The following is a 144179-nucleotide window of genomic DNA, read 5'->3' on the forward strand; positions in this document are numbered from 1 at the left end:
TTCCGACCAGATTGTCCAGATTAAAATGATGTCTGTGTATTCACCGCTGCTGATCACACTAGCTACTGCCGATATGCAGACAGCAAATATAGTGCGGCTGTAGCATACACCAGCCTAGAACTAATGCAAGGGGTGCATTCGACCGGCAGCGCTGAGTAACATGCTGCGAGTATGACTCTGTTTCTTATCTCTTCATATTCTGACGTAACCTGCCCGCTGGCAGTAGTTCCCCTGTTAAAATCAGTTGGTAGACACCCCACACATCACTTATGCATGCGGGACATTTATAAGTAGAAAGTACGGCGTCCGTGAGCCATCTGGTATATATAGATAAGAGTTTTGTCTGTACATTGCTCAGAATTTGAAAAGAATGGTATTTCTGTATCGGTCATGTCCATAGTAACAAGAAAATGTTTTTTTATTTACTTTTCCGTAATGTCTGTCTGTCTGTCTGTCTGTCTGTCTGTCTGTCTGTCTGTCTGTCTGTCTGTCTGTCTGTCTGTCTGTCTGTCTGTCTGTCTGTCTGTCTGTCTGTCTGTCTGTCTGTCTGTCTGTCTGTCTGTACACGCATCACGAGAAAACGGCTGAAGAGAATTTAATGAAAATCGGTATGTAAAGTCGGGGGATGAGCCACTACAATCTAGGCTATAAATAATTTTATTCACGCCGGGTTAAATGGTAGCTTAAGGGAAGGCCTTATATTTAATTCTCGAATATTTATATTATTAGCGGTCCTATCGATAAATACTATATAACTAAAGTTATATAGAATTAAACAATTGAACAATCTGAACAGTTTGAAGGGCCTATTGTTTTGCTCGCTGCTAGCCCCAAACACATTGTTGCCGCTGCGCCCGCATCGCCTCCTTCCGCTATCTCCTGCATTATCTGCCTTCGTTGTCACAATACCGTAGCCACTAAAATACATCAACGGCAACAAGCCTCTCTGTTTATAATTTATTTTCTTGAAAGAATGTCTCAGTAAATGGAAATGGCGCATGGCTTTTAGTGCCGGGAGTGTCCGAGGACATGTTCGGTTCGCCAGGTGCACGTCTTTTGATTTGACTCCCGTAGGCGACCTGCGCGTCGTGATGAGGACGACACATACACCCAGCCCCCGTGCCAGCGAAATTAACCAATGATGGTTAAAATTCCAGACCCTGTCGGGAATCAAACCCGGGACCCCTGTGGCCAAAGGCCAGCGCGCTAACCACTTAGCCATGGAGCCGGACAATCTCTCAGTATATGTGACCGTTACAATAATCTAGGGACTCTCACAGCAGCTTTCTGTATTGTTGATTTCTGGCTCTACCAAGAATGTAAATGTAGATTCTGGATACAATGTACTCATCCTCTTGTAAGCAATTATTGAGAAAAGAAATAAGTTAAAATATCATTCTCGTCCATCGTAGAAGGTCTTCACTTGTTTGTCCACTTGAAACCTAGGCGAACGCTGGAATGAAAGTCACCGCCAGCAGTCTCAGTTACACTAAGGCAGGGCCTCTCAGGGTGCATGCGCGTGGTGCATGCACTGTGCACGGTGCAAGAGACGACTTGGCTTGGTCGAACAGAGTGCTGACCCCCCACTCTTCGATTTGGAGCAATAGCGCTTACTCTCTCTTTCCTCACGCCTGTCTCGCTCGCTCCGCCTGTCTCCCTCTGCCCCACTTGCGCCGTAGTGCTCCAAATCCAGGCAGACTTGAGCCGAGCATAGGCGAGTTGAGCCGAGCTTAGCCGAGTAGCCCAGAGACGAAGCGTTGATCCGAGCCATGCCGAGCGGCAGCGATGCACAGTGCACGGAGCTCTTGCGCCTCTATCTGCACGCGTGAGATTTTGGGCGTTTGAGAGGCCCTGCACTAAGGGAACTCATGCCTCCACTGTGTATAGGGTATCCAAAAAATAATTCCGAGATTTTGAAGTAAAATATTTTAATGAAATCAAAAAGTCTGTCAAGTCTCTTTTACAGTTTAATTCAGTTCAATATGTGCGCCATTTGTGGCACGGCTCGCATCCAAACGGTAATCGACCTCTTGCCGCGTACTCGCTAGCATGTCTGGGGTGATGGTTGCCACAAAAGAGATGATCGGAGAGAGCAAGCGGCATTAGTTAACTCAGATTACTGTGCAGGTAGATGATAATAATAACGTTAACAATTAACAATCATAAAAAATCCGTATCTCAAGAAAGGTTATGGACGAGGTGAGCGCTGCGGAACGTTGACCTTGAAGTGAACGACTGCAGTGCAATAGCGACGCCACAACAGAAGGCTCAGTGTTTTTTTCGGCTCATAGAAGCTGGATCAGTTGTTACTGCACAGCGGAACTTTCTACGCTAGTACGGTGGTGATCAATCAATCACTTCTGATCTGCATTTAGGGCAGTCGCCCAGGTGGCAGATTCCCTATCTGTTGTTTTCCTAGCCTTTTCTTAAATGATTGCAAAAAACAAATTGGAAATTTATTGAACATCTCCCTTGGTAAGTTATTCCAATCCCTAACTCTCCTTCCTATAAACGAATATTTGCCCCAATTTATCCTCTTGAATTCCAACTTTATCTTCATGATGCGCTTACGGACAAAACCATTCGCCAATGGCTTCTTGCTTTTAAAGAAACTGGAAGTATTTTGAAACAAAAGTCGCCAGGTAGGATGATATATTGCGTGCCACAAATAGGGCACATATTGAACTGCACTAAATTGTAAAAATTTGTGAAGATAACCTTTCAAACCATCTTTAAGTTTTGATTCTATTAACATATTTAAAACCCCGGAGTTCTTTTATGGATACCGTGTATTTTGACCAAATACATTGCTTTTTATTTTACTCATAAAACACGGAACTTCAGTTTATCACTAAATAGTCTTAAACCCTCTATTTTCAAAAGTTATTCATGGTAAAGTAATAGGATAGAGAAACAGCTCGAAAGGTAACTGGCAGGACAAAAGCATACTGTTTAGGAAACACAATGATTAGAGAACAAATATATTTGGAATAATTGGTCACATCTGTCTGTGGTATGGTCATTTTCTCAGTATGAATGCAAGTAGAAAACCAAAAAGGTATAAAGGAAGCTAAATCAGAAGGAAGTAGGGGAAGGGGATATCCAAGACTATAATGGAAGTGGTATGAGACGAATATTGCAGGAATCAAAGAGATGATAGTCCAGAAGGTGAAGAGGGTGTATAGCAAATGGCTGAGGTATGCGACGTCCATAACGGAAGAAGAAAATGAACAATTTAATAGTGATTTAGTAACAATTTAGTATGCAATTACCATATAGATCTTTAGTGTATTATTCTTAGTAGATTATTATTATTATTATTATTATTATTATTATTATTATTATTATACATACATACATACATACATTATCATTATAGACTGTTATGCCTTTCAGCGTTCAGTCTGCAAGACTCTGAGAATTTACTAAACGTCGCCACAATCCTCGATTTCCAACTAGTGTTGTGGCCTCATTTAGTTCTATACCTCTTATCTTTAAATCGTTAGAAACAGAGTCTAACCATCGTCGTCTTGGTCTCCCTCTACTTCTCTTACCCTCCATAACAGAGTCCATTATTCTCCTAGGTAACCTATCCTCCTCCATTCGCCTCACATGACCCCACCACCGAAGCCGGTTTATGCGTACAGCTTCATCCATCGAGTTCATTCCTAAATTAGCCTTTATCTCCTCATTCCGAGTTCCCTCCTGCCATTGTACCCACCTGTTTGTACCAGCAATCATTCTTGCTACCTTCATGTCTGTTACTTCTAACTTATGAATAAGATATCCTGAGTCCACCCAGCTTTCGCTCCCATAAAGCAAAGTTGGTCTGAAAACAGACCGATGTAAAGATAGTTTCGTCTGGGAGCTGACTTCCTTCTTACAGAATACTGCTGATCGCAACTGCGAGCTCACTGCATTAGCTTTACTACACCTTGATTCAATCTCACTTACTATATTACCATCCTGGGAAAACACACAACCTAAATACTTGAAATTATCGACCTGTTCTAGCTTTGTATCACCAATCTGACATTCAATTCTATTGGATTTCTTACCTACTGACATCAATTTAGTCTTCGAGAGGCTAATTTTCATACCATACTCATTGCACCTATTTTCAAGTTCCAAGATGTTAGACTGCAGGCTTTCGGCACAGTCTGCCATTAAGACCAAGTCGTCAGCATAGGCCAGGCTGCTTACTACATTTCCACCTAACTGAATCCCTCCCTGCCATTTTATACCTTTCAGCATATGATCCATGTAAACTACAAACAGCAAAGGTGAAAGATTACAGCCTTGTCTAACTCCTGTAAGTACCCTGAACCAAGAACTCATTCTACCATCAATTCTCACTGAAGCCCAATTGTCAACATAAATGCCTTTGATTGATTTTAATAATCTACCTTTAATTCCATAGTCCTCCAGTATGGCGAACATCTTTTCCCTCGGTACCCTGTCATATGCTTTCTCTAGATCTACGAAACATAAACACAACTGCCTATTCCTCTCGTAGCATTTTTCAATTACCTGGCGCATACTGAAAATCTGATCCTGACAGCCTCTCTGTGGTCTGAAACCACACTGGTTTTCATCCAACTTCCTCTCAACGACTGAACGCACCCTCCCTTCCAAGATGCCTGTGAATACTTTGCCTGGTATACTAATCAATGAGATACCTCGATAGTTGTTGCAATCCTTCCTGTTCCCTTGCTTATAGATGGGTGCAATTACTGCTTTTGTCCAATCTGAAGGTACCTTACTAACACTCCACGCTAATTTGACTAGTCTATGAAGCCATTTCATCCCTGCCTTCCCACTATACTTCACCATTTCAGGTCTAATTTCATCTATTCCTGCTGCCTTATGACAATGGAGTTTATTTACTATCCTTTCCACTTCCTCAAGCATAATTTCACCAACATCATTTTCCTCCTCCCCATGAGCTTGACTGTTTGCAACACCACCATGATGATTCCCTTTTACATTGAGAAGATGTTCAAAATATTCCCTCCACCTCTCCAGTGATTCCCTGGGATCTATTATGAGTTCACCTGAATTACTCAAAACACTGTTCATTTCCTTTTTCGCTCCCTTCCTAAGATTCTTTATTACTGTCCAGAAAGGTTTCCCTGCTGCTTGACCTAGCCTTTCCAGGTTATTACCAAAATCTTCCCATGACTTCTTTTTGGATTCAACAACTATTTGTTTCGCTCTGTTTCTTTCATCCACGTACAAATCCCTGTCTGCCTCGGCCCTTGTTTGGAGCCATTTCTGATAAGCCTTCTTTTTACGTTTACAGGCTGCTCTCACTTCATCATTCCACCAAGATGTTCGCCTTTTCCCATCTTTACACACAGTTGTTCCTAGGCATTCCCTTGCTGTTTCTACTACAGCATTCCTGTATGCCACCCATTCACTTTCTATATCCTGAACCTGCTTACCGTCTACTGTTCGAAACTTCTCACTAATCATATCCATGTACTTCTGTCTAATTTCCTTGTCCTGGAGATTTTCTACCCTTATTCGTTTGCAGACAGATTTCACTTTCTCTACCCTAGGCCTAGAGATACTTAGTTCACTACAGATCAGATAATGGTCTGTATCATCGAAAAATCCCCGAAAAACTCGTACATTCCTAAAAGATTTCCTGAATTCAAAGTCTGTTAAGATATAGTCTATTATGGATCTGGTACCCCTAGCCTCCCATGTGAAGCGGTGAATAGCCTTATGCTTGAAGAATGTGTTCGTAACAGCTAAACCCATACTAGCACAGAAGTCCAGCAAACGCTTCCCATTCCCATTAGCTTCCATATCTTCCCCACATTTACCAATCACCCTTTCGTATCCTTCAGTTCTATTCCCAACTCTCGCATTGAAATCGCCCATTAGCACTATTCTATCCTTGCTGTTGACCCTGACCACGATGTCACTCAATGCTTCATAAAACTTGTCAACTTCATCCTCATCTGCACCCTCACATGGTGAATACACGGACACAATTCTTGTCCTAATTCCTCCCACTGACAAATCTACCCACATCATTCGCTCACTTACGTGCCTAACAGAAACTATGTTGCGTGCAATGGTATTCCTGATAAAGAGCCCTACCCCAGACTCTGCCCTTCCCTTTCTAACACCCGTCAAGTACACTTTATAATCTCCTATCTCTTCCTCCTTATCTCCCCTTACCCGAATATCACTTACTCCTAGCACATCCAGATGCATCCTCTTTGCTGACTCAGCAAGTTCTACCTTCTTTCTTCCATAAGCCCCATTAATATTGATAGCTCCCCATCGAATTCCATTTCGTTCGCCAAGTTGTTTCCAAGGAGTCCCTCGCCTGTCAAATGGGAGTGGGACTCCATTACTCCCATAGGTCCGAGGCTTGCTTAAAGTGTTCTGAGCTCGGTAAATTCATGAAGCAGGATGCTGCCCTACTTGCACATAGTCCAAGTGAGGATCTCTCCTCTAACGGGTTATGGACCACCGGTGAATTGTGTAGTCCTAGCCGCCTGAGCACAAGGAGGGCCACGACTCAGAATATGTCCGAGATGCCCACTCCCATTCCATAGCAACTGGTATCCCCACTCTCAGGACCACTTACTAGGCCACTCAGCCGTTGCCCATGGTTCACGAACTAGGACGTGACTACAGTAACCCACAAACATGAACCATTATTATTATTATTATTATTATTATTATTATTATTATTATTATTATTATTATTATTATTATTATTATTATTATTATTATTATTATTATTATTATTATTATTATTATTATTATACTTTTAGATTTGGACAGGTGCAGTTTTCTCACGATTTATGTACAGTAAGTGATAGTAAGAAGTAGTTGGTAAGGGAGAGCAGGACATTAACGTAAGAGGATGGGGTAGGACGGGCCTACCCCATAGAAATAAAAGAGAGATATGTGCTGAAAGAGGAGGAGAGGGGCGGGGTACAGAAGGAGAGCAGTTACAGCCTCACAAGTTCGGCCGCTAATTGAATGGTGAGAAAGCTGCGCTGTCATCTGGTAGGAATGGTTGGGAGCTTCTTACGGGCCCCGCAGATAGGGCCGGTCGTGTCATCAATGAGAGAGTGGTCTTTTTCTCACCAGGGATGATGACATGGCCGGACAGCAGTAGTAGTAGGACGATAGTTTATTTTTAATTTTTTGTTATTTGTTTATTTATTTTATTTATATTATGTCCAGCGGGGGTCGACGGACGTGGCATGTAGGGACTGAGGATGACTGCTGTGGTAATCCTCCCTAGGGAGTGTCACGTTTCCGGAGTATCTGATGGACCTCATGGCGTGCCCAAAGAGTCTCGTGTTGTTGTTTTTTTTTCCTTTTTCCTGTTTTTGTAAGTTGTTTTCATTGTGAACATGTATTTGGGGCCGAACGCCTGTTATGTTCAAGAATAAATACGAATACAGATTTAGTAACAAATGTAATACCTCCCTGTAGCTCCGAAAGGTTTCTTAGTTATTACTTCTGTGGTGTTCGAGAAAGTCATTTGAAGATTTTTTACACATTTTCTAGTAATTTGTTACGTCAGGAAGGAGGGTACACATTCTTCACAATACATATAACCGCACCAAGTTTCGAGGCCTTCGTTTGGATTATGTTTGCAATCATATATGTAACGCACAAGTTAACCATAATAAGAACATTGGAACATTGGAAGGTTAAAATTTGTAAAATTACCGTAAATATTGATCAAGGAGTATAACTCCTTTTTTCTGCTTAGGTCAGCACCAACTCGGCTCATGTTTGGAAGATCATCAAAACACAGCATATCAGGTAAACTTAAAGAGTGTCCCAATGTGTTTTATCTTCTCATTGTGTTCAGAGAGGAAATTCTGGATACACTGTGCGATATATAGCAAGAGCAAAGTACAAAGTATTCAGCTGGGCCCGCTTTTAAAGAAAAGAATCATTGGACATCAGGAAGCAGCTCAGACGTAGACAAAACCATCAGCACCCTCAAATGAGCCATGACGTGTCATTTTCGAGCTTCAGTGACGGTTCAGAAACACAGGAAATGGTCTTCGTAGGCCTATACGAGGTCGTCCAACTCCACAACAGGACAGATGCCTGGCTTTAATCGCACGACGGAACGGGACGATTTCTGCAAGACAGCTGTGCTTGCAGCCATCTTAGAATTAGATTTTGGGCAAACTACGTACAGGAATGTGAGGATAGATGGTCTCTCTGTCAGATAATGGCGGTGGTGGTTATTGTTTTAAGGGAAAGTACTACTGGGAAACCATTCTCTGTGTCAGACGTCCAGTAGTATGTGTGTGCGTGCTCTTCAACGATGAGTTCAGATTCAGAATGTTTAACGATTCGTCGCATATTGGTCAAGAAAGAATCTGGAGCATGATCTGATCCCAGGATCATAAGTGAAATGGATTAGTTTGGTGGTTGTGGAATTGTCATATTCAATGGAAATACCGAGCGAGCTGCCCGTGTGGTTAGGGTCGCGCAGCTGTGAGCTTGCATTTGGAAGATAGTGCGTTCGAACCTCACTGTCAGCAGCCCTGAAGATGGTTTTCAGTGGTTTCCTATCTTCACACCAAGGAAATGCTGGGGTTGTACCTTAATTGAGGCAATGGCCCCTTCCTTCCCACTCCTAGCCCTTTCTTACCCCATCGCCGCCATTAGACCTACCTGTGTCGGTGTGACGTAAAACAGACTGACTCAGTTGCCGTACTGAACTGTACATCTTCGCTGAAGGTATTGTTAGTGCTCAGAATCACAGAAACGAGGTACCTACTCCAACATCATATGTGAATTTTCAGGGGCACAGTCAGCACAGACTTCATTTTTACTGCTTCACGTATGCGCCGAGCTAATCTGATGGATGAATTTATTGAAGGTGAAAATATCTACTCCATGGTCTGGTCAGTGAAGCTTCACTCATCTCCCACCCCCACCTTCACGCAGCCTCTAAAGAACTCCATAGCTCCAAACTCTTCTTTGTGAACATCATGTCACTACCTTTTGAACTGCTAGAGGTCCCCACAACCCAACATTAACTTCTATTTTCTGATGGGAAGTGAGTGATCTCCAAAATTTTGAAACTTCCTATGTGTATCTTTGCAATAATAATTATTCCATGCATTGTATTCCATTGTTGCAACGTATGCCAATACGTTTGTTGGTGTGACTAAATTTTTACAGCGCTCTGTGTCTTCTGGCATGGTCTAGAACAAATTTGTTACTTTCATTGCCCAGTCTCAATCTTATCCTTTGCTTTACAATGTGAAAGTGACTGAAATATGAGCGATGTAATCAATACCATTCCTTACGCAGCCAGTCTGTGAACATGTCTCTCATAGGGGTCAGTTGGTTAATGCATTTCAACGAGCTTGGCAGACTGATATGTAATGGCAACTTCTGGCTCGCTGAGGAAAGCAATGGAAAACTCACTTCTTATTTCACTAGGAAGCCTCTTCAGTGCTACCTAGGTCATCTGTGATAGCTGATGGCAAAGATGTGAAGGAACCAAGCAGCTTCCATACATACATACATACATACATACATACATACATACATACATACATACATACATACATACATACATACATACATACATACATACATACATACATACATACATTGTATACCAGATATCCCTTTGATTAATTCTTGGTACATTTTGTGCAACTCTGATATTTCATTAATAAAATATTTCATCATAATTATCTAATGCTTAATTTTTGCTTACTAAAATGGTATACCCATAGTATATTGGCACAGTAATTTAGCCTCTAGGCTCCCAATTGGTATGTCCTGGATTCTAATCTCGGAGATTTTGGTAGAATTTTCAATAGGACCAACGCTTGACGGCAGGAAGAGGATCTGATCTTAAATCTACTTTAAAACTCCATGGAATGGAACTTATAGGACAAAACCAACTTATTATTCTTTAAAATAATTATAATAGTCAATGAAAGTTATGTATCAGGCTCTCGCCATCTTGAATAAAAGGGTCTTACCCCTATCGGTATCAAATTCACGTACCGACACGAAATAATTATTGTTATACTCGTACAGCTGTATCGTTCAAGAACTTGAAGTGTGATGGATGTCCTCGTGAAACGATCGTCGGCTATCGAGAAGATCCATTCCTGAATAGGTATCGCTAAAATTAAAATGGTCAATATGGGGAAGGACTTCAGGAGCATACAAACAGCAATGCTAACCTTAGATATAAAGATGAATAGACACAGTAAGTAAAATTACATACCAGCAGTCTTAGTGAATTTATGTAAAATTTCAATAGTGAAACTGTTATAAACATAATGAGCTCAGTACCTGTTGTTTAAAAAAATATCCATTTACTATTGAACCAGAATTTCAGTTGGAAAAGAGAACTTGTGTGAACTTGAAATGTATTACTACATAGAATTATAAAATACTGCAGTATCTAAAAAGGATAACTAATCATAATTATATACTTCGTTGCGATTTTGAAAGAATAACCTTCTCAGAAATTTGGAATATATTAGATCATTTTAAGAGAAACTTTTTAGCGTACCGGTATATGCTTCTAGGTATAAAGAAAACAATTTAATTTACAGCCACACTATGGTTATGACAACTGAAATGGCTACCACTTCCCTTTATCATAATAATCTGGTTGGGATTACTAAAATTGTGCTTGCCTACTTTACCATCCTTTATGACTGGACTAGGAAAGATCGCTGTGGAATCACGAAGGTCTCATCTGACTGATTTATACACATCCACCTTTAAATGCTGTTAATACACCATATTATAAGAACTGGGACATAGACCTAACCTTCAATACTACAGTAACAATTTCACATACTACTAGACACACACACACACACAACGTATTTACTTTTGTCTTCGACCAACCTTTATTCATATATATACCTAAAACCGCCAAATTAAACCTCTTCTCGCCGTGCTATTTACATTTGCCACTCTCAAATTCACCATCTTATTTACCCTAAAAACAACTTTAGGGTATCTCTATTCCTACACTCGGCTACCAGATCTTGTTCAACAATATCTCTCGCCCTTACAATCAAATGTTTCCAATAGGTTCCCTTTCTCCTCCCTCATTCAATATTATAAAAATCATCTAACCCCAGTCTACCTAAGGCATTCTTCACCTTATCAACCCAGTAACCACCATAATTGCACTTCATTTGATTAGGCCCACTTCAACTTCTTTCAGTCTGCACCAGTAACTAAGCACTCGTTTTAAAATGTCAATGTTGATATACTCTTTACACATCATCCTTACTCCTGCACTCGCGGTAGCACTCCATGGCAACCCCATAACAATCTAACAGAACTTACTCTCTACCTGCTCTAATACCCCACACTATTTTTCCACCCCGCAAACATCAGAAGCATACAGCATTTCACTCTTCACCACTGCATTAAACACCATGCTTTGTATATCATAACATCCCTCGAAATTTATTTTCCAATATCCTAGTTATTGAGAGTGCAGCTTGGTCTTTCCATTTGGCTTGCCTAATCTGCTCCACCTAACCACCATTCCTACTTATCATCACCTTCAGATACTCCATCTTATCCACCACCTCTACCTCTTTCCCATTTATTGTCCACTTCATCCCCGGTATCTTTTTATTCCCTTTCTTACAGACCATCACCTTAGTATTTTTACTGTTGATCTCCAATGACCATTTCTTCGCAAAACTACAGAAGTCGTTCAAGCTCGTCAACAATAATATATTATCAGAAAAAATCAACCCTGGACTTGTTTGTATCCCTAGGACCGGACAGGCCCACTTTTTCTCCTCAAGACCATCCAGTAAGTCGTTAATAAACAATAAGAAAAGAATTGTCGACAATTTACACCCCTGTTTCTGCCCAATTTTCGATTCAATCAATCCAACAACCACCCCCTCCCTCACCGTAATGTTACAATGGACTTTTCCATATATGCTTCTAATCGCACTTCCCATCTTCTCCCTTACCCCTACCCTACCCAGTCGTTCAAACATGGCCTCCATGCTCACTGTATCGAACGCCTTCTGGAAGTCAATTTCAGCTATAAACACTTTAGAGACTTCTTTTCTAACATATTCTACTATTATTAATCCCACAATCATTAAATTATCTGTCGTCCTCCTCCCTTTTCTGAACCCACTCTGAAATATCGATAGAATAGAGCAATCTTCCACCCACTTCCTCTAACTGTTTGCTAAAGTACCCGTGTACACCTTGCCCAGGGAGTCCAGCAGGATTATGCCTCTATAGTTACTGGGATTTTCCCTCTCTCCTTTGTTTTTATAAATAGGACACATGATCCCCTTCTGCCATTCTTTCAGAATTTCACCCCCTCGAATACCCTTATAGTCTTAAAGGAAGGGTGGTTCTCGCAAATATTACTGCAAAGGTATAGGAACCTCTACTTAATCGTTAAAAATATCGAATTAGGACCTGTTTTATTCGATCCCCAAACCCAAAAAACTAGAGACTAAAAGCACTAAGCTACTAAAAGCACTCCCACTATTTTCAGTTGGCAGTGGAACCGAGTATCACGAAGGTCATACCAAGAGACATAAAATCAGATATTGGTGATGTTAAAGAACCTCTCAGAATAAAAACACGATCGTTGTTCTTCAAGAAACAATGGGAGGATACTGCGTCGTTCATACATTTTTGTTCTACTATTGCTCTTTCGTGACAAAATTTTGTCCCGTACGGTTCATTTGCGATAGGAAATGTACATTTATCTGAATGGAAACACAAATGATTATGTCTAAAATATTTCGTATTCAGATTTTTTGGTAAAACTGGCAACTTCTGTGATATTTTTGAATCACTGAATGCTTTGAACCTCCTCGTTAAAGAAAACAATAAGCATATTTGAAGGTACATTGTTCCAAAACCTTCAGGGTATAAAAAAAAGATAAAATTATGAAGGAGAAGAATGGATCAAGATGGAAGTTAAGATTATTTTCTCTTTGTTTCAGCAGTTTTATTCCTCCAAAGGAGTTGATTTCTCTCTCGTTTCTTTAAAAGCACTTGCTAATGCTTGTCACCCAATTTGAGAAATACTTGCAAAATAATAACAAAGAAAAGTTTACCTGAATCAAGTTCCATTCAACTCCAGTGCTCCATTTTAATTTATATCAGTAATAGTCGCGAAACATTTTCAGTTTTCGTGTGACAATATTCGCATTTGATGTCATTTAACCTGCATGCTTGCCAATTTCGATGCAAGTTTTCTTAATCAAAGAAACTGAAACTCTACAGAATGACCTGCAGCTGAGTTTTAATGTTTAATAAATACCGACACCGCACGACATAGTGTGTCGAATGGCCTACTTTCCAGCTCTTAAAATATCCGACTGCCTCTGCCACGTTCGAACCCGTGATTTCGGCACCGGAGTCCGATACTCTTCGACTGATCCACAGAGGGATAGTACGTTGAAAAGAAAATTCAGCAACATGACATTAAGTGAAATTTCGATATCAATAAGAAATGATTGCCTCTTTTTAATTACGGTAGTCCTGAAGTTAGTCTTCTCAGTTTTCTTGTAAGGCACAGAGACGTGGAACATTCTACACCGTGATCGTGCACGAAGAAGAAGTTTCAAAATGTGGTGGTGGAGGAGGAAAATGCGTAGGACTCCTGAGCACGAACTTCTGATAGAAGTTCGCCTGTCGTGCAAGGTCTCTCAGAAGGTCATACGTTATTTTGGACATACAATGAATGCAACGAGAAGACGGTCTTCAAATGTTGAGAGTCCAAGGAACCAGACCACGAGGACGAGTACCAACACGATGGATTGACATGGTGAATGGCCCTTACCAGTGGCATAGATAACGAGGTGGATAAGGGGGATATATATCCCCATGGGGCGCTTGTACTCATTATTATAGTGAAAGTGATAAAATAAAAAACATCCATTTTCAAAAGCATTCGTTTTACTATTATTATTATTATTATTATTATTATTATTATTATTATTATTATTATTATTATTATTATTATTATTATTATTATTCCCCCTACCCCAAGGAAAAGTCGCATCTACGCCACTGGCTCGTACAGAGTTCTCTCCGAATAACCACACTGAAGGTTTTGGATAGAGAAGAATGGCGGAGCATGGCCCATCAGCTAGATGGTTAAATTATGACAGTCACGATGCCTCAGCCATGAGTCAAAACGAATAAACATAAGGATAAAGTGCAGATAATTTGAATTCCATTTGCAATTTTGTATTTTATCAAATCTGGATTTCGACAGTTTCTGTGATTTGAAAGAGAGAAAATATGTGTGTAAAAAGAGACAAGAATGGTGGTGTCCACCTTGATTCACAGATTTAACAAACATGTTTAGTGATCAAGATGCTCATCCACCTCACAAAATACAGTATATATTTTTGATTTTTAAATTATGCAAATGTTCATCATAAGTTTACGCACTGTTTTGTACCAGCAGTTTGAAGTACACGTTTTCTTCTTACTTAACCTTGATTTAGCAAGCGCCCCACGGTCAACCAAATCTGAAAATCATTGCTCTAGATAGAACAGTAAATGAATCATAATTCTTGCTCTGAAATATTTTTATTGATTCTGCGTAAGACTAGTATTCGACAAATATCATATAGAGTTCAGATCGTGATTTTCTTAATGGTATCGTCCGATATCTTCACAATGATCGGCTTCTTCCGCTGTACATATTCCATATGCCTCCCCATATCATCACGTATCTAGTGGCACAGCGTGGAGAAAGGAGAAGGGGCAGTCATCAACCAGGACGTCACAGTTATCAGGTACGTAATATGGGCCCAAGGTGTCACGTTCCGAATCGGGAACCCTGCAAAAATAGGATCATAAATGGTTTAATTTTCTATGCGTTCTATAATACTTCAGTTTACAATCTCCTCTCGTCCATCAGTCACACAATCCAATCATTTATTCACCACTAATCTGCATTTAGGGCCGTCGCCCAGGTGCCAGACTCGTTTGATTACCTAGTATTGAATAATTTCAGGGAATCTGCAAATTTATCGAGCACCTCACTTGGTAAATTATTCCAATATCTACATCCTCTTTCTATAAACGAATATTTGTCCCAATTTGTCGTATGGAATTCCAACTTCATCTTCATATTGTGATCTTTTCTACTTTTCAAAACTCACTCAAAGTTATTCGTTTACTGATATAATTCCAAGCCATCTCTCCACTGACAACTTGAACATCTCATATCCTTTGTCCCAAGTTTTCCCTGCCCAAACTTTGTAAAAATTTGATGACGCTACACTTTTGTCGGAAATCATCCAGAACAAATCGAGCTGCTTTTCTTTGATTTTTTTTCCAGTTCTCGAATCATGAAATCCTAGTGAGTGCTGGAACCATACTCAAATTGTGGTCTTACCAGAGACGTATATGCCATCTCGTTTAAATCCTTACTACAACCCCTAAATACCCTTAATACCATATGAAGAGATGTGTGACCTATATTTACAATCCTGTTTATGTGATAACCCAAATTAATATATTTCCTTATATTAACACCTGTTGCTGTTTGAGTCATCAGTCCATGTCTGGTTTGATGCAGCCCTCCATGCCAACCTATCCTGTTCTAACATTTTCATTTCTACGTAACTGCTAAAACCTACATCTGCTCTAATCTGCTAGTCATGTTCATAACCTTGGTCTACCCCTACCGTTCTTTACCGTAAACACTTCCCTCAAAAACCAACTAAACAAATCCTGGGTGTCTTAAGATGTGTCCAATAATTCTCTCTCTTCTTCTCGTCAAAATTCTCCAAATCGTTCTCCTCTCCACAATCCGATTCATTATTTATTCATTCGTCTATCCATCTCACCTTCAGAATTATTCTATAACACCACATTTCAAAAGGTCCTATTCTCTTTCTTTCTGAGCTAGTTATCGTCCAGGTTTCACTTCCATGCAATGACACACTTCAGACGAAAGTCATCAAAAACATCTTTCTCATTCCTGTATCAATGTTCGAAATGAGTACATTTCTTTTTTTCTTCCTTTAAGAAAGGCCTTCCTTGCTTGTGCTAGTCTGCATTTTATGTCCTAACTTCTGCCATCTGCCAAGTAAAAATATTCTATAACACCACATTTCAAAAGGTCCTATTCTCTTTCTTTCTGAGCTAGTTATCGTCCAGGTTTCACTTCCATGCAATGACACACTTCAGACGAAAGTCATCAAAAACATCTTTCTCATTCCTGTATCAATGTTCGAAATGAGTACATTTCTTTTTTTCTTCTTTTAAGAAAGGCCTTCCTTGCTTGTGCTAGTCTGCATTTTATGTCCTAACTTCTGCCATCTGCCAAGTAAAAATATTCATCGACTTCCTTTGACTTAATTTCCTAATCTAATATTTCCTGCATTATCTGACTACGTTCGACTGCATTCGATTACATTTGTTTTGGACGTATTTATTTTCATCTGATACTCCTTCCCCAAAACTCTGTCCATACTATTCAGCAATTTACCCAGATCTTCTGTAGACTAAGATAAAATAACAAGATTATCGGCAAATCTCAGGGTTTTGATTTCTTCTCTTTGGAATTGTGATTCTCTTTCCATATTTTTTATTTCCATTACCGCCTGTTCTATATAAACAATGAAAATGAGTGAGGGGGACGACAAACTGTAGCGTTGCCTCACTCCTTTATGGATTGCTGCTTCTAAAGTACTTACAATGATCCCCATGTGGAACTTTTACCCCCATCAAAACAGTAATTAAAAATGAGAGGACTTTTCCCTTTTGTGAAATCACAACCTGACTTTCCACCGTATTTACCACCATACCCTTGCTTGCTGTACATCTGACAACGCGTAGGACGTTTAGCTCATTTGTAATAACCCATGCAGAAAATATACGACAAAATATCTATGCTGAGAAACTGTCCAGAAGTCTACGTGTCCATATAAACGGAAGCCATGTTTAAGGCTCAATGAAAGAACGTCTAAAAGTATGGATTGGGGTACATAATTTTTCTGAACGAGATGAAATTTGTTATTGATATTTCAGTATGCATCAGATAGGCTCTGAATTCAGCATGATAATCACTGTCTCCTTGATATTAGCTGAATTATGCATCTCTTAGGTCATATCCGGTACCTTAAACTATATAGTACCGCACAAGTACGTCCTTGAGAGGGCTTATAGTACTTTTGTTTAGCCATTAAACGTCTCTGAAACATGCCGAGGTCAAGATATCCAGTCTCCTTTCAATTTTTGGATATATTACCTCTTGTGTCAATCGAGCTTACAGGCCATTTTTAGTGATGCAACGGAATGCAACTCGTCACCAAAAATAGTGCCTTACTTAGGGTGTATTGTTACACAAAACTATAAATGATTTGGTAAAGGATAGATTTCTATTAATATAGACGCACTTGGTCAAGGATTTGGCATAATTTTAAATATTTCAGATAGATCCAAAGGAAGTACGTTTCACAAAAATGCGTCTCACGAACAGAATGAAGCGAGAAAGTTTGCAGTGTTCCGTGACTGCTGATATCGTGATCGGTTACGTGAATGATTGTGACCCACGAAATATCACTGTAATTTCATCACAAATACAAGATAATAATTGCTTTTACTCAAAGTCTAAAATGGGAGGTTGATTAAGAAATAATACGAAACATTCTATTTTAGAAAATACATACTTTACTGCCTTACAACGACTAGGCGCTGAAGTCTAAGGCGCTAAAGTCTAAACGATCTGACACCGTGGTTAGCCGGTTCGAGTCCCGTTGGTCGAAAAAATTTTCACCATCAGAATGTTGGCCGGCAGGGTAGGAGAGTTGGTGGTATACAATTTCTAATCACTAGATTGCGTGCCAAAAGCCTGGATTAAATTCCAAACCACTCCGCAGTACTCATATGGAATTAGGGCATATGACGCTGTTGATAGTGATTCTCCCGTCGGATGGGGACGTTGAGCCTTGAGCAGACCCCTTGATGATATTCGACAGGAGTAGGCTATGTGCCGGCACCAGGTTTCACCCTAACCCTACGATCATATATATCACGTCATTCATATCATCTCATTAATTCCTCTGATGAGGTTGGCGTCAGGAAATGCATCCGGTCATAAAAAACTGCCACGACAGATTCATCTCACCTCATACCCGACCCCGTAGAGAAACGGGACAAGGATTGGACAATCACTACCTTACAACTACTATTTCTGCTTCGTCGCAGCTCTTCCGTAAGTGTTTTGTTTGTCTAACACTGTCGTGTGTGATGTCTTTGCTCACTGAAGTTCTTTGGTGCCGTTTTATTGATTTTTCGCATTCGATGTAATTTGAAGGACTGTCACTTCATGTGCCCCAACTGATTCATGAAACGATTTATTGGTCCAGGGATCATGCTATTTTCCTTTTAAATATATATATGTATTGGTCCAGGGATCATGCTATTTTCCTTTTAAATATATATATGTATTGGTCCAGGGATCATGCTATTTTCCTTTTAAATATATATATGTATTGGTCCAGGGATCATGCTATTTTCCTTTTAAATATATATATGTATTGGTCCAGGGATCATGCTATTTTCCTTTTAAATATATATATGTATTGGTCCAGGGATCATGCTATTTTCCTTTTAAATATATATATATGTATTGGTCCAGGGATCATGCTATTTTCCTTTTAAATATATATATATGTATTGGTCCAGGGATCATGCTATTTTTCTTTCAACAAAATAACCGCGCTGGACATATGGACAAATGAGAATTCACAGACATAGCACTCCCATTCATCGGTGCCAGCTCTGGATCTCAAGAGAGAAACAAAAGACGGCGCGAGCAGCGGAATGCAACATAATGGAGTCCCGTTTACAGTCCGAAAGTACGTATACACATTTCTCGCTAGTAACGACGATATTTGTTAGTCAGCCTCCGATTGGAGACTTTATTTGACTAAAATCAATGATTATCTTCCATTTGTAACAAATATTACAGTGATATTTCGTGGATCACAATCATTCACATAACCATCGTGATCAAAGCCACGGGATATTTAATTGTAAATGGAACGCAAATTACAGGAACGTGAAGTTTAATTTTAAAAATCTCCGCCATTTTTACAAGTTCTTTCCTTCCACCTTTAACATGGCATCCGTTTTATATAGACACGTAGATTTCTAAACACTTTCACAGCAGAATGTTGTCGTGGTGAATTCTGTATGGGTAATTACAAATTAACTAAACGTCCTACAGTGAACTGTAAAATACAAATATCTAAAATTATTAGGAATTTGTGAATTAAAATTGATACAGAGACGAAGAAAGGTGCGATCTATCAGATGAATCTACGAAAGAAAACAGAAAAGATTTTTTGGTATATACAGTAAAACCTGTTTAAAAATTTGTCCGATTTATTGGGCAATAACGTTTTCTGACTCATAATGTTATGAAAATCCACAGCTTGTTTCCAGTCATTCGACCTGGTCAGGAAGGCATGAATGAAGCCCCATCTAGCGGCGAGGATATGAATTGTGCCGGCTGCCGAAGCCTGTCGCACTCCTCTGGGGCAATGTTTAATGAATGACAGATGAAATGAAATGATATTGGAGAGTGTTGCTGGAATGAATTATGACATGAAAAACCGGAGTACCCGGAGAAAAACCCGTCCCGCTTTGTCCAGCACAAATCTCATATGGAGTGACCGGGATTTGAAGCGCGGAACCCTTCGGTGAGAGGCCGGTGCGCTGCCGCCTGAGACACCGAGACTCTTGGCTCATAATGTTATAACTAGAGCCCGGATGTTTATGCAGTAATAGGTTAGAATGCAAACTTACTGAAGCGAGTAATAAGTAGAGTCTACCCGCACGACGGTAATGCTATGAGTTTTGCATAAACATTAGGGGTTCGGTCCATTAGAAGCACTAGAATTTAATGTTGCTCCCACTAAATTACGTTAGAGCGGGCTAGTCGACATTTCCTACTAAGTAATTTTGTTACTAAATTATTTTGTCACTAGGAAATGTCGGCTAAACCGCTCTAATGTAATGTAGTGGGAGTAACCTAAATTCTAGGGGTTCTAATGGGCCGAAACCCTAATGTTCATGGAAACCTCATAAGCATTACCGTCGTGCGGGTAGACTCTACTTATTACTCTCTTCAGTAAGTTTGCATTCTAACCTATTACTGCATAAACATCCGGGCCCTAGTTATAACAAACTGAATTTTTTTGAAGTGTCTGATAACAAGAAACCAACTCACACTGTGACCTTTGTTTAGGCTGGAATTTAGTCCAACAGTAGACTACTCTTAGAAATGGTCGGGAACTTAAAATGTAGGGCCTATATGAAACAAGTCTCAAGTTCAGTTAATTTAAAATATTTACTAGGTACATATTCAGTATAATTCGTTATAATAATAATAATAATAATAATAACAATAATAATAATAATAATAATAATAATAATAATAATAATAATAATAATAATAATAATAATAATAATAATAATAATAATAATAATTGAAGTTGTTTTGTGGTAGGTTTTATGCGTCTGTTGTTATATAAGTGCATATTGAAACCCATTCGCTTGGTTTCAGTACTGAATTATAATTATAAATAGCATAGTCTCTCTAAAAGGTCCTCATTTCGAGTCTGAAACACTTGAGAGGTTGCTGTATACTCACGAGAAGACAAGATGCAAAGCTCTTTGGAAGATTCCTCCCCTGGGAGAAAATTGGGCGGCCTCACACAAGGCTCGCAACACGCAAGCGCGACCGTCAAGATCATGCCTGCAACAGAAATTGGCGTATTGTCTCATTACATTTCATTTCAATTATCTACTGTTATCTTATCTGTTTTAGCCCCATTGCGGGACCAGTAACCCTTACAATAATAACCACTGGGAGAAGTTATCGTCGTTATTATTAGTAGTGAAATTATTATTATTATTATTATTATTATTATTATTATTATTATTAGTAGTAGTAGTAGTAGTAGTAGTAGTAGTAGTAGTAGTAATAGTAGTAGTAGTAAATTAATTGGTATATAACTTCGAAATAAATTTTTATGGTCTTGAGGAACTCAACATTGCAGCATTATCCGGGAAGTGAAATGGAAGTCCTCTGATGAATACTCTACTCTAGTTCAAAAATGAGCTATGATGGAAATAGAAATATATTTATTTAAAGTTAATTACAAGTAGGACTAGAGGTCCCTTTGGCTGTAACTAACTGCCACTTTAACTTAAATGTATCAACTAATATACACAATCTAATAAGAATACATAAAAAGCGTAAGATACATTTTCCTACTGAGGATATAAGAATAAGATTAAAAACTAAACATCTGGGAGATTACAATAATACGTTTACCATTTCATAAACATACACTATACTAACAAGGAAGAGAAGACTTCATAAATATACACTATACTATCAAGGAAGAGAACACAAAAGAGAAACCTAAGAATTTTAAAGCCGATGATGAATTAAGAATAAAACTGAGCATCTAAAATATAACTTATCTAGGAGGTTATGATATTTCGTACTATTTAATTAATTTGGTGAAACCATTTACATGGCTTAATAAGTGGAAAGGTAGCAGCATTTAGGACATTTTTTTCTGAGTTCCGACACGACTTTGCTGTATTTCATATATTTTAAGATCGTTGTATAATTTAGAGGCAGTGACAATGAACGACTTAACTGCACTTTACCGTACGATGCTGTGGAACCTGAAGGGTGTTAGCTGTAAACCTATTGTCCCGATCATGCACTTGAGTCATCTGAACAAAGGACTTGTTCAAATATGAGAGAGCATTAGATTTTAAAATTCTCAGTAAACAAGCAGCTGAGTATGATCGTCTATCCCTGAGTTCCAACCACTCTGCGGCTTTGTAGTAAGATGTTACGTGACAGTCTCTACGAATATTGAAGACGAATCGCACACAGGCATTCTGAATACGCTGGAGTTCACTATTATATATCTCAGAGATATCGCTGTAAATTACAGCGCCGTAATCTAAAATAGGAAAATACCATAGTTTGGATCAACATCTTTCTCACCGAGAAAGGATGATACGGCAAGTTTCGTCGAAACTGACACAATATGCCAGACACTTTCTTGACCAAATGCTTGGCATGAAAGGTCCAGGACAGAGTGTTATCCATTAGAATACCTAAATTCTTACCACACCCCTGATACTTGACTACAGAACCGTTTACAATTACTGGAGGAATGTCCCTGTTGAAAAGATTTGATAAACTTCTTCGATATCCTAGAAAAATAGCTAAGGTTTTGTTTTCATTTAATAGTAAATTATGACTTAGTGTATATTGATGTAGTCTCTTTATATCTAGATTTATTTTACTAATACTTTCGACAACACGATTCACAGGAAAATGGTAACAAATCTGTAAATCATCGGCATACATATGATGTCTCGTGTGGCGTAAAACTCCAGGCAGATCGTTTATATACAGCGAAAACAAAACGGGAGCCAACACGGAACCCTGAGGGACGCGAGAATATACACTAGACCACTTAAAGCAATTTTGTTTTAAAAACGTTGCCTGTCAGAGCAGACGCTAAACGAATAACATTATTAGGATAACAAGCTTTATGTTTCCTAGTTTTAATTTTGAGTGCTCTTTCTCTGTAGTATTTCAGCATTTCTGATTAAGCCTTTACAGCAACTACCCCAGACGTGAGTCTTATAAGTGACATGACTTCCAATAAGTGCGTAACAGACACTTTTCAACAAACATTATACATTTTGTGTTTTAATTCGTTTAATGAACCAATAGCTGGGATTCTCTTGTCATATGTGTAATTAACATGATCATTACGTGATAATGCTTTATCTAAAATTAATACTTAAGAATTGAATTATTTGTAATTATTTTTGTTTATGACTAACCACATTTGAAAGATAGATCTCTTCCAATTTCCAAAAAGACTGTAGGAATCGTTAATGCCTAATTGTTTGGACAGTAGAGTTGCGGTCTATAAATACCAAGATGCGACTTCAAATCCGGCAGATGTACTCGGATTTTTGAAGGGCGAAAATGAATCCATTCGGCAACGATGTCGTATGATGTCGGCTTGTAAGAGATATCTGGTGATACATTCCACGTTGCCAGACAAAATTAATTAAACAGTCATTAGTCGCTCAATAGAGCTCCGGTTTCTGTGTCATCTGGTAAAATCGGAATGCAGGCATCCTAAACGGCGTAAGATCACAATGCCTGCACACGGTAGCTGAGGTATTATTATTATTATTATTATTATTATTATTATTATTATTATTATTATTATTATTATTATTATTATTATTATTATTATTATTATTATTATTATTATTATTATTATTATTATTATTATCTCCTCCCATTATGTCCTACCTGGGACCATATGCTAATTTCAGCTCCTCAGCCTTTGATGTCTCCTCTTCCTTTGCTTCCAATACCTCTCTCTTCGTTGTGTTTCTTCATTCCCTCCGCAGATCAATTTGTAAAAGTTTATGTCCCTTACAGTAATAACCACCGTATTTTAGAACTGGATGAAATGATCATTATTATTAGTAGTGACGTTATTATTAGTAGTAGTAAACTAATCAGGAATATGACTTAGAAATACATATTTATTGTCTTGAGAAAGTCAACATTGCAGCATTTTCCCGGAACTGAAATGGAAGTCCTCTGACGAATACACTAGTTCAAAAATGAGCTATGATGGACTCATTTTTGTTTGTCAAAACCTTTGTCGGTCAGAGCAGACGTTAAACAAATGGCATTACGGAAACACTGATGGAAATAGATTCTCCTTGATATTCAGTCGGACCTGCAACATGTAGACCTATTATTAGTTATGAAATCAACTTCAGAAACACATTGCTATGCATCTGACTAGACGGAATGTTTACGCTCTAGAGCTGGTTATACCTAGACTACAGTGACTCTAAATGTACAGTGTGGCCAACGAGTGCTTCATTCTCATTGGCTCCGCCGTGTTTTAGCCAAATGTCCCGTCAGCTGATTTAAACGTATGCATCCTGCAAAGGGTAAGATCACTCTTTATGCAATTTCAGCGAAGTACAGACTACCTGTTTTAACCTTAACACAACCGAAAATATGTTTTTATTAAACATTAAACGTAATTCAGTATTATTAGTTTCGAAGTGTGTGGGAATTTACGTATTTCTTTGGTCTGAGTTTTGAAGAAAATTACACCAGGCTGTTACGTTTATGGATGCAGAAGCAGATCCGGAAAGGATTTTAAAATGAAATTAGACAATTGCTTGTTTTCAGCTCTGAAAGTAGCACGTTATAATACGCTCCCAGCAACGAGTAGAGTTGTCTCAAGCATTATAACAATAAAGATAAGATCAAATGGGTTAGTAATTTTATAGAGGCCAAGACAGTAAATGTCAGATTTCTCCGTTAATTTTCGTCCTATCAAAAATTGTACATAACGAAAGTTGTTTAGAATATAACTTCCGACCTTTTAGGTTTCTTGCGATTTTACCGTGTAGAAAAAAATAACAGAGATTTTCATGATTTCATTATTCTTCACACATTTTCAAATATCCCCAAAAATATATGTATTATCTAAAACCTGTGCATATACAAAAGTTACAGGAAAGGTCACTCCCAATCATTTACTGTAAGCCTCATCCATTCTCGCCGTATGAGATATTATGATTGATATGTTCTCGAATTCAAACTCTTATGGCTATTCATCTCTTAAAAGACGTGGTTGCAAGTGCCGCCTAGCATAAAGCTGAGTTTTCCCACACATTATAATGATAACAATAATAGTCCGACTCTGTACTTGAATGTTCAGCGTACTGCCGTTCGGTTCAGAGCACCCCTGATTTGATTCACGGCCGGGTGGGGTATATAATAGCTCAGGCTTGCGAATTGGGTGTTTATGTTTGTCCCAACACTCTCCTCTTCATATTCAGACAGCATACCACACTACATACGCCCACAGAAACACGCAATAGTGATTACACCCCTCCATACAGGATTTTCGTCAGAAAGAGCATCCAGCTGTTAAACAGGACCAAATCCACATTATGACGCTGTTCCCACCTACAACCTCATAGTTGTGGGAAGAGCAGTAGAAAGAAAAGGGCGCAGAATTAGTCGCACATCATAGGGATCAGACCGCGGGTGGTCGATAATTGAGTCCTGAATACAAGTAACTGCTTGTTTTCACCGAGCAATAAGTAGTATTTTCTCAAACTGTTGTATAGTGATACTAATATTTAATTCCTCATTGCGGGAATCAAACCGTAGCCATTATTAAAGGAGCACTATACACAACCCGGAGACCATGGCTGTTGCTTGTTTTCACCACTAAAGAGTAGCAGGTTTTTGTTATTATTTATATTAGTACCACGAGTAAAATGGTACAGTATATTATGTTAACATAAATATGGAAGTAGGTAGTACAATTTTGTCTATTCATCGGTTAACCATATTATTTTCTATCTTCAGGATGTCCGGCTTCATGGTTAAATGGTCAGCATGCTGGCCTTTGGCCACAGGGGTCCCGGCAAAGTCGAGAATGTTAACCATAACTGGTTAATTCCCCTAGCACGGGGACTGGGTTTATGTGTCGTCTTCATCATCATTCCATCCCCATCACGACGCGCAGGTCGTCCACGGGTGTCAAATCAAAAAACCTGCATCTGGCGAGCCGAAGCCCTCGGACACATCCCGGCACTAAAAGCCATACGCCATCTTCTGGATGTGTTAAGATTATATACGTACCGATAAATCATATATTAAAAAAGGACATTTATGTGTAGGTATAGTTTGATGATAATGCGTTTTAGCCCATATTCTGATATGTAAAACCATGTAGCCTGTAGTATGGTAATGTTATTTTCATTTTACTGTAAATGAAGGCTAACTTTACAGTCATTACATGACTATACTATTGTATGCCACATATATTATAATATAAATATTATAGGCCTAGCTACCAACACAGAATTTCTAACCTCTTCAATAATTGTGACTTGTAGGCCTATACCACGTATAAATCTAAATGTTGAAGTCTTACGTCAAACTCTGAATATAACAAATACTGATAGCCCTATATCCACACAATATAAGCAAAATAAATAACATATTTCTATTCTATATTGAAACAATATCACTCTCCTTCATCTATCAGCTGATTGAGTACTTGGTTAAAATATGGCGGCTGGACTGGACTTGGCCACACTGTACATATAGAGTCGTTGTAACGCAGACCAATGCACAGTGCTCTCACGTGGCGTTTTAGCAAATTGAGTTCCTGGTTCGTCTACAGCCTCTGCAACATTCGGCAACTTCTTTGACTTTACGTCATTAAGTGTTGACGTCTCGTGTATCACAATGGAAGCTCCTGCAGCGAACCCGGTACACCAACCGTTGTACTGCGGTGTTCGCATCTGAAGCGCCCAGTTTACAGTACATGTTGTGACACTTAAATATCAAACGTTGTACTTACTGATAAACATAATTTCCGAAATAAGATAATAAATAAAATAACTCCTTACGTCTGTGTAGTTAACGAATAATAAAAAATAGAGAGCACATTCTTACTGGTTTATGAGAGTTTCGAAGTCCCCGTAGATGGCTCTGCGTTGATATGGTGAATGTCGTACATCACTGGGTAAGTCATACGATAATTTGAAGCCATAGGCGAATGCAAACAAGGTAGTTGATGGAAATAGATTCTCCTTGATATTCAGTCGGACCTGTAACATGTAGACCTATTATTAGTTATGCATTCAACTTCAGAAACACTAATATTCCGATATTCTCTAAATTCGATGTACTCTGTTATGACATTTTATTGGATTATATCCCAATCCGTTATCCGTTTCACCGGGCTGTGTAGGGCAGACGGTAGAGCGCTGGTCTTCTGAACCCAGTATGACAATTTGGTTCGATCCTGGCTCAAACCCGTCGTATTTGAAGGTTCTCAAATACGTCAGCCTCGTGTAAGTATATATACTGGCACGTAAAAAACTCCTGCGAGACAAAATTCTGGCACCTCGGCGTCTCCGAAAACCGAAAATGTAGTTAGTGAGACGTGAAACCAATAACATTATTATTTCAAAAATAAGTTTCCTAGAAGGAAACCATAACTTAATTTCATCGATTGCAAATGTTAAAAACATTATTATTATTATTATTATTATTATTATTATTATTATTATTATTATTATTATTATTATTATTATTATTATTATTATTATTATTATTATTTGCTATTTGGCTTTACGTCGCACCGACACAGATAGGTCTTATGGCGACGATGGGACGGGAAAGGCTTAAGAGTGGGAAGGAAGCGGCCGTGGCCTTAATTAAGGTACAGCCCAGCATTTGCCTGGAGTGAAAATATGAAACCACGGAAAACCATCTTCAGGGCTGCCGACAGTGGGATTTGAACCTACCATCTCCCGGATGCGAGCTCACAGGCGCGCTCCTAACCGCACGGCCAACTCGCCCGATTATTATTATTATTATTATTATTATTATTATTATTATTATTATTATTATTATTATTATTATTATTATTTATCCGCCTCATTATACCATATATTTCAAACTGAACAGCCAGAACACAGTATGTCTCAAACCTTTCGTGTCAAGTTGAAGCAGGTGATAGTGGGTCTGATTATACTGAGATAGGGAACCAGTGGTTGGAAACACATATTTATTGTGTTATGGACATACAGAGCGTACACCGATTAACAACAAAGTAGTTCATAATAACTGTTCAAAGTGACGATCGCCAGTCTCAATTTCTGTATTGAAACGGCTCAAGAAGTTCTACCGCGCTCTCGCAAATATCCTAGGTGCCCGTTGTACACTGGAGAAGGCAGCGGATGATAAACGGCGTACACTCCTGATCACCAAACAAGCGACTTTACACAACTTAGCTCCTAGTACATTCACCTGTGCCGCACGTACACCACTATCCCTGGTGTCAGTTGTCCATTGCATCAGACAGCGTGTAATGTGTCCGTGGCGGGGTGTGTTACTGTGTACAGTGCATGGCGCGAAGTAAAAAGATGGAACGTTACTCAGCACGAGAGTTGGCAGACATGCATTTAATGTACGGTGCGGCAGGATACCCGTAAAGTATCACGAATGTAGAGAGAACGCTTTCCCAACAGGCGTCATCCTAATTGGAAGAATCTCCGTGGATGCCAACTTACGAGAGTCGGCGTCGTTCACGTCACAGAAAACCGGCCAAGGTTCCCACCAAAGACATTTGCGAACACCAGGCTTAGGGAATATGGTGTTGGATCGTGTGGCCGACCACCCAGCAATAAGCACCCGTCAACTTGTCCCTGAAACGCACATTTCGAAGAATACAGTGTGGAGTGTAATGGAGGAACAGGTATTACACCCCCATCATAAAGAATATGTGCAAGCACTGGGACCAAGAGATGTTAAGCTCCGCGTTCACTTCTGTCTATGGATTAACCACCGCAGTGCTGTAGTGCCGAACGTGGTCCAGTTTGTATTGTTAACGAATGAGATGTCATTCACACGTGATGATGTTTTCAACAGCCGTAACAGTCATGTTTGGAGTGAGGACAATCCCCACGCCACCCACGTCGGTGGCTACCAGCAACGGTTCTCTGTCAACGTACTGGTGGGCATTGTCCAATATCTCCTAATAGGACCTTATTTGTTGCCTCCCCATTTGACCGGTCCACGTTACCCAGTGTTCCTGCGAGATATGCTGCCACAGTTCGTGCAGGCTGTACCACTTGTCCGCGAAAGGACATGGTTTCAACGCGACGGTGTACCAGCCCACCTCGATGTTAATGTCCGCGAATACCTGAACAACACGTGCCCTCGCCGTTGGATTGCAAGGAGAGGTCCTGTTCTATGACCAGCGCGATCGGCGGATCTCACACCTCTGGACTTTTTCCTCTGGTGTTACGTCAAGTCGTTGATGTATGAAACCCTCGTATAAACGGATGAAGATCTGCTTCCTAGGGTAAAAGCTGCCTGTCCCCTGGTACAAGAGACACCAGGGATCTTTGAGACAGTGCGTTAGAACTGCATGCACCGTTGGCACGCATGCATTGAGACTGGAGTGCGTCACTTTGAATAATTGCTACGAGCTACGTTGTTGTTGTTGTTGTTGTTATGCGGTGTATGCTGTGTATGTCCATAACACAATAAATATGAATTTTCGACAATTGGTTCCCTATCTCAATATAATCGGTTGTGGACCCACTATCACCTCTTTCAGTTTCACCCAAAAGGTTTGAGAGACCATGTATTCATCGACTGGTACCTTTCCAATTTCTTCCCCATTACCAGTGGTCTCCCTGTTATCATCTCTCCTATTCATTCACTACGTTGTAGACATCCCACATCCCTCTCCTCCAATTCATCATCTTAATTTCGAGGATGGCACCGCTATCCTAGCCCCTTTCCATTTTGTGTCCAGTACATAACGATGCGTTCAACCTTGCCTAAATCCTTCCTCTCCTAGTAAAACCGAGGACATCTTCAAATAAACCCCACTAAAACACAAACAACCCCAATCCTCCCTCGCCGTCATCGTTTTCCCCTGATCAGAGGCCCCCGTTAACTTCTAATTGCGAAACACCCTCACTGGAAGCAGCCTTCCCACAAACACCTGGGCGTCGCCGTCCTCACTTCAGGAACCTTCAGACTAAGGCCTCCCGAAGTGCGCACCAGGTTCGGCGCCTGAAACCCGATGGGGTGTTAATCCTCAATTCCTTCTCCATACCAACAGATACGCTGGGCTGCCGTACTTCACACTCATCCAACCTCTTCCAACTGTTTCTTCCTTTATAACACCGCCTAGTCCGACGTGTCCACCGTATTGCCCACAAATAGAGTACCACACTGTAGGCGTTCGTGGCGTCCTTGCATTCCCCAAGATCTATACCTTTATATCTATCCTGTTTAAAAGTTTTTCCGAAGCGCCCTCGACCACCAGAACGCATTCTCCACCATTCTCCTCCAACCCCTCTCAAATCACCATTGCTTATTACCCCGCCTGTCACTTTCACTCCATCACTCAACTCGGTAATGACTACGGCTACGGCCGGATGACGTGGTCGTCAACATTGCCAACTTCACTTCACTTCACTGTAATCATATCTTATAATATACATAATCAAATATTCTGTGGTTCATGTTTATATATATGTATATACTTACACAAGGAAACTATCAATTGTGCCATAACGAAACCGACATTGAAATTCCGCTGAGAGGATGAGGGGTACATAAGAAAGCAATGTACAAGAATTTAGCTGTCATTTAGAGCTGTAAGTTCCTGGGCGTGGACAGCTCCGGTAACCAGCTGAGGCGAGCGCGTTACCTTGAACTTTCTGTACCAGGCAGTTAACACATGTTCCTTTGAAGGAGCAGTCATGAATTCGGCTAATTTTTTAGTGTATATATTACCTATTTGCCTGAAAAAGTTGAGAAAACTCCGGAAGAAAGGGAGGATAAAATAACGAATGAAATGCTGACATTAGGTGGAAGAGATCTGCTAGAAGCCGTGAAAATACTCCTCAACAAGTGTATTAACTTTGGAAGAATACCACAAAATTGGAACAATGCTGAAGTGAAACTTCTCTTCAAGAAAGGTGATAAGGAAAATGTAGAGAACTATCGTCCTGTGAGTTTTTTATCACACCTTTACAAGCTCCTGAGTAAAATTGTAACCAACCGCCTCACAAGAGAACTGGATTTTTATCAACCTGCCGAGCAAGTGGAATTTCGTAAAGGTTTCTGAACTGTTGAACACATCCAGACTATTCGTCTTCTTCTTGAAAAAAAACCACTGAGTACAACATCAAGATTCATCTGGCCTTCACTGATTATAAAAAATCTTTCGACTCAGTGGATATTTAGGCAATCATGCAGGCACTTCAAAATGCCATGGTAAACACAAGGTATATAAAGCTCCCGGAAAACATTTAAGATCCAGCAACAGTGGTAGTCAGAGTGGATGAAGACCTCATTACCAATAAAATCCCAGTTGGCAAAGAAGTTCTACAAGGTGACACACTCTCTCCAAAGCTGTTTACCCTTGCCTTGGAAGATGTATTCAAAACCCTTCATTGGGATAATGAAGGAATAAAAATCAACGGGTTATATTTGAACCACCTGCGTTTTGCCGATGACATTGTGCTCATAAGTGAAAATCTATATGAACTAGAAATCATGATCCAAGGATTAAAAACTGCCACCGCTAAAATTGGTTTGGAAATGAACATTAATAAAACGAAAATACTAAGCCCAGACAGTCAACCACTTAAAATGGTAAACCAATATATAGATGCTGTTGATGAGTACATCTATCTTGGACACAAGATAACCTTGGAAAAGACGATCAACGTGCAGAAATTCCTCGCAGAATAGTGGGTAGCATTCCGAAAACTAAGATTCATTCTGACCAACAAGGATGTTCTAATTAACCTGAAGACCAAGGTTTATAATACGTGCGTGCTGCCACTTACTACTTACGGTCTGGAAACGATGACTCTGACGAAGGAAAGTGCTCGCAAGCTTCAGCGAACACAACGAGCCATGGAGCAACAGATGCTAGGGATCAGCCTTGGGGATAAGATCCGTTCAGAGGACATCAGGAGAAGACATCCTAGGGAGAGTAGCAAGACTAAAATGGCAATGGGTAGGATACGTAGCTCGACAAGACTGCAACAGGTGGACCTCTAGGATTGTTCACTGGAGACCATGGGAACACAAGAGAAGCATTGGAAGACCCCAAAAGAGATGGCTCGATGACATAAAGCTGTTGGCTGGAACACGCTGGTTCAAAGTGTCTCAAGACCAAAGACGATGGAAGCATATGGAAGAGGCCTATATCCAGCAGTAGATTAAATTAAGCTAGAAAAGAAGAAGAGAATAACTGGAAACCAACCCGCATTGTCTCAGAGTCGTGTCTGGAGAGAAATAGTGATAGTAGAAGCAGCAACACCTCATCTGAATTATCTGAAAGTGAAGGCAACACACCATTGCCAGGTACGAGAGGTATTACAGATCCGAGTTTCAGCCCAGAGCCTGATTCCTGTCAATCCAGTGAAGTGACACCGCAGTCACCTGATAAATCTACCAGTTCAAGCTATGCTTCCAGTCCACAGACAAAAATGAAACACATTGAAGATATTGCGTACAAGAGGAAAACTATACATTTATGGTTAAATAAGGGGTAAGAAGCGGCTTTATTTAACCAATGTTCACAAAAATTGTATGTCGTCACGACGACAACTGTACATGAACCTGCCCGACTTCGGCGAACTGAAATAAGTTTTGTCAGAGAAGATCATATGATCCCAAATACGATTTAACTTCATCTCGGCAAAGGCGCAACGATAGGCCATCTGTTCATCAGAGAGTGACTTGGCGGGAGCTTTTCTGTGATGGAGTCCGGCTTCTCGTAATTGTTTACGGGCAATTAATGTGCATCCAGGAAAATTGTTCACCTGCATGAGCTCCACCGTATTTATGACGGGTTCTCCTGAAAAGTTTCGAATAACATGTTGTCTTCTGCCCTAGTAGAAATCCTCTTCAAACTGGTGCTCGGCAGAGTCGCCTGACACCCGCTAATGTTGTACCCATTTCCGAGCAGTCCTAGGCAAAACGCCGGCCCCACAGTATAGGGGTAGCGTGCTCACCTGTTATCCAGAGGTCCCGGGTTCAATTGCTGGCCAGATCAGGGATTCATTACCTGGATCTGAGGGCTGGTTCAAGGTCCACTCAGCCTACGTGATTACAATTGAGAAGCTATATGACGGTGAGATGCAGGACCCGGCCTAGAAAACGAAGAACGACGGCCAAGAGGATTCGTCGCACTGACAACACGACACCTCGTAATCGGCAGGCCTTCAGAATGGGCAGGTTTGCTTGTTAGGCCATGCACTTCGGGGATGTTGCGTCATGGGGATGGGGTTCGGTTTGGTTTGGTTTTTCCTAGGCGAGACGACACGCCGAATCGCTGCCTTACGAATAATAAAATTGCCGTGTTGGACAACATTTGCTCTCTTGACGCGTGTGAGTAGTGTGCTATATCAGAATGGAGTGAAGCGTTTAACATCGAAGTTAGCTCGGCCAAACTTGGTATGTTTATTGCCTGACGTCATCGCGGTATACTCGTTCGGGAACAGAAAGTCATTGATACCAGGATTCAAACCTTAGCACGAATTCTGTAGCCTACAGCCGAGCCACTGCGCTACGTGGGAGGGTGCAATACGGTTGTAATTTCACAGACCTTTATGCGAGAGAATGTCACGAAGAGGAGAGAGAGAAGGAAGAGTGGAGAGGGGAGAGAGGGGGCGACTAACACAATGAGTGAAAACTACGGACCGTGTTGCAAAACGCATCCAAATGATTGTACAGGGCCGATCACAGCTAAAGTGGACTTCCTTATATTTTACATCTCAAGAGATGCGACAATATTTTATAGTTCGACTGTACAAGCGCACGGTCGTGAAGATGTAATCAAATCGTCGCAGTGTCCAAATTATCGCATTAACAACTACTATCAATACGACCGCTACCCCTTTCTACTATTGTACCAAAGTTAGCGTAATAGATTTTCTTCCGGTACTTCCAGAGTCGATAAATTGAAGGTAGGTTTGAAAGTCTAAAGACTAATGCATTTAATTGGAGATTACATTAAAGAAGATAAGTTAACTTAGCATTTCCCTCGACCGTCATAGAAGTGTTCTCCTTCATATCCTCACTTCAAATCCACGAATGGAATATCGATTTAGAACTGATAATTCCGTTATTGTTGTTGTTGTTGTTCTTGTTAACTAAATAAAATACAAAAATTCGTTGCATAACAGCCTTGAACAACCTAAATAAATTACAAATGAAACTAATTATCTAACTAAACTACAACTTAAAAGTATCAAGTATCAGAGAAGATGTCTCAATCACCGTCACAGGGCGAGTTGACCGTGCGGTTAGGGGAGCGCAGCTGTGAACTTGCATCCAAGAGATAGTGGGTTCGAACCCCATTGTCGGCAGCCCTGAAGATGGATTTCCGTGGTTTCCCATTTTCATGCCAGGCAAATTCTGGGGCTGTACCTTTAACGACACGGCCGCTTCCTTCCCACTCCTAGGCCTTTCCTATCCCATCGTCGCCATACGAGCTATCTGTGTCAGTGCGTCATAAAACACACTGTAAAAAAAAAGAAATCAGTCACCGTTTATTACTAAGTATTACACCATGTAGTGGGATTTGACTTGTTTTTGAATAGTTCAAAAATGACAAACTTCTAGGTATATTGTTAGATGTTGAGTTTTAGTTTATTTTTAGTATGAAAATATTTACTGGTTTAGGCTATGTATATTCATTTTAGTCCGACTCGTTCGCTGAATGGTCAGCGTTCTGGCCTTCGGTTGAGAGGGTCCCGGGTTCGATTCCCGGCCGGGTCGGGGATTTTAATCACTTCTGATTAATTCTTCTGGCTCGGGGACTGGGTGTTTGTGTCCATCCCACCACTCTCCTCTTCATATTCACACAACACACTACACTACCAACTACCACAGAAACACGCAATAGTGATTACATCCCTCTTTACAGGGTTGGTGTCAGGAAGGGCATCCGGACGTAAAACAGGGTCAAATCGACATATGTGTGACGCAGTGTGTGAAAAGGCGGTAGGAAAAGAAGAAGTATATTCCTTTTAGTTATTTAGGTTACAGCAGTTATTTTTTAATAACAGTTACAGTCCATGGATCGTTGATTCCAACTGTAATTAATTTTAAGTCATCTCCGTACGGGCCATGAATACTTTTGGAGGAAAGGAACGTAAAATCTTCCACCATCCGTAACCTCGGCACTCAATGCGATAAAGTTGTCAGCTCTACGTCCGGTGCCTTTGCTACCAGAAATAAACCTGGTGCTCATGTTTGGGGTAGGCTGAGTGAACCGCAGGGTCATGTACCACTATTCCATGCGTGAAAAAATCGTTTCTTAAATATTTCGACTTCCTTATGAGGAAACGAACTTACATCCTTCCGGGTGAAAAAGCCCGCCTTTACCGCCTCAGCCAGGCAGCCCCCAATCAACTTTAAATAACAATCACTATACTCATCAGACCACGACGGTATCCAGAACAATCCTAAATCAATTATTTGTAAATACACATAGTAGTGCAGACATCATAATCACACAGGTTACTAGGATACTTCACGTGATCATAATGTACGGGGCTTTAGACGACGATATATCAATCCCGTGTCGGAGCCATTAAACCGATAACATCATACTTTTCGCAGTCTTTATGTATGTATTTATTTATTTATTTATTTATTTATTTATTTATTTATTTATTTATTTATCTATTTATTTATTTATTTATTTATTTATTTATTTATTTATTTATTTATTTATTTATTTATTTATTTACTGTCCTAAATGCGCATCTTTTCAAATTCATTGCTAAGTACTTGGAGTCGGCACTACATTTTGGTCCAGTTTTGCAGTCAGATGCTCTTCCTAACGGTGACCTGAAACCAAATCAATCAATACTGATCTGCATTTAGGGCAGTCACCCAGGTGGCAGATTCCCTATCTGTTGTTTTCCTAGCCTTTTCTTAAATAATTTCAAAGAAATTGGGAATTTATTAAACATCTCCCTTGGTAAGTTATTCCAATCCCTAACTCCCCTTCCTATAAATGAATATTTGCCCCAATTTGTCCGCTAAATAGAGGAAAAGTTCAAGCAACACTCGTGTTTAATGGTCAGGTCCAAACGTATACAACGTAGTATGATTTATTTCTTGTGTAAAAGAAAGTGCTGTGACAGGGAAAACTGTCAAGAAGTGTGACTATGCTCTACTGTAACACACGTCCAAAAGCTGCCAATGCAACAATGGACAGTTGGTGAACTTTTCTCTGGGATCTTGGATATCTCATCTTGCGACAATCACGCCTTTGATCTGATGAAAAGAAGTCCTGAAGAGTAAGCGTTTTATAGACAATCAAGCGGTTCGTTATGCTGCTGAAAAGTAGTTCAACCGGAAAGCGGTGTTACATAGAACAACTTCTTCATTATTAGGACAGGTGCCTGCACGGTCATCAGTAGGCTGTCATACTGATCATATTGTTCAATACATATAGCAAAGTAGCAAGGTCATCTCCGTACAGGCCATGAAGGCCCCTGGAGGGGTGGAAGGTAAAGGCTTCCACCATCCGTAACCTCGGCACTTGTTGGGGTAGAATGGTTAGCTATACGCCCGGCCACCTTTGCCCCCAGGAATTAACCTGGTACTCATTTTCGATGTAGGCTGAGTGAACCTCAGAGTCATGTGTACCTCCGGAAGTGGAAATCTCGTTTCTTAAATTTTACGACTTCCTGACGGGGAATCGAACCCACATCCTTCCGGATGAACCGAGCACGCCTTTACCTCCTCAGCCAGACAGCCCCTCAAAACATATAGAGTAAGTTAATTCTTTCCAATAAACTAATCATCCAGATGTAAATTAGTATGTTCACTAATGCTAAAAGCTCATAAATATGTAACAAGTAATTTTAAATATTTGTTCAGTCTCAGTGATGGTACCCAAAGTGTACCCAACAAATTAGACTTGTTTATCACCACATGTGTACTGTTCTGGGTAGAGAGGAAGTGCTAACTACCTTAGACTCGCTAAGGTCATTGACAGCTTGATAGTCAAAACAAGTTCGAAGAACAGTTCAACTCTTCCCAGGCGGTAAAAAATATGAGTTATGTGGAAGACACTTACAAATAGCTTTCCTCCCTTTGGGAACACCACGCGCCGTTTGGTTCTGAGACTCCACACTTGAGAAGTCCCCACTGTCACGAGGATGGCCCACCACAGAAGAACTGTGCCCCTCATTAGCGTAGCTGGACTGCTCCTCGGAAACCTCAGCGGACAACAAGCTCTGTACTCTGTCCACGCTCTTCTACTGGTCGTTCAACTTGTTTGTTTGAACGTCACACGTTGGTGAGTCCACAGACTGAACTGCAAATAAATCTCACCTGGCAAATACACGTCGCTATACCAGCTACTGCGACACCTAATGGTGTAGACGGTGAAGAAAGTTGTTAATATGCTTCCAGTTTAAGGAACATTAACACAGAAATTATCAGCCTCGTTAGTCAACAAGGAAGAAGATGGACAGCTTTAAATACTTGATGACTAAGAATATAGAATAATCAGAGATAAGATTTTTGGAAAGCAGTAAAATAGAATATCTTCTAGACCAGGGTTTCCCAAACGTTTTGTCTCTGAGGCCCCCTGAAAATATCGCATGCATGCCCATGGACCATAATACTGCATTCGGTAAACAAAAAACAGAATTTTGTAATGATGCCATGTTTTTTAATTTAGGAGTAACATTCACTTTCTTTGAAAGAGTAATTTAAATTCATTTACATAAAGATACTTCATACATGCACAGAAGTTATAAAACAATGTGACACTTGGCTAATAATCACAACAGTCTGGATCTGGAAACCTACTTGAAAAAAATCACTTGGTGCTGTTCTCCGAAGATCAAATATTTTACAAGCGTAGTCACTCGGACCGAAGATCAGCCTCTACATTAGCTCTGTTTCTGTACTTCGTTTTCATCTGTGTGAGAGCAGAAACGGAACACTCACACAGGTATGTTGTCATGAGAGGCATTAAATGCAGTATTTCCTTTCTAGAAATTGTAGTGTCTAGGGAATGTCATGGACACAAAAGTCGATCAGAAACGTGGAGTTGTGATATATTCATGGAACTTCCTGAAGCTAAACATGCTACTCTATGTGATTCTCCACACATATCATACTTAATTTATTTTTCACTTCTTCTCTGCCAAGATATATCGGCTAGTTTATCTTCCTCAAGGGAGAGCAGTTCGTGTTCAGTATCATAGAAGGGATTTCTGATCCACGAGATTTTCTCAACCAGAAGCGTAAAATATGGTCTGAGTGTAGATACTAGCAATTCCAAGTGTCTCACAATTACATCTCTTACACTGCCTTGTAGTATTTCTCATTTTTACACTGCTAATTTGTACTATCCATCGGCCATGTTAAGAGTTACCTATACCGTATATAAGTTATACAACAGTGAAGACATAGTTACTCAATTTAGTATTATGATCCATGAATTACGTGTGTACAGTAAAACTTCGCTCTTTAAGTACTTACAACTTACATTAGTATTGTGTACCCCTTGGATTATCGCCGCGGTCCCCCATGGGTCCATGGACCACGGTTTGGGAAGGGACCATCAAGAAGATCTGACAGGAGAGAGACCGACAGGAGTCTGGGAAACGTACGCTGAATTAATATGAGATCCATAATCACCACGAACATCCTTAAACTTATGAACCCTTAGAACGAAAGAATGAAGTAAACTTACCTAACAGCAGGGTGGTCCAAAAAATACACCGAGCAGAATCTCGTTCATAAATGGGGGGAAAGTAGGAAATAAAGCAAGGAAAGCCAGCTTTCGGTTTGGTTTTAGTCTTTATATCTTTATTTTAGCCCCTATGCCTTCATCCTTACGTGGAACGCGAAACACAGGGACGAAACTGTTCATTTCACAAATCTCACACGCATTGGCCTGTACTCGAGCTGTGGCCACCTTGACAGTGTCAGTTAGCTGTCACACATCAAAACTAGTAATCGGTAGAACTCAGTTACAGTAGTTTACGGGTATGGTAATATACAATCTAGTGATATATTATTTTTATAAATATTTAACATGAAAGTACAAACTTAACATCGAACTATACATTACAACCTCACTTTAAAATAAAAATTAATGAATTTACAATAAATAGTTATTGAAATTATACTGCCTCAATGAGACAATTATTAATCTGCAACAACGTGCACAGCAATGATCATACCATTTTTTTTTTCAATTCAACACGACTGAACGAAGCTTCCGTTTCACTTTATGCTTGTGAAACAAAGTTGTGTTCAAGTTCACATCGTTTGAAATTGTACAACGCAACATTTAATTGATGGTACTGAAAGTCCAAGGGTCTTTTCAAATACATTTCAAGGGCATACGGCGCAATAGTGAGCGGCGCGCGCATCCACCATTTTAAACTGAATAGCTCATCAATATATTTCAATGAAAATGCTATGGATTGATGTATTCTCTAAATGTGTTAAGATCATCATCATCATACTAGAGTTAAACTGGGTCTGTGTTCATTACAGCAGTGTCATAGTTGATTTTATATGTAGTACCTGGTTGGCCAATCTTCGCTTGGAATCATTGTGAATTTGTATTTATAATTGATAAAGGATCATGAAAACGAATTACCGCAATTCATATCAATTACTTCTTTATTGCAAATTTCGAACAATAAATATCACTAATTATCTATATAAATAAAATAGTAACGACCGTGTGTCTGTTCATTGAATATTTTGGCGAAATTCTCGTACGGTTACCCGTTTCAGGTCTAATAATGACCATCTGCATATTTTTTTGCTTTGAAGTCGGTTTGTCGGGTTGTCTGTTTTTCTGAATTCTTCTAATTAGCAAACTGCTGTATACATTTCTACCAAACTTCATATTTATAATCTACTCTCCTTGGTTAGGTTTCATGCCCAAATCTATTTCTAAATCCCTGAATAGACTGGGGGTTTATAGAAGGATCGAAACAGTGATTTTACAGTCCCACAAAATACACATGACCAACTTCAACATATATTTGTTAAAATAGGTCTATCAAGAGACTGTATGTAAGTAACAGAAGTGTAAGTATATCGTACGACTGTAAATAACGGAGATACTTTCGAAAAATCTGATTTTTTGTTCAAGTCCCGTGGAATAATTTGTGTATGTTACTTCAAGTTGGGTTAAGAGGTGGTGGTGGTGGTGATTATTGTTTTAAGAGGAAGTACAACTGGGCAACCAACCTGTGGGTTAAGAGGAAGAAGTAAAGAGCAATTTACTTTTTTTTCGATACAACAGTTTATAAGGCAAATTATCATCAACGATGGGTTTCATGAGGCGTCTGCCACAGCGCCACTAAAGTGGTCTTAGGAACAAAAATATGTAACCGAGAATTTCACACAAATTCGAGCCAGGAACTATACAGTACAATAAACTTTCTAATCGTCCTCATTCTGTCCCTACTTTGTTCATCTTTATCGTAATTTACATTATTTTCGTAGAAAAACATCAATTTAACATGGCGTGTTAAACGCTTGAATACAGGCATGTAAATTCGCATAAATTCATGAAGAAAACATGTAATCCATTGCAAATTCCCCTGCGAAGAACGGGTACAACTGGTAGTAATGCTACATATTTTATGAATATTACATATTTAATCACATGTTTCACTAATACTTACATTTTATATACATATTTCGTACTCGGACTCTATTGATGACAATACCTAGATACTACTTTTATTTGGCTATTGCTAAGCCTGGTGCAGTCTTTGTAAGGCTGATCCTCCAAAGATGGCGGTCACTTTCTGCTATATGTACTATTGTAACGGTCGCAGCGTTTTCAGAGTTTCGTACAATTACTTACCTTCTACATAAATAAAATCGTAACGACCTTGTGCGAAATTTCCGTACAGTTACTGGTATCCATTTCAGGTGTAACAATGACCATCTGCATATCATTTAGCTTTGGTGTCTGTTTGTTTATCTGTATTCTTATGAGTTGAAAACTACTGGATACTGCACCCGCTCACTTCCTGAGTCCCAGACTAGCATTAATCTCAGGGGTGATCAGTTCGAAAAAGATAAAAAATAAACTTAATAAAGAAAATCTAATTATATATCGGCGCATCAAATGAACACATGGATGAACGGGGCATGCAAATTAAGGTAACGGGGGACGACTCATTCATGGACACAAATTTTTGACTCCACAATAGGACTGGGAAGTGACAACTTAAATTCCATGGGCATAATGGACTAACTACAATAAAAAGATATGGAAACTGTTTCCTATTGAAATTGCAATGAGTAGCATTTATTCACTTATTTTGCAAACTACACATGATGACAATTATTACATTGGGACACTTCCATCCTCAAGAATAAACGACATACTACTTGGATTTTCCTCACTACTCTGGTAGTGTAAAACATCTGGTGAATTCGCCCCAATTGGTTACTGGGGGTCGAATTCACATCCGTATGAGTGGACGTTTCCCCGCTGGAGATCTTCTTTCGGAGACGAAGGCATGACAGTAACTATTTACTGTCATCTCCTCGTTCCGTTTGGACATGAGACATTTCCGGTATGTACATTCTGGTGAACCGGACACCCACCGTGGAAATGTTATCGTCTCGAAAAACGGGAATTTATAGTACGCACAAACTCTAGCCTATTATTTCCAGATTCACAAACACGCCAGGTAGAGTTCATTAACTCAAAGCCTATTTCAATATTTACACTTGTCAATACGACAAGATGTACGGAAAGGTTCATTACTACGCTCTGACAATGAAGACATGTGCCGTCCGTGGGTTATCTTCGCATATACCGCTAACAATCTCCCCCGTGCAAACCCAACATCTGGTTCTGAGCAGTTCGAAACATGACGACTGTCCCTATCATATCCTCCTATGATTATTAAATAATATCATTATCATTCTTTATCTGATCATTATCATATTCTGTGATTACCATCAATTATTTTATTATTATCATTAATTTCAATTATAATCCTATATTTGATTATTATCAGTTGTCATCCGGGATGATTATATGCCAACCCTTGCCGACGTTTGAAACGAAGGGTCGTTCTTCCGCGTAATTTATCCGCATAAATTTATGACCACTTTCCTAATAAATTATTATTATTATTATTATTATTATTATTATTATTATTATTATTATTATTTTCGTTACAATGAATCATCGTCAAAAACTCTCTTAATGTTCCGTCATCATAATTATTATTCTCAAAATACTATTACAAGTTCTTCATCTTCTGCTTCTTCAACTTTTCATTATTATTATTATTATTTCCATCAGTGGAGATTATCATTATCGCATCACTTATTCATCATGGGATTAATATCTTACATTGATCTCACCATAATTATTCTCAAATTAATCGAATAAATTCTTCCTATTATTATTCCTCTTTATATTATTATTATTATTATTATTATTATTATTATTATTATTATTATTATTATTATTATTGTAGTATCTTAATTTCACGTGTTACACTACCGTTAGCGATATTTATGGTTAATGCCTAAGCTTTTGCAGTTTCAGTCTACTTTGGTACTAAGCAATTGATTTAAAACAAGATTCACTTGGATTATTATTATTATTATTAAAAATGGAAACTTGATGTTTTAATTTCCACTCTTTAGAATTTAGTCACATATGTTAAATCCCGTTATGAACCACCAAGATCTGCTTTATGTCGGTCGGGACAACACGGTATTCGGGACCGTACCTTCAGTTTCGTACTGCCGTTAATTTATATGGGGACACACGTCCTCCCAAGACACATCTCACAACCTATGGCACATCGCGGCTGGGCAAATACCTCCAATGCCGGCGATTGCTAAACTATTCCTTCCAATTTGATGTCCATTTCCTTTTATTGGAACTCTTCAAACATTTAATTCGTAAATTAATCCTCGGTGCGTGGATTCTGCCACTCATAACATCGGAATATGCATTTTATATCATCTTGGGCCTTGAGATTCATCTATTTCATCATTACAAACAGTACGGCTCAATTTATTGCAAGCCGGATATTCGTCCCTCATGACTTCCAACTCTAAATATGGACTCAAACCACTCTGGGCTTTTAACATATCGTGACCATTCTAATTCACGTGCCTCTATCGCTTTTAAACAAATTTTAATGGTTAAAATAAAGTCCTAACGTGAAATCAACAATTTACGTAAAATCAAACTGATTACGCGAATTAAAGTCTTTAACGCTACATGTCATCTCCACATTGATTATTATTTGCACTAGCTACTCACGAAGCACTGTCATTATTATTATTATACTTTAACTTGCAAACGCACAAAATATTATTATTACTAATTTACTTTCCTTTGCCAACTCACAAACATTATTATTATTTCTTTCTCGCAAACACACCGAGCATGATTATTATTATATAGAACTTACGAACGCCCAAAGCAGATAGAACATTATTATTATTATTATTATTATTATTATTATTATTATTATTATTATTATTATTATTATTATTATTATTATTACTTTTATGACCTTCCGTACGCAACTCAAATTTTACATACTCTGGCACTTCCATAATCTGGCTGTCTGGTAGCAAATATTCCTAACGAAAATACAAATAATCACCGCAGTGATTGAAAATCAAATAAATGGGTTAGCACAAAAAGGAATTTAACACTTGAAATGAACTTAAATCAAAGTATTACAAACAGCATGCATTAATTGAAAGAAATATATCCCATATTTACATTATATACAACAAACAAATACTCAAATTAATTAATCTAACCCATTATTACGTTAATATAAATTAGTTCGTCCGTCTAACAAAAAATAAAATCATGGATTCGGGAGGCGGACCATGTTAAGTAATCATAATTAATTTACACTGAACCCCGTTTAGTCGCGATAACATCCCCAAATATTAAATTTGTGCACTCATTCCTATGTAGAACTCCATTGTCTCGTAGCGGATGAGAAGCCTCCTGGCCCCATAGTAATTTACTCGTCCATCATATCGCACTTTATAAATTTAACACAATAAAACACTTCTGGGTGACTACCCATGATTAATACCTTACTTACAGAATTTACATTAATTTATACAAAAAACACTTATAGGTGCCTCTAGACCCATTACATTTGCACAATTATTCTTCCTTGAGCCCGAATCACACGTTGTGACACATTAAGACGAAGTGTCGTTTCATTCGAACCGGCGCGTATCGCGTTCTTCAATCCGCACTTCCTGAAGTATACGATGCTGTCTTGTGATCGCCTCGCTCCTACAGTTCCCTGCTACAATAATAGTTACACCGTCTATCATGAAATATTTATTTCAGGATCTGAACACTGCCTTCAAAAGTATTATCGGCGTTCCTGTCGATCCTTTAAATTCCAACACATGAAATGTTGAGAAATGTATTAATTTCACATACAGTGATACTGATAATTTACACTCGATATACTGAATAATTATCACTGTTCGTCTTCACCTTCATGACTACTAACGTACTTTCACTCTAACAGAATCTATAATGAGTTTCTGGTACTTAATTACAGAGTCACCGTGTCAGCGTAACAAATTATTTCAAACGACTGGTTGATGTGAATCTCGACTGGTCACAACTGGTAACTGGTAACAACTGGGTGATGTGAGGTCCCACTACTGGTTATTTATGGACGATATGGTTTCCCGCCGGGGTCATCCCTGGTCATCTCATGGGGAGGGGGTTGGTTATCCTAAATCGGCATATGCAGGTGGATTTGGATCTCTTGATTTATCCCACTTAATAAACTTGCGATACACATTCATGTGTCGTATTCTGAACTCATATCGTTCGGTGATCATGGAAATATCACTTAATTCCTGTCCTCCACTTTTCGCGCGCGAAGTCGGCGTCCCTGATGGCGTGCTCATCTTGACCAATGGCGAGATAGCTTGGGTCATTTCCAAGAATTCATTACTTTAATTTATTACAATTACTATTAATCAGCATGGGAATGATATTACAAAAATCCCCTCTATTCAATTCTGTGGTTGTAATAATTTAATTATTGTTATCGGAGAAGCTAACTGGAGTTCACTCTGAGTTTCTCTTATGTTGGTTTATCTGCGGGCCTATGATAAATTTTTCCATTGGTCAACACCGCATCGGTTAGTTTAAAATCTCTTCGTTGCAACCTGACAACACAAAATGCCTCGAGGCGTTGCAAATCCTCATACGTCATATTCTTCGTATCGGTGATGCACCTGACCCGCCCTTGTTCAGAAATAAATATTCTTTCACTTCCGTGTAGTCATTACTTCTGTTGTTGTGAGCTCTAGATTTAATCCTCTTAGCTTCTGACCAAGAAACATTCTCCCCATAATGGCAAGCTTAACTGTGGCGACGGATTGTCGCGATATGTCTGACTATGTTGAAATTCTTCCGTCCACACAAAACTGACACTGTACGTAATTTATCATTCCCATATATCTGTATTTATATTATAATCAAGAAATCATGATATCTAGGGCCTATCTCATCCGGGTACAATATATTTCTAGCAAACTTCATACTTAGAATCCACCTGTCCATGGATAGATTTTAGATCCAATGTTGTTTCTAAATCCCTGAACTGACTGGGGGTTTATACAAAACCGAAAACGTAGTTTTTCACTCCCGCAAAATATACACAACCAAACTTAATGGAAATCTACTTGTCTTAATGGAAATATATATCTAAACCCTTTTGCTCATGTGCATCAATTCTATACGAGGATTAATAAGTGAGATATCATTAACGGACCTTTTTTCGGTCCAAGTCCCACCAGACTTAACTCAAGAGCGTGTAATGCGTATTTCTTATAACTTGAAAAATACTGGAGATATTTCAACCAAACTTCATATTTAGCATCCACCTGTCCAAAGGTAGGTTTTAAGTCTATACCATGTCAAGTTTCCGGAATGGACTGGGAGTTTATAGGGAACCGAAACAGTGATTTTACTCTTCCACAATATATACAAAACCAAGTTGACTGGAAATCGACAAACCTTGATGGGAATCCATTTCTAAAACTTTTTTCTCTAGCTACGATATTGAAATTTGGCAAAATTATATATATTAGCCTGTAAGTGACGGAAAGTTTCCAAGATCTTTAAATATTCACTTTTTACCCCCGAAATATATCGATATATTGAGGCAATTTTAATGTCAGTGCAGACCTTCGTTTCGAGGTATTTCGAGGCTAAACGATAAGTCGTATCACAGAACGGATGGCACAATCCCGGTTCGATTTGGTGTGATCTACAACTTCGGTCCTATGTCGTTTTGTCGTGTATCTATCCCTAATTCGTTAGATTTGTATTTATTTCTCGACTGTACGTACATTTTGCACTTTGTACTAGTGTAATTCATAGTTTGAATCACATATAGGAAAGATAGAATCATCTAATTCTGCACGAACTTTGGTCCACCCAGTATGCATATGTGAGCCATATATGTTTGTAACTGTGACATAAGTATCCAAAAGTTATGCACTGTGAGAAACCCTTACCCAAATTTCACCCTATTCAATGTTTCTAATTCAATCTTACACATAAATAGATGAGATAGAAGAAAATATCATAAGACCAGCCATTTACACCGCTAGATGAGGCGTCTTATGGTACATCCATTTGTCGATATGACATATCGTTTAGCTGCAGTTAATCTGTAAATGAAGGTTTGCAATATTGTAAATATGCATATAATTCGTATGTCGCTCTATATATATTTATTGAAGTAGATTTGTTGTGATGTATAGAAAGGTGTGTCTGCCATTATAACTAGTATTTTACAAATCGATAGTGACTCTCAGCAGTAGGGCGTCTGCTATTGTAATCATTACTCTCCACATCGACTTTGACTTGCAGTAGGAAAGGGATCCTTCTCCAACTCCTGTGTAACTGGCATCAGTAGGGAGGGACTACCATTGTAATGAATAATTCCCTTCTCGGTTTGACTATCAGAAGTAAAGGAAGCATGAAGTTTTGTTCAAAACTCCCCTAACTGATCGTGTTTGGGAGCAGGCAAGTGTGCCCGCCCTTATAAACAAATTTACCAATCTGAAATGTGACTGGCATTAGGCATAGTGGCGTGCTATTATAATGGAAACTCACCAACTCGGTGTGACTATCATTAAGAGAAACACAATTTGACTGGCAGTAGGGAAGGTGCCTGCCATTATAATAAAACTCCACAACTATAATTTGTCTGGAAGTAGGAAAGGGGGCCTGCCATTTTAACGAAAATTCCCCGAATATATTGTGGCCGAACAGTAGGTAATGGGGCCTGCCATTATAATGAAAACTTCCCTACTCGATTGTGAATGGCAGTAGGTAAGTGAGCCCGCCGTTATCATCGCAACTCCTCAGCTCGTATTTTACATTCGAAACAACGTATGGGAACCTCACCCTGCCTTTTCTAATAGACATGCAATTTTTAAAATTCTTATTCACTGTATGTACAGTAATTTACTTCGATAACCGTATACAATGTAGAATACCGTAGCGAAACATGGGTACATTTGTTAGTTAGAAATTAAAGACAAATGTTATGTGGATAATCAATTTTAATCAATAGAACGGGGTACACTTGGAATATAGGTAATCTCATGTAGCATGGGTCTGTGATATGAGAAATATGAGACATAATTTAAGAGTTAGGTAGTAATATTACGAGAATACTGTAAGATCAATAAATTAATCGCTCAGTGTACTGGGATAGATGCTCGGTACAATATTCAAATTAAAATGATGTTCGAGAAAGACAAATGCCTTTTAATTTCTTTAGATGTCTATATTAAAATAGACCATCATGATGATTGGCACATCAACATCAGTATCAAACTTGTCGTCAATAATTAAACTTGATTCGGAGTAACGCAACGCCAGAATTGATGGAAGGACGAATATATACGGAAGCTATATTGAGCGCGCGGTCAACACAGTGTCATCTTATAACAGAGTATGCGTGTGACGTCACATATTTAGCTCAAATTGTTCCTTACTTTGAAGCGCTATTTCATGAAAACTACGTTTCAGATTTTCATTTTGTATTTGTTTTACTTTTTTATTGTTTATTTTCTGCAACAGAAATACTAAAAGCGTCTTGAAAATGTTCTTTCCATGTACACGTTGTCGCGGAACATAAGTCTGTCAATATAAGAAGACCTCGTGCGGAGAAACATTACTATACAGCCAGATACACAGTATTAGGTCACTGATACGCTTTAATATTGAAAATACTCACCATTCTTGCACAAGCACTTGTTCAACGGTACGCGAAGGCTTTGATGCCGGCATGGAAGGAATTTGAGACCAGTCCCTGAAGCAACGTCATGACGGCAAGCTGAAGGGCTTACCTCCCACGTGCTTCTTCAACAGCCCGAAGAGATGGAAGTCACTGGGTGCCTGGTCGAGTCTGTAGGGAGAATGGTCATCGCTCAGCCCAGCTCGACTAGGTTTGCCTCGTTCTAGGTGAGATAGAGTGAATGGTGCTGTGTTAGTACTCGTATATGTCCAACCCCGCCTCACAGCCCGCGGTGACGTACATGTTTGGACAAATGACCGCCAAGCGAGTACTAACGCAGGAACATAGCCTAGTACAAGAGTACAGAATAACTGGAGATGCAAACGCTAGTCTTCTGCCAGCTACTTCCACCCCTCCGTAAAGGAGAAGTTATGGGAAACCTTCCTAAACACACCAGGCAATCCCATAACCCCTTTCGGCACTGGTTACCCTGCCGCGGTCGTACCAAGACATCCCCGGCGCTAGACCACTGCCGTTCATGCGCCACTGTCACCCCTGGTCCATGGCCACCTGAAAGGCTTTCAAGGTGGAAATTTGAAAAGCTACTAGTAGATAGTAAGTGATCAAACATTTTGGAGCTCGGTCAAGAGACAATTGATCATAGAAACGGTATTCTTCAAACGCCTATGCGGATGACTAGTCATGCAAAAACTCTTCCCTACGGAGCTACTTCGCATACCCCCTTCAAATTACTGTATTATTGCAGCCACCTCTTATAACATTAAGGACGGACCACATAGAAAACGTGGTGCCGCACTATTGTTGTCACACATGGCAAGTTATGACATTAAACATAATAGTAATAATAATAATAATAATAATAATAATAATAATAATAATAATAATAATAGCGTGTGACCTCCGAAAAGGCCTGGTGCAGGTCTTTCGAGTTCACGCCGTATAGGCGACCTGCATCTCTGTGAGGATGGGGTTCTATCTATGATGATTTCACTATATTAAAGCTCCCACAACGACTGAAATGGTGAACATCACATCTCGACTAGCATTCAGCTTTCTTCTTCTGGAGGAAATTCCCTGTAATACCTTAGTCACTTTGCACTCCTGGATGTTTGACCAATAACTAATGAATGATCAGAAAAAGGTATAAAACCCCTTTTCACCGCCGTATAATTAAAAGCTTCTCTTAAATAGCAATAGTGAGAAACAGAGTAATCTGAAATGAAGTAGAAATAAAGAAGCGCCGCTCGAGATAATTGGTGGTGATGTTAGTTACTGATAAGAGACGTATGACTAAGCTACCACGCAACTGTATCGGAACCACGGCCGCAAGTAGAATACATATCACGTGATCTACCGCCTGTCTCACGATGTTTGAGAGTCGGGAGTACGCAATGTCCGCTAGGTTGTTTTTTTACGTCGCACTGACACAGATAGGTCTTATGGCGACAGTGGGAGGGGAAAGGCCTAGGAATGGTAAGGAAGTGGCCGTGACCTTAATTAAGGTACAGCCCCAGCATTTGCTTGGTGTTAAAATGGGAAACCACGGAAAACCATCTTCAGGGCTGCCGAAAGTGGGGTTCGAACCCACTATCTCCCGGATGCGAGCTCACAGCTGCGCGCTCCTAACCACACGGCCAACTCGCCCGGTGGAGGTTTGTTTTTAGTAACGCACTCACTATATGAACATCTACATAAAAACATTGACGTCGTTCAACTTACAAAGTTTAGAAGAAATGTAACAAGCCTGACAAATTATGCTCTTGTTGATTTTTAACAATGTAATCGTTTTGGATTTGATGTTGTGTTCCGTTTCTGTCCCAACAGGCAGCTAATATTTCAGTGAGTTGGTACTGTATATCTAATCAGGCGCGTTGTGGCTGGCATGATAATTGTTAGGTTGTCCTTACCTTCAGTCTCTCTACCACAGCGGAAAATCGAATTGTTCTAACTCCTCTGTGATTTAAAAAATCGTAAAAATGAGGATTTTTGCTGAGGTGAAACAGTCCAATGAACGAAAGAGAAATACGTTTTGGAATAGGTGGTACTTCAGAAAACAGGTGCTTGCGATTGCTTTCTTCGACTCTCAAACATGGTGAGAGAGACTGTAGTGATAATACATTGTTTACTACCACCTCTCCTACTCTTCCGGCCAACATTCTGATGGTGATATTTTTCTCCACCAACGGAACATGAACTGGCGAACATCGGAGTCACATCACAGAGAATTGACGCCTTAAAGATCATGACCATCAGGCGGGCATATTAATCTATCTACATGTGTAATAATACATATAAAAATCGACGTGTGTGTCCATACATTTCACCTTGGAGCCACAAATATCCATCGCAGAACACTGGTGTTTGTGTGTGGTAGTATCCTTGAGTCTCCCATATTGCACTATAGCGTCGGTAGCTGTGGTAATGTGGGAGATGTGGGGATTCAAAATGGCGGACTACACATAAAAATAGACGCGTATATCCGTATATTTCACCTTGCAGCCAAAACTAACCCACCTCAGACCACTGATGCTTGTGTGTGGTAGTAGCCTACGGTGGTGCACTACGGTGGTTGCGTGTCGGTAGCTGTGGTGGTGTGGGAGATGTGGTGGTTGAAAATGGCCGACTACATAAAAATAGATTGCGTGTTCGTATATTTCACCTTGTAGCCCCAAATACCCACCGCAGATGACTGGTGTTTGTGTGTGGTAGTAGGCTAAAATCTCCCATTGTGCACTATACTGGTTGCGTGTCGGTAGCTGTGATGGTGTAAAACATGTGGGGGTTGAGAGTGGCCGGCTACATATAAAAGTAGACGCGTGTGTCCGTATATTTCACCTCACAGTGACAAATACCTACCGCAGACCACTGGTGTTTGTATGTGGTAGTAGCCTCGAATCTCCGATAGTGCTGGTCGTGTTTAAGTGCCTGTGGTGGTGTGGAAGATGTGAGGGTTGAAAATGGTCGACTCTATATACAAGTAGATGTGTGTGTTCATATATTTCACCTGACCTATCGCAGACCACTGGTGCTTATGTGTGTTAGTAGTTTTCAGTTTCCCATCGCACACTACAGTGGTTGCGTGTCTGTAGCTGTGGTGGTGTGGGAGATGTGGGACTTGAAATTGGCTGACTTCGTCATCGAATGTATTAAAATGAATGAGGATGTACTAGTAGGATCGGAGTGAGAATGTACTCTAGAAGGTTGTGATGTGTACTCCTTGGTTTTATATACCATCTTTGATTCATCTGACAGGAGTATGGTGACCTCAGAACCATAACAGTTTGCTGCTTGAGTACATTCGTTCTACAATTGCGGAGTTCATTTGAAAGATTCCTGTTTCTTATATGGCCAGCTCTGCGTTGCCTTCTCACGTGCCGGACAAGCATAAAATCTGTTTTTGAATGTTCCAGATAAGAAGACATCAAATGTAGTGTATAAGAATGCATTTTTAATAAATTACTTAGTATGTAAGATACTTATGTACCCCAAAAAAGGAATCCGGATTTCCATCACTTCAGAAGATTTAATACAAGATATTTAATCCATATTTTGAAAGCATTTGAACTTCATTAAGAAAAATATCAGTTTCTGCTAATTTTCTAGCTGTGGACGATCGTGGTTTGATACTCGAAACTTACTCTGATGTTGATGATACTTTGAGTCAAAAGGTGTCATGAGAGACGTACGACAATTGGGCAGTAGTACGGAAGCAATACCGGTAAATGCCATACATTTTGCGTTGAGATGACCTTCAACAAGCATGTAGTGGAGAGCTTTATAAATAAAGGGCTCCCCAATGCCACCGGGACCATCAAGGGAAAAGCATTTTTTTTCAACATTTTGCATCATTTACTGCATGGAGCATGGTATTGACGATGTCTGTGTGTTTCTCTCTAAGAAGCCAATACATTTACTCTCCCAGTGCTGCTGATTCGTCGGCGTTCAGAATAACTTGATTTATTTTATTCTCGTCATCATCAATGTCCTCGAAGCCAAATGCTTATACCCGTAATCCAAATTTCTGCCTTCTGTTGCTTCAGTCACTAATGTATGACCATTAATCCGGTGAGCGTGCTTAATTGCGTTTTTTGTAGACTTTCCGTTTCGCCGAGCTTCCTGTATAAAATCTTCTGCCAATTTTTTTTAAACGTTTCCCAGAGCCACTTCAGGTTTTCAGGAAATGTAATGATTAATATTTTCGTACAAAGGCTTCACACCGCTGTGGGCATTTTATATAGGGGAATATTCTCGTAATCCTTCAATCCATAATTGATCGTCGTAGGCTAAACCACGAGTTAAGCAAGCTTATTTATATGTCTTGGATGTCATTTACAGTTCGAAGTTCTTCAATACTTGTTGCACCGTTTACATGATAAAACAACAAAAGTGAATTATATAGTTCGGTTGCGCGATGTAATTCACATTGTGAATGCTACCAAAGACTCGCAACTGGCGAACTCTCTTCACCCGTTCACTCGATCTTCCACTACGCCTGAAATGTTCGAGCATCTGCCAGTAATAAACATTTGATATAATTTTACATTTTACATTTAATCTCCAAGCTCGTCTTGACTGCGCGATGACACATTTTTAAAATACCTAGTTAGATCGAAAGTCAATTGCAATATGTTCACTTTAAGGAGAATGCACCTGTAAATTCTCACTTGAATTTTCATGCTCTTCTTGGCAGTGCGAAGTTCGAAAGTTATTATTCGTTGCTTTCTCTGAATGTCCTCTAGGCATATTCATACTTTGTTTAACGACAGACACTGTTAAAGGAAACTAATTCATAAGTTTTATTTGTTTCAGTTATAAAATTAAACACGGTAGACAATTAAAAGCTACTTCCTATGACTTCCTACTTACACTTCTTGAAATCATCGAACACACATACATAGAATTATCAAATTTAGGAAGAAACTTGTAACATCCAACTGTCATAAGCGTGTCAAATTTGATGGTGATTGTAACGTTTACACACAGGAAGAGAGAGAGAGAGAGTGTGTGTGTGTGATGCCTAGCCAAATCTACGACACACAAGATCTGGAAGGTTTAAGCGATGGGTACAGAAGTTCCAAGACATGAAGCTATTATCGTCATCAACAATCAGTTTTACATGAATTACCCGGTTTTCTATTAACTCACAAGTTCATCGACACCACATGCAATACAGATGAAGCTGTCAACTACACGATAGAGCTTTTGAACAACTTGGAGTTACTTGGAGTACCTTCGAGCTGAAGATTGTGGCACTGATTGTCCTTCTCAGGAATGTTAATCTTCCTTCCCTCTGCCATGGAACACGACCACCATCATGTCTGGATATGCCGCGTGTGAAGTAGTATTTATTCCTCGGATTTAAATCGTCCTTTTGGATATACCGCTTCAATTTAGACGTGTACAGTTTCCCGTTCGTTTGAGTTTTTCTATGTGCATCAAGAAGGCAAAAGGACAATCGCTTAAACTTGTAGGGCTCGATCTTCGGAAACCGTGCTTCTCCTTTGGTCAACTGTACGTGGGTTGTTCAAGAGTTGGGAAGGGAAACACTCTGTACATTTTATCTCCAAATTGAAAGACACTTAATATAGCTTATCCGGAAGCCATATAAGGAAAAATCAGTTCGTTTTTATACAATACTAGCAAGATACCCGTGCTTCGCTACGGTATTATACTGAAATTTATAATTGAATGCTTATTGTTTTATATATAATCCGCCGAAATTCGCGATCTGACTGGTTAGCTGAGAGAATCCGCCAAAATTCGCGATCTGACTCGTTTTCTAATAGATTACGGCAAGTTTCCTCCCATTTTTCAATCTTTCTTTCCAGCAATCGATTTCGTACTTCCCGGGCTAGGTACAGGTATTCCACCCAGTCAGTTGGGTCCCTAAATCTTTGCCATCTTTTTCTATAAGAATTTTTAATATGGATCAAATCCTTGAGAAGATTAGGCGTGGTGTCGTCTTGGATGCCTTGGCGGTACTGAACCCGCGGCTGGACTGCATTCTTAGTCATTACCCATCCAGGACCCGTTTTCAGCGCGGTCTGCACATTTGACGACGGTCCAGAACATTATTATTATTATTATTATTATTATTATTATTATTATTATTATTATTATTATTATTATTATTATTATTATAGATGTTCTGGACCCCATAGCAAGATGCAAGACCGCTACTTGGCGGTAAATTACATCTGCTGCCACTGTCATTGTTAACAGTGTGACCAGCACCATTGTCGCGCGTAGCCAAGTGTGCGGGATTTCTGGTGATACGAATGACATATTCCGTGCATTGTAGACCTTATTATAGAGGTGAACAATTGGACGGTCAATCTCATTCCTATCGTTATTTCAAAGGTGTTTAAATTTTTATTTATATGCCAGGAGAATGTACTGTAATCTAAGAACGTTCTCCGAAGAAAAAGATGGCTCTTGAAAACGAACCCAGGAAAGATAAAAAATGATCGGTTTATGATCAGAATAAGTACACCAGAAATCTACTGCCTGTTTCCAGTCATTCGACAGGGTCAGGAATGGAATCAATAAAGCCCCCACCTAGCGGCGACAATAGGAATTGTGCCAGCTGCCGAAACCTGTCGCACTCCTCTGGGGCAATGGATAATGAATGACTAATGAAATGAAATGATATTGGACAGTGTTGCTGGAATGAATGATGACAGGGAAAACCGGAGTATCCGGAGAAAACCCTGTCCCACCTCCGTTTTGTCCAGCACGAATGTCTCATGGAGTGACCGGGATTTGAACCACATAACCCAGCTGTGAGAGACAGGCGCACTGCCACCTGAGCAACGGAGGCTCCTTATAAGTACATTATGAACAGTAAAATCAACTATTCACACCTCCTTTTACACCCCACCGCCGTTAAGTTTATTTACCCCCCCCCCCCCCACACACACACACACACACACACACAAATAACAGAAAGGCATGTTTCTTTATGTTTAAAGGAGATTCCGAACACCAAGGTTCACGTCTATTACCTTCAGTTTTGAGATATAAGTATCCCCATAAAAATAATTCACTTTTTTCACTTCCTTTCACACTCCTACCCCTCCTCCCATTTGAATTTTTCGGAAAAAACCTTGTTTCTTAATAGTAAAGGTTCTTCTAAATACCAATTATCACGACTCTAACTTCCGCAGTTTTTTATATGTGTGACCTCATGAAAGGAATTCAACTCCTTTTCAATCCCGTCCCCCAAGATGATCCCCCCCACAAAAAACGCGTTTTTCCTTGTTTCTAAAGGAGATGCAAATACCAATCTTCACGTCAGTAACAACTTTAGTTATTATTAGACGTAAGTATTCTCATACAATTAAGTCAATTAATTTTTCAATTCTTTCATCTCCTCCCCCCCCCCCCCCACTTCATTGGATTTTTCGAGAATACGTGTTTCATTACTTTAAAGCGGAATCCAAACATCAAATTTCACGTCTGTAATATCTTCATTTTTGAGATATCAGTAGCTTAATTAAAATAATTCAACACCATTTTCAGTCACTTTACACCCCCCTCCAGCCAAGTGGTATTTCGGAAAACTATAAGTACACGTTTCTTGACTTTTAATAGAGATAAAAAGTACCATTTTTCACTTCCGTAACATGTTAAGTTTTTGAGATATACTGTAGAAATTCTCATTTTAAAATTTCACCCCGTTTTTAGTTCCCCTTAAATGGAGTTTCCAAAAACAAATCACCTATGTTTCTTTACATTTACAGGAGATTCCAAATACCACTTTTTACGTCTGTAACATTTTACGTTTCTCAGGTATTCTGTAGATATAGTCTTTCAAAAATTTCACCCCAATTTGTCACTCCTGTTTAACTGCCAGTAATTGAATTTTCCAAAAACAAAAAAATACATGTTACTTTATTTTTAAAGGAGATCCCATGTACAAATGTTCAGTTCTGTAATATCTTCAGTTTCTGAGATATATGTATCCTCATTAATGGCATTCAACCCATTATTCACCCTTTTACACCCCTCCTATTGGGATTTTCCGAAAACAAATAATACATGTTTCTTTATTTTTACAGGAGGTATTAAATACCAATTTTTACATCTGTAAACTTTTCATGTTTTAAGATGTAGATACACTCATTTTAAAAATTCACCCCCCTTTTCACCCCCATATTTGGATTTTTCACAAACGAAAAATACCTGTTTCTTTATTTTTAAAGTAGATCCCAAATACCAATTTTCAGGTCTGTAATATCTTCAGGTTCTGAAATAAAAGTAGCCTCATTAAAGGCATTCAACCCTTTTTTCACCCTTTTCCACCCTTCCCACTGGGATTTTTCGAAAACAAAAGAATACGTGTTTCATTATTTCTAAAGGAGATTCTAAATACCAATTTTTACATTAGATACACTCGTTTTAAAAATTCACCCCCCTGTCACCCCCCATTAATTGGATTTTCCAAAAACAAAAAAATACGTGTTTCTTTATTTTAAAAGGAGATCCCAAACACCAACTTTCAGGTCTGTAATATCTTCAGTTTCGGAGATATAAGTATCCTCATTAAAGGCATTCAACCCATTTTTCACCCTTTTTCATCCCTCCTATTGGGATTTTCCGAAAACAAAAAACAATACGTGTTTCTTTATTTTTAGTGAAGATTCGAAATACCAATTTTTACATCTGTAAACTTTCAAAGTTTTGAGATATAGATACGCTCATTTTAAAAATTCACCCCCCTTTTCACCCTCCTATTAATTGGATTTTCCAAAAACAAAAAATACGTGTTTCTTAATTTTTAAAAGAGATCAAAAGTACTAATTTTCACGTCTGTAATACCTTCACTTTTTGAGATATAAGTACCGGTATCCTGATTAAAGGCATTCAACCCCCTTTTCACCCTTTTCACCCCTCCTATTGGTATTTTCTGAAAACAAAAAAATACATGTTTCCTTATTTTTAAAGAAGATTCTAAATACCAATTTTTTTACAACTCTACACTTGTAAAGTTTGGAGATATAGATACACTCATTTTAAAATTTCACCCCCCTTTTCACCTCCTTAGCGACGGAGTATCCAAAAATCCTCTCTTAGCAAGCCCCTACATCTTAATATGAATGTATCCCCAAAATTTCATTTCTTTATGTCCAGTAGATTTGGCTCGGCGATGATGAATCAGTCAATCAGTCAGTCAGGACAAGTTATTTTATATATATAGATGGTATTTTATATTGTTTTATATTTATATATTGTATAATTATTTATTATATAATATATTTATATAATTTGTACCATCCACCAACCCGGTATCCTAAGCATAGCAAGTAACAATATAATTTAAAACAAAATAATGTAGCCCATGCATTTTATTTTTAAAGATGTGTTAATAAATCAAATGTTCTTTATTTTGCTTCGAAATAAGGGATTTAAAACATCTAGCGGTTGAATTACTAAAAGCGGGCGGAACTCTTCCATACTCAAAACGAGTCAGACTGAGTCGCTCAGAGAGCAGAGTGATGGCCTTCTGAGCACAAGTTGCCGGGATCGACGCCCACTCATTACGGAGAAGTATTTGAATGTGCTCAAATACGGTAGATTTACCGTCACGTCATAGAACTCCAGAAGAATTAGATTACAGTACATCCGGGATCCGAAAACCGCCAAAGTAGTCAGTGAGATATAAAATTATTATTATTATTATTATTATTATTATTATTATTATTATTATTATTATTATTATACATGAGATCATCTGTATGGGGCACATTGCTTTATGGAAGTGAAAACTGAATGTTGAAAAACAGGGAAAGAATAGCCTTGAAACAGCATAAACGTGAATATTGCGAAAAACGACCAAAACGAGCTAATAGAACGCAAACAAACTGAGATATGGTCCAGTTGTCTTCGTACAGGCCATGAAGGCCCTTGGAGGGGTGGAAGGTAAATCCAACATCCGTAACCTTGGCACTTGGTGGGGTAGAGTGGTTAGCTCTACGACCGGCCGCCTTGGCCACCAGGAATTAGCCTGATACTCATTTTTGGTATAGGCTGAGTGAATCTCAGGGCCATGTGCACTTCCGGATGTGGAAATATATTTTTAAATTTTTCGACTTCCTGAAGGGAATCGAACCCACATCCTTCCGGGTGAACTGAGCACGCCTTTACGGCCTCGACCAGACAGCCCTTCTGAGATATATTAAGAGAACGAAAGGAGATTGTTAGAATAAATAAATTTATTAGATATAACGTTTGGCACAACATTCTTACCATTAATATTATTCAAAGGGAGAGGTCATCCTAGGAAAATGTATCTGGAGGTTTTCACAAGGAGGGTGAGATATGAAAGTTACACGAAGCTTATACGAACAGATAAGGATATCGACAGGGAGAAGCCTTTATTACATGAATAAATGAATGAATCAATTAATCTGATCATAGGAAATGAACTATAATAAGTTATACTTCTGTTTCAAGAGATTTGTTGAGAACAAATAATATTACATATATTTCGTTCTGCGAATAATTTTCTCATTGATGTTTGTCCCAGTGCTGTAGAGTACAAGTTATTTTAAAATCACAGCCGTTGTAATTCATTAAGCGACGAAGTCACTCAGGTTATTAGCTTACTGGAAGTACTCTCAGTTTCAGCAATAAGTACTAAAACGTTATCACTGCGAAGAAGGGGAGCTGAGAACTGCGAGTAGAGAAGAAAATAACGTTCCAGTTCTTCTGATGTCAGCATTGAAATCGGTGTGCTACATTTCGAGAAAGCTGAACTGTTCAGATTCAACTACTGTTAAGAAATCCAGCAGCCCTTCTCCCATAGGGCAGGCCGGGAATAGTGCCCTGCAGTCCGCACCATTCTCACCAGCATTCTGAGCGTCTTGATACTCCGACAGAGAAGAGTCACCTCTCACATCCAATTTGGGGCTGTGGAAAGAAAGTCATAGAAATAAGTGCACGATTTTTTGGCAGATCAGAAAAATTTAATGGTGCAGCATGATTGTCGTTGTTGCGCTTCCGAAAACTGCTATGTGACGATGTTGCTGGAGAAATACTGATCTGCAGCACATTTGAGGATCATCGCACAATACGAACAAACCTTTGATGACAGATCCTAAGTTCTAAGCTCAAATATTTCACATAGTTGTTTTCCCAGTCGCACCAACGATGTGTATAATATATTTTTAGAAGTTTAGTCAAGATCTGCGAATTAAAAATGGCCTAATTCAAGAAAGTGATAACACCCTTTTACAAAAAAGTTCAGTTAAAAACCACTGAAATCCACTCATCAAATCCATAATCAGTAAAAAATGTTACGCGAATTTCTTTCTTTCTTTCTTTTTCATTCAATAGACAGCAGAAATAGTTGTTAATTTTGTACAAATGGCCTCCCAAGTGCAAGAACCTTTTAATTTACGACATATAAATTTATTAATAAAAGAAAATGGAGTTATCTTCCACAACTTTCTGGGTGTATTAATCTGGCGATACACAGATTGAATATTCTTTCAAACACTTAGATAACAGTAAGATGATGTAAATTTAGACTAGAACATTCATACTCCGAGCTACCTATATTAACCAATTTCTAATATGGCAGAATAGTGCGGTAGATTTAAGCCCTACATATAAAGTTCATCCTTTTATTAGAGTATGGCAACCTGATCGAATTTAAATCTACAAAATAGTGCCTCTCCTTTAATAGAACAATTAATTTTCTTCCATGATCATACACCTTTTTATTGTATTAATAATTACTGTTCTAGTAGCTTATATTACAGGAAGTTTATTGTTTAATAAATTCACACATCGTTACTTACTTGAAGGACAAACAATTGAAGTAATCTGAACAATTCTCCCTGCAATTACTTTATATTATTATTATTATTATTATTATTATTATTATTATTATTATTATTATTATTATGTTGGCGTAACAGTAACAACTTCATAAATATTCAGGTCAGGAAATTAATAGAAAGAAACTAACTAGGAAGAATTTATATGCGTATACAAGCGTAAGTGAAAAGGTAAGTTTCCCTAACAGTCTGAAGATGGACAAGTAAACATAGGTCATGATAAAGGGCACTGTTTTAATTCAGCACCACTCCGTTATATTGCAATATTATTACCAAGGTGTCCGACTCGTTGGCTGAATGGTCAGCGATCTGGCCTTCGGTTCAGAGGGTCCCGGGTTCGATTCCCGGCCGGGTCGGGGATTGTAACCTCCATTGGTTAATTCCAGTGGCCCAGGGGCTGGTTGTTTGTGCTGATCCCAACGTCCCTGCAACTCACACACCACAAATAACACCATCCTCCACCACAATAACACGCAGTTACCTACACATGGCAGATGCCGCCCACCCTCATCGGAGGGTCTGCCTTACAAGGGCTGCACTCGGCTAGAAATAGCCACTCGAAATTATTATTATTACCAAGGTTATGTAATCATTAACTATAGACCGCTCGTTTCACACCTCCAGCTGAGTCAGAGTCATACTTCTGCTATCGTATACCATTTTATCAACGACAATAGCGTATGCATCGGATATTGATGGACGACTCCACTTTCACATTCGTTCGAACTAAGTTCACGGCACCACTTCCGCACTTGTCTGACAGGCATCATATTCTCTACGTATACAGACACAACCCTGCTGTGAATGTTGACAGGTTCCGTATTTTCAGCCGGGAGAAAACAAATCAATGCGCGATTCTTCCCCCCATTACTACAATGCAGTAGCCTCGCTATTATGTACCAAGGTTCTGTTTCCCGAAAGTGAGCATATATCGATGGGACTAGAAAGTAGCGGATATACAGGATGTTTCAGAATAAATAGTAAACACTTCGGAAGGGAGGAGTATGACCTATTTCAAGTACTAAAGTCACATAAACATGTGCCCAATGTACGTGAGTGTGTGGAATTACAACTCTTTGTATGATATACATAAGAAGAACTGTATAAACATTATTACAGACATACCAATGACTTACTGATGTATTTGTTGAAGCATACACCCTTTGGGTAATCTTCAACAGTTCGACACAAATAACTTATCGATGCTTTTATTGATGAACAAACCTGCGTCCTTTCAAGCAATTTACAGGACATGTTCAAGAATCTCACCACCAACTTCAGGGTAATTTTCAGTTCTCTTGATAATTTTGAGTCTTCAGACTAATCCATATCAAGGAAAAATTTTCTTCCAAAATGTTACGATGAAACTTTACAAAGAATTCGGGCAGAATGTGATAGCGAAAAACTGTGGGTGAGCAATTATTCATTTGGCAGAAAAGTAAGAAATGTAGTTGGTGTGCTGAAGAATTACACAATTGCTTGTGAACATCCTTATTTGCTAGCGTGGAAATAAATGCCTGCTGCGAACCATGTCACTGTACTAGATTACTAAATTGTTTAATGAAGCCATGCACTTCATTTGGCCAAAAGATGCAAAATACGACAATGTATTGCTTCTACTTACTGATAGTGCAGTTTACATGAGAAAATCAGCCGAAGTTCTATACCATAAGCTTACCGAAAATGATACAAGTGACTTGCGTTGTTCACGCTCTACACAGGTTATGTGAAATTGTGAGGGCTCAGTGTGCTAAAGACCAAGCGAGTTGGCCGATCGGTTTGCGTCGCGTAGCTGTGAGCTTGAATTCGGAAAATGGTGGTTCGAATTCCGTCGTCAGCAGCCCTGAAAATGATTTTCCGTGATTTCCCATTTTCACACCAGGCAAATGCTGGGGCTTGAAAATCGTAGCTCTTCCCCATCCTTCCGTCGCCGAAAACCTTCAGTGTGTTAGTGTGACGTTAAACCACTAGCATAGCGAATAGAAAGAGGAAGTGAGAGCAATTCGTCTCGCTTCCCATTACAGCAATGGAGAAACTAGTGACTACAGTGGGGAGATTTGCCACTGCAGCGCAACGATCGCTTTGGGTGAACAGATGGGATTGTTTATACTGGGTGCGCGCGTTTTTACTTGTAGCGGGAGTGGTTTTTTGAGTGTAATAACTATATTTTAGAATATAGTCAGTGTGAAAATGCCGTCGTGCTTTGTGCCCGGGTGTCGATCTGCTTACAGGTCAGGGCTAGAGCGATCCCAAGAAACGACATGCAGCTTACGCGTAAGTCTAGGATTTGTGAGTGTCATTTTTAGAAAGATCTTATTATAAAGGTAGACTCGTTTATTATTAGTGGAGAAAAGTTGAAATACCGAGAATAAGGTGGAGCTTAAAGCCAGGAGCTGTCCCTCACGCTTTTTCTAACTTACCGTCCTATTTAAACAAGTCCCTAAAAAATTCAAAAACCCCATTAAAACGAGAGTTACTCAAAGAACATGCTGCCAATGACAATACTGTATTAACAGTAGTAGCTTAGAATGTAATGAACTAAATTTTCTCTCGACATCTAAAATACTTAATAGTGACGATAATGTAAAAATAAAGGAACCTGGTCTCAGTTTCCGCTGTAAAGTAGCTGATAGTGACATTGATGCTTCTAGAACTATTCTAAATTTGAGGAGACAAGTTAGAAACCTTGGTAGGAATTTAATTGGAACCAAAGAGAAATTAGTTTCATGCAGAGCTAAATTAAAGCAGATTGCAAATGAAGTCATTGTGTCAAGTGAAGCTGAAGGCAGTCTTAAGTTCCTTAGCAAGAAACGAAACATAATTGTGGACACAATGCGCAAGCACGAAAGGTATGCGCTATTATAATTAATTTATATTAGTTTTCTTTTGAAAATCAAATCCCCTAAGGGTTACAGACATTGTTTGAAGCATGAGTTACTTCCTCTCCCTGCCGGAGTTCATTTGAGACGACTATGCAAAGGAATCAAATGTAATTATGGTATTAATAGAAATGCCGTGAATGCAATTAAAGATTTTTATTTAAACGAGCAAGACTAAAACAAGCGATTAGGTATAGACTCTATATTCGTCCAACCCACAAATTTTGGATGCAGCAGTGATCACAGATATGACCTTGTGGGAAAATTAGTGTTTCATTACATTAAGTGCCCATTCTTCTTCCGTACGAAGGAAATAAAGAAAGATCTGCTATCGTCCAAAAAATCGAAATCGCCCCGGAAGTTCTCCAAGGTTTCGGACAAATAACGCTTTCGAAGATGAGTTAAAACTTTTTGTATACGCCTTATATAAGGTGAATTGCATAATAGTTTCAACTATATCTCAATACTCTGTAGGTCATTTCAGAATTACTGATGTTCAAATCTTTTCAGAGGATAACATTAAGCCAGTAAATTAGTGTGTTTACCAGCTTCCTCTGTAAAAATATTCGTGGACTGTAACACATGTTACATGAAAGGAAATAATTCAAAGGTGATTCTGGCAACTGGAAGTCTTAGAGAATTTATTTCGTGTACGTTTTGTATAGTGCCGCGCCCGCTTATTGTATTAACGTGAGCAGCGCTGTTTACCCATAGCTACACTAGCGCAGTCTACCGCCACCGCCTATTAACTACGAGACAGCATTCGCTTCTTCTTTCAAAACGCTATGCCTCTAGCAAAGAAAACGTGTCCTAAAGTGGATACATTGGACTCTAATGGCAAAAATGTTTTTATAAAAAGTACACTAAAGAATCGACCTGTTTAAAGAGAAAAACACAGGTCTTGCTCTTTCTCCTCTGCCAATTGTCACGCAGTGCTATACTACGCAGACAATTTCGAAATTTTCGCATCCGTTTGAATGCACTTGATAGAAACGACGGGTTGTCAATCGGGATTCTTCAAGAGTTACTAAAAGACAGGTCTTTGAAAAATGATTAGGCGTTTATATCTGCCAATCTAAGTTTCTTGTATAAAACCATAGCAATAAATGAAAAATTTACTAACCTGTTGACTAAAACAGTGAAGGAAGTACACGCTGCTCAAAATAAACTATATTCACTCCCATAATCAGCCTTGCAGGTACAGGGACTTTTACAGGTCAAATATCAAAATTAGAAAAGTTAGAAACGTTAGAAGTTAAAAAAGAGGGTTTTAGAAATGTGCGAATTTGCTAAAGTACTGCCGAAATTGATAGCGTTAAGTGTTGGTAATATTACCAACCACCGTGCTCACATCCACATAGGGTTGGCGTTAGGAAGGGCATTCGGCCTTAAAACAGGGCCAAATCCACATGAGCGACCCAGTTCGCACCCGCGACTCCACAGGTGTGGGAAAGAGCGGTAGGAAAAGAAGAAATGTTTTTGCCATATTTAAACAAAACATTACCATTTTTTTTGTAAATACCATAATATACACATACATCCATTTGCCTTAAGGAGCACGTTCGGTAGTACCACATTTTAATACAGTACTGTATACTTATTTACCTCTTAAACGCAAGTGGTTATGCGATACGTAAAACAGATTATTTCTAAATTTTTATCAAATATTTTTAGAATTCTAGCACATAAAAAGTAAATAATTTTCACATCTGGTCCCTTCTGTTCATGCCGCAAGCATAAGCAAAGAACCTCCATTTTTTCGTTACTGTTGATACTATGGCCATAATCATGGAATCCTCGTAGGCAAGGAACCTCCAGTTTTATGTGACGCTATCCCCCGGATGCAAGCTCACAGCTGCGCGACCCTAACCGCACGGCCAACTCGCCCGGTTTTTTTTATTGTATCACCGTTGTTAAAGTCTTAATTCGGCGTTAAACTACATGCAAAGGCAAAGAAGAATAAATGACTGGCAATTTTGAATTAAAGTTCAATAGGCGGCAAAAAATAAAAGACCGGGCGAGTTGGCTGTGCGCGTAGAGGCGCGCGGCTGTGAGCTTGCATCCGGGAGATAGTAGGTTCGAATCCCACTATCGGCAGCCCTGAAGATGGTTTTCCGTGGTTTCCCATTTTCACACCAGGCAAATGCTGGGGCTGTACCTTAATTAAGGCCACGGCCGCTTCCTTCCAACTCCTAGGCCTTTCCTATCCCATCGTCGCCATAAGACCTATCTGTGTCGGTGCGACGTAAAGCCCCTAGCAAAAAAAAAAGCAATGATTTAATTTGTGCACGGTGTCCCCTAATGGTATTGCCTAAAGAAGGATCTTACCATTTTTCTCCCAACGTTACTGATTCTAGTGTTCCCCTCCGTAGCGTAAGGGTTAGTGTTATTAGCTGCCGTCCTCGGGGGCCCGGGTTGGATTCACAGTACTGCCAGAAATTTAAGAATGGTAGGAGGGCTGGTTCTGTGGTGTAGTGGTTAGTGTGATTAGCTGCTAACCCCCGGAGACTCTGCCACGAAATTTGAAAAGTGGTACGAGGGCTGCAACGGGGTCCACTCAGCCTCGGGAGGTCAACTGAGTAGAGGAGGGTTCGATTCCCTCCTCAACCGTCCTCGAAGAGGTTTTCCGTGGTTTCCCACTTCTCCTCCAGGCAAATGCTGGGATGGTACCTAACTTAAGGCCACGGCCGCTTCCTTACCTCTTTCTTGTCTATCCCTTCCAATCTTACCATCCCCCACCAAGGCCCCTGTTCAGCATAGCAGGTGAGGCCACCTGGGCGAGGTACTGGTCATTCTCCCCAGTTGTATCCCCCGACCCAATGTCTCACGCTCCAGGACACTGTCCTTGAGGCGGTAAAGGTGGGATACCTCTCTGAGTCCGAGGGAAAAACCAACCCTGGAGGGTAAACAGATAAAAAAGAAGAAGAAGAAGAAAGTTTCCTGCGTGGATCAATGTGCCGGCCTTCTACTCCCACGGTCACAGGTTGAAACCGGTAGACCAGGTCACATATTTAAAATGAGGAATACAGTTCGTGTCCGCCTCTGTGGTGTAGTGGTTAGTGTGATTAGCTGCCACCCCCGGAGGCCCGGGTTCTATTCCCGGCTCTGCCACGAAATTTCAAAAGTGTTACGACGGCTGGCACGGGGTCTACTCAGCCTCGGGAAGTCAACTGAGTAGAGGTGGGTTCGATTCCCACCTCAGTCATCCTCGAAGTGGTTTTCCGTGGTTTCCCACTTCTCCTCCAGGCAAATGCCGGGATGATACCTAACTTAAGGCCACAGCCGCTTCCTTCTCTGTTTCTTGTCTATACCTTTCAATCTTCCCATCCCACCGCAAGACAGGTGAGGCCGCCTGGGCGAGCTACTGGTCATCCTCTCAGTTGTATCATCCGGCTCAGAGTCTGAAGCTCCAGGAGTCTGCCCTTGAGGCGGTAGAGGTGGGATCCCTCGCTGAGTCTGAGGGAAATATCGACCCTTGAGGGTAAACAGATAAAGAAGAAGAATAAAGTTCGTTTGACATTTCACGTTGACAAAGGCACATAGGCAGCCTAGATAGATTCAAATTAAAATATCTGCATACGGTAGTTCAGGCCACACAATTAATAATAATAATAATAATAATAATAATAATAATAATAATAATTTGTTTCATCCTGCATTGTCACTTCCTGAAGTGCTAGCCGATACATCTTCCAGTTATCTTTCAAATTGCATGTTGGCAGTATTTTCCGTAATTTGCAACACGTTTGCGAGGAACTATTGCCAATTTTCTGTTACATCGCGAAAGTTACTACTGGTTCATTTCGGTACGTACTAGGTTACCTTTACGATGACATCAGATCAGTAGAATTATCTCTTTCTTTTTCTTCTTTCTGGCTTTGTGTTCCGGTGTATTAAGAGCCGAGTGGATTTGGCCAATTTTGCTGCCGGATGCTTTTCGTGACGCCAGCTCTATGTGGAGAGATATACTAGAGGAATCAACCATACGCAGTTTAAATCCCCGGCCTGCCCGGCTCCTTGGCGTATGCCTATAGTTAATTCCTCTAGCTCGAGAGTTGGGTATTTTTAACGTCTTAATACCCGTTTACATCTACTTAGAACACACCACACTACAAATCACCTCAGAAACACACAATAATGAGTACTGAACAACCCTCCATATGGGATTGGCATCCGGAAGGACATCTGGCCGTAAGACTGGGACAAATGCACATTAAGTAGCGACCCCAGTAAACTGGGGGAAAGGGCAGGAATCGAACCCGGAGCCTTCTGAACGGAAGGTCAGCACGTTGGTCATTCAGCCAAGGAACCGAACGTCTTTTGAATAATGGCATGAGTGAACAATGTATTTAATAACCTTGTTGGTTTCGAATTACACCGTAAATTTCATGAATAATATTCTTAAATTAATCCCCGTCATTGCTACTTGCATTGAGAGTGTGTTCGTTGATTTGACAGCAAGGATGAGACTTCAAGACCTGAAGTTGGTGATATTTGCTTTTCGAGGATCAGTCTTACATGTGTTCAACAATAAAGAAGGATCAATTGTTGGTAAGGTAAAGGAAGAGCAAGAAATAAGGAAATAAATAAAGGATAATATATACACTCCAGCATCAAGCCGTTTCCGTTGAGAATAAAATTAACTTAAGATGTAATTCCTCGTGACAGTGTCGGAAGTGGAAATGAATTGTACTCAATACTCACGTAAGTAACATGTGGAGCATTTCCCCGAAGAGCCCATCGTGGTGGAGCGGGGTCTCTGCGGTCTCGCATACCGCCCTCAGCAGACAGGGTCGACCATCCAGCCCTCTCCTAAAACAGAGCAGCCGGAAAACTATAGCCGCTTTGGAGATTACAACATAGTGCAATGTATTTCATTCATTTATTCATCAACTGGTTATTGGTATAGGATCTACCAGGTGATTCAAAAGTTTGCGCAGGAAAAGAATTAGCCCAGTGAGGGGTCGTACTAATATAACTTTCAAATAGTGAAGTATAGAGCTGAAAATGAGCGGGTTAAAGACCAGCATGGTGAATCTTCATATCGGAGAAGAAGATGGCCGAGAAAACCTGCAGCTCAATGATGAAAGTATCGAGAGAGTGAGCCACTTCAAATACCTGGGATCAGTCTTGAAAGTTACTCGAAATGTAGAATTGGAACTCACTAGCAGAATACAGTCAGGCTGGAAAAACTGAAAGGAGACAACAGGGGTACTCTGTGATATAAATGTGCCAGCTAAGCTTAAAAGAGAAGTGTACAAGACACTGGTAAGGCCAGCAATGATGTATGGCATCAAAACCTTGTCTTTGAATACAGGACAAATCAAAAGTTACAGAAATAGCAGGGAAATTCAAGAGGCACGATTTCTATGGTTTGGCCAAATTACGAAAATAATTTAATAATAATGTTATTTGCTTTACGTCCCACTAACTACTTTTACGGTTTTCGGATATTACGAAAAGAAAAAAAGGATTGTGTGGGAATAAGGTCATAAACATGGAGAGTGAGGAAAAATGAACGAGAGGGAGATCCGGAAGAAGGCGAAGGGAACTGACAAGTACTGTATATGAAGACCTGAAGGAAAAGAACCTACGTGTGCAGTGGGCACTGGAGAGAAAAATAATGGAGGAAGCTCATCGAACACAGAGACCCTGTATGAAGACAGGAAAATATGGGGTAATAATAAGAAGAAGAGCAGAACAAAATAAAGCGTCAGAGAATGCAAGGAAACATTAATTTGATTAATTTGATTTATTTTTTCAAGATACTCTACATTCCTAAACAATTCAGAACTGTCAATCAATGAAGTGTTAGTCGTTTGTTCACACAGTGAAGTTAGACACTGAACACTGAACACTGAAAATTGTTTACCGTCATCTAACACCGAGCCCCCGATAAGTGTTCCAGCAGCTTTTGTAAATAATATATAATGTCTAAACTCACTGTGTGCATAAACGATTATCCATTGATTCTCAGGATGTAGAGCAGTTTGGAAAAACAACAAAAATAAATTTATCTTTGTATCGTTCATGACATTCCCAGGCTTGCTCTGATACGTGGCCTCTACTCGAGATTTGTATAAAGTATTTCGACCCGTCTATGGGCTTCTTCACTTTCTGCGCAATCTTTTGAATGATCCTGTATGTCTATTTCAAATAGTTAATACTGACATTAAGGATACTCATTTCTTATAAGCATACACAGTCCAAACGGTGCCACAATAGGAATCTAAAGAACAACGAACGACCTATACGACGGCTATGAAACCTTCAGTTTCATGTGACCGTTTATATCATAGCTACAAGACCTTTAGTTTTATTATTTCACCGTCCTCTAAACTACCACACTACCCTGGTAATGAAATAATTTATTACCTTAATATTAATTCCACGTCCGCTTCCTTCCCGATCCTGGCACTTTCCTATCCCATCGACGCCATACGACCTATCTGTGTCAGTGCGACGTAAAGCAAATTCAAAAAATTCTTCTCTTCAACTTGATATACTGTCTATATATATAGGGAGAGAGAGATGCGACAATATTCGTCGTGTGAAGTTAAGATTCTTTCTTATACATAACCACTTCATTTAGGATGTCCAACATTAAGATTACATAATTATTTACTTGAAGTAGTAAACATAACAACAAACCATAAGAAAATTAAATGATTTAGTAGTATTCATTTCAAAATTAGTAATAATAAGAATAATTATAACTCACTCTTTGTGAAATGTACAATATGACAATATAAATGACGACGTAATGCGTGGACGGTGTCACGTTGTTCTCTAGGGAAGAAATCTTACCATTTCTCTCCCATGATTATCGAGGATAATTATAATATAATATAATATAATATAATATAATATAATATAATATAATATAATATAATATAATATAATATAATATAATATAATATAATATAATATAATATAATATAATATAATATAATATAATCTATATATATAAAGTAGCTTGTCCTGACTGACTGACTGACTGACTGACTGACTGACTGACTGACTGACTGACTGACTGACTGACTGACTGACTGATTCATCATCGCCGAGCCAAAACTACTGGACATAAAGAAATGAAATTTTGGGGATATATTCATATTAAGATGTAGGTGCTCGCTAAGAGAGGGGTTTTTTTTTTTTTGGATATTCCGTCGCTAAGGGGGTGAAAAAGAGTGGTGAAATTTTAAAATGAGTGTGTCTATATCTCAAAACTCTAAAAGTTTACAGATGTGAAAATTGGTATTTAGAATCTTCTTTAAAAATAAGGAAACACGTATTTTTTTGTTTTCACAAAATCCCAATAGGAGGGGTGAAAAAGGGTGAAAAAGGGTGAAAAGGGTGAAAAAGAGGTTGAATGCCTTTAATAAGGATACCGGTACCTATATCTCAGAAACTGAAGATATTACAGACCTCAAAATTGGTACTTTTGATCTCTTTCAAAAATAAAGAAATACATATTTTTTGTTTTTGGAAAATCCAATTAATGCGAGGGTGAAAAGGGGAGTGAATTTTTAAAATGAGAGCATCTATATCTCAAAAGTTTTAAAGTTTAGAGATGTAAAAATTGGTATTTAGAATCTTCATTAATAATAAAGGAACACGTATTTTTTTGTTTTCGGAAAATCCCACTAAGAGGGGAGAAAAGGGGTGAAAAAGGGGTAGAATGCCTTTAAAGAGAATACTTATATCTTAGAAACTGAAGATATTACAGACCTGAAAATTGGTATCTGGGATCTCCTTTAAAAATAAAGAAACGCGTATTTTTTTGTTTTCGGAAAATCGCAATAGGAGGAGTGAAAAGGGGTGAAAAAGCGGTTGAATCCTTTAATGAGGCTACTTATATCTCAGAAACTGAAGATATTACAGATCTGAAAATTGGTGTTTGGGATCTCTTTTAAAAATAAAGAAACACGTATTTTTTGTTTTTGGAAAATCCAATTAATGGGGGGTGAAAAGGGGGTGATTTTTTAAAATGAGTGTATCTATATCTCAAAACTTTATAGTTTATAGACGTAAAAATTGGTATTTAGAATCTCATTTAAAAATAAAGAAACACGTATTCTTTTGTTTTCGGAAAAACCCAATAGGAAGGGTTAAAAAGGGTCAGTAATGGGTTGAATGCCTTTAATGAGCTACTTATATTTCAGAACCTGAAGATATTACAGACCTGAAAATTTGTATTTGGGATCTACTTTAAAAGTAAAGAAACACGTATTTTTTCGTTTTTGGAAAATCCAAATATTGGGGGGTGAAAAGGGGGGTGAATTTTTAAAATGAGTGTGTCTACATCTTAAAACTTTAAAATTTACAGATGTAAAATTGGTACTTAGATTCTCCTCTAAAAATAAAGGAACACGTCTTTGTTTGTTTCCTTAAATCCCAATAGGAGGGGTTTAAAAGGGTGAAAAATGGGTTGAATGCCTTTAATAAGAATACATATATCTCAGAAACGAAAGATATTACAGAACTGAAAATTTGTATATGGGATCTCCTTTAAAAATAAACACGTATTTTTTAGTTTTTGGAAAATCCAATTAATGGCGGTTAAACAGGAGTGACAAAATGGGGTGAATTTTTTGAAAGACTATATCTACAGAATATCTTGGAAACGTAAAATAGTGCAGACGTAGAAAGTGGGTGTTTGGAATCTCCTATAAATGTAAAGAAACATAGGTGATTTCTTTTGGGAAAAAGGGGAACTCAAAAGGGGTGAAATTTTAAAATGAGAATTTTTACAGTATATCTCAAAAAACTTAACATGTTACAGAAGTGAAAAATGGTATTTTTTATCTCTATTAAACATAAAGAAACGTGTATTTTTAGTTTTCGAAAATAACACTTGGGTGGAGCGGGGGGGGGTAAAAGTGACTGAAAATGGTGTTGAATTATTTTAATTAGGCTACTGATATCTCAAATATGAAGATGTTACAGACGTGAAATTTGATAATTGGAATCTGCTTTAAAAGTAAAGAAACACGTATTCTCGGAAAATCCAATGAAGGGGGGGGGTGAAAGAATTGAAAAATTAATTGACTTAATTGTATGAGAATACATCTAATAAAAACTAAAGTTGTTACAGACGTGATAATTCGTATTTGGATCTCCTTTAAAAACACAGAAAAACGCGTTTGGCGGGGGGAACCATCTTGGAGGGCGGGAGTGTAAAGGAGTTGAATTCCTTTAATGAGGACACATAAATCAAAAACTGAAGAATTTTGAGTCGTGATAATTGGTATTTAGAAGATCCTTTACTATTAAAGAAACAAGTATTTTTTTTGCGGGAAAATTCACTTGGGGAGGGGGGGAGTAGTGTGAAATGAAGTGAAAAAAGTAAATTATTTTTATGGGGATACTTATATCTCAAAGCTGAAGGTAATAGACGTGAACATTGGTGTTTGTAATCTCCCTTAAACATAAAGAAACAAGCCTTCTTTTAATTTTTCGTGGTGGGGGGGGGGGGAGGTGGCGGTAAATAAACTTAACGGCGGTGGGGTGTAGAAGGAGGTGAGACCAATTGATTTTACTGTTATTAATGTACTTATAAGGATCCTCCGTTGCTCAGACGCAAGCGTGCCGGCCTCTCACAGCTGGGTTCCGTGGTTCAAATCCCGTTCGCTCCATGTGTCATTCGTGCTGGACAAAACGGAGGCGGGACAGGTTTTTCTCCGGAGACTCCGGTTTTCCCTGTCATCAGCCATTCCAGCAACACATAATAATAATAATAATAATAATAATAATAATAATAATAATAATAATAATAATAATAATGTTCCGGACCGTCGTCAAATGTGCGGACCGCGCTGGAAACGACTCCTGGACGGGTAATGACTAAGAATGCAGCCTGGCCGCGGGTTCAGAGCCGCCAAGGCACCCAATATGACACCACGCTGGATCTCCTGAAGGATTTTATCCATATTGAAAATGATTATAGGAAAAGATGGCATAGATTTACGGACCCATCTGACCGGGAGGAATACCTGAGCCTAACCCGGGAAGTACGAAATCGATTGCTGAAAAGGAAGATTGAAAAATGGGAGGAAACGTGCCGTAAAATAATAGAAAACGAGTCAGATCGGGAATTTTGGTGGATTCTCGCAGAAAACGAGTCAGATCGCGAATTTCGGAGGATTATATATCTAAAACAATAAGCATTCAATTATAAATTTCAGTATAATACCGTAGCGAAGCACGGGTATCTTGCTAGTATAATATACATTCAAAACTTGAACAACTGCTGGAAGACTCCCTAGGTACATTAAATATAATATTTATTATTAATAATTATATAATTAAATATTATAATAACAGTAATAATAAACATAAAATGTGTAGCATAAACCACTGTAACTAGCAAATATTTGTTAATATGTTCATTCACACATCACATATATCACACACCGCACTGTATTTATCATAACGTATTATTATTATTATTATTATTATTATTATTATTATTATTATTATTATTATTATTATTATTATTATTATTATTATTATTATTATTATTATTATTATTATTATTAATGCATTAATGTAGGAGTATTTCAAGCTGGAGGGTCTCCATATTAGATACGAGAAGTTAATTTTTGACAGGCTGTTGGAAACTCAGAGCTTTTTCCAGGTTTGGGAAAACATTCGGGGAAAGTTTTGATGAATCAAACGGAGAATCCAAGTCTGGGACATTGATATCCTGAAGTCAGCCCCGTAGTTAGCAACGGACCCAAAAGTGATAGTTTTGGGTGTGGTCGGGAAACAGCCACGTTGGTACCTTAGCGCGAAAAACCTCTCGCTCATAATTGGACAGATACGTCGAACGAGCTTGGACATATCGAGACAGAGTGGGGGATGGGGAAGTCTATATATGTATTTAGAGGCTGCGGTCAAGCGAATAATTTACTTCTGAACAATTTACGAATACTTATACAACTCTTGTGCTAGTGTACTGATCTAGTATATATACTTGGTCTTCTACTGTATAGCCAACGGCCGTAGCCGTGTTGAAACACCGGATCCCGTGAGATCTCCGAAGTTAAGCAACATTGGGCGTGGCCAGGAGTTGGATGGGTTGCGACGCGCTGTTGGTGGGGGGTAAGGGAATGGAGGAGCAGAAAGGAACTAGCCACCCTACCGCATGTAAACTCCGGCTCAGGAACACCTCTGCGGAGGTTCGGACCTGCCTTCGGGCAGAATAACCCTTACCTACCTTACCTACTGTATATCTCATGGCAAACTTCAATCATCTATGGACTGGTTTCATGGCATACAATATACCAAGTGTGTCTAAAATTAGTGTTAGTGTCAGTGCGCAAAGAAGCACAGTATCAAAGTGGTATACCATGTGGTGATGGTGAGAGCCGGCAATATATGCATTGTAACTATTGTCATCGGGCTCACCACAAATGGTAGTGCAGTCCTCGCTATCTTTTTCCACTGCTTCTGTTCTACGGTTATTTAATGTACATAGGGAGTCTTCCAGCAGTTGTTCATGTTTTGAATGTATATTGTACATTATGGTATGTATGTTATGTAGATTATGGTTTTCAGTATCTGTCGGATTGAATGTTTGCTCCAGAAACCTTCACCCAGTGTCAAAACAGACGAGAATGCAACTGAAAATATTTTGGACAAATCGAAAAAAAAACTAATTTTGGGACAAATATTCAAAAATTACAGCCAATGAAGACTAGGAACTATATTATGGCAATTTAAAGAAAACTGAATTCGTTCTTTAATTCATTAACCTTTCTATGCTTCTCAATATATCAGAGAAGGTACCGTCGCTAACGTGCCAAAACCGCGAATGTGATAATGACTGGTCACGCCTCCCAGCCACAGATTGATATGTAGTCCATCAGAACAGTTTTCGTTGAGTTCATTTTCCTGTGCGGTGTATAAAGAAAAATGAACCTTACTGTACCGTACTAATATATAATTTCGTGTGACTATTTCTAGCCGAGTGCAGCCCTTGTAATGCAGACCCTCCGATGAGGGTGGGCGGCATCTGCCATTTGTAGGTAACTGCGTGTTATTGTGGTGGAGGATAGTGTTATGTGTGGTGTGTGAGTTGCAGGGATGTTGGGGACAGCACAAACACCCAGCCCCCGGGCCATTGGAATTAACCAATGAAGGTTAAAATCCCCGACCCGGCCGGGAATCGAACCCGGGACCCTCTGAACCGAAGGCCAGTACGCTGACCATTCAGCCAACGAGTCGGACACTGTACCGTACTGCAGGAATGCATGTTTGCTTGACATATTTGTCCACTTCTAGAGTATGATGTATTTAAGGTTCATTTATCTTTACACTTCACCACAGGAAAATGAACTCAACGAAAATTGTTCTGATGGATTGCATACCAATTTGTGGCTGGGAGCCCATGACCAGTCTTACACGAAATAATGGATAGGAAGAGCAGCGAGGACATGCTACATTAAGACGTCGCAGGAGTCGTGATCAGGCTACAGTCGAGTTCTCCGCATCATGAATCCGTAATTAAATGGTTTGAAAAAGCATACAAAAATCAACGTTACCACATAAGATAACAATTATCCCCACGCTGAGACCAAGTAAATATAATATTCTGCAATAATCTTTGATGACTGCCAGAAAATCTAAAATGTACTGTATTTAGTGCAACAGTGGGTAGTGAAAATAAGCCCCTAACGTAGAACAGCTACTAACAGACTAACCGCAGAATAATTGTGGCCACATTTGACTCCTTTCTCAGAAACACTGGAAAATGTTCACTACATGTAGATGAAAACGGGTACTTTGTGACTTACAGCACAGCAACGTCAACTTCGGATTATGGCAATAATATTATTAAATGTAATAATAATAATAATAATGATAATAACATTGATAAAGCAAATTGAGTTATCAGTTGTTCGGAGTCTCCTGATACCTCAAATTTTACGAGGAAACAGACTCACAAGGACGTGAACTTGAACGTGAATGTGAACGCCAAAAAATTGGCCGGGATTAGAACCGTGGATGCCTGATTCGGAGCCAGGGATTATGCCACTCAGAAGACAAGTATACCCCATGGTTAACTGATTACTTTTTTGTAAGTGCGGCAGTATTACCATCTGATGGAGGTGAGTGGCAGCAGAAGAAACAGAGTACACCTCACTGCAAGTCAAGCTACTGTTCGATTAGAAGTCTTCATATCATCTTCAAGAATTCAATGTAGGATCCAAACTACTATAAACAATAGTCAGTCAGTTTAATGCTATTATTGAAAACTTTTAAGAGCTTAGGGCACTGCAAGCCATCACGTTTCGTTACCATGACGACTGAGCAACATGTCAACCTCAGAAATGCTCGCCGTAGGTGAAATTGACAACGAAAATTTAAATTAGTGAATATCACCATTATTATAGTTTCAGGTGTAAAATATTGGTAGTTGTACATATCTTTTTTAATTCCTGTTATGTTCCCTATTTAGGTGGAACTGATATTTGTATCAATTTGTGAGTTTGTGGAAAACCTAATATATCCTAAATATTTTCGTTACAATTCCTCATAGCATAAAGCACATGATAGCTATGACGGAAAATCCGGGATATTTTGACTTGACATTAAAACCTGAAACCCAGACAGATAGATAGACAGCTGTGACAGAAATTGAAAGATTGCATTTATTTCTTATTATGGACATAAATACATAAAAACCACTTTTTCTTTAAATTCTGATCAAAGTAGACACCATTCCGTCGTTTTATTTATTTAGATGTTTGGAAAATTAACTCAGTAGTGCTGAAGTTGTACAAACCTGAGATAAAATGGATAATGTATATCAAATAAGTTTGCTTAGTGCAATAGATCTCCCTTCATTAAAGAGCACAATATATGCTAGATCGTTTTGTTTTTCGTGCCTTAAGATATTGGCAGATCAGTCCAACCTCCGTAAGAGAAACGTACCTGTCCATAGCAGTCTGCATGGAGCGGTAGGTGGCGGCCCTGTCTACCAAATGGTGCAAGGCTCGACCTCGCACCACCTCGGGGAAGTACTGAGTCACCTCACTGATGTTGGTCAGTTGGGAGTATTGGAACTGGAAGTTGAGAGACATGGAGAGCGTCTTGTTGGGGATCTTGATGGGGATACCTACCCCGACAACTAGCTGTGAACAGTAGACATTAACAGTAGACAGTAAGACAACGTAGTTGTATCAATTGCTTCAGGTACGGGGCAGAGTGTTGTACCTTGGAACAGTTTTGACATTTCATTTTTATTTCTTTCTTTTTTGTTGGTATTTCTTGAATCCTACTTATTATTCCTCATTAATATAGGTCTTTCCACCTATTTTAATGCAGTTTGCTCTGTGCTCAGTGTCAGAGTTAACTATTTAAAAAACATTTTGTTGAACTCTGCAACATGTTCCAAGGTACAAATGAATAAGATGAGACGTGTTTCAGAGAAGTACTCTAGGCTTTCAGTTCAAACTCTTGACGTGTCGGCTAGTTCTCTGCGTTACTTGTGCAGCGGGACGATCTACTCTTAGTTTAAAATCTCGAGCAACGGAATGAAGATAAACGTACACTTTGGTACTGTAGAGTACGAATATATTTTCAAAATATGTACACCCCCGCCCGCTCTTGTTCCACATCAAATCCATATCTTCGAATTTTCCCTCACACTAACAGGATATCCACAAACTCCTCGTTACTATAACGTTCCTCCTCCATAAAATAACAAGTAGCTTGATGATATTTGATGATCATGGTCGTAACGTGACCAAATGCCCTCTCCTCAGCACAGTGTTTAACCCACATATCGTCGTTGCCGGGACAAAACCTCCCATGAGATAATATTTTTCGAGATATACTGACCCGCAGCACATACATTATGAAGAGCGAGAATGCCTTGACTACATTCACACAATATTGCACCTTAGATGACAGGACCTTACCGGCCAATGTTCTAAGTTAAAATATTTCACATAAGAGGTTTTGTCCCGGCAGCGACGACATACTGAGTCGTGCAACGTTCGCCTTAAGGTAGAGTAGACTGTCCCGCTTAACAGGTGAAGCAGAGAGGCCGTCACATCGGGTGTTTGGACCGAAAATCTACTTCTCGAACACCTGTTACTTTGATGATGATGATGATCATAATCATCATCATCATCATCATCATTGTTTAAAGAGGTCTCACAGCTAAGTCATCGGCCCACCTGTTATTTTAGCCACCCAACCTACTGAATTGTATGTATGTATCTGAAGCACATGGTGCATGAAAAAGTGAGCATCTGAACGTAAAATATGTTAGTCCTAACGAGGGAGGTCAAGCTGCGATTGCGACTGTAGTTTATTTGAAGGCATAAAGTTGTAGATTGCAAATAGACAGCCGGGCTGAGTGGCTCAGACGGTTAAGTCCCTGGCCTTATGACCCCAATTTGGCAGGTTGGAACCTGGCTCAGTCCCGTGGTATTTGACGATGCTCATATGCGTCTGCCTCGTGTCGGTAGATTTACTGGCACGTAAGAAAACTCCTGTGGGACTAAATTCCGTTACCTCGCCATCTCCTAAAATCGTAAAAGTAGTTAGTGTGATGTAAAACGAATAACATTATTACAAATAGATATGATAATAAGCTATTGGGCATAACTTAATGAGACATATATGGGGCACCAAAAAGCAAGGTGAAATCTGGGTACACAGATCAAGGCAGGAACTATATGCGAGTATAGAACCAATCTCGAGTGTGATAAGAAAGAGAAGGTTAGGATTTGTTAGACATCTCATGAGGATTGATGACAGTAGGCTGACGAAGAAGATATGGAATGCAACCTGCTTAACTGAAAATAAGTGGATGAAGGAAGTCAGAGAAGATTGGGAGACTATTGGCATAAAGGAAAAATATCAACTGATGACAGTACAGGATAGGTCCAAATACAAAAAGCTCGTGGAAGGTCACAGATGGACAGACACCAGGATCCAGATTCAGATCACGGAAGCCGAGAGAAAGAGGAGGAGTGAGAGAATGAAGAGGTATTGGGAAGAACGAAGACGTACCGAACAAGTCACTCGTGATCCTCATGGGTCGTAACGAACCTAATAAAAAATAAGCTTTTGGGCTGTTGCCATGTCAGGAAAACAGGTAAAGTAAGGTAAGGGTTATTCTGCCCGAAGGTAGGTCCGAACCTCCGCAGAGGTGTTCTTGAGCCGGAATTTACGTGCGGTAGGGTGGCCAGTTCCTTTCCGCTCCTCCATTCCCTTACCCCCAACCAACAGCGCGTGGCAACCCATCCAGCTCCTGACCACGTCCAATGTTGCTTAACTTCGGAGATCTCACGGGATCCGGCGTTTCAACACGGCTACGGCCGTTGGCTCACGAAAACAAGGCAAAATTATGTATGTTTTGCAGAGAACTGTGCTTGCGTCCTCAGAAGAAAATCTTGTCTGTTCACGAGGACGGCATCTCTAATAATGGTTTGAATTTAAGAATGTTTTACCGTTGGTCTTGTGTAAATGGTAGTCTCGTTCATCACCAGACATCTCCCTGTGCGCTTGCCTTCCCAGTGTGAGGTGACAACACCATCTTGATGTTTCTAGTTCCATTGCATGTGCGTTGCACGCTCATCAGACGAATCAGAGACGAATGTAGTAGAAGAAATAAATAAAAATTAAAATAAAGCGAGTCATAGAGAGAAGCCTTACGGCCAGAGTGGAATCAGGTGTTGGTTGGGTAAATGTGAAATCATAATGGAAGAAGAATTCACTATTGCGATCTACGAATACGGGCCAGATCCTGCACGCAAGTATATATGTTTGTATAGTACAAAATAATTAACGATAGCACAAGTGTGCATATTCCAGATCCACACGCCAATCCCATACACATAAACCATAACTTAATGATCATAAATTGTAGTCACAAGTTTCACTAATTCCCGTAAGGTGACCAAGAACTATATAGTTATGTGTATTTCGGAAGACTCCGTGTGACACAGTAAGCATGACGAAGTCACCGCTGTCACTCAAATTTTCCACGCCACGTGCCACAATCATTTTGAATCTGGCAACTCCTCCCGTCTTAATATGATCACAATTCTAGACCGTGTAAACAGGGACGGCCTGCAAACCTTGTGCCTATCGAGCAACAGATCCCTGCATTAACACTAACCAGGCAGGTACTGTAGTCTGAAGTCTTTTTTTTTTTTTTTTGCTAGGGGCTTTACGTCGCACCGACACAGATAGGTCTTATGGTGGCGATGGGATAGGGAAGGCCTAGGAGTGGGAAGGAAGCGGCCCTGGCCTTAATTTTTTTTTGCTAGGGGCTTTACGTCGCACCGACACAGATAGGTCTTATGGTGACGATGGGATAGGGAAGGCCTAGGAGTGGGAAGGAAGCGGCCCTGGCCTTAATTTTTTTTTGCTAGGGGCTTTACGTCGCACCGACACAGATAGGTCTTATGGCGACGATGGGATAGGAAAGGCCTAGGAGTTGGAAGGAAGCGGCCGTGGCCTTAATTAAGGTACAGCCCCAGCATTTGCCTGGTGTGAAAATGGGAAACCACGGAAAACCATTTTCAGGGCTGCCGACAGTAGGATTCAAGCCCACTATCTCCCGGATGCAAGCTCACAGCTGCGCGCTCCTAATCGCACGGCCAACTCACCCGGCCAGAAGTAAGTTTTCACACCACTCTCATCCATCCTAGAACCTGTATTGTACTGATTTTCTACTTCAATACCAGATGAATGATAGACGCCCGTATATAGACCACAGCCCAAATTAACTTCAAATATACGCCAGTACAGACACCACAAAGTTAATGAGTTGGACTTCACTCGCTATAGACCTTGACGCCCGTAAATTGAAGGAACGACAGGACTATCTCTTCAGGTTAGTTACATTGAGTTGCATAGTTTGACGATTCTCTAAAAAGCCCTCGCGGTATCTTCAAATATAAGTCCTCCATTTCAGGGCGCGAAAAGCTTTTTTACTCACGGATGTTCGGAGCTATTACTAAAATAATGAAAATGCTGTTCCTATGTATAACAAACCACGACAAGGGTACTAAAGAAGTTACGTGTATTTTGTCTGGGTAACTGTAACTCCATCTGCAGAGGAGTGAAAACTTCAGTTCCAACGGCAAATAAAGATTGTGTACCATAAGGCTAGAGATTTATTCCTAGAATATTTAAAAATGAAGATTTGTATTGTAATTAAGGCAGCCATTTTCTATAAGGCAACCTTGGTAATAAACGTATTCATTCCCAAATTAGAGCTGTAATTCCTTCACAGGAGATACCCTCCTGACATTATTCTCACCATCAATCCCACTTTGCGTCCACTGAGCTTTCCTGACACTAAAACAAAGACAAAACAAAAGCATGAAGGAATAACCTCGTTTGAAAAGTCACGATTTACAGCTGAATTTTCGTCATTGTACTCATATCTGCCAAATACTTGTACTCGCAAGTACTGTCTAAGCTGAACAATCTGAGAGATGTAAATGTCATTACCACAGACAATTCAGTAGGGAACAGAAGGGTATGCATCATGGATAGGAGAATATCGGAATAGAAAAGAGTAAGAAACAGGCAACACACTTCCACACATACACCATCTGTTGTCGTAACTAAGCCCTTACCTTGAAGGTACCACCATTAGGGTAAACCAAAGACCTGGGATATCTGTTCCCTGACACCAACAGGAAGAAAAGCGCAAGTCCAAACAGCAAAACTATCCTGAAACAAAGAACAAAAAGTTTTAGTTAAAAGTGAAAATATACGCACTGTGCATACATTGTTAAGCCTGAAGACCTCCATAATCCTTTATTTGCAACCAATTTCTGGTATCATTCATTAATACGCTTCTCACTTTGAAATCATTAATCACCTAAATTGGCCACAGCCTCCTAGGTCTCTCTCTAGTTCTCTTACTCTCCATGACGTGTTAATTAATCTCCTAGGTAACCTAAATTCCCATTTCCCGCTCTTATAACCCCTCCTACCCAACTGAAGCTGTTTCCTAAGCCCAAATTTATTCGACGTATTCATTCCCAAATTAAAGCTGTAATTCATTCACAGGAGATACCCTCCTGAAGTTATTCTCACTTGTTTGTACCAACTATCATTAACCACACTTTGCGTCCCCTGAGATTTCCTGGCACGAAAAAAAGACAGAAAAACAAGCATTAAAGAATAACCTCGTTTGAGAAGTCACCATTTACAGCTAAATTTTCGTCATTGTAGTCATATCTGTCAAGTACTTGACGAACGTTCGTAGTTAGCCTCTACTCAGTAGTGATTTTTGTTGAAGCCGGAAAAGAAGAGTTATCAGGAGGAAGATTAAATATTTAATAACAATTTTCGAAACTGGAAGGAATTTTCAGTTGTGAAATAACAAACGTTTCGCCCAAGTGTGGCAGCGGCCTCATCAAATGAATTGCTACACATCTCCAAGACGCTGGTTATCACACCCTTGCAAGCCTACTTTGAAACACAATGCTGTGACAGTACCATAAACTAGGGGAGATTTGTACCTCCATGTGCACAAATGATCTGCCCTTAGCTTTCATACCAAAAGTTTAAGTTCTTATTAGGGAACCGTAATTTAAATTCACACATAACAGTATATAATATTTGTATGGTTTTCAAACGTGACATATCCATTGTTTCATGTCATTGTGGCAGCGGACTCATCAGTTTACTTGCACAAGTAGAGGTACAAATCTGCCCTAGTGGACTACTACTGAACTGTAGTTCAAAGGAGGCTTCCAGTAGTATCCCAAAGGGGCGATAGCCAGCGTCTTAGAGAGGTGTGGTATTCCAAATAATGAGCCCACTGTCAGATTTCACTGTTAAAAGCAACAAAGGATTAATATGTAAAGATTGAACAAAGATATTTCACACCACGACAGTTCACGAACTTAAAAGAATACATAAGACCCTGTTTTGTATTGCCTGACTTGAGGACTTCCAACTGTCATAAATGTGCAAAATGTGTTAGGATATTTGTCGAACTTGAACAACTTGGTGCATATCTGGATTAAATTTCACGCACAATAGAGGAATACCTGCGATAATAAACAGGCTACTCACTAACACGCTGTCACTTAAAGGGGCCACGCAGCGAAAGAAAATGCAAAGCAAGGCAAGGTAAAATGTATGCCTGGGACCATTAAAAGTGAATACGTTGCCCAAAATGTTTGCTGCCATTAAAATTGCGGCCTACCAAATGAACCTAGAATTAAATTTCTTATAAAACAAGTGCATTTGCATTTTCTTTCTAATAGTTTTCTAAAAAATGCGCTTTTATGCATTTTGCCGTATGTTTTATAAGATAAAAACCAAAGTAATAGGAAAAATGTATTATCAAGAAAGGAGAATATACAGGATTTATAATTAACTTTCCTATAGAAACGTCCATACACATTTTCTTCCTCACACTAAACGATTTACCAAGAAATTGCCCTTATTGCCATGTACAGGAGCGTTAAGAAAGTACCAAATCTGATATGTAGCATATCTTTAGGGCTGTCTTTAGGTGTTCTATATATAAATTTATTACGAATTCCTGAGGAATAAAGAAACTTGACAGAGAAGAGATGTTTCAACAGACTCGCAGTACAGCATGCTCTTACCACATATTTGTATCCTATTCGGTATGCTTGAAAATATGTTCCTTTAAATGTTGGAAATCCTGACCGGGTGAACCAACACGGGGTTAGAAGCTAGTAATGTTGTCTATGGAGGAGTCAGTTAGTATTTTATCTCCTCTTCCCAAGATAATGGGTTCGATTCTCGTAGAGGTTAGAGGTATCTGAGTGTAAATATTGAATGAAGTAAGCTAGAGACGTCACAATAACACATCGAAGATTTTCGGCGACGCAAGCATGGGAAGGTTCTACCGTGGCCTTTATTAAGGTACAGTCTCAGCATTTGCCTGGTGTAAAAATGGGAAAACACAGAAAAACATATTCAGGAATGCTGACGGTGGAATTTGAACCTACCAGCTCCCGAATGCAAGATCACAGCTACGCAACTCTAACCACACGACCAGCTCGCTCGGTTACCTTATATTCCTTGTGCTGTGTTCTTTTATGGGAACACTGCGGCTTAGATCCTTTCCACAAAAAAATATGACATAGGCTGCCATGGCTCAACTGGTAATAGCATCCGACGCGAAATCGGAAGGTCATGGGTTCGCATCCCAGTGGAATCCGGTTAGCCATGTTTGTTCTGAACTTAACATCACTTTGGTTCGTACTGCATATACTGAACACTACTTAATACGATGAAATTTTATTTTCAGAATCTTAAGTTGTTCAGTAAAACAACATTCTACTTCTGGCACGTTCAAGAACTCCGGGCCAAAATTTCACTCCCCGAGGCGTCTTATGATCTATGGCAATTAAAAGTGCATTTAACTAATTACATTGTAAATAAATGCTTACCTGAAAGAGATATAATTAGGACTTACATACCGAGCTGCTGCCATTCTGCTTGTGGGCTGTAATCGTCGTGCAGAAACCGTTATGTCATGTACCGTTCGGTGAGCAAACACACCAACTGTTCGTCCCTCTTGCTCCACTTTTTATGTCAACGAACCTAGCTTGTACAGTTTGCCTGTTTAGCAGGATAGCCACACAAGAGAGGGTTAACGGCAACAGGTACTAACGGCTCAGACAACGTTAGTCTACAAACCTATTAATCCGAAATTTCGCACTGTGCCTTTAGCTGGTAATTACTACAAGCGACTAAGACCTATACATCGCTGTCCCACTGAACTTTTCAAAACTTCAAGATGGTGGGCCCACCTGCTATGCTGAACAGGGGCCTTGTTGAGGGGGAGAAGATCGGAAGGGATAGACAAGGAAGGGGGAAGGAAGCAGCCGTGGCCTAAAGTTAGGTACCATCCCGGCATTTGCCTGGAGGAAAAGTGAGAAACCATGGAAAACCATTTCGAAGATGGCTGAGAAATAAATCGAACCCTTCTCTACTCATTTGACCTCCCAAGGCTGTGTGGACCCCGTTCCAGCCCTCGTACCACTTTTCAAATTTCGTGACAGAGCTGGGAAACGAACCCGGGCCTCCGGGGGTGACAGCTAATCACACTAACCACAGAGGCAAAATATTAAAAGTTTTTACGTAGATCCAGTCTGCTTTCGATCATAAAAACCACTATTAACGAAACAACAAAACAAAATAAACCGACTCAGTACATTAAAATCCCTGGACTAGCCAGGAATAAAATCCGGTACCTCCGAGTAAGAGGCAGGCTTGGTATCCCTATATCACGGGGCTGGCTGACACGTAGTATCCTTAATAATTTAGAAATAACTTATCCAATATTATAATATAACTTAATTAGCAAATAATAGTGACTTTTAGCATTGTCTATTAGCAGTAAACGAGTTACCAAATTCGGGTGCTCTCTCAACACTGACTGCTGGGACAGGAAGACTTTTTTGTGTCTATGATTATAAAGCGATTTCAGATGATGGGATAATATAGTGCATGTCATTTGGATTGTATGTGTTTGTCGAGAATATTGATTCTTGAGGTAACTTTCTCGGGCGGGCTGAGTGGCTCAGACGGTTGAGGCGCTGGCCTTCTGACCCTAACTTGGCAGGTTCGATCCTGGCTCAGTCCAGTGGTGTTTGAAGGTGCTCAAATACGTCAGCCTCGTGTCGGTAGATTTACTGGCACGTAAAAGAACTCCTGCGAGGCTACATTCCGGCACCTCGGCGTCTCCGAAAACCGTAAAAGTAATTTGTGGGACGTAAAACTAATAGCATTATTATTAACTTATTTGAGGTTATAAAAGTGGGGCTAAAATAACATACCAGAGCACCAAAATAAGCACATAAAGAAAACACTTTGTAAGTGCAGTGTTGATAACAGACATAAAACATCGAGTATTCCTGTCCCAAGAGTCAGTTATGAGGGCAGCCACTTAGGAAGTGGTTATACTATCAGCGTTTCAATTTGGTAATAAGAGACTATAGAGCGTTCCAACCTTAAATTGCAGTACAGCGTAGATGGAGCGCGCTGTTGCGAAATCGACTCGTGAAGATCACGCTCGAGTGTGACTCAAACAGGGCGTCACAGTTCCACATTTTTCGTTTGTAATTTTGTAATGTTAAGTTCATTCATTCATAAATTAATATTTGTAGGATGGTAAAATAAATACAACATACGTTAATCACTGACGTTGCTCTCAGACATTGGACGTACACCTTCTATCCTTTCTGCAAGGCCTGATGTTCCCACTTTGGATGAACTGGGTTCGAGAGATTAACTTGAGGATGATCCGGACGATGAAGAAAGTCGTATTAAAAACTTTTCATCGTCGACATCGTCCTGCAATTCGTCTGCTTTCCACAAAACTTTTTCATTTTTCTTTACTTCGTTCACGTAATTTGCCCAATTGTCTTATGTTTTTATGGCATAAAAATTTTAGTTCAGCATTTGGAACAAAACCATGTTCATTACCCACGTGGACTAAGGCAAATCACGGTCCTCGGATTTTCGGTGGCCTAAGTCCCGAACTCACCCCTTTAAAAGCGGCCTGCCGTGCACTTTTCACTGTCGTATCCTTCCATTCTTTTGTCATTGTCTGCCCAATATTTACCCACGATTCATCTGTGTAAATTATAGCTTTATTTTGTGCCCTCAAACGTTTTATCCCCCTGAGATATCTGTGCCTCCAATTAATAATTTCATCGGTTTCAGTGAAAGCTGCTTTATTACCCCGTCTTAAATATCGGAATCCTATATCATGTAAGAAGCGATACAACGTAGTTTTGGAAAATCGTGGCAAAGAATCCTCTCCATTTACGCGACTCAAAATCACGTTCAATATCGGTGGTATGTTAGCAAATAAAAGAGAGTGAACCGCCCGACGCATCCACTTCTAACAATTTCATCATATTTAATTTTTCTGTCGTCCTTCTCTTTTTTTTTTTTTTCGAGAGTTCGCAAAGGACCATGTGTGTGTTCCTTCCTTACAGCATAGATTGTTCTTTCGGAACAACCTGTAGCTTTAGCTGTTTACTGATTGCGCTGCTCATATCCATAGTCTTTAAAAAATAATCCAGGACACTCATTATAATATTGCGTTCTTTTCCCCTGAGTTTACCTACGGAACGTTTCTTTTTAATTTGACGATCCATTATACATCCTTCTGCACTTTTTCTTCGAACTAAGAACTATACATACGAGCACGAACTGACAACTACACAGACTACACAAACACAATCCACTTGTCCTCAAGAACTATACATTTATCACTGATCTTGTCCGGCTCCATGGCTAAATGATTAGCGTGCTGGCCTTTGGTCCAGAGGGCCTCGGGTTCGATTCCCGGCTGGGTCGGGGATTTTAACCTTCATTGGTTAATTCCAATGGCTCGGGGGCTGGCTGTGTGTGTGCCGCCTTCAGCATTAGAATTCATCACAGGTAGGGGCCCCATTCTTATAGACGCGCAGGTCGCCTATGCGGCGTCAACGCTGGAAAGACCTGCATTCGGCCTCTTCGGAGGCCACACGCCATTAAATATTATATATATATATATATATATCAATGATCTTTTTTTAATCAATCTTATAATACTGATTAAATCACCATTGCACACGGCTGCCAGTATATTTAAAAGCTGAGCCAGCCGAGTCACTCGTGAAACGTAAACAAACGAGACGTTCTCCCTGTCATAAATTAAGAGATAACGAGATAGGGACTTGAGGTATGATTTAAAAATAACTTCCATATTCGAAGAGCGTTTGCTTTGCTTTAACCACGCCATGATCCTTCTGCACATTTTCTTCGAAATTAGATCCCCACGCACGAGCATGAACTCACGAACCACACAAACGAAATACACTTTCCCTCAAGAATTGTACATATGTCACTGATATGTATTTAATCACTATTATACATACTACTGACGAAATGAGCACTGCACTGCATGCGACTGTCTGGAAATGTTAAAAGCGCATGTTTGGGAGATCACTACCGGTACTTCAGCCAGCCAGCCAGACAGCCAGCCGAGTCACGCGCGAAACCAAAATTCAAGGAGATATTCTTCCTGTCACAAATTAATAACTAAGCAAGATAGGAACTTCGGGATTGTTTTAAAAATAACTTCCAAATCTGAAGACCATTTGCCTCGCTTTGACCCCCCATGCAAATTCAATAGGAAAGACGCTGGCCAGCGACTGACTTTTTCGTGCCTACACATAAAATTCCCTGAACATGACTGAAAATAAACGCATATACTGCTTATTGTTATCATTTAAATTTAAAAATAAACTTATCTACATCGAGCTGAAATGTTTCTTTACCAGCAGTGAAAAAATTAGGAAAATAATGAATATAAAATAGGAGTTATGGCATGATAAGTTCTATGCAATGAAGATTTTGCATTTGGCGAAACTTTCCATTATATTACCATTTTCACACTAAATTATTTTTTTACTTTTTTTGTTAACGGCATCAAATGCGCCTTGAAATTCTGTACATAACACGATATTCAACCATTTTAACCGATAACATTCTTATTCACGGATATTTGGCAAACCCGCTGCATTAGAGTAAGACAGCGCTACCCGCAAAACATGGGAGAAGGAAAGAGACGGAATTATCCCATTACTGATGTACTGCAATTTAAGGTTGGAACGCTCTATAGTGCAGTGTATATACAAGTATTAACCCACATACAACGAGAAAACTCATCCCCATTCACGCCACGAGGACCCTTGGAGGAAAGGAAGGAAAAGGCTTCTGCTATCTGCAATCTCGGCACAATGTGGGAGGAGTGATCAATTGTATTCCCGGCCGCATTTGCCCTTGGGAGTTAACCTGGTACTCACTTTTGGTGTAGGCTTAACGAATCCCTGGGCTACGTGCCTCTTCAGAAGTGGAGGACTTATTCCTAAATTTTCCGGCTTCCTGGCCGGGAATCGATCCCACTCACTTCCGGGTGAATCGAGAAGACATCGGATAAACAGCCTATCCTTTATCTTTCGACAACGTGATTGGCGTATTAGATAAACTGCATTAATGACATCAGCAGAAAAAAGCCTGTCGCGATTTTAACGAATCTCACGCTGATAAGAACCGTCTAGCCTATGTACAATTTGGAGAAACGTTGTGATACTGCGAGCGGTTAATATGACAGAGTAACAAAATATTTTTATTTATGTTTCATAACTACTTTTGCGATTTTGCGTTAGGGTGGGATAGGGAGGAGGAAAATTTATGCATCGGAAGTTACTTTACCTGCCGGTATATCTACCGCTGACGTACTTCAGCACTTGCAAATATCAGTGGATTGAGTCGTGATGAAACTCGCCAACTTGGACTAAAGTACTCTACCATCTAAGCCACTTAGTCCGCCTAGGGAGCCATTGTATAGAAAAACTCAAATTAGTAATTATATGGCCTCAGTTACCGCGTTGCACACCTTTTGATGGTGTGTCATTTAGGTGTACCGATTTTAGGGTTTTGATTGTATTTCCATTCGACAATGTGCTTTACGTCGCACCGACACAGACAGGTCTTATGGCGATGATGGGACATGAAATAGCTGGGAGTTGTAAGAAAGTGGCCGTGGTGCAGCCCAGCATTTGCCTGGTGTAAAAATAGGAAACCACAATAAAACATCTTCAGGCCTACCGACAGTAGGGTTCGAACCCACTATCTCCCGAATACTGGGTACTGACCGCACTTAACAGACTTGAGATATCGAGCTGAGAAAATTTCCATTCCGTTTCTATGACTCAGTTACTTCTGTCAGACAGACACAGTCTTTAATATGCCAAAAGATGTAACATACGGTGACAGGAATTCTTGACCACTATTCAAAAACTGCCTACCTCAGCCGTATCGAATCAAAGAACTTACACTGTATAGTAGTCCACTTGGCCTTTTTCCCGGTGTGGTCCCACCCGCTGCGTTCTTACGCGCACCTTCTTCCACATATCATTTTTCTTAATAACGAATAACCGCAGACAGCGGACCAGTAGACGAATGCATCCGACGACGGACCTAATATTGCACCCTCAACACCACCCCTCCGTGCAAAAATAGTGGCACAACTTTTTTTAGTTTGGAAATGCACCATAATGCAAAAGTAATCACTCTTTAGATCTAGAAAACGGTCATAAAAGTAACTCCTTCCTTTCTTGCAAAAAATGCCGTTATACCACTTCAGCATACTGAACATCGTAAGTCAAGAATATTGGCACTTCGTAGTTATGGTTTATTTCATTGAAACTCTGTGAAAATGTGATGCAATATATGCTAAATTTTATCATGTAAAAATAGTCTGATAAAATATTAATCTTGTTTTGATAGGGTGTCCTAAATTTGTAAACTTTGTTTACACGAAAACATTCATTTTTTTTTTTGTTGTGTCACTATTCTTCGGAGGTGCGGGATGTCGGACAGTCCAGCTCTCAATCGCCGAAGCAGTTAGAAATAATCCTCCGCTGTTATCTTTCGTCCAACGCCATTTTCATCTATAAGCGTATATGAAGTCGGCCTCTGTGGTGTAGTGGTTAGCGTGATTAGTTGCCACCCCCGAAGGCCCGGGTTCGATTCCCGGCTCTGGTACGAAATCTGAAAAGTGGTACGAGGGATGGAATGGGCTCTACTCAGCCTCGGGAGGTCAACTGAGTAGAGGTGGGTTCGATTCCTAATATTGCAGATCCCATTCCGATTCCCACCTCAGCAATCATGGAAGTGGTTTTCCGTGGTTTCCCACTTCTCTTTCACAAAATGCCGGGATGGTACGTAACATAAGGCCACAGCTGATATTTCTGGCTTGTCCAATTCCTCTTGACTCATTATTTCTTCCTGTTTCTGTTTGTGGTGGGCTTTAAAGGCTTTAACCTTCTTTAAACAAGATACTGAAACATTCCGGAAATGTTCACGAAGTTCACGATTTTACACACATCCAGTTAGGTTTTCTCATAAATATTATTACAGATATCGACAGATCTAGCGTACGTCCTATCACATCGCGATCCCGAGTTCTGCACATTTTACCGCTCGCTCTAAGCTCCGATTCCACCACAAAATGACGCTCACTATTGGACTATCCGGCGTTTTAATGTGTTTGGATATACTCCTTGGGCCTTCCTATTTTCAAGTAAGTTATTATAGTTTTGCTGGCTTTTATGTTTTGAGGATATTGAACGAAGTTTGTTGTACTTTATTGTTTGGTACACAGATTTTTACCGAGGGATCCAGTACTGGAACTAAACGAAAAACGTATTCTACAACAATAAAAGCATCAATTATTCATCACGCACGATGACAATTATGAAGAGAAAAGAAAGATTATGACATCTCGAAGAACGGGGGTATAGGAGAAAGAAAGGAAAGTACCATGAAAAACCGAATAGTGAATGTCTCCTTAGTTATCACAAGCCTATTAGAAGTCTGTAAATAACAAAAGTTAACGAATAAAGGACAGATAAATTACAAGAACCTAGCACGAGTAAGCGAAAATAATGCTGTGATCCTCACAACTTGTGAGTACCTGGCCCATTAGGTCACGTGATCTCCCAATAAACATTAGTATTTTAGGCATGATACAAGCTTATACCGTGCCAAGAAAAAGAGGTGAAAATTCTTTACGTTTGGCAGAGAACTTCGCTCCACGTCTCCAAAATAGAATGTCGATGGTTCACAAGGAAGACAACTCACAAGTAAAAATGCGCTGACTATGATCGAGAGACTTGCAACAGCTAAAGAAGGCTGGATCCGATATAAGGGTTGATGATAAAGTAATCCTAGGTTTGTTTTGACGTATTGTCTTTTAATGTTTGTAATTTCATGATTAAATATTTGTGGGCATTTTGACTTACATTACCCGTGTCTGTATTTAAACCACGACTTGGCCCTCCTGAATGAAATTTCACACGCTGCCACTGTTCCCTAGGGTATATGAACTTCGTTAGCCAAGGTATGTGTTAGATAACGTGATTCTACACAAGTTAGAAGTCAGTCAAGGGTAACCCTAAAGGCATTTTTAACAGCTCTGTATCGATGATAATTCCTGCAATGAGAGTGCAGGAAAAACGTGGTACCCTTCCTCCCTCACACACTTCACATGCAGTCTGTGGGACTTAAGGAAAGACCGAATGCCCCATCTCGCCAATGTTAATTTTGTATAATTTATGTTCTTTTTCCTCAGAAACTGCTGAAGATAAATGCATGAAATTCTTAAAGTGTATTCCTCAACTCTTACTAAGTGCTGGGGTCTATAATCGGAACTGTAGTTCAATAAATGTGGGAGTAATATTTTTTTGGAGAAGATATATTCCAATAAAAAATCATGAACAATGAGGCATAACTCTCAATGTATTAGTCGCAATGACCTGATTGTAGATCTCCAGCTGTATTGTATACACATTTAGTACCTGTCAAAATTTCATGGTTATACATTGTATAGTTTTGAAGAAAAAGGAACATTTATTGAGATTTTTTAAGTTTCAAGAAAATCAACTCCAAAGTTGAAGAGTGAAAAAAGTATCTTAGACCAATTAGAAGCAACCAGCACCATAATCTGACTCATCACTGGCTAATTTGCTCCTTTCTTCTTCTTTCTTGCTTCTTTTGTTGCCAGATTTTCCGCAAATTCTGCTTTTTGCACCCTTAACCTATCAAGCACTTTCAATCCAGATGCTGTATGCTTTCCTATTTCTACTCCCAGTTCTTCAAGAACCTTAAGTCTGCCTGAATTCCAATTATTTAAGGTTATTACGGCATCTGAGACCCCTAACTTTAATGTATTATATCCCACAAACCCTGGTCAATATTATCAAAAACTGAAAGAAATGAGAAACCACAACAAGGATTCAATAAACATATAACTTTATCGCCAATTATTTGTTTGTAAACAACAGTAGGCAGACATCTTAGACCGCAACAGTATAGCCAAATCCCGGAACTTTAAAATGAGCTAAACCACAGCCTTCTAGGTCAAGAAGTTCCTAATATATCAATGACTATACCAATCGGTGCAACATGAAACGAAAATCCATGCAGTGCAGATATAAATTTAAAAAATAACTAACAATACTTCTAGGACGAATTTCTATATAAATGATACACCAAAATGTTCATTAAAGTCCAAATTGTAACATAAGTCAATAAACGAAAAACTTTTTTTTTCATATTTTGGCGTTCGGTCTTACCTTAATTTGAAAATGCAGAGTTGAGCTGGGGCTGCCTAGTCGAGACAGTAAAGGCGTGCTCGGTAAACCCGGAAGGATGTGGGTTCGATTCACCGTCAGCAAGCTAAGAAATTTAGAAACAAGACTACCACTTTTGGAGAAACCATGGCTCTGGTGTACCCTCTCAGCCTACACCTAAAATAAGTACCAGGTTAATTTCTAGTGGCAAAGGTAGTCGGGCATAGGTCTAACTGCTCTGTCCCACTTACTGCCAAGGTTACTGATAGTGGAAGCCTTTACCTTCCACTCCTTGAAGGGTCATCATGGCCTCTACGGAGATGCCTTTGCTTTAGAGAAGTGATCCCTACATCTAACATTCTCAATCACGAAGAAGTCCATATTTTCGTTTAGTTAAAAACGAGAAATCATTATTTATTCAGTTTGGCGCCCTTCATCCCGGCGAGAAGCCAATTTTAACGCTCACAAGGATCAGTACGTTGGTGAATGTAAGTCCTTTGAGGTAACGGTGCATTGCGACACGTGGCCGCTTGCTGAGCAGCTCATTAGCAGCATCTGCGTCACTTGTATTAACATAACAAGGCGAGCAACCTGATCAAAGGGCCAAGTCAAACACGATAACATCTTAGCTTTGAGAATGTTACGTCTTCTGTAGGCTCCCGTTCAATGTCACACCAGGAATACTCGTCCAGGAATCATATCAGATGACGAAGAAGTGAAGGATGAGGAAGACCAGGAATGAAATAAATTGACAAGTTCTTGTGTGTGTTGTTACAAACATAAAATTTCTGAAAAAAAATCTGAATATGTATTTCAGTAAATAAGGACAAATTGAGGGTTATTACGGCGTTTTTATACATAAACCAATATTTTCTTAGAATATTGTTTTTCCTGAAAAGTAAATTAGTGGAATCAGTTTTTGTATAATGAGTGAAAAAACTTAACCCCATGGCGCAACAGCTCCGAAGGGTCTTGGCCTACCAAGCACCACTGCTCAGCCCGGAGGCCTGCAGTTTATGAGGTGTCGTGTGGTATGATAAATCCTCTCGGCCGTTATTCTTGGCTTTCTTGACCGGGGCCACCATCTCACTGTCAGATAGCTCCCCAATTGTAATCACGTAGGCTGAGTGGACCTCGAACCATCCCTCAGATCCAGGTAAAAATCTCTGACCTGACCGGGAATCGAACTCGGGGACTCCGGGGTATAATGAGTGAAAGTAAACTGTACTAAAATGCAGTGACCAGTAAGCATTCGTTTTTTGTATGTGATTCGATAGAATGAAGGACAAAATATTTTCCCGTTCCCTTCCACGTCATTACTGAGCAACGGGGACCTCCAAACCGGAAGCTTACTTCTTATCTTATCTTAATCTGTTTACCCTCCAGGGTTGGCTTTTCCCTCAGACTCAGCGAGGGAACCCACATCTACCGCCTCAAGGGCAGTGTCCTAGAGCCTCAGACTTTGGGTCGGGGGATACAACTGGAGAGAATGACCAGTACCTCGCCAGGCGGCCTCACCTGCTATGCTGAACAGGGGCCTTATAGTGGGATAGGTAGATTGGATGGGACAGGCAAGGAAGAGGGAAGGAAGCGGCCGTGGCCTTAAGTGAGGTGCCAACCCGGCATTTGCCTGGAGGAGAAGTGGGAAACCACGGAAAACCACTTCCAGGATGGCTGAGGTGGGAATCGAACCCACCTCTACTCAGTTGACCTCCCGAGGCTGAGTGGACCCCGTTCCAACCCTCGTACCACTTTTCAAATTTCGTGGCAGAGCCGGGAATCGAACCCGGACCTCCGGGGGTGGCAGCTAATCACGCTAACCACTACACCACAGAGGCGACTCGGAAGCTTACTAAGCCAGGAATTTGCAGTATATATAGTAGCCAGTTCCTTTTACCTCCTTTTCAGTATTTGCAATACTTAGTGGATAGGTAGATTTAGGATCCAATCTTAATATCCACATGAATTCACAGTGCAAATAACAATCTGTATGTGTATTTAGTGTCTAAATGATGATCTCCGTATCAGCACCACGAGGATGATAAAACCTTTTACGAGTCACTCACACCACTCTTAAAATTTTAGAAGATCGGGCGAGTTAGCCGTGCGGTTAGGGGCGCGCAGCTGTGAGCTCGCATCCGGGAGATAATGGGTTCGAATCCCATTGTCGGCAGCCATGAAGATGGTTTTCTGTGGTTTCTCATTTTCACACCAGGCAAATGCTGGGACTGTACCTTATTCAAGGCCATGGCCGCTTCCTTCCAAATCCTAGGCCTTTCCTGTCCCATCGTCGCCATAAGACCTATCTGTGTCGGTGCGACGTTAAGCAAATAGCAAAAAAGAAATTTAGGAGAGGCAGAAATGGAACTCAGAACCGCGGGGATGAGAGTTAGGAACGATAACCATTACAATGAGTAGTCTCCCTTCTACACAGCTTTACTTCTTAACGTTCGTACAAACGGACATACGCCTAAGTTAATATAACAGGTACAAAAGATACAAATAAAACATGCAACATATGCATAATCAGAAAAACTTTCCTACAAAATACAGAGTCAAGAAAGCTATATTCTAAATCTATTCAATCATATAATGAAGACGCATGACACTGTAACTTAGAATACAAATAATGAAAATGATTCTTCGGTAGTTCAGTCAGGTTTTCCTCCCCTGTAAAATCGTGGAAACTGGACTTAACACCCTTTTGCCGTAACAAGATCTAAATGTTAGCGAAAATTTTATTAATATTTGAAAACCATCGGAATCGATTAACGAAAGCGAAAATATGAATAAAACAATTTGGTTCGTGCTGTTATAAACAAATTACTTTAGAACTAAGTTCTTGCCCTTGAGGAAAAGTTCTAAGTTCAAGTTGATGGTACAATCTGATAATATGGTCAGTTCCTGTTCTTTAAGAAACATCTTTATTTTATTTGCTCAATAGTTTGATCATAGCGTCAATATCAGTAATTTTAAATGCATGTCTAGCAAAGCTAACATGTCTGCTCTCTTCACAAAATTGATGGTGACGTCAGGATTAAACACTACTTTTCTTCAAGGTACTAGTGATCTTGTTAAAAATAATACATTTTCGTCACTCGTTGGCATAAAGCCTTACTAATTCCAAGTTTGGAGGTGTCAGTGGCTGACGAGGTGCTTCCAAAATTGAAACTCCTCCTTACCTATAACCAATTCCTTGTAATAATATTAATATTAATAATAATAATAATAATAATAATAATAATAATAATGTTACTGGCTTTACGTGCCACTGACTACTTTACTGTTTTCGGAGACGGTACGCCAGCAAATGAGGATAGTATCACCTCGAATATTACTGTTCGTACTGTTTCACTGATCCATAGTTACATATGCATTTCCGTTTACTGTAGATCACTTTCCATTATTCTTCTACTCTTTTTAAGAAAATTTTCACTAGTTTAGAAAGCTTTCTCGTCCATTTTTAATTCCTAAGAAAATCAAACCACTACATCACAAGACAATACTGGCACTTGTAACTGCGAATTGCGACAATGGTATGAATGGGATACAGATCGCTTAGAGTTACAGGTGATTATGAACATAGCGCCGTCGCCAATTAATTGCTGATGCGCATCAGAAATAGAAGAAAGCGTCTGATTGTATATCACTCACCACAGCATTGGTGTTGGCACGTAAATTACTTTGGAAGAAAAATTCAGGTTTTTACGTTCTTCCACTTAGATCATCATTTCATATGAATTTCTGAATTCGATTCAAATTATTGGAAATGGTGTACAGAATAACTCTTGAGTCATATAGGCCTATAGAAAGCTACGAATTGACACTTGTGGCGATAATAAAAAAGGTATTTGTTTTAGAGGAAAAATTAGCGAGATAGTCAGCTCGCCATATTAATCAAGGGAGAAGAAAGGAAAAGACTTCAATCCCCCGCAAAGGGAGATTTTTCTCTACAAGTTGACCGACGTTGCACCGACACAGACAGATTTTATGGCGACAATGGAATAGGAAAGGGGTAGAAGTGGTAAATAATCGGTCGTGGCTTTAATTATGGCACAGCCCCAGCATTTGCCTGATGTGAAAATGGGAAACCACGGAAAATCATCTTCAGGTCAGCCGACAGTGGGGCTCGAACCCACTATCTCCCGAATGCAAACTCAAAACGTCGTTCCCCTAACCGCACATTCAATTTGCTAGGAGAGAGAAAGTTGTTTAAGGAAAGAACAGGTCTACGAGTTGTAAGAAAATGAAAGTCCTTGCATATATTTTAAAGGACTAATATTGAATAATATGAGTATGAATTAATAGACATTGTTGACAAAATTGCAAAAATATTTCTACAGCCGTGATATTTCAGCAACACTTGTTCTAATCTCCTTTGTTTAGGAAGAGAACAAAAGTTGACGAGAAAAGGTCAGACAGAAAAGACAAGACGCGCCTAGCAAGAACGCTTGAATGATATAAAATCCCCTGTACACTGCTGGTGTCCTTATGAATCTTATGCGCATAGCGGACCCTCACTTATGTTTAATACCTCTTGCCAATACTAATACTAACAATGCACCCTATCCTCGACCAACCAATATTGATTGTCAATACCATCAGCTGCTAACCTATGCTCGAGTTAGCTAGTTCTCCGTGTACACAATTATGAGACTACAGCGCTCTCGCGAGCCCACGCAAACCTAATGCTGTCGTAGTCGGAAGAGAAGAAGAGTTGTCTAATGGAGGTCAGATATGAAACATGAAATGTAGAATTAGCCACGAACACACAATAATCTAATTACGGAAAACAAAAACACAACTTGTGATATGTTTTTGGTCGTGTCCGACCCGCAAAAGGGCAATGGTAGAAGAATATTATTTTATAAAATTTGGCCTCCTGAAGACACACAACATTAGTACCATCCATCAAATGACAGTATGTTTAATTGTATAGATACTTACGACGCCCATATTCGTCTGCAAGTCACAATGGAAGATACTGTTCACTGTTCATATACACATAACTTAGTGGAAGAGAAATGCATTGAGAGAACGGATACTCTTCCTAGGCGAGTGAGGACAGAATTAAGATTAAACCAAGAAGTATCTACTCTACATTAAATAACTTTTCTCTTCTCATAAAATCGAAAAGATTAGGATTGCCTTGGCCACTGCAAGTTTAGCCCATTGCTTTAGCCATATTTTCAAGCTGGTATTCACTTATTCCCTTTCTTTCACTGTCCTGATAGATGACACTAAATTGTCAAAGATAGAAGCTGCTTTTTTCTCAACTTGCTTTACCAATTTCTTTACGCCACACCCACACAGATAGATCTTATGGTGACGATGGGATAGGAACGGGCTACGAGTGGGAAGGAAGCAGTCGTGGCCTTCATTAATGTACAGCCAGGTGTGTGGGGAAAGAACGGATAACCATCTTCAAGGCCGCCTACAACGGAGTTCGAACCCACTATCTCTCGAATGCAAGCTGATAGCTACATGACCGAAACAGCGCAGCCACTTCCTCGGTAAGAAAAAAAAGCAGAAGCATGAAATAAATGAACACATCCAAACCATTTCAAAGCTCTGAACTGAGTTAAATTAAAAGAAAAAATATACAATACCGAGTGAGTAGCTGCGTACTTTGCGTCCCTTAACTGTCAACGTGCATTCTGGAAATAGTGGTTTGGAACCCCATTGTCTGCAGACCTGAAGAAGGTTTTACGTGGTTTCCCATTTTCACACCTGGTACATCCAAGAGATGTGCCTTAATTAAGGCTACGGTCGCTACCTTCCCATTTTTAACCCTTCCCTATCCCATTGTCGCCACAAGACCGACCTGTGTCTGTGCGATGTAACTATCACCCAGCCATAAACTGAAATGAAATGAAATGAAATGAAATGAAATGAAATGAAATGAAATGAAATGAAATGAAATGAAATGAAATGAAATGGCGTATGGCTTTTAGTGCCGGGAGTGTCCGAGGACAAGTTCGGCTCGCCAGGTGCAGGTCTTTTGATTTGACTCCCGTAGGCGACCTGCGCGTCGTGATGAGGATGAAATGATGATGAAGACGACACATACACCCAGCCCCCGTGCCAGAGAAATTAACCAGTTAAGGTTAAAATTCCCGACCCTGTCGGGAATCGAAACCGGGACCCCTGTGGCCAAAGGCCAGCACGCTAGCCATTTAGCCATGGAGCCGGACGCCATAAACTGAAAACACGCACAACAAGACCAGTGAGCGTACCGGTATCGGTACCACACATACCACCTATCTCTTATAGGTTCACATGCGGATGGCCGGGGTGGCGTAAAGCAAATCATAATATATATCGCTGTGTACATTGTAATGAACACTATGCATGGATTTAGTATAATTTTTAGTTAACACAATATATGATTCAATTACTCTTTTATAGGTTCAAAATCTTCCCCTGAAGTATAAAATATTCTACAAGACTTTTACTCTGATGTGCGACCGATGATCTTGCTGTTTGGCCCCTTAAAACTGCAGTAATCATCATTACCTCTATTCACACTGTCGATAAAATACCTCGCAGGTTTAATAAGGGGATGCAATTTTCTATCATTATATTGTCTATATCGTATTCTTTATTAATACAGATAACCGCCAGACTCAGCTGGGATCCCTGTGGTTGCCAACCAACTCTCCCCCAGCTGAGAGCCCCGTGGAAAAATTCAAGTCTGAAGAGCTAAAATGTTAACATTCTAAAGAGAAAGGAGACTTGTTTACTAAGATACTTTTCGCATCATTGATTCATTTAAAACGTATACTAAGTTTCATTGTCATTTTGAATCGACTTTTGGTTTCCGCAGCGTAGGGGTAGCATGTCATCTTCTTACCTTGTGGCCCTGGATGCGATTCCACTCTCCTCCAGGTATTGAAACCTGGACCGAGGGTAGAATGAAATTCAGTCAGCCTCGTGAGACTAACAGAGGAATTGTCTGATATGGGAGGCTGCGAACGCGGTTACGAGAGCGATGGAATACGACTAAGATCATCAACCTGATCTCATGACACCCCATTGTCTAAAGACCGTATGGTTGGGTAACAGTCGTCAACAGTTGTAGGCTATTAATGGACCCTAACAAAGTAGAATGATCACCACAGTGGCCCTCGGTTCTGAAGGGCCCCGGATGCGATTTGCGGCGGTGTATGGGAATTTTTTTTTTTTTTGCTACGGGCTTTACGTCGCACCGACACAGATAGGTCTTATGGCGACGATGGGATAGGAAAGGCCTAGGAGTTGGAAGGAAGCGGCCGTGGCCTTAATTAAGGTACAGCCCCAGCATTTGCCTGGTGTGAAAATGGGAAAACACGGAAAACCATCTTCAGGGCTGCCGATAGTGGGATTCGTACCTACTATCTCCCGGATGTGTATGGGAATTGAATTGCCAATAGTTAATTCATCCAGCTCGGGGACTAGGTTTCTTGTTCGTCTGAATATACATCTTTTGATTAACACACAACACACCACAATAACAACCACCACAGAAAAAAGCAATAGTAAATACATTCTTCCACATGGTATTGGCGTAGGGACGGGCGTCCTGTCATAAAACTGGGTCAAATGTTCAAGTGCCGATCACATTAAAATTGAATAAATATCAGTAAGGAAAAAACAGGAAAGCAACGGAGTTATGTACTGTATCTGCCAGGAATAATGGCCCATATGGTGCGGCTCCTAGACAGAATGGCCAATGTCGCGGCCAGGAACTCGACTTCGATACCCCGCCGAGTCGGAGATTTTATCCGCGTCTGGTTAATTCCTCTGGCTCGGGAGCTGGTTATTCGTATTTATTTTAAAACACACCTCTTCATATGCACGCACACATCACAGAAACATGCAATAGTGACATAGGGTTCGCGTCAGCAAGGGCATCCAATCGTGAACACAGGTCCCAATAGTTAGTAGAAGAAAAAGAAGGGCGGCTCAGACTGTAGAGCACTGTATTTCTGAATTAAAGTTGATGTGTTCGATCCCTGCTCAGTCAAGTGCAATTCTAAAGTGCTCCAATACGCCATCCTCAAATCAATGCATTTACCGGCACATAAAAGAACTCCTGAAATCCGGCACCTTGGCGTTTTAAGAACTGTAAAGGTGGTTAGTATAGGGCATAAAACAAACAACGTTATTATTCTTGTATCTCTACATGGAATTTTTTTTTTGCTATTGGCTTTACGTCGCACCGATACAGATAGGTCTTACGGCGACGATGGGACAGGAAAGGGCTAGGACTGGGAAGGAAGCGGACGTGGCCTTAATTATTTTTTTTTGCTAGGGGCTTTACGTCGCACCGACACAGATAAGTCTTATGGCGACGATGGGATAGGAAAGGCCTAGGAGTTGGAAGGAAGAGGCCGTGGCTTTAATTAAGGTACAGCCCCAGCATTTGCCTGGTGTGAAAATGGGAAACCACGGAAAACCATTTTCAAGGCTGCCGATAGTGGGATTCGAACCTACTATCTCCCGGATGCAAGCTCACATCCGCGCGCCTCTACACGCATGGCCAACTCGCCCGGTGGGCCTTAATTAACGTACAGCCCCAGCATTAGCCTGGTGTGAAAATGGGAAACCACGGAAAACCATCTTCAGGGCTGCCGACAGTGGGGTTCGAACCCACTATCTCCCGAATACTGGATACTGGCCGCACTTAAGCGACTGCAGCTATCGAGCTCGGTACATGAAAATTCAGCCTGGCTCATTCTTTACTGTCATCATTTTATTTCTGTTACCTTGTTGGTAGCTTCATTACTGTATGAAAATAAGGACCTCTACGTAGACCTATATAAAATCCCTATTTCTGTCTGTCTTTCACAGCGATCTTTAGAAAACAAGAAAGTTTCAACGGTTGGAATCGCCGTTAGATAGCCTATTACCTCCCTTCTTTCTGTTTTCTTCGATTTTATATTTTAACTAATTGATATGATCGTTCCTTACCCTAATCCTTATCTATCCTACATGCTGGCTACTGGTTAGTCCACGGTAATTGGTCTATTGGATCACAGTGGGTAATAAACGGAACAAATATTGTTAGTGGCTGTTCTTCTAAGTTCTCAGACTGAAAGGGTAAGGAATTCCATTTACTCTATTTTCTGTCATACTCTGTAAGCTAACGTGTGTGACAAGAACTAGTCATTCCGTTATTGCTGCATGCTAGTACCAGATTACACCCCTACTACTTCTCCCGACCACTATTTTCGAACCCTTTGAGGAAAAATACATTTACTTCAGCAACTGATGTATCATCTTGACGCGCACAGCTCTGTCCATCAGCATGAATTCGAACTACGAATTTCTGAGCACGGCCAACTGGATCTACGCTGAGCGAACTACAGTGACGTGCTGGGAATTGTATTGCATTCTACAGCGACAGTAAGAAAACAAGAACGTTTAGCAGGATGAAATTGGCACCACGATACAATGGCCATCATATGTCAACAGCTTAGTGGCAAATAACTTTTGTCAGTGAAGTGAATGAATCTTCGCAATCCTGGCGAATGCAACAACATTACCTCCATCTATCAACATGAAACAGAATTCTTATTATAGACACTGGGAAGTCATATGTAAAAAATTTTGATCATGGATAATTCGTTGTAGGTATTTTCATTGTAGATGTATAATTCGGGTAAGGAGTAATGCCGCATGTTGGGTTCTTTCTAAAACAAAATTATCTCGTTTACTGAGGTGAGACAGTCATTTTGATTCAAGAAGCAACATTAACCTAATCAACTGCAGAATCGACCTTTTAAAATATTCATTTAAAATGTTAAACTATAGTAATTTTGCTGTCAGTGACAGACTTATATACTAGTACATTATAAATCTGTACGTTTCAGTAGGTGTTTAAGTCGATAATGATGCTTTGGAGGTGACATATAGCCATATTGTTACGATAATTTACACTAATTAGGGCCAACCTTCATATCACAATTATCAAAACAAAAATAGGGCTGTGCTGGAATTTTGACGTAAAATACGAGGGGTTTTTTCAACCTCCGATGGGCTATAAAAAAGACACATTGACATAAAATGATTTTACCACTAAATGTTTAGTAGTTCCCTACTTATTTTTCTACATAATTGCCTAAACGGTTTAGGCACTTGTCGCATCGTGACACAAGCTTTCCGATGCCCTCTGCAAAGAAGTCTGCCGCCAATGACGTCATGTGCGTCTCGACAGCCTCCTGAAGTTCTTCATTTGTATGCAACAAATAGAGGTTTACGATGAGTGAACTTTCTGCAAGAATCCCAGACACTTGACGGTTTTCTGTGTACACAATTTGTTTACGTTGGCTCCTAACAATATTGACTGGCGATCATAAAACTCAGCGAATGGCGTCAGCCGTAATGTTTCTCATGCATTACCATAGTGAGGGAAAGAGTTTATCGTTACTGGCGGTGAAACTTGGGTCTTGTATGACACTTCAGAAACCAAAGAACAGTTTAAACAGTGGATACATCCTTCTTCTCAAAACAAGCCAAAAATAAAATGTTTCAACTGACACTGAGGAACAGGAAAACAGTGGCTTCCGTTTCTCTGTCTTTTGTGGGGGGGGGGGGGCATAAAGGTGTCTTGTTGGTGGACTTTATGGAGCAGGAGGCTGTCGAGACCCGCATTGTCTCACTGACGGCAGAGCGCATCGGAAAGCTGGAGTCACGATATGACAAATGCCTTAATCATTTTGGCGATTATGTGGAAAAATAAATAGGAAACAAACGTTTAGTGGTAAAATCATTTTGTTATGTCGATGTGTCTTTCTATAGCCCATCAGAGGTTAAGAAAACAGCCTTTGTACGTACCGCATAATAGGTACTATTGAAATAAATTATCTAGTCAGTGTGAGTTTTATTTCATAAACATGTCTACACATCTTCAAGACCATGAGTACCAAATCATTTTCCACCACGGAGGCTCCAGTGAAGTGGAACTCGCCCTACGATGTTCGACCGCCTTAACTTGGAGACGCTCTCGATAAGCTTTTTGACACTCAATACTGACAATTTTGTGCTTTTAATAATTCTGACAAGCCTCTCTATCTTCTCTCGAATGCGTTTTCGATAATTTTCAAGTCAATTATGCTAAATATCTCGCGACATTTTCGTTGTAGGTATTTCCCTCACTTCTTCGCTTCACATTCTTCTCACTATCTGAACTCGTTTTTTCCGTATACGTATAGAACCCACTGAGATTAATCAAGTAACACCTCGCACATCGTGCCACCATGCCGGACTCCAGAACTATACTGTCACCCACGTGGTATGATCATTTCAGTATCTCAAACTGGCAGCACTATTGAATCGCCCGATCATGGTCAGAGACTTCTTGCTATGTACACTGATCGTTTCTCCATACAACGTGATATTGAGCAATGTCTCCACAAGTGTTGTTGTGTGACTTCACACGCCCAAGCATAGTTCCAAAGCTATTGACTTATTTCAGAATAAGTTTAAATTTTACATTAGATAAAAAAAAATTACTGTTTCATCTCAGTGACACATTTGAAATGTTCGTATTTTATGAGATCCATTTACTCATCAAACCAATGAAGAGCCTCTCACACCTATGTCGTCTTCATGTGAAAGCGTGATATATCGATTAGACATTTCCGTTCGAAAGTCGACAATACTGAAGATTTCACAGTATCCAAAACTCAAGTCAATAATCTGGGCCCCGGTTGCTGACGAAATCCTCAACCGTGTACCGTTGTGGTGAAAAAGTCGAGCGGTGAGTGCGGGCAGCCAGGAAAGGCACGGTCGCAGTCCCCTAGCGCCACTCCTCGACGTTCCGCCTCCAGATATCGCTCATGAACCATCTCTTCGGTCTCCTCGGACGGCCTGAAACAAAACAAGGAAAAAATTATCTTATATAATAATAATAATAGTAATAATAATAATAATAATAATAATAATAATAATAATAATAATAATAATTGTACCGGCTGGTACACCTTTAAGCCGCACATTTGAATTTTCCGCCTTAAAGTCCTCCTCTACAGGAGAAACTCTGAACGTTAAAAACTGGATCAACTCATAAGTTTCTCAGAAGATGTCACTACCGTAAATTTTGTGATTTCGAAGTTGTCAATACTGTGTGGATTTCAACTTGTTTTGTTTTCCACTTGATCAAGAAGTGTGGACATTCTCTTATAGATGTCTCTACCAAAAAAAAACTATGATCATGCACCCTGGGGCGAAGTGAAGGAACTTTTTTGAAGATATTTTGTACTCATAAGTTTCCTTATTACTAAATTTCGTTCTTTCATTTGTGGGTTGGCAATATTAATCTTTTCTTTCCGCCAGTTTTGAAGTTAGCCAATCAATTATTACTGTAATTAATTTTTGACCAATCGTGTCTTTCTTCTTCGATTTTGATGAGTAACTTTTAGCTAGCCAATAAAAGCCTGTGGGCGTGGCTGTTTTATTCATGAAAGGTCTCGAATTTTCCTCTAGGGTATAAAAACTGCTGATTTTCTTGTCTCTCGGCCACATCATCAACATTTAATTTAGTGTATGGACGTGTAGCAGGAGGCGGGAAGCGCCTCTTTCTTCAGGCAGAAGTTCTTCAATAAGGTAATGGCCGCCTAACATCTTTATTTCTTGCTAGCTCAGCAGTTTAACCCGCGGGGAAGGTCCGAAACCTTTACTATGTAACCTGTCTTCAACCATGTAATTTTCCGTCGCTTTTGTAAAACTTCATATATCTTTAACTGTAAATCGGGAATAGAGAGTGCTTTACCCTCTCGAGCTCCCCTTCATTTTTGATTTGAGGTGACTACGTTTTCGTAACCGATTTTCTACTCTTCCTTAATGTGTTAAATTTATTCTGTATACGAGTCACCTCTATAGTTTGGGAATAGCCCCTGTTCCATCGCCCTTGGGTCTCTTAGGTCAGGAGTGCACGTATACGCCTCCATTCATTTTGTATTTTCGGCCATTTACTTAACCTATTCTTTTTCTGCTAAGGCCCAGTGGTGTAATTTGTGCCTTGATGGCAAGTGATTGTAAGGTCTGATATGCCTTTAATAGGCTTGGAAAACTGAGAGCGGGTCAGCTCTTTTATGTATTGGAGATGTACCTCTAGGAGGCTTGACATTGCTAGGTGGGAGCAAGTACTCCATGTAATTAGGAGATTTCTGCCCTTTGGTAATATGTGTTTGTGAGCTGAGAGTTCAGGAAATGTAAAACTTGGGGCTTGAAGCCCAGCTTGTTAAAATGTCTCTAAATCTTGGCTTTTCCTGGTCTTGTACCTGAGTGTCGGTTACTTGTTCACTTGTTGTTACTTGTTAAATTTTCAAATTCTATGTGAAAATTGTTATGTTTTGCTATTTTCGAAAATATAAGCTTTAATGAAATTTTAATTCATATCTCGGCTTTGTGGATAGACCCATTCCAGCCCGCACCTTTTTTCACCTCTGCATTCCACGGGTATCCACGTAACAATAATAATAATAATAATAATAATAATAATAATAATAATAATAGACCGTCAGCAACGACGACGTACTCCATTGTACCTGGAAATCATGTTTCGTCTTAAACCTCAATAAACGAAGGAAAGCAGCCTATTTCGGACACATGTTCCGAAATTACGAATATAGCCTGATCCACCTGACCATAGGAGGCAAGAAACAGAAGACACTTAAAGACAGGGGCTTGCTGATATAATAAATAAGAAGCATCTTGATACTCATCACATTAATAACAAAAATTGGGTGTTTTTAGGATTAAAGTCTATAATGAAGGTTTTAAATCTAGCATCACCTTGAGGAGGTAAGAGCAAGGCGCTGTTACTGTATCATTTAAGAGGCTAATGGCATTGATGCTTGGCCCCTTAGTTGCAGCGATATTAACAGAATATATATAACTGTTTCAATCAAGAATACTAACCTGAATTTGCAAAATTTATTTATTATTAAACATGACTTCTTGAAAGTACACTAAATCAGAAGCATCCTCGAAATATTTTTGAAATACTGTATGAATAATATTTACAACACGCACGTATACAATTTATTTATTTATTTATTTATTTATTTATTTATTTATTTATTTATTTATTTATTTATTTATTTATTTATTTATTGACAGGTTCGATTCTGGCTCAGTCCGCTGGTATTTGAAGGTGCTCAGATATGTCAGCCTCGTGTCGGCAGATTTACTGGCACGTACAAGAATTCCCGGCACGAGTAACATTATTATTATTATTATTATTATTATTATTATTAGTCTGGTGCATCCCTTGTAAGGCTTACCCTCCAACAAAAGTGGGCAACGTGCTGTACGACGTTTATAGGAAACTGTGTGTTAATGAGCTGTATGTTAGTTACTGTAATTTATTTTACGTGCCACTAAAAAAAAAACCATGGCACTACAGCCCTTGAAGGGCCTTGGCCTACCAAGCGACCGCTGCTCAGCCCGAAGGCTTGCAGATTACGAGGTGTCGTGTGGTCAGCACAACGAAACCTCTCGGCCGTTTTTCTTGGCTTTCTAGACCGGGGCCGCTATCTCACCGTCAGATAGCTCCTCAATTCTAATCACGTAGGCTGAGTGGACCTCGAACCAGCCCTCAGGTCCAGGTAAAAGTCCCTGACCTGGCCGGGAATCGAACCCGGGGCCTCCGGGTGAGAGGCAGGCACGCTACCCCTACACCACGGGGCCGGCATTTTACGTGCCACTAACTACATTTACGGCATTCTGAGTTATGTTCTGTGTTATATTCTGTGTTATGTTCATTACATTATCCTCTAATTAAGGTAGTCAACCACTCATGGTTCAAGTCATTCGATGAGGCCTCGAGCGGAGCACGAGTCATGAAGTCTGAAGCTCTTGACGTTCACAAACCAGCCACGAAGCCTGATAGTAAAGTTAAAGGTTCCCAATATTTGTTAACATCTGAGCTTAGAAAGGGTTAACTCTCTGTCCGACTTCTTTTGTCTCCAGAAATTAATCTGTAACTCATTTCTACTGTACGCCCCCCTGTTGGCGGGGGCGGTAGAATAACACACACGGTATCCCCTGCCTGTCGTAAGAGGCGACTAAAAGGGGCCTCTGGAACTCTTAAATTTGGAGATGGGTTGGCAATCACGGGTCCTTAGCTGAGTCCTCGCATTGCTTCCACTTAATTGTACCAGGCTCCTCACTTTCATCTATCCTGTCTGACATGTCTTGGTCAACTCTTGTTCTTTTCTGACCCCGATAGTATTAGCCTACGAGGCCTAGGGAGTCTTTCATTTTCACGCCCTTCATGGCCCTTGTCTTTTTTTTTTTTTTTTTTTTTTTGGCTGATACCTTAATTTTTCGAAGTGTCGGACCCCTTCAACTTTTTTCCCTTTAATTAATATTAATAAAGGATGGTTGCCTAATTGTACATCCTCTTAAATCAATTATCAGCACCACCACCTTCTGAGTGCACCGCTGGAACGTATACCACTCCAGACGTATTTTTTTTGCTAGTTGTTTTACGTCGTACCGACACAGATAGGTCTTACGGCGACGATGGGACAGGAAAGGACTAGGAGTGGGAAGGAAGCGGCCGTGGCCTTAATTAAGGTACAGCCCCAGCATTTGCCTGGTGTGAAAATGGGAAACCACGGAAAACCATTTTCAGGGCTGCCGACAGTGGGGTTCGAACCTACTATCTCCCGAACACTGGATACTGGCCGCACTTAAGCGACTACAGCTATCGAGCTCGGTCCCAGACGTATTATTCACCTTTCTAACTTCTCGAATAGAAAGCCTTTTTCACTTTATCCCAGGTATTTTTGGGATCAACGGAGTCAAGAATGCTCATTTGGGATATTTTTTCTTTTCAATTTGCTTTACGTCGTACCGACACAGATAGATCTTACAGCGACGATGGGATAGGAAAGGCTAGGAGTCGGAAGGAAGCGACAGTGGCCTTAATTAAGGTACAGACCCAGCATTTGCCTGATGTGAATATGGAAAATCACGCTAAACCATCTTCAGAGCTGCTGACAGTAGGGTTCGAACCCACTGTCTCCCGAATGCAAGCTTTTTTTTTTGCTAGTTGCTTTACGTCACACCGACACAGATAGGTCTTATGGCGACGATGGGACAGGAAAGGGCTAGGAGTGGGAAGGAAATGGCCGTGGCCTTAATTAAGGTACAGCCCCAGCATTTGCCTGGTGTGAAAATGGGAAACCACGGAAAACCATTTTCAGGACTGCCGACAGTGGGATTCGAACCTACTATCTCCCGAATACTGGATACTGGCCGCACTTAAGCGACTGCAGCTATCGAGTTCGGTCCGAATGCAAGCTAACAGCTGCGCGACCCTAATCGCATGGCCAACTTGCTCGGTTATTTTGATTTTTGGTTGGCGTTTAAATCCGGATAGCCTTCTTGATGCCACAGGATTCGTCAAGTAGAAATTCCATCTCGGGATCCTCCAAAATTCCAACGAAGAGTCAGCAGCTAAGCAACTGCGCTAATCACGTCCCTGTGAATTTCTAGACATTCTCACGGGAAATTAGACTGGCTTCGTTCTTTATATGAACCATTTCTTGCGTTTACCCAAAATATTAAATGAAGATGTCTATATTTGAATCGTCAAGTGCAATATGCATGATGTGAGTAACTGTAATATTGTCGACTCATATTCCAAAGATAACAAATGAGCAAGTGTAGAAAGATAACTCACTGTGGTCACACTTCTTACAATCCCAACAAAATATCCTTATTCAGCACATTCACACCAGGACACTCACGTGAGTAATAAGTGGAGAAGTTCCTCCAGAATGCCCCGCCTTCTGTCCAGAGGCTCCGCCGCCGCCTCACAGATACTCCTCAACAAGCAATGTTCTCCTCCCAGCATGTCCTCTAAACGTTCGTACCCTGACCCCAGCTGCAGACGGCTCACATCACGACGCTGCTGTTGCTGATATAGATAGTTGAACTCGGAGGCGTTGGTGGGAAGGGCGAAGTTTGCTTGTAAACACAAATTAAGTGCCACTGTCTTGTTGGGAATATCTACAGGGCATGCTAATCCAATTGTCAGCTGAAAGAAAATGAATATTATATTGTCATTCCCTTTTTCATCACACTTTACTACATTGTCAAATAAATAGCAAGTTTGAAAATGTATCAGAACAAAACAAAGATGAAACTTAGGGAGAAAGAGGGACTGCTGGATGGGTGTATGGGAAAAATAATCTATCCGTCAGTAAAAGAAAGAAAATGCGAACACAGAAATAATAATAATAGTTAGAGGACAAGAGAAATGCTTGAGTTTAAAAATTCAAAAATGTCTAATCCTGCTAAATTCTGAATTACCACCGGGTAACAAAATATCACTGAGAGAAATTGTGTGGAAAATGTTTAACAGCAGAGACATAGTGAAAAAAGGAAAGGTGGAAGAAGGAACAAAAGAAGAATACCTGCCTTTACGTCCCACTTACTACTTTTACCTGTTTTGGAGACGCCGAAATAACGGGTTATTTAAGTGCCAGTAAACCTGCTGACACAAGACTGCCATATACGAACACCGTATGATACCACCGGACTGAGCCGGAATCGAACCCACCAACTTGGGTTCAGAAAGACCAGCACTCTGCTGCCGTCTGAGCAGTTCAGACCGGAAGATGTACTGAAGTGATCAGAGAGAAAGAAATATATATGATCATTTGATAGGGCAACTTGTCTTTATACCAGATCTGTGACTTATTTCCTCCTTGACCTGAGACTGTTGTTACGCTTACTATTCAATACTCCAATGTCTTCAGGCCGTTTGACTGGGCAACAGTCGTCTTGGCAAGCTAGGGGCCCTGATAGGCTCTATGTGCTATGCGTATAGACCTACGTCATAATCTTCTCTGCCTTGCTAAGGGCTGTCATGTGGGTCTAACGTGCCGGTGTCCTATAGTCTACAGGGTCGCGATACAATCGTTAGTACTTGCGTACAGCATCTTACGCGTCATCGTTTCAAAAATTAGTCAGATAACAACGCTTTGCATCTAGTTAATTTCTCCAGTTAGTTGTTCCAGATTTTTTTTTTTTTTTTTTTTTGCTATTGGCTTTACATTGCACCGCGACAGAGATGTATCTTACGGCGACGATGGGACAGGAAAGGGTTAGGACTGGGAAGGAAGCGGCCGTGGCCTTAATTAAGATACATCTTCAGACCTGCCGACAGTGGGGTTCGAACCCACTGTCTCCCGAATACTGGATACTGGCCGCACTTAAGCGACTACAGCTATCGAGCTCGGTGTTCCAGAAATTAAATTATGTTATTCAAAAGATGGTATGCCTTCCATTAAGTACCTCTTTCGTTTTCAATCCCTACTCCTGTATTTAAATTTCGATAACACCAAAGAAAAATTGAGCATTATCTTCACTTTCCCGAATATTCCGACACATTTAGATCATGTAAAACTGGGCGAGTTGGCCGTGCTGTCAGGGGCACGCGGCTGTGAGCTTGCATCCGGGAGAGTGGGTTCGAATCTCACTGTCGGCGGCCCTGAAGATGTTTTCCGTGGTTTCCCATTTTCACACTAGGCAAATGCTGGGGCTGTACCTTAATTAAGGCCACGGCCGCTTCCTTCCAACTCCTAGGCCTTTCCTATCCCATCGTCGGTGCGACGTAAAGCAACTAGCAATAAAAAGATCAAGTAAAATATAGAAAATAAATCCTAACCCAACTATATCCATGTCATGCTGTACATGCATTGATCATCCTCTGATGAACATATTTCATCGCGAAAAAAAAAAGCCTTCCAGACGAAAATTGTTAATGAACTTGTTGCGGCTGTGCGTTCATTATAACATTTTATAGGCCAAAATAATTGACGCTTAAGATAACAGAAAGTTCTATGAAGTCTCGGATTAAAAATTAACGTAATCGTTGGTACAAATTTAAAATACTCAATAATTTAAAGTCTACTTTGCAAAAAGTATAATCTTAATTTTAAAACCCATGGATTGGATTGATGAACGATTGATAATCTTTTGTTTACTCCGTAAAACAACCCATAGGAATTCTAACTCTATTTGAGTCTGGGTGCTCTGATTAATGGTTTAAAATTTAAGACAACCCAATTGTTATATGGCACTTAAGAACAATAAGCATCAGTTAAAAGCACTGGTTAGAAGATATATTGGAACTTACTGAGCATATTAATTAAGGATTACCAAGGGGAAATCGAAAGCACGGCGTTTTCAAGGAGTTATAAATTTTCTGTACTCCCTGTGCCGCACAGCGCTGGTGATAACGAGAGGCTAATGAACTGACATTTATTTCAGTAATAAATGATTGCCTGCAGCTACCTTCAGATTTATTACTGTTGATGATTAAGAAGCATTAGTGAGGTCACAAATTTCCACTATCGGTTTTACGAAAGACTTTCACTTCAGTACGGTGTGAGAGAAGCAAGCAAATACTTCACTCCTCGGCTTTAAAAGGGAGTAGTTTGTAGTGATGGGACATTCGATTCATTTTACTGAATTGATTCATTTGATTCCGTTCACGTTACTGAATCGATACAGTGATCCGATTCACGGCTCATTGGTCACCGCTCCTACTGCATCTGTGTAGTATGTGCTGGTAAGACAGCAGCAACAGCATTCAGTGCTCGCAGCTGCCATCTGGTCTTCATACTATGAACTCCTTTCTTAGAAAAAATGCTAGTTACTCTAATACATCGAAGGTGTCCGGCGACGCAGGGTGGGAAAGGTTAGGAAGGTAGCAGCCCTGGCCTGAATTAAGGTACAGTCCCAGCATTTCCTGGTGTGAAAATGGGGAAACTACGGAAAAACCATCTTAACGGCTGCCGACGGTGGGATTCGAACCCACCACCCCCCGAATGCAAGCGCATAGCCACGCGATATTAACCGCACGACAACTCGCTCAGTCATTAAAAAAAAGTATTTTTCTATCAGCTGAGGATTTTTTTAAATCGTCATATTTTGTATAGGCTACCCGAGATGTACAGTAGCCCGCTGGTTTTCTGATTCAAAATACTGTTATTGCGTCTGTCCACATATGATTGAAGTCTTGTGCAACGATGTGACATATGAACTGAGAGAATACTGAGCCGTTCTTCCAAAATATAAAACAGGTACTTTTGAGTGGTCATGAGCATGACTCATAGTCATAGGACAGGCTAGAGTCGAGTTTAATTGTCAAATGTCAACTAAGTTATAATACTAAGATTCATTAAACTAATAAATAGTATAACCTAATAGCCTACCTACTTACTAGCTACTTCAGAATTATCTTGTGACTACCTTTTTAACACTGCAAATAAATCCATCTATTACTTAAACCTCCCTGTAAGAAGAGGACAGTGAATGCAAATGGGTATTATTTTCAAATGAGCTGAGCTCGAGAGTCCATTATAGCATACGATTCTTTCAGTGTAGCATGGCTCACTGTATGTCTCGCTGCAGCGGAAGCTCGGCTCTCCGCGTGTCCAGTGAGCCGATAAGGAGCCGTGTGTATCATGTGTCTCACTGAGCCGCGCTCGTTGACGATTCTTTCGATGTGCCATGATTCAGTGTCTCGCTGCAGCGGAAGCCCGGCTCTCCGCGTGTCCAGTGAGCCGATAAGGAGCCGTGTGTATCATGTGTCTCACTGAGCCGCGCTCGTTCACGATTCTTTCGATGTGCCATGATGCAGTGTCTCGCTGCAGCGGAAGCTCGGCTCCCCGTCAACGTCCAGTGAGTGCGCCACTCAGCACTGTCCGCTGGGAGTAAGCTGAATCCTGTGCCGTGAGCTCGCCGTTCCTGTGAATCGATTCACTCGGACACTTAAATGAATCAATACACTGCTTCGAATCATTCATTCAGTAGCCAACACTAGTAGTTTGGCCTTTAATGCATCTAGCTTCCTTTACATTCAGAGCGGAAGATAATATGAAAAAAATATTGTAAACATGAAATATTAGGAGAAAATATCCAGATAAGTGCGTTTAAAATATCGACCAGATGCGAAAAAGTATTTAAAGTACTGGCGACGTAGTCCAGACACTCGCAGGCGATAGGGCATGCGTAAATAGGATATGGGAGCGGTCAGGTGGCGCTGTTGTCGATGTGTAATGTACATTTGACGGGCATCTAGTTGGGAGTGTTGTTGTTGTCGTGTGGCGTTGAAGTGAAGAATGTCGATTTCACCGCTGTAAAACATGTTTTCAAAAGGTGATCAGCATACGTGTACTAAATTCGGGGTTGCCCGTGAAAAAAATGCATCAGAATTTTATGGAGGATTACGTGAGCCTGTGAGGAAAATGCATTACCGTATAGGATGGTTGCCCACTGTGGATTTGCACCGCACAGGTCGGCCGTCCATTCCTCAAGATCAGATTGACATCGTGAGTGGTCTAATTTCCGTGTACCATCGATGGACTGTGTAGGAATTATCCGTAGAGGTTGGTCTTAGTTATCAACGGTGTGGCACATACTGAAGACTACTGTGCCTGAGAAACAAACAATCAACTGTGGCTATAATTGCCGATTCCTGGAGCGACATCTGCGTCGGGCCATGCGGGGCAAACGTCCGCGTTTATTGCGATACGATCACCCTAACACCGGGCGAGTTGGCTGTGCGGTTAGCAGCGCGCAGCTGTGAGCTTGCATCGGGGAGATAGTGGGTTCGAATCCCACTGTCGGCAGCCCTGAAGATGGTTTTCCGTGGTGTCCCATTTTCACGGCAGGCTAATGCTGGGGCTGTACCTTAATTACGACCACGGCTGATTCCTTCTACCCCTAGGCCTTTCCTATCTCATCGTCGCCATAAGACGTATCTGTGTCAGTGCGACTTAAGCCGATTGTAAAAAAAAAATTACCCCATAGTGTCGCATGACAACGTAGGTTGTCATGTCGCAAACAATGCCAAGCGTTTATTGCAACGGTGGCATTGGGAGATCTTGGAATATCCTCCGTACTCACCAGACATGAGTGCTTGTGAATTCGACCTGTTTCCAAAGTTGAAGGAACGCCTCCAAGGCCTCCGATTTCCTGACGTGCCATCTGTACTCCGCGCAGTAGGACGCTCCGTCGCTGTTATCAACAGAGAACGTCTTCCCAACGGTACCCAACGTCTTCCGGACATTTGGCAACAGGTAGTAAACTTTGCGGGTGACTTCATTGAAGGAATGGAATGCAGTTGTATTTCTTAGTTTATTAAATATTGCCTTCTATCAATATTGCCAGTACTTTACTTACAGCCCTCGTAGTTTCTTGCGGCTGTCGAAATCGTGATTGATTCCAGACACTGGACCCCGATATTTACATGGAATCCGAATTATAGGATGTAATTTCGTTGTTTACAAAAACCTATATGCATTGGCGGGACTGGAACAGCGGGCGCTTCGGTAAGAAGACAATGGCATAACTTGGCTTTGACACTCCGACTACTACTACTACTACTACTACTACTACTACTACTAAAAGCTTTTATTCCGTACCGCAATCGGGTACGGCGCGCCTCCTAGCGTGACTAGCGTAGCTCGCAGCGGCCGAAATTACGTTCAGGACGCGCTGCGGGCATAGCCCGTAGTAAGGTTTGACAATTCGCTAAAAATCGAGAACGAGCTATGCACGCATTCTGGTGATTACATCGTGTTTCTTCATGTATTAGTTACGAGAGTATTTAAGCAGATGGCAGTATTATATGTCAAAGTCAGAGAATTTACGATATTTTTGAACTGCATGCATCAGTAGATGTTGTCACTCAGTGAGCTCTAAGACATGGTTTCTCGCGGCGAACATGTGCTTGACGAAAGTGATATTTTCGATATTTTATGATATATTATAAGTTTATGCACAAATGAACATATTATTGACATATGAATTCGAAACAACTTCTTGCATTTCATTATGATTGGTGATCGTTTTACGGCCTAGCGCATGTTCCCGCGTATTTCATATTTGCGTGAATACGTAAGATTGTCTACATATTCGTAAAGTTGTCTGTTTAGAAGACTTGTTTTCTCCTTCTCAGAAGTATTTTGTGGTAAATGGAACAATAATTTTACAATTATTATTATTATTGAAAAATTATTGTTTTTATATCGTACTCATTATTGTTGTTGATTTGCAATTGCAATGCACATTTTATATTAGCGAAATAGGGTAAATATTACTGTATTTCAGAAAACTGTACTTGCTTAGTTATCCGTCAGACTTTTCTTCCATTTGCAAAACATGGTATAATATATAAACAATTTTAAAATCTCAAGTGATAGTTGACTTGATACAAAGAGCGCTTTTGAAAATTAGATTCTCAAACAAGCACAAAGAAAAAAGAATCATGCCAATGTCTACTACAGGCACAGAGATAAAATGTTTTAAAGATCCTTAAAAATGTCCAGTCCAGAACGTTTGTTAGGGATATTAAGGCCCAGACTGGAATGGGCTAGAGGGTGTCGCCCTCTCTCAGGCAAGGAGATGTGTTGCGGTAATCTGGGATGCGGAGAAGGTTGAGAGGGGAGTGGACGTGGCCTATGAAAGGAACTGCCCCAGCATTTGTCTTAGTGTGGAGAATGGAAAACCATTCTCAGAACAACCTACGATGGGAACAGCCCACTGCCTCCCGAATGCAGAGCTCTGTTTCAAGTCATAGCTGTTCGGTCGCCTTAGACACCATCTGGCCTACAGTAAAATGTAGCATATGAGTAGTTGCTTTCTACCCTGTTTCCCTTTCAATTGTAAAATTGGATTCAGGACGTTGATACGGCGTGCATTTTTTAGCTTCAGAAATAAACATACAGTAACTGGGGGAGTTAAAATGTACAGTTTTCTCCATAGAGGTTATGAAGATCCCTAGAGGAGTGGAAGGTGGAATATTCTAATATTCATAACATCGGCATGTAGTGGAACAGGGTGGTCAGTTTGATCTAGGCCCGTCCGGCTTAGTCCAAGGATCTGGCGTAGGCTAGGTAAATCTCAGGGTTGTGCGCCTCAGCAGAACTGGAAGTTTCGATTCTACATTTTTCGACTTCCTGACAGAGAAATCGAACTGAATCCTTCTGGGTGAACTAAGCGTTCCTTTACTGTCTAAGCAAGGAAGCTCCCTAACGAAGAAAACGGGTTATAATGTTGCACTCAGCTATCCAAAATATGTTTCCGTGCCTTAATACCTTAACTCCAGGAGAATGTTAGATGTTTCGTCCGATAGACTGAAAGCTTATCTTGGACCTACAACAAAGTAGTTTGTAAAATGCAACTAAAGAGGTGGTAATAGTTGGTGTATAGAGGAACAGAACACCGAGATTATCAACACGTCTTAACTCTAATTATAAAAGAAAGGACTTGAAGGAATAAAGTAGTGAGAAAAGAAAGAAAAGGGGCTTTGAAAGATGTAAAAATGAAGGACTATCACAAACTATCACAAACCTACTATCGTCGAAATAATAAAAAAAATCGGGTTATGTAGACCAAACGTATCCACGAAATGTCACTGTAATATTTGTCCCAAATGGAATATAATAATTTCTTTTACACCAATAAAGGGAAAAATCTGCGGTAAATTAAGAAATACCGTCGTTACTAGAGAAATATCTAGAGAAATATGTATACGTACTTACGGGCCGTAGACAGGACTCCTTTATGTTGTATTCCCCTGCTAGTCCAGCCTTTTGTTTCTTTCTTGAGGTACAGGGCTTACACCGACGAATGGGAGTGCTATGTCTGTGAATTGTCATTATCTTTGTCCATATGAGTAGCGCGGGCAGTTCAAACAGCAAAATAGCATGATCCCTGGTCCAGTAAATATATTAACTAACTTGTTTGTTGAAAGGAAAATAGCATGATCCCTGGACCAATAAAAATATCATTTAATGAATGAGTTAGGGCAAAAAACGAATGAGCAACATGAAGAAAACGACACCTAATTAATTCAAACAACTTCAGTGAGCAAAGACATCACACACGAAAGTGTTAGACAAACAAAACACATACGGAAGCGCTGCGACGTAGCAGAAAAAATAGTTGTAAGGTAGTAAAGTATCTATCCATGTCATTCCCTGAAAGTAAAATATTTCGTACTATTTATTAATTTACCGCGTATTTTACACTTTATTTGAGTAAAATGAATTATTATATTCCATTTGGGACAAATATTACAGTGACATTTCGTGGATACCTTTCGTCTACATAACCAAAAAATAGGTGGCCTAGAGAGATTGGATAGGAAAGATGGAAATTATAAACCCGGCACAAGTAAGTGTAAAAGCAATGCAAGTCTCAGCAAGGGCCCCGGGGTTACCAACCCATATTCTCAAGTTGAGTGCGGGAGAATGTGAAGAGTAGGCCAACATTACCTGCATTACTGCTCCACTCTGGAACACCAAAGCCCGACGTTCCCTGGAAAATGCTTCCACTTGCCCACTGTCGTTAGTAAATCTCATTACAGTAGTTCTAAAGTAAATCATTAAGATAATAAAATATAGATAATAAGACAACTGTCTTAACGCTCGTAACATTTCTCGACTGGAAGGCTAACCACCTATGAAGTGTAGTACAGAGTCACGTTAGGACCCTGTGGTTATAACGGTACCTTGTTGACAGAGTATACATAACACTAACTGTGAAACGAGCTAACGTTTACAAGAGAGTTGCCAACAGGCAAAAGATTGGAACTACGTGTGTTTCGTCCGATCTAGTCTTAGGACTAGGGGCTGCCTGGCCGAGGCGGTAAAGGCGTGCTCGCCCCGCCCGGAAGGACGTGGGTTCCCCGTCAGGAAGTCGTAAAATTTAAGAAAAGAGATTTCCACTTCCGGAGGTGCACATGGCCCTGAGATTCACTCAGCCTACACCAAAAATGAGTACCAGGTTAATTCTTGGGGGCAAAGGCGGCCGGGCGTAGAGCTAACCACTTTACCCCATTAAATGCCAAGGTTACGGATAGTGGAAGCTTTTACCTTCCACCCCTCCAAGGGCCTTCATGGCCTGTACGGAGATTACTTTGCTTTGCTTTTTTTTAGTTTTAGGACTATCAATATTATTAGACAGATACAGTATTTATTAGCGACGGAATTCCGGCTCTGAGCCCGTACATTTATACAGTATTTGATTTTAATGCTAAAAAATTAAGCACTACTGTTACTACGGCTGTACAGTATAATAATAATAATAATAATAATAATAATAATAATAATAATAATAATAATAATAATAATAATAATGATCAAAAAAGTAATTCGGAAACTACCCCTAATACACATTCAGGTACAACGATATTTTAGCGTTCACTCACTCATTCCTAACTAGCTCATCTCACTAGCCAGACTATGAATCAAGTAAGTGCTTTCGACCATTCATATTAGATTTCCTAAGGGAAGTCACCTCCCTACGGTTATGGCACGCAGGGAGTTCCCTGACCTGGCAGCAGTGATTGCGAAATACCGGTAGCGGTTGTAGGACCTAGGACCTAGGGAAGGTTTTCATTCTCCTCCCCGAAGGGGAGGGGCGGGCCACCTAGAAGGTAAGGCCTTCTCTCTGGCCAGGGTGGTTGTAGATAGTGATACGGTGTGAGGGAGTTGTAATAAAGGAACCGGATTTTGTACTGATGTGATGGATATGACCGAACAGAATTATTTCGTATGAAATTACAGTTAAAAGTAACCGTGACTATCCACATTCCGTATCACAAACGACTTAAGGTGACATAGTTTAGTTACTATAAATTATACCTCCATGTGAACTACAAATAGTGAGGCCTGTTAATTAAAGTAAACTATATTTGTTCGTATTAACACTTAACACTGTATATCTACCGTGGTTCCGTTGCTATAAAATGATCACAAAAACATATTAAACTTGTTAAATTGGTTCACTACTAAACGTTTTGATCAAATATTGTCTGGCTCTCTCATAAATAGTCCATTTAGTTGTACGATGAATACATTTCTGGTGTTATTTAGCATTCTAACTGGAAACAAAATTAATAACGCGGACACTATCAGTTATGTACATAACCTTCAACCTCATGTACCAATAGTTTTTACCTCTGATACTATGACAGATATTGCATTAAATGCGTGATAATAAAATTTCCGGTAGAGCAATAAAATTAAAGCACGATTTATGATTGATTACACGCAATATTAAAGCAGTATTCACCGTTTTAATTGCATTCGGCGTTATTTTGTCAGTCTACTTCTATTTCCTCCTTATGTGTTTCACTTTTTAATGTATTCTTTTCTCTTTAAACATCAATCGTTGTAGTTGTAACCTTAGACATGGTGAAATTTTGAGTTTATGACACTTGGAACGAGACAAATTGCTAATAAACTTGAAGTTTCGCGAACACCTTGTTAAACCTCTTCATAATTAAACCATGTAATATAATTATTGTTATTGTTTTTGTGATGTTGTGGCTTACCTCTTAGTGGCTAGCAACATATTTTTGACTTGTGCCCGGATTTCTCTTTTTTTTTCTTTTTTTTCTTTTTTTACAATTTGTTTTACGTCACACTGACACAGATAGGTCTTATGCATACATACAGTACACACACACATACATACATACATATATACATACATACATACATACATACATACATAAACCTTTATTTTCTCCAGATCTGTACAGTTAAAAACCTCAGTCAATCAGTCAATACCGATCTGCAGTTAGGACAGTCGACCAGGTGGCAGATTCCCTGTCTGTTGTTTTCTTAGCCTTTTCTTAAATGATTTCAAAGAAATTGGATATTTATTGAAAATCGCCCTTGGTAAGTTGTTCCAATCCCCAACTTCCCTTCATATAAACGAATATTTGGCGGTTATTTACACGTGTATACAACGAGGTTATGTCATCGTTACAAGACGGTGAACCAGACGCAGGAGAAATTCAGGTACAACTAGAAATCCTTCAAGAAAGGTATGATACTATCGCTAATTTAGATGGATTAGCATTTCAACAGATGGTAGATCATAATTGTGAGGTTGATCAAATAGCATATGAGGAAGAATCAACTGATGTATATAGATGTAAATTCTTGAGCTGTAGGACTAAAGCAACAAGAGTTTTGAATATCATTGTGCCAGTTTCCCCTCCCCAAAGTGTAGTAAATGAAAATATAGCTGAAATAAATACAGGCTACCAAAAATGGAATTGAATAATTTTTCCGGGGAAATAATTGACTGGCTATACACTTAAGAAAATGGAAATTGCAACACCATGAAGGCATTGGTCGTTTGTGTTGATTTTCAAGATATAGAACGATGCCATGTAGATATGTAAACGATCAAAGTTTCAGACCCATTGGATTGTTGCTACAGTTCTCCCCACGTGATTGGTCGCGGAGGAATCTACTCCAGTATACGGACTCTGGTGTAGCGTAGTTGACTTGCAGTCTGTGCAGTGAAGTGTCCCCCGTCAAACATGCCTCGACGACAGAGAAGAGCACGCTATCAACAACTGTCGCCGTTTGAGAGGGTTCGGATAATTGGGCTGTGTGAGGCTGGATTATCGCTAAGGACTGTCGCTGCACGTGTTAGCCGACAGGCATCTACGGTACAACGTGTGTGGCAGCAGTGGTCAAATGAAGGTACCCACACTCGTAGACTTGGCACAGGTCCAGCGCGACAGACAACTGTGAGAGAGGATCGCCGCATCATTCGGATGGCCCAGATGGAACCCCATGCAACAGCAGCGCAAATTCGAGCAGCTGTGGCACTCCACGTTACACAACAAACAGTTGGTAATCGCCTGCGTGCAGCTGGCTTACGAGCCCGTGTCCCTGCAGAACGTGTTCCAGTGACCCCACAACAGCGAGGTGTAAGGCTGGCCTGGTGTCGAGAAAGATCGACGTGGGTCGACGAATGGCATAGGGTCGTCTTTAGTGATGAATCGCGCTTCTGTCTTGCCCGCAGTGATCGCCGGAATCGTGTGCGCTGACGTACCGGAGAGAGGGGCCGCCCAGATCTTATTGTCGAGAGGCACACTGGGCCAACACCAAGCATCATGGTCTGGGGAACTATTGGCTTTAAAGTGAAATCACAATTAGTGCTTGTTGAGGGCGCTATAACTGCTCGACAGTACGTTGATAGGGTACTCAATCCAGTGGTTGTCCCTATGATGGCGAACATTGCTAATGGGATGTTTCGGCAAGACAATGCCGGGTTCACACTGCACGCATCTCCAGAGAAGCTCTCCACGACAAAACAACCTTAGAATGGCCCACCAGATCCCCGGACCTCAGTCCTATTGAGCATGTGTGGGACATGATGGGTCGACAACTGGCCAACCGTCCTCAGCCACCCACTACTCTGGAACAACTGACCCGTCCAGTGCAGCAAGCATGTGCCACAATTCCTCAGGGAGCAGTCCAGGGCCTTATTGACTTCATGCCTCGACGAATTCATCAATGTATTGCAGCTCGTGGTGGGCACATCCTATATTGATTGTTGTCCAAACTTGTGGTCAGAGGGACCTGAAAGTGTAATCATCGAATCATAACCAAACACTCGTCCTGCATGTTCAATTGCAGCAATGTAGCACCACTCCTTCTGGGTGTTGCAATTTCCATTATCTTCAGTGTATTTTTGCAATCAATTCCGTAAAATACACGAAGATGAGGACATGGGGGAGGAAGATAAATTCCGGTATCTACTTCAAGCTACGATAGCAGGTTCTAGAGCGAACCTAATGGATATATTTGGAGAAAATACAGATAAAAATAACAATTTAATAAAATACCATTAAAGGGTTAACTGAAGTGTCTACTTACTCTAGGCGTGTATCACCGTAGGTGTTACCTCCTATCCTCCGTTGTGGATGACCTGCAACCTCGGGGATCTTGCAGTCATTCTTCCGTACGTGGATAGGCCTTATGGTGACGATGGAAAAGGAAAGGCTTAGGAGTGGGAAGGAAGCGGCCGTGACCTTAATTAAGGTACAGCCCCAGTATTTGCCTGCTGTGACAATGGGAAACAATCCTCAGGGCTACCGACAATGGTGTTCGAACCCACTATCCCCCGGATGCAAGCTCACAGCTGAGCGCCCCTAACCGCACGGCCAGCTCGCCCGGTACCCGGATTTCTCAGCACTGATAGGTTGAGAATGCAAACTTATTTGATAGTAGAAGGCTATGTGTCTTCCAGCCCACGCAAAGGTTTTGCAGTAACGTTTGCATAAATATTAAGGATGCGGCCCGTTCTTAACCATAAAATATATGCAACTCACCTTCATACTGCAATTGCAGAGCGGACTAGAAGCATTCTAATCTATTATTGCTTAGAAATCCGAGCTCTTTTTTTTCTCACATCAGTCTGCTGCCCTTGACTTTCCGTTCAGAGGGTCCCCGATTCGGTTCCTGGCCGGGTTGGGGATTTTAATCACACTTTAGTTAATTCCCCTCGTCGCCATATATAGATAACACAACACCACAGAACCACGCAATAATGTATACGTCACTCCACATAGGGTTGGTGTCAGAAAAGACATACGACCATAAAACAGGGCCAAATCCACCTGTGCGTCACAGTTTGCACAAGCGACCTGAGAAGTCTGCTGTATGTAGCAATTAGTTCACACCTCCAATGGATGAAATGAACTTCGGTGCACCTGGATCTCTAAAAACCATCATAAGTTATGGATGCTAAATGCTCAGTATTATTATTATTATTATTATTATTATTATTATTATTATTATTATTATTATTATTATTATTATTATTATTATTGTTGTACCGAGCGGTACACCTCCACAATGCAAATTCTAATATTGCGCCAGTTTAAACTCCTCTACAGGAGAACGCCTGAACTTTAACAAACTATATTAATCCGATGGTTTCTCGAAAGATGTCACCACAGTAAATTTTGTAATTTCGAAGTGTCTGAACGGTGTCTATTTCGACTTGTGTTTGTTTCCTCCGGATCAAGAAATTTGGACGTTCTCTAACAGATGTCTCTACAAAAACTATAATAACGCACTCTGGTGTAAAGGAATGAACTGTCCTGAAGAAATTTAACATTCATAAGTTTTGTTTTTGCTAAATTTTGTTCTGTGGTTTGAGAGTTGGCAATGTTAATCCTTTCTTTCCGCCAGTTTTGAAATTAGCCAATCCCGAATTTCTTAAATTAATTTTCGGCCAATCGGGGCTTTCTTCCCCAACCTGCTCTGTAACTGTGTTCTGTAACCAATAAACTGCTGTGGGTGTGTCTTATCATTCATGAAAGGTCTCGAATGTTCCACGAGGTTATATAAACTGCTGATTTTCTTGTCTCGGTGCCACTTCAGTAACATCTCTCCTAGTGTGATTATGTAGCAGGGGGCGGGAAGCGCCTCCTTCTTCGGGCAGCAGTTCATCTATAAGGTAATGGCCATTTAATAACTTCATTTCTCGCTAGCTCAGCAGTTTAACCCGCGGGGCAGGTTCGAAACCTTTCTCATGTAACCTACCTTTAATATGTAAAAGACATTTGGTAAAATTCTGTCTCTTTAAGTACAAATTGGGATAGAGAGTGCTAAACCCTCTCGAGCTCCCACTCCTATTGTTTTGAGGTGACTTTATTTTCACAAACGTTTCCTTCTTTCTTAATGTAATAAAGTCTTCTTATACAAGTCACCTCCTTAGTATGGGATTAGTCCTTGTGTATGCGGCCTAGTGCGAAGTAGGTTTTAACATTGTATTAGGAGTGCAAGTTACGCCTCCAGCCAATTTGGTATTTTGGGCCATGTAATTAACCTGTTTCTTTACTGAATAGGCCCAGTAGGTTGGGTATTTATTACCCCTGTTCTTGGTGTGCCTTGAGGGCAGATTGAGGTATTGTTTGTTGGGGCCTTTGATAGGCTTGAACCTTGAGAGCGGGTTTGCTCTTTCTTAAATTTGATTTCTGTGTGCCTCGAGGAGGCTTAAAATGGTAATCGGGAGCCAGTGCTCCTTGGCATGATTGGGGTTTTCTGCCCCTTTGTTTGAACTTGGTATATAGGTAAAGTTGGGCTCATAGCTCAAGGTTCGTGAGTGTTGGGCTCGAAGCCCAAATTTTGTAACGAACTAATATTGTACTTTCTTAATTTGTTGATCTGCTACTTGGTACCTTTTATATTCTGTTATTTGTTTATCTTGAAAAGAAAATATAACCTTTGTTAAAGTTTTAAATTAACTCTAATTTCGTAAGTTCAGACCTATTCCCGCCCGCACCTTCTTTCACCTCTGCTGGTCCACGGGTAACCCCGTAACAAGTGGTAGCAGAACGTGGTTGAATGGGTCTCAATTTAGCCCCTTTTGACGGCTAAACCTTGTTTTCGATTCGAACTCTAACGATTTTCTCAGTTGTTGGAATTTTTTTTCTCTAAATTTGTAATATCTTTTCTATCATGTCTGACCCTCGCGAAGTCCTCCATCCTCGCCACTTGCGCAAGGAGGAATTTTTCTATAAACTCCCCATTACATGGTCGAATCTAGTGGCATATTTGTTGAAGGGTTTGTGAACTTAAGGTTCCGTCTGGTTGCCCCTTTCAAGTGGTTTCTTTTGGGTGATGATCATTGTTTTTGTCGTGTGACGTCAACCTTATCATTTGTTTCGAGTGCTTCTTAACTGCACTTTTCCTATCGGTTGCCCCTTTAAGATGTTGTTTTTGGGCGAGGTCGTTGGGTATGTTCATGGGCTAAATTCTTTGCGATAGACCTACTCTCATTGTATGGGCACTATGCCTTCAGGCCAACCTTTCCTTTTCTCTCCTATTAAGCCTTGCTGGATGTCACGTCTAATGTTTGTCTGCTATGGTAAAATGTGTATATTTTATTTGCACGTCTTATTTTTTTTCTGGGGTCGGGCATTTCTTTGCCCAATTCTTCCCGTGTATCGAAGGTGCTTTGTGGCGTTCTGGAGTCGCTTAGGTCCTAGTTCCCTGTAATCGAAGCCTTCTATGTTGTGTGGAATCTAAGTTCCTTGGGACCTTAGCCTCCTCTAGGCATGATCTGAATCTAGGCTAATTCCTATGATAGATTGTAGGGTTCTCGGATTTTGCGGCGCGTATTGGTTGGTAGGGTAGCGTGATTGCGAGGTATGCAAACGAAGTATGTGTTCCTTTCGCCCAACATTCTGTTGTGTCTTCACTTTAGATATCCCTCCCGTTGGTGATGTGTCAGATGGGGTAAAGCTTCCAACATACTTAAAGTGGTCTCCGTCATGTTTATTGATCTTCCCTATTTTCGTCCTCACGACATACACAGTTCTCGGTCTTACTTCTCTATTTTTGACAATGCCTACTCAGTTGAGGAATTTTGCTTCCATTTGAGATGTGTTTCTACTTTTTCGACCCGCAATCTGGTCCTCCTGCTCAAGTTCACCCAGGATGTCTTTTGTATTTTGATGCTTTGTAGGGTCATATTTTTGTGTAATAGGGGATCTTGTATGGGAGTTATAGGCTCCTTTTGATATACATTTTTCTCTTTTGTGAATTAGGGTATTTATGATGTAAGAGAATGGGAGGATGTATTGGGAGTAGGTTGCTCCTTTTGGGGATTGATGCATCTTCTCGTGTTATTTCTTGTCTGTATTGTGAAGTCATGGTGTTACCTCTTTTCATGTGTACTTTGTATAGGATAATTTGTCTTGTAACATGGGTGTAACTAAGTCATCCCTGAGTGATTATCCCCGGTAGTACGTTTATATCGGTATGAGGCGTGTTTCAGCCTTTGGATTTATCGATGAGGTTCTACATATTAATTACTCTTGGGACTTGCGCTTTTTCTTTGGGGCAGGCTCTTATACGGTAGTAAACCATCTGCATCGTTAATTTGGGGTTCATCCCTGTGAAGTTCTCGATATTTCTTTTATTTGTACCATCTCAAGAATTCCTCCTGGGAAGTAGGTGTCATTCATTTTCTTCAGTTAAATTCTTTTGGGAGTGTATCATAACAGTCTTCCCTGATAGAATGTTACTGAATTTCCGTGTCCCTCTATTTTTTTTTATTTTTTTTTTTTGGATTCAGTGTTTTCATATCGTAAAGTGAGTTGCTCTTTCTTCTTTTTGGCACCCTGGTAATGAAATAGATATGAACATGGACGGATGTCCACCCATTTCAATGTCGGAAATCTATTCTTGTTCAAAAAGGTGTGTCCCCGCGGGCAAGCTTGCCCCCAGATTTCATGGGCCGTGTGTCATTTTAGTTTTTTGACACTTCTTACATTCTTAGTGAGTAACCCAGCCACCGAGAGGATATTTAGGGTTTACCGGTCGCAGGTGAAATCTGTATAATTTCCGTGCTAACTTTGTCTTTATAATTTTGTAAGAATCCTGAAGGTTATATTTTCGATTTCATTTTAAGGCCTTCTGCCCCTTATATTTTTACATGTGGTTGAATCTGCCTTGTACCAATATTGTGAAACCTTCCTCGCGGTTACTCTGCTGTCCTCCCCATACGGCCATTACCACGCTCCCGCCTCCTGCTAAACCACATCAGTGGCAATAACTATATAAATGAAATAAATGTTTCCACGCCGCTGGCCCCTCAGCCTCAACCACAATAACTGTACCCTAAAGCAAAATTTCCAACAAAAGTCTGTCGCGGAGATCCTACTGTTTCAGTGCCCCCTCAGCCATCAAACGCCGCGCAGCAACTTGAACGGAAACTGGGCCCCCTTCGTTCCTGTGAAGACTCTCTAAGAACGGCGAGCCGGAGTTCAGCTTCCGGCAAAGGCTGATGTACGGCGCACCAACCGCAAGCTACTCGAGGACTGCTTCCTAAACTTCGCATCTGCGGCGTGCTTCACCACGACTAACCCTCTCATAGTGCGGGAGAGCGGTATCTTAGGGTACGGGAGGAGTCCGGGCGACTCGTACAAACATCGGCTGCGGCGGCAGGTCTGCCCGTCAAGCATTAGCAGCGTGTAGTGGTTTCACCTATCTTTAAATTGAAACTTAAACTAATAACCACAAAAGACCTTGAATTCTCTTTCCTTCTTCAAGATTTGTTAACTATTCAGCAAAAAGTACCTTTCAGCAAAGCTACTACAAAGAATTCTACTTATATCAAACAACTTCTGAGACCACCGACCACTGAAAAGTTCTCTTCTAAGTTCCTCATCAAAAACTTGGACCTTTTAAAAAAAATTGTTTTTTCTGTGTCACCCCGTGGAAGGACTTTTGGGCGGGGGGAGGTCTGTACCGGGCGGTACACCTCCACAATGCAAATTCTAATATTGCGCCAGTTTAAACTCATCTACAGAAGAACGCCTGAACTTTAACAAACTATATTAATCCAATGGTTTCTCGAAAGATGTCACCACAGTAAATTTGGTAATTTTGAAGTGTCTGAACGGTGTCTATTTCGACTTGTGTTTGTTTCCTCCGAATCAAGAAATTTGGACGTTCTCTAACAGATGTCTCTACAAAAACTATAATAACGCACTCTGGTGTAAAGGAATGAACTGTCCTGAAGAAATTTAACATTCATAAATTTTGTTTTTGCTAAATTTTGTTCTGTGGTTTGAGAGTTGGCAATGTTAATCCTTTCTTTCCGCCAGTTTTGAAATTAACCAATCCCGAATTTCTTAAATTAATTTTCGGCCAATCGGGGCTTTCTTCCCCAACCTGCTCTGTAACTGTGTTCTGTAACCAATAAACTGCTGTGGGTGTGTCTTATCATTCATGAAAGGTCTCGAATGTTCCACGAGGGTATATAAACTGCTGATTTTCTTGTCTCGGTGCCACTTCAGTAACATCTCTCCTAGTGTGATTATGTAGCAGGGGGCGGGAAGCGCCTCTTTCTTCGGGCAGCAGTTCATCTATAAGGTAATGGCCATTTAATAACTTCATTTCTCGCTAGCTCAGCAGTTTAACCCGCGGGGCAGGTTCGAAACCTTTCTCATGTAACCTACCTTTAATATGTAAAAGACATTTGGTAAAATTCTATCTCTTTAAGTACAAATTGGGATAGAGAGTGCTAAACCCTCTCGAGCTCCCACTCCTATTGTTTTGAGGTGACTTTATTTTCACAACCGTTTCCTTCTTTCTTAATGTAATAAAGTCTTCTTATACAAGTCACCTCCTTAGTATGGGATTAGCCCTTGTGTATGCGGCCTAGTGCGAAGTAGGTTTTAACATTGTATTAGGAGTGCAAGTTACGCCTCCAGCCAATTTGGTATTTTGGGCCATGTAATTAACCTGTTTCTTTACTGAATAGGCCCAGTAGGTTGGGTATTTATTACCCCTGTTCTTGGTGTGCCTTGAGGGCAGATTGAGGTATTGTTTGTTGGGGCCTTTGATAGGCTTGAACCTTGAGAGCGGGTTTGCTCTTTCTTAAATTTGATTTCTGTGTGCCTCGAGGAGGCTTAAAATGGTAATCGGGAGCCAGTGCTCCTTGGCATGATTGGGGTTTTCTGCCCCTTTGTTTGAACTTGGTATATAGGTAAAGTTGGGCTCATAGCTCAAGGTTCGTGAGTGTCAGGCTCGAAGCCCAAATTTTGTAACGAACTAATATTGTACTTTCTTAATTTGTTGATCTGCTACTTGGTACCTTTTATATTCTGTTATTTGTTTATCTTGAAAAGAAAATATAACCTTTGTTAAAGTTTTAAATTAACTTTAATTTCGTAAGTTGAGACCTATTCCCGCCCGCACCTTCTTTCACCTATGCTGGTCCACGGGTGACCCCGTAACAATTATTATTATTATTATTATTATTATTATTATTATTATTATTATTATTATTATTATTATTATTATTATTATTATTATTATTATTATTATTATCAACAGCAGCATCATTATCATGCTCTCAAGACAATTATCTTTAAAGATTTTTACATTGTAAAGCTGTTGCAAGAAGAAAGTCTACAAATTACTTTTCAGTTCTTTCAATGTGCATGCGTAACAGCGGTTCACAACGTACTACGGAACATGCTTTCTTGTATTTTCGGAATTATTTCAATTCACTGCTGGAGTTCTATGGACTAACATGTGTTTTACATAGGTGTTATTTTGTGTTTTTTCTTTTGTACCCTATTCAACATGATATATTTCAAGGACTTATCTAAGGTATGCAGTGGACTCCGAGAAGGAGAAATTTCAAGTATTAATTATTATAAGTATTTTAACACTAAACTACATAGTGTAGCTTCTTCTTCTTCTTCTTCTTCTCCTTCCTCTTCTTCTTCTTCTCCTTACCCTCCAGGGTAGGTTTTGCCCTCGGACTCAGCGAGGAATCCCACCTCTACCGCTTCAAGAGCAGTGTCCTGGAGCTTCAGACTCTGGGTCGGAGGATACAACTGGGGAGGATGACCAGTACCTCGCCCAGGCGGCCTCACTCCTATGCTGAACAGGAAGAGACAAGGAAGAGGGAAGGAAGCGGTCGTGGCCTTAAGTTAGGTACCAACCTGGCATTTGCCTGGAGGAGAAGTGGGAAACCGCGGAAAACAACTTCCATAATGGCTGAGATGGGAATCGAACCCACCTCTACTCAGTTGTCCTCCTGAGGCTGAGTGGACCCCGTTACAGCCCTCGTACAACTTTTCAAATTTTGTGGCAGAGTCGAGAATCGAACCCGGGCCTCCGGGGGTGGCAGCTAATCACACTAACCACTACACCACAGAAGCACATATCTAATCTCCCTGTAATAATTTGTTGTGGTTAGTTTTTGGTTTGGTTTGGTTTGGTTTTTGTTTTTGGTTTTGGTTTTGGTTTTGGTTTTGTTTTTTGTTTTTGGTTTTGGTTTTGTTTTTGGTTTTGGTTTTGGTTTTGGTTTTTGGTTTTTGGTTTTGGTTTTGTTTTGGTTTTGGTTTTTGTTTTTGTTTTGAAAGTAGCGTTGTTACTGGAGAAATTCACATTCCGCTTCTGTATGCAATTACACTAGGACTCGGATGTTTAAGACCTAAAAATAGCCCAAATAAGCAAGCAAATATGATCTAAAAAGTGACAAAATATGACGTAAAAATTACAAAATATGACTCAAAAATAGTTGGCGAGAGTGTTTTGAAGATTCCCTTTTACACTCTCGCCAACTATTCCATATGATTGATTGTTGTACTGGATTGGAATACTTGCATGAATTTCTAAGCTAGCAATTTCTAAACGAGTAATTGCGCTCGATATAATTCCAAAGTTCGTCTATATACCGTATATATGCCAGACTTTCTGACAAACTGTTGGAAAACAATTCCTGTCCAATCTTGATAGAAGAAGCAGAGTATCTCACTTGTATTAACTGCAGATGCCATACCGAGAAGCAGTTTTGTGAACACTAGTTCGCATTCGGTAAGTTGAAGATGATTTTGCACAGCTACAGCTGTCGTCAAGCCGCCAAAATATGACTGAAATATGACGCTTCTACGAAAATAGCTCAAAATATGACCTTATGACAAAAATAGCCAAAATATGCATTTATATGACAAAAAATCACTTAATTGTGACGATAACCATCTGATTTGCACCAACATCCAATCACGCAGGAAAATAGAGAAAGAAAAAATATGACTTTTCCTAAACATCCGAGCCCTAGTAATTACCATGCCTTTGCTGGCAAGGTCTAGTGTTTACAATGCATTACGTCTTCCGGTGTGGTTTAGAGCGATGTTGTTACTTTCATTGATCTGTCACAGTCTGATGCTTGGCTGTGACAATATAAGGTGACTGAGATATGAGTGATGCTTGTAATGCCATTCCTTATGCAGCCAGTCCCTGCTGTGAATGGTGTGAAAATGTTACTCGTGGGGTCGGCTGGTGCATCTATTTCACTGGGCTTGGCAGAGTGATATGTAATAGCAACTTCTGTCTCAGTGAGGAAAGCAACTGGAAACTACTTTACTCCTCATTTCCCTAGTGTGCCTCTTCAATGACAGCTTTTGAGGATTGAACTAGCCGTCGAGCTGAAGACTAAACGAACAAACAAACAAACAAACAAACAAACAAACAAACAAACAAACAAACAAAAAAACATACATACATACATACATACATACATACATACATACATACATACATACATACATACATATATTTTATTACCATAACTTCTCCTTGTTCGCTACGGACCGATGGTAATTGTGGAGGTAATCATTATTGTGGATTTTGTGTCTCGGATCTTCTGTTCACTAATTTTTATTTGGATCCAACGTTTAGTCCGAACTCTGAACACGGCCGTTGTAAAGAATTTGCCCTTCCTTCTTTCGTTACGTGTGTAAATTATAGGATAGTATTTCTTAGTCCAAATCACGTTCATCAAATCTAACATTAAAATACAGTATTCACCAACAAGACTGCTGCAGTCCACTGTTAACATCAACTTTGAACACAGAAGTTTCGCACCGGGCGAGTTGACCGTGCGGTTAGGGGCGCGTGGCTGTGAGCTAGCATCCGGGAGATAGTGGGTTCGAATTCCACTGCCGGCAGCCCTCAAGATGGTTTTCCATGGTTTCCCATTTTCACACCAGACAAATGCTGGGGCTGTACCTTAATTAAAGCCACGGCCGCTTCCTTCCAACTCCTAGGCCTTTACTATCCCATCGTCGCCATAAGACCTATCTGTGTCGGTGTGACGTAAAGCCACTACAGAAAAAAAAAAGAACTTTCGCATTTCTCTTCGCCAGACATTATTCTACTTTGGTCCGATATTAAATGTAAAGACAGCAGTCAACAATACTAGAACATGTAGGCTATATCAACTTCACTAACTCTACTGCAGCGCTGACCAAAACAATGAAGGTTAATCGGACAATACTCAAATACACAGAACGTTAAAGAGATTTATTTGATTAAGAACCTCTAAATACTTTTTAAGATCATCTACTCAGGTGGAAATTTCTCTCTTACTATAGAGAGAATGGCAACTCTTTCAAGTACAGTAAATCCTCCATGCAACATACTTCAGATTCGACGGACATCCCGTAATTCGACAAATAAATACAGATAATGAAAATAGTTTTAAAATAATTACTGATGATGCTTGTTATTTAAAGGGCCCTAACATCTAGATCGTCGGCCCTAAATAATTATTGAACGAAAAACAACAAGAATACGATTTAAGAAGCTTTGAAACGTCTGACATTTGTGAAACTTTGAAACAGAGTGGTCAATGAACAATGACAAGAGATGGACGAAGGTAGGCTGTGAGAGTGCTGGAGATGTCTACGGAGCGATCATAAAGCTGATGATGCAGGAGAAGAAGAAGATGATGATAATGCTTAAGACGCGGTTTCAATTGGTCCGAAACTATTAGTGGTTACAGAACACATGGATAGCATTATCTCGTTCATCGGTACTTAAACTTGATAAAGTTTTAGCCGAATAACTTACATCTTAAAATACATACATACATACATACATACATACATACATACATACATACATACATACATACATACATACATACATTATCATTATAGACTGTTATTCCTTTCAGCGTTTAGTCTGCAAGCCTCTGTGAATTTACTAAACGTCGCCACAATCCTCGATTTACAACTAGTGTTGTGGCCTCATTTAGTTCTGTACCTCTTATCTTTAAATCGTTAGAAACCGAGTCTAACCATCGTCGTCTTGGTCTACCTCTACTTCTCTTACCCTCCATAGCAGAGTCCATTATTCTCCTAGGTAACATATCCTCCTCCATTCGCCTCACATGACCCCACCACCGAAGCCGGTTTATGCGTACAGCTTCATCCATCGAGCTCATTCCTAAATTAGCCTTTATCTCCTCATTCCGAGTACTCTCCTGCCATTGTTCCCATATGTTTGTACCAGCAATCATTCTTGCTACTTTCATGTCTGTTACTTCTAACTTATGAATAAGATATCCTGAGTCCACCCAGCTTTCGCTCCCGTAAAGCAAAGTTGGTCTGAAAACAGACCGATGTAAAGATAGTTTCGTCTGGGAGCTGGCTTCCTTCCTTACAGAATACTGTTGATCGCAGCTGCGAGCTCACTGTGTTAGCTTTACGACACCTTGATTCAATCTCACTTACTATATTACCATCCTGGGAGAACACACAACCTAAATACTTGAAATTATCGACCTGTTCTAGCTTTGTATCACCAATCTGACATTCAATTCTGTTGAATTTCTTACCTCCTGACATCAATTTAGTCTTCGAGAGGCTAATTTTCATATAATGTGTATAAAATTACTCCCATTTATACTACCTTAATACCACTAAGAGTCTTTTATTGTCAGTACAAATGCTAATATTCGCGATTTAACGGACTTTCAACTTGGCGCACAACTCTTAGCCCCTAATAGCTCGTTAAATCGATAGTTTACACCATACAGTAAGAATGTATCCATTTGAATTTAGATGAACATGTCAATCCAGTAAATAGCTGTTTCTAATGTTACAGTGAAACATAGTTGTACTGTAGTTTCCATGATCGACTGTTCAGTACCCTGCAGTTCACTGCCGACTAGAAGTACACATTACGATGTTAATTTACTGGCCTGACTTCTTCATGGTATATCAACATGGTATATTAACTGTCACCTATCTGAGGCAGATATTGCTCATTTATTGCTTATTCTCTCACCCATTTTCCTATCCTGACTTACCTGGAGCAAATACTTACCTCCTCCAAGTAGGAAGGTAAGGTAAGGGTTGTTCTGCCCGAAGGAAGGTCCGAACCTCCGCAGAGGTGTTCGTGAGCCGGAGTTTACGTGCGGTAGGGTGGCCAGTTCCTTTCCGCTCCTCCATTCCCTTACCCCCCACCAACAGCGCGTGGCAACCCATCCAACTCCTGACCACGCCCAATGTTGTTTAACTTCGGAGATCTCACGGGATCCGGTGTTTCAACACGGCTACGGCCGTTGGCTTCCAAGTAGGAAAATATATTTTTATTCTATCGGAGGTGGAGGTGAAAGTTGTGATGAAGATGTTGGTTACCTTTTTAAGCGAAAGTAGAAGTAGGCTATTATACCCTGTTAACATTAATCAGAAGTGAAAATGGAAGAGATCATTCGAAGAATATAGGTATCGATGGAGGAAAGGGAAAGGCCCTGAAAGGCATAAAATTGAAAGACTCCCAAAGCCTTGCAAACTTAACGATGTTGGTATCGGAAGAGAATTGACAAAGGAAGGTCGGATAGGAAATTTAAAAGTGAGGAGTCCGAAACAAGCAAATGGAAATACACAAGAATCTCGTTTATCCGGCCCTCACTAATCCGGATCTCCGGTTTATCCGGATCGAAAATAATAAAAATTTATTTTTACTTTTACAATATTTATTTTTCGGGGTCGACTCTTCTCGAATGTCTTTCCCGCCAAGGATATTTAAGGACAGGAATTGGAAGTAATTCGGCCACTGTCTATCAAAGGTACCGTCTCGGCATTCGCCTGGAATTGAGAATGGGAAACCGAGGTGGGATTCGAACCCACGCTCTTCTCAATACAACGTACTACTAATTCACTGATGGTGAATTCGAAAATGAAACCGGCGCTCCATCAGAAGAAATAATTACTCATGGAGAGGCAACAATGCAGTTGGACGAACTGATGGCCTGTTTAGAATCCTAGACTGAAACCACACCGGCAAAACTGATGTTAGTAAAACGTTTCGTGATCGTGTACCCTATAAGTATGTAAAACAGAAAAACCTTACACATTATTTTAGTGCATGAAATAGAGTCGTACATGTAAGAAAAGTATTCTTATATTTTTTTTGTGCAAATTATATAACATGCACTGTAATTGTTTTTAGTTCTTTCCGGATTATCCGGATTTAAGGCTCTGTGGTCGAAAAATCACGTTCCCAATTTGCGAGCCTCTGGGATACCATTTTAATAACCTTTCATGACAGGCAGGAAATATAGTTCTTGTATTCCACCAGTTGCACCCAAGGACATTTTTCTGCCCTTTTCTCTCTTTTCTGCTAATGGGTTAACGTTACACCAGCTCAAAAATGTGTTATCTTTTGCGACAAGTGGATAGTAAAGGACTAGGACTGGGAAGGAAGTGACCGCATGCTCATATTAAGATACAGTCCGGCAGTGACGTTCAACCACCATGTTTTGATCAAAATAATGCCGCTTGACGACCCATGCCGCATAGCCAACTCACTCGATTGCAAAAATTTCTCATAAAGCCGAATGTAGTCTCTCAAAGTTGTCTTAAACTTGTAGCAGAACGATGACTCAACCCGGGACCAACGGAGTTGGAACTCTGCCTTCTTCAGCGATGAACCTGATGAAATAGGTCCCAAAAGTCAATCACTCTTGTGATTAGTTGTGTGGGCAGCGGTGCTGCCTATTAACTTACAGCTGAATTAAATTATTTTGTCAAAATATGTTTGTCACTCCTCTCTACTGAAGCCTTGCCATCAGCAGAACAGATGACCAAGAGGTTTTACTGTGATATGGGGATCATCAGTTACTGAACAATATTGGGAATCTGAGTGATACGGTGGTATGCGGATATGTGGAACAGAGACGGCTAAACTATAGTTAAGAAACGCCATCTCAGAATTATCTGGGTATGAAAATATTAACGAGATCATCAGGATCTGAATGTAGTACTGAGAATAGAACATTTTAGTGAGTATTCATTGTGACTTTTCTTTTCTTTTTGCTGTTTGCTTTACGTCGCACTGACACAGATAGGTTTTATGGCGACGATGGGACAGGAAAGGCCTAGTAATAGGAAAGAAGCGGCCGTGGCCTTAATTAAGGTACAGCCTGGTGTGAAAATGGGAAATCATGGAAAACCATCTTCAGGACTGCCGACAGTGTCGTTCGAACCCACTATCTCGCGGATGCGAGCTCACAGCTGCGCGCTCCTAACCGCACGGCCAACTCGCCTAGTTATTCATTGTGATTAAGAACAAGAAGAAGAAAAGGTCATCTTTATGAAGTACAGCTTAGTGATAGAAAATTTCGAGTCTTTTCAGGATTAAAAACATATCTTTCTGAAATTGGACGGGGTGGCTATTAATTGAAACCCAGCTTCCGGTTTACGTCGCTACTATGGTACTATGTAGACATTATTTTGGTAAATTATTTTAATCTTAAGCTAAAACTTCAACCATAAAGAAATTAGTTTAACATCAATAATCCTATCGTTACATTCAAAGAAAATAATTTATTTTTAAACATTTTGACATTTGGCCCTTACATGACTTTTCAAAAACAAAAGCGTTTTGAATTTTAGAGAACATTAGACAGGAGTATGAATCCACGCTGCTTCCGTATGGTGACCAAGCGTGGTTTTCATATCAAGACATTAAGTAAGCTTGGTGATTAGGTCCAGAAGACTCAGTGGACAGAGATGCTTGTAGGATTTGCAGCTACTATCTTGAGAGCCCAGTCTTTCCGCTGCCCAGTAATCTCGCTCCGGTAAAGTGTCTTTGTCTTCATTCGTCGTCGATGGTCTGAAACACGGCATTCTTTTGGGTTATCTGGAATGCACAGTGCCACTTGAAATGCTCAGTCTACCTTAATGAAATTACATTTACATAATACTTATAAATAAATGAATAAATAAATAAATAAATAAATAGTTGACGATATCATTGATAAAGCAGGACAATGGTTCTACCTTGACGCTAAGTTTAAGCTCTCGAAATAACTGTGAGGGACTTGTTATTTAGGCCTATACCGTTTCATTTGTTTATTACTCACGTACCCAACATAACACTATCCACACTAAGACGCATTTTCCTACACACAGAAAATTCCTCCCACCCTCCCCGTGTGGTCTTCCTTACGAGAGCTGCAACAGGCTAGCAAGAGCCATACGAAACTAGTATTATTATTATTATTATTATTATTATTATTATTATTATTATTATTATTATTATTATTATTATTATTATTATTATTATTGTACCAGGAGGTACACCTCTACGCCACGCGTTTAAATCTTGCGCCAATTGGAACTCCTCTACTGGAGAAACACTGAACTTAAACGGGACCTACTTAAACCTTTCCTCTGCAGATGTCACTGTGTGAATTTCGACTTGTTTTTGTTTACTATTTATCAAGAAGTTTGGACATTCTCTCATAGATGTCACTGCTGAAAAACTATGATCATTCACCCTAGTGCGAAGTGAAGATACTTTTTGAAGAAATTTTGTACTCATAAGTTTTTTCTTTACTAAATTTCGGTCATTCTTTTGTGGGTTGGCAATATTTGGCTTTTTCTTCCGCCAGGTTTGAAGTTAGCCAATCAATAATTTCTGTAATTAATTTTCAGCCAATCCCGTATTTCTTCGATTTTGTGTGTAACTGTTTAATGTAGCCAATAAAAACCTGGGGGGTGTGTCTTAATTATTCATGAAAAGTCTCGAACTTTCCCCGAGGGTTTATAAACTGTTGATTTTCTCGTCTCTCGGCCACTTAATCTACGTCGAAGTGTGTGGTTGTAAAGCAGGGGGCGGGAGGTGCCTCTTTCATCAGGCAGCAGGTCTTCAGTAAGGTAATGGCCATTTAACATCCTTTTTTTCTTGCTAGCTCAGCAGTTTAACCCGCGGGAAAGGTCTGAAACGTTTGCCATGTAACCTACCTTTCTGTAATGTAAATTTCTGCCGGCTTATGTAAATATCTTTAATTGTAAATCGGGGATAGAGAGTGCTTTACCCTCTCGAGCTCCCCTTCATTTTGGTTTGAGGTGACTACGTTTTGGTAACTGATTTTCTTCTCTTCCTTAATGTCTTAAATAATTCTTATACGAGTCACCTCCATAGTTTGGGAATAGCCCCTGTTTCATCGGCCTAGTGCCTTTTCGGTTTTAAGAAGCTGCATAGAGGAGTGCAAGTATCCGCCTCCTTCCTTTTGTTTGGGCCATTTATTTAACGGTTAGTCCTTTTACTCGAAGGCCCTGTAGGTTGGGTACGAGATTCCCCTGTTTCTATTTGTAAGCTAGGCCATGGAAGGCCAGAAAGTATAAGACATTTTTGGTGTTGCCTTGAATAGGCGTGGAAAACTGAGAGCGTGTCAGCTCTTTTCATGTGTTGTAAAAGTGCCTCAGAGAGGCTTGATATTCTAATTGTGAGCAAGTGCTCCATGTATTAGGGGTTTTCTGCCCTTTCGAACAAATTGTTGCTTTGTTAAAGTTGAACTAGGAGCTCAGAATTGTAAAATTAGGGCTTGCTACCCCAAGAATGCTTAAAGGTTGAAAGCTCGGATCCTTAAGTCTTGGTTCTAAATCGCCATACCAGTGTTATTGTTGTTAAAGTTTTGTTATTCTTGTTTGTTAAAACTTAGAAAATATAACATTGTTAAAGTTTTATATTAACTTTGATTTGGTAGTTAGACCCATTCACCCCGGCACTTTCTTTCACCTCTGCTGTTCCACAGATACCCCGGAATATTATTATTATTATTATTATTATTATTATTATTATTATTATTATTATTATTATTATTATTATTATTATTATTATTATTGCTTGTTGTGTTCCTAACACACTATTTATTCTAATTGCACTGCAGAATTATCAATCTATGAGACTATTGCACTTTTTGTCCCAGCAATGATTTGACACTTGACTTTGATACACTCTTTTACCCCATAGTACACACCACGAACAAGGTATAAACAAAGTTTAAACGTAAATGGTTCTACAAATCTAAACCATTTTCATCAATTTAAAAAGTCTGATTCTATAGAATCTGATGGGCAATATTTGTTAGAATAGCAAGGAGAGAGGACTTACTCCTGGAGCACTTCGTTAAGATACGTTCTAAGTCTCAAGTACTAAAAGTTATAAACAGTAATTAAACATACATATTTATGCATTCTAAACAATGTTCATCAATTAAAAAGTGTGATTTCATGGAATCCGATTATGTTCTTTCAAGAATGAAGCATGTCTTTATTTACTCGTATTACTGTATTCTTTTAGGATTCGACAGACTGAAAAAAAGTTACATGATTTTATATTTAGGACAGTTAGGGATATATTTGTTACTCATCCCATTTGTTTGCGACATCGTTTTGCGCTTTTATTAGACATTGAGGTGTAGCGTAGCGATCGTTTTCAGTTCGTTAGGGATTTTCTTTCTTATAAAATTACAATGATGTTCTACCAAGTATAATAACAGCTGACGTCCCCGATCGTCAGTTTTATGAGCCCTGTAGTTTCTTTATTTGCCTTCATCCATTATCAGACATCGAGTTCCTCGCCCGTTAGCCCCAGAGGTAGGAGTGTTCTCACGGACGGGTAAATACATGACAGAAATTAAACAAGTCGAAAAAGCCATGCCTTATAGAAGAGTCCTGGACAAATACACCCCTTGGCTTGCCAAGAATACTGCTAATCAACCAGCTGGCCTGCAAATATTGTAGTGTCACGTGGTCCGCGGAACGACGCATTAAGCCGTATTGCTCGGCTTTCTGGAGCAAATTCGCCGTTTCTCATATTGCATAACTCCTCTGTAGGTCTCATGAGCTTGGGTGATCCCCAATCCAGCCCTCAGTCGGGAATTAAAATTCTTGGACCGACCGGAAATCGAACCCATAAAAGTCAGGGATGCTACCCCTCCACCACAGGTGTGGTGTTTATTTGTTTGTTTTCATTTTAGAAAATCACCTTTATTTCCAGATCAGAAACGCATAGATACAGAGAACTGTACATCAAAAGAGTAATTAATTTTCATCTACTGATGTTTGCTTTCACTCAGGTAGTCGAAAACCCTCGTAACCAGCAGCAGATGAACGTTCCATGAATGGGACATTAGGCTTTTTCTATATTTTTGTTTGATGAGAGTGAACTAGATACATTTGAATGTTACTCGACCGAGCTCGATAGCTGCAGTCGCTTAAGTGCGGCCAGTGTCCAGTATTCGGGAGATAGTAGGTTCGAACCCCACTGTCGGCAGCCCTGAAAATGGTTTTCCGTGGTTTCCCATTTTCACACCAGGCAAATGTTGGGGCTGTACCTTAATTAAGGCCACGGCCGCTTCCTTCCCACTCCTAGCCCTTCCCTATCCCATCGTCGCCATAAGACCTATCTGTGTCGGTGCGACGTAAAGCAAGTAGAAAGAAGAAGGAAGAATGTTACTCGAGCATCGAAATCACACCTGTAGAGCTGCAGGTGTAACTGCAGATGGTATGGGTGAAATGTATCGATATTCAATATTTGGATAAGAGACGAGCGGCTGTTGTTGATTTGTCGTGCGAGTGTCCGCGCACTAATATGACTATTATTCCGGACAGCGTCCAAAACAGCCTCTTCATTTGGGCCAGAGGTTACAGGAGCGTCTCGAAGAGAGGTGCTTAACCAGGTGTCCCGTGATATTCGTTCAAGGTTTCGGAACGTATTGGTAGTCTTCTGCCTGGAAACCACTCGTGAAAGAGGCGTTGTGACTCGACGAATGTGTTTAGCGTTTAGCCTTGTTTCTCCGCAAATTAGCAAACAACACACCAACGGTATACAGTTGTTGTGGTTGTACTAAGGCAATACAGGATCCTGTGATTAGGTTGGCTATGATATACGAGTTCGTTGGGTTACGTATATTTCAAAAAGTAGGGTTATAAAATACGAGTACCCTCGAAAGTGTACGAAAATGATACTTTAAGCTTCAGTAGCTACTCTCCGTACACTTTCACTTAAAAAATCGCCTGTGGTTGGTTGAACTCCACATCACGAGCCAACAACTTCTCTGATTGGTTCAAATTTCTTCTCGAGTACTGATTTTCTTAACTTCTTCCCATGTTTATCGTTTGGCCGCTCCATCTCTATCATTTCTTCACGTACTGCTGTGTCAACTGTGTTGGCCACGGACCTCTTGATCTATACTAATATATAAAGAGGTAAAGTTTGTACGTAATGGCTAATCTCACGAACTACTGGACCGATTCTGAAAATTCTTTCACTAATAGAAGGATACATTATCTCTGAGTGCTATAGGCTACATTTTATTTTCAAAACAATTGGGGGGGGGGCAACATGGCGAGATATAAAAATACTAGGCCATGTTTTAAGGCCCTAAAACCAACCGTTATCGAGATATTGGCACCACACTACCCCTGCTCTAGGAATCGGATAAAGGAATGAACTGCCGTAACCATGGCTACATCAGCTTCACTATGCTTACAGCAGCGAGATTATCTACAATATATCACAAAAACCTAACAAGTTACAGACATAAAATTTGATATTTGGAATCTCCTTTAAAATAAAAGAACACAAATTTATGTTTTCAGAAAATCCACTTAAGGGGTGAGGGTTGAAATGAAGTGAGGAAAGAGTTGAATTCTTGATATATGGATACACACACATATATATATCAGAAACGGAAGATGTTACAGACGTTAAAATTGGTAGGACGTACTTGGAATCTCTTTTAAAAATAAATGAACGCTCATTTTCTGGAAAATCCACTTAAGGTGGTGAACGTTTTTTAAAAAGGGTGTGGTATTTTAAAATGAGTACCTTCTTCCTTACCGGTCGCGGTTGCGGGTGAGAACTGTGTCGCACCTGTGGATTTGACGCTGTTTCACAACTGGATGCTCTTCCTGACGCCAGCCCTATGTGTAGGGATGTAATTACTATTGCGTATTCCTGTTGTGGTTGGTAATGTGGTGTGTTGAGTGAATATGAAGAGGATAGTGTTGGGGCAAACACAAAAAACCTGTACCCGAGCCAGAAGAACTAATCACAGGCGATTAAAATATCCGACCCAGCCCGGAATCGAAACCGGAACTCCGTGAACCAAAGGCCTCAACGATGAACTCTCAGCCAAGGAGTGGGGCAGTTTTTAAAATTAGTATATCTACAGTATATCTCATAAACTGAACATGTTACAGGCGTGAAAATTGGTATTTGTAATCTCATTTAGAAATAAAGAAACCCCTTTTTGACTGTTTCTCACATGTAAAGTTCCATGTTGCATGTTCCAGATTTAGCTCTGCCAGTTGCCTGGTCATCTTAGCCCCAAAAGGCAATACCACAAACGTGGTTTACAAAGAGGTTCTGGGGTAAATGAAATGCAATTTTTCGGCGAGTTTTTATACTTTAGGGATTTTCAGATAATGTCTTAGTGCAGAACCGAGGAACGATTAATTTTTATCAACTTACGAAATCCTCGCGAGCGAAGCCGTGGGTAACAGCTAGTTATTGAGAGGCGACGTATCAATCATGGATTATTTGAGTGGTGATGTGTCAAAAGTATTTATAATAAAATAATCTAAATAAGTAAATTAGCCGTAGTCTGGAATAAAATATTGTATGCAACAGCTACTAAAGTGATAAGTTAACCTCACCCATTTCAAAATGTAACTCAGTGGTAACGTAAAACATTACATTCCATGGCCGTTGTGTAAATAACTAATTAAACTTATATCTATTTGGCGCGTGCCACTTAAAAGGTTGATGCGTACCTTGGGTTACCTGTCCCTGGTTTAAATTAATAATAATAATAATAATAATAATAATAATAATAATAATAATAATAATAATAATAATAATAATTAGAAAGTGTGGAAGCATTTTCCACTCACTTCACTTCTGGAACGTTTGGTGTATTTTTTGTCTTCATCTCTTTTACCACGGGTGAATTCAATCACAATTTTTACCTAATACCATTTTTATACATAAAGCTACCTTGAATTTTTGTCTTCTCTCCATGGTAAAAACATTCAGTTATTCAATGGACCAAAACATGCTTCTGTCATAGCCGACGGAAACAGAATTGAAATGTTTTGTGCAGTTTGTAGACAATATTATTAACTCTAAACAGTTTCATAGATTTACGCGTGTCAATTTACCGCCAGCAATAAATTTCCTGAAGGACACTGAAAAGCCTAATGGATCATGCATGGATTAGTTCTTCATGCTCTTTGTTACAATAGCATTCAGCAAGTTCTGTGTGATTGGAACATTGGTAGATAAAACTTCCTCATCTGATGTACGATTCTTTATATATATAGTGTTGATTTGCTAATACAAAAAAATTTAAAGATCTCCAGACTTCCTGGACATGTTTAAATTTGCTGCCTACTACTACTACTACTACTAAAAATGAAAACCTACAACCTGTTTTCCAGTCATTGACCGGGTCAGGGATGTAATGAATGAATCATATATAGGCTATTATTACGATGGGGTTGCCACTCCCAAAGTGATATATTAGTGAATGATAGATGCTACGAAATGAGAATGGAGAGTGTTGCTGGAATGAAAGATGGCAGGGCAAACCGGAGTACCCGGAGAAAAACCTGTCCCGCCTCCGCTTTGTCCAGCACAAATCTCACATGGAATGACCGGGATTTGAACCACGGTATCCAGCGGTGAGAGGCCGACGCGCTGCCGTCTGAGCCACGGAGGCTCACCTACTACTACTATTACTACTAAAAGGTTTTCATTCCTCCCCGGAAGGGGGAGATGGGCCTCTTAGACAGTGACGCCGTCTCTCAGGCCGGG

At 40.1% G+C, this 144179-nt stretch overlaps 1 protein-coding gene across 1 annotated transcript; it reads right to left on the reverse strand.

Annotated features, from left to right (window-relative positions):
* Positions 1-58757: 58757 nt before the first annotated feature.
* On the reverse strand, positions 58758-118292 carry LOC136858030 (uncharacterized). Its single transcript, XM_067137241.2, has 6 exons — positions 118206-118292; positions 109659-109948; positions 81358-81454; positions 76685-76884; positions 67448-67555; positions 58758-58932 (listed from the first exon to the last, which is right to left on the reverse strand). Exons 1-6 carry the CDS (start codon positions 118290-118292, stop codon positions 58758-58760), a joined length of 957 nt encoding a protein of 318 aa, XP_066993342.2.
* Positions 118293-144179: the final 25887 nt, after the last annotated feature.

The sequence above is a fragment of the Anabrus simplex genome, chromosome 1, assembly GCF_040414725.1.
Source record: "Anabrus simplex isolate iqAnaSimp1 chromosome 1, ASM4041472v1, whole genome shotgun sequence".
NCBI lineage: Eukaryota > Metazoa > Arthropoda > Insecta > Orthoptera > Tettigoniidae > Anabrus > Anabrus simplex.

Bases quoted from the DNA above. Each gene is read 5' to 3' on its own strand.
- LOC136858030 (XM_067137241.2), bottom strand. From the start codon at position 118,292: ATGAGATTTACTAACGACAGTGGGCAAGTGGAAGCATTTTCCAGGGAA. The intron at 76,885-81,357 runs GTAAGGGCTTAG...TACTGTTCACAG, and splicing joins CTAATGGTGGTACCTTCAAG to CTAGTTGTCGGGGTAGGTAT. The intron at 67,556-76,684 runs GTACGTTTCTCT...GCTCTGTTTTAG, and splicing joins ATGCAGACTGCTATGGACAG to GAGAGGGCTGGATGGTCGAC.